Source organism: Crassostrea angulata, chromosome 7 (assembly GCF_025612915.1).
Source record: "Crassostrea angulata isolate pt1a10 chromosome 7, ASM2561291v2, whole genome shotgun sequence".
Lineage (NCBI taxonomy): Eukaryota > Metazoa > Mollusca > Bivalvia > Ostreida > Ostreidae > Magallana > Magallana angulata.
The window spans coordinates 21,942,470-22,058,842 of record NC_069117.1 but is presented as its reverse complement, the minus strand read 5'-3'; the positions used below and the strand labels follow the sequence as shown (position 1 = coordinate 22,058,842).

The window sequence follows — 116,373 nt, the reverse complement described above, 5'->3', positions numbered from 1 at the left end:
TTATCAAAATTATTCAAATGGTTTCTACTGATATTGTGTTTGACTCATTTTCAGATATCGCTTTTGTGGAATCTTTATTTAAAACTGAAAATACAAAAATGTTTTCATTGAACTTGAAAACAGATAATTACTGCATTGAATCGAATTTCTGATCACTTATATTTATCATTCTTAACAAACCAAACCCACAAAGACAAGCTTTTCCAGTTTATGAGTGAGTAATTTACGTTCTGAAGAACTAAACGGGCTCGAACATCAGGGAGAGAGACTTACTATAAATTGTTGTCTTAGTTTGAAGACTTTTATGATAATTTTTTTTTAAATGTGATGTTAGAAGAACATTCTATACATTGAAATGCCTCTACAAGATTTTTTTTTAATTCAGTCTGACCGTAGTGTATATATATATATATATATATATATATATATATATATATATATATATATATATATATATATATATATATATATATATATATATATATATATACCTTTTGTTTTATAGACATGAGATGTTCAAAAATTAAGATAAATTTTAGGGGAACATTCTCGATATAGATATTAGAAAATAAAAAAGAAATGTGTTTTAAAGAATAAGAAAATCCCAAAGTCACCGGGGAGTGATAGCGTCACCGCTATTTTTAGAGTGATCTTTTTACGTACATGACACATTAATAAAATATGTATACATGGATTGTTTGGTAGTGTTTTGAAGTCTAGGAACTTTGTTACTGTTTTATATTTATATTTTACAACAGTATAATTCATTGAATAAAAGTGTGAATTAGGTATACAGAATGGTTTCGGCAATTGAATCATGTCTTTTAATTTCTGTTTGAAAATATTACATACAAAGACAGGATATTAACGTCTGTTTAGAAAAAATGTCCCAATATGCTGATGATACTTTCCTCATTCTGTATACAAAAATATAAGAAGATATTCAACTTTTAAAGCTAAGATATTTTAACTTTTTCTGTTATAGATGACGGTTTATGCCTAGATATATCTTAAATTTAAGTTAGATCTCATAGATAATTTTCTGAGAATAAGACATCCTTAAATGATGATATTCGTTGAGAAATCTAAATGACGAATATTTCAACGTTTTAAATGAAGTGTATGCACTTTCAAAATGTTATTGTGTACAAATGTTTCTATAAGGTTTTGAATAAAAAAAATGAATTAAACAATATGTTTCGGAATGTGCATGACATTTGATGAGAGGTAAATGATAATCAGTTAAATAGATTTCAAAGATTGTTTGAATATATCCATTGGTTCCATTGACTGCATGCCTTGGATTTAGAGCAATTTTTTGTGCTGTTGCTCAGCTCTTTGACAGCAACCTAACAGTTTTCAGTAACGCACGATTAAAAGAAATAATTCCAACATACTTTTTGCACAGTTTCGATGTTTTTGCTAATCCCACAAGTTTCGTTTCTAGGCCCATTGGCAACCATTATTTAAGTATATGGTCACTTTAGGTTATGCTGATAATATGTCCTATCAACATATCACTTCTATAATTTGTCAATAAGAAAGGAATTAAAGGAAACCAAATTCGAAACTTGTAGGCGATTCCCTTAAAGTTTAGGCTAATGTTACAAACTAACTACAAATTGGTCTGTTGTATTTGTTTAAGAAATGGTTAGAGTGTTATCTTATGGATGTTTGGAAGTTGCTTTTATTTCAGCTAACTTTTCTATAAATCACACGCATCGGAAATGACGTGCGGATGACAAAATATCACCCGCAGCAAATTGTCGCAAATTCCTCGGTTTTCGTGTTTTATTAATCTTATTTTTTCTTAGGCAATAGACTAAAATATCGGAAAATATCATTAGACTTTACCAGAGGCTTCCTCTTCAGATAAGTCGTAACAACATTCACCAAATCAGTAAAGTTCAGACATTGGTCAAACAATTATATATAATCTTACACAAAATCAACTCTCAGGCCTGGGTTTTACTTCAGAATTTTTTATTTAACGTCAATGTTGGGGTGCAAAATAAAAAACTTTTTGTAGGATGTTGAATTTAACGTTCATATTCTCAAATCTACGTGTACATGATATCTGTTTGAAAAAAAATGTTTGAAAAGTCAGATATGTTTTGGCTTTTTGTATTGAACTTATTTTGCAAACGGCGGTTAGGAAGTAGCTTTATGTTGGAAGAATTGTTTTCAAGTCTGTCAAACATATGATTATTATATTGTATAATTACGATGAACCACTTTATATGTAAATAAAAAGCTGCTATTGTCTTTTCTAAAATTTGAAACTGCTACATTCATGTAATCAGTGTGTAACAGTGTGTAACACCAGTGTCATCCAATTATTTCAAAGGGCTCCGACATTACTTGTTTTGAAACCGTTTATGTCATACATGTAACACCTAAGTAAATTTTAAAATCATATCGTAAAATGTAAAAACAAATTTAAAGAACATCCATAAATCATTATAGCTCAGTAGGTGTTAATTTGATGGCCTAACTTAATTGCAAAAAAATCCTCAAAACCTTTTGTGAAAGACTTTGAAAAGTCGAATGATTACCGTCAGGTCTAAACGTTACCAAGTACATGTTGTTGTTTTTTTTATCTGTCTGCAATCTGTACCCGCAGTTTCATTAGTTAACATTTCTTTGTTTTCTTTCTGTGTTCGAGATTAGCATTATAATCAAAACCATCTTCTCTCTTTGCAAACACACAAAGAAAAAATGCTTTAAGGTTAATCAATATGAATTTTCTTGTTCAAACTGCAATGCACAAATTAGTGTTTATTGTTGCCTGAAACTTACAATGGTTTTGATCGATTATTTGTTAAACTTGCGTCTGAGATATTATTGCACGAATTTTTTGAAAACATTTTCACTTTCAATAAAGAATGTATAATTGGGTGCCCGAGTCTTTCAGACTCACAGTACAGCAAGACATATTACTTGTATCATCAAAGCTATCATACACCATGTAAATGCTGAATACTAATGATGGTCACACAAGAAATTGACTTCCCCTAAAAAAGAATTTTGTTGACCACAGCGAAAAATCTTGTGAAAGTGGAACAAATATGATTACCATGATTTTTTTTTTGAAAGTTTTTTTATGAAGACAAAAACACAAGGTACGGAAACAGTAAAACTTTCAAACAATATTCTTATAGAAAGCATACGCATAAGGATCAATGTTACAATTATGTTTTGCATATGTATGTCTTAAACTTTATATATATATATATATATATATATATATATATATATATATATATATATATATATATATATATATATATATATATAACACAAGACCTTGGACTTTCTAACTATTAACGATTTCTTGTGGAAAAACAAGTTTAAAATGGCGCTTGTTTCAAGCGAAATACACACAAATTGCGCAGTTTTAGTTTTGTTGATTTCAAAGAACTATGTCTGGTTGCCAGAAATGAAATTGTCAGGTCTATGCCACATTGTGGTTTTGACACAACTGCCCAAAGTCCAAACTCATGTTAAAATGGTTCTATGCTTGTATTGTTGAAGCCTCTGTAACAAATGTGCCCTTCAACATTGAAACTTCCTAATTTGACAGGGAAAAGATATTAACGGTAATATTTACCGACTACGATGAGAAAATTACACCCTACTACAACATGAATTTGAGTTTTCATAAAGCATAATACAAGACTTCTTAGATTTATAAGACTTTTTTCATTTTGTTTACAATATACATTATCGGATACATACACCAGGTAAAGATTCAAACTGATAAAACTTTATTATCTGAATTTATCTCTTCGTAATAAACAGAGGAAATCTTTCTTGTAAAGAAGAATTATAAGTAAAGCCGTATCTTAAGTATATTTCTTGTACTAGAAATCATTAACTTCAGCTGAGCCCAATGTACGTTTGATATAAAAGAAAATGGCATAATTTGGAATATGTGCATTGATATTTTATGTTCAATTTTGAAAAGTTCAAACAAAAATCCTTACAATATATTTAATGGCACCGTGTTTAAAATAAATGCATGCTTTGTTGTTTTGGTGACATATTTGTTCTATAGCAGTATAGTAGACAATGGTAGCAACAGAAACCAAAATTGTATGCTTCTTCTATTTCTTGCCAGTGTTGTATACATATTTAAAACTAGAACTTGATCTCCATCGAAATTTGGGTCATTCCATCATACAAGTTTAATATTCCAAGCTTCCTCGTCGTGATATTGCCCTGGGTTTCGTTTTGGTTAAACGTAGACTCCACTCCAGCCCGAATTTCCCTCCGACTGTTGACAGTATTGACCATTACAACCCAGAGTCAGGGAGCCAAGGCATCGCTAACACGTGTCTCCTATGTTAAGGCCGTAGATATATGGATATCAACGTGTCTGTTCTTTGTGTTTCTGTGAATGTTTTAGCAAGGGTCGACTAACGAAAAGGTAATTCCTCTGCGACTTCAGAACTGAATGATGCAGACTGTGATGAGGTGGGTAAACAACCACACAGATATTTTGAAATTATTCCAGTCAATATGCCAACCAATCTTCATGTCAAATTATATTCATTACATATGTCAAAAACCAGACTTGAGACACTATTTTACACATTGAATTGCAATTAAAAATGTAATGTTTTCTCTTTCCATACAGGGCAAAAGGAAACGAAAAGGAAAGTTGGAGTGTTTCTCATAACTTGGGGGTAAAGAACGTGCACGTTTACTTGATAAAATGTCACGTGCAATCTTTCCCGCCTTTTCCCTAGTGTTTAATATGATTTATTGGCTTGTATATATGCTTATGGAACCATCGCCTGTAGTTTGAATAAAAACTATTTAACATACACAATAGTCAGTAAATGACGTCATCGTGAAACTCTATTGCAAATATCATTATGTTGATTTGTTCATACATTTGAGAAGGAAATATATTGACGGAACATATTCCTGAATATAAATTAATTTTTCAATAAATTTGATGAACCAATCTTCGGTGACATGCAAAAGTATATTTTGCGGAATCGGCTTCTCAAAATTTAATGGTTATGTATTGTTTTTGAAATTGTTTAACTTCCACTAAAATGATTTTCAAGTGTCTCTTTTTGTCCTGTGGAAATGATGATGTATCACTTTTAATTGGACAACTCATGAATCGAGTTTACAGAAAACAAGCTTTTCTGGATAGATTATGCTCAATACTATGGATCGACTCGGTAAAAGAGGTCCAGCTGAAAATTGATGTCTCGAAATTCAAGGGATCTTAATAAAAGTTTGAGATATCCAGAGTTCGAAAGATATATACATGTATACGGTAATTTATTATTAGGTCATGATATAAAGTATAGTAATTTAAAAGTTATATTCATAGCATGGAAGTAAATTGACAAACTGAAACCCTACATCATTTTGCACCAAATTAACTTCAATTCAACGACACATTTTCAATTCAATTCATGTTTTCCCATTATTCTATCGGATGCAATCATACACAATAATAAATGTTATATGTTTTTTACAATAAAGTATGCTTTTAAGTTATCTTTAGGATATATTGGATTAAAAGATTTTTTACTTCAAAGTACATGTAAGTAATGCAGCAGATAAAATTAAACGATTAAAAGTTACCCAGAAAAGGCAAATCATGAAATATAGGGTAGTTTCATTAAACCCGTGGGCAGTTTCAAGAATATGTTAATCCACAGCCTATAAATATAAAAAAAAAAACCAAAAATGTTCATAGATAGTGCACTTCACCAAAACTGATATCGTGGATCAGCTGGACAACGAAATCCACAACTTTTTCTTCAACCGATTTTGATAAAACCGCATTATGAGATTAAATTCGTCAAAGCAACACCCTGTTTCACTTCTTCCTGCTTGGAGTAAGTCTCATTTATTGGGTGAGTTGATACCAGGATAAATATCTAGACCAACCTTACGTCATTGACAAACCAAAGGTTGTAGAGAAACATGACGTCATTGACAAACGGAAACAATTTTATCAATATGCACGTACATGTACATCAGCAAAATTGTTGAATAACAGTAATGTTGACTATTAAACTTGGTTGTTGATATTTCCTTTCACCAGCAGGACTCGAAAGTATGCAATTTATGGCAGATATTTTTTCTTCCTTGGTCATAATTTTCATTACTCAAGTAAGGTTCAATTTGGATTAAATAACAGATAAAGGCCATCAAAAATGTTGATTTAAAGTATAAGTTAGGTAGTGAGATAACACACAATTATAATTTTCCTATTATAATTTCATAGTATTTCTACAAAGTAAATATATAACGCTTAACATCGAAGAATTATTTCATTATTCATAAATAGTTCAAAAATTCAATTTTGTTCAATTCAACATTTTTTCATTTAAAAGTTCGATTTAAAAAGTTGAGTTCAAAAATTCAATTTTGTTCATTTCAAACTTTTTTTTTATTTAAAAGTTCGATTTAAAAAGTTGACTAGAAAATGAGACAGTGAGAATCTTTCTCATTGATTCAACATGAGACAACATATACATGTATGTGTTGAGTATTAGTTGCATGAGGAGTAGTTACATGGAATCCGCATGGCAGATCACAGCGCACCTGCTATTGTTTTTCATGTACTAACGCAAGGACGTGCAAGTACGTCGGAAATACGTATGGTTAGAAGGATATCTTCTGTAACTTAATTACAGAAAGACTCAAGTGTAAGTACATAACAATAGGATATATCAAAGATTTAGTAACCCACACCTGAATAACGATAAAGGTGTATGCGTACTAATCGCTGATTACTGTTACAGTACTTTTAAAGGTCTCGTGGTGCATCGAGTGCTTTAATTTAGAATTACCCTTCAATGTTTATATTTGTTTAAATTGGTGTGCCTGTTTCTAACGCCAATAATTGCAGATTTAAATAGTTTTAAACAATTCAATTGATAACGTAAGCTTATTGCATAAATACGATTGGATAAATCTCTTTGGGCACAAACAAATTGGAAATGTCTCAGAAAATAATAAAGTATATTAAATGATAATAAATATGTATGCTTCTTGGTCCTGGGTCTAGGCTCATGTGAGCTAAAGATGGTGCCTATTTCCACATTTTTTCCTTTAAACTCTCAAAGAACGATGCCAATAGCACTGTTCCTTTTAAAACTGTGTTAAGACCATATAAAGTTTTAAGATTGATGTATGTCAGTTGATTTATAGTAGATATGCAAAAGATTACGGGATGAATTGTGTCAAAAACCACAAATTTCATCGTGATATGCAGTATAACAATCGACCTTTCTAGGAGAAAACCGATGGTATTTGCAAACTGCTCTCAATGCAGATGTACCTTGCCGTGTATTGTCCTTTATAATGCCCCGCTTGAAGGCCATTCCCCCACCGCGTTTTATGCATGTTCACCTTAGTCAGTTTAAAGGTGAGAGGGACAGTTCATGCTAACGTGTATGAACTGTTTATAAGATAATGCCCGGACAAACATGAATAACATCGGCGCCTCCCAGTAAATTGAATGTTACCTTGCCTTGTTCAAAAGTAATAGAAAAATTTTCCTTGGACAGTTAGACTATGACATTTTTCTTTAAAAACTATGATAGATAAATTAACGGTTCGAGGTTATAAGCAATTTTGACCCACATATGATTTGTGTGCACTTTAAAGTACCCGATCTTTGCCACAGTACTAACCTAGAAATTCAAATGAAATATCTGTCGGACATTGACCTAAATTCAGTCCCCTTTTAAACTTGGCACACGAGAAAACAAGTCCTCTCAGTAAATCCGGGTGGAAGGAGTGCCTGTTCATGCACATTGTAACTAAAAACAAAGGTTGCATTTAATTTGGTATTTTGTCCAAACAAAACCTGTTTGTTTTGCATCAAATACTGCAGGTTAACATGCCCCACAAAGCATGCACCTTGCCAAACTTGCGTGCACGTTACAGGTAAGTCACGTGGCTTCGTGCATTCCAATAGATACCCTGTATACAAAAATTTATTAATTGCACAATGAGATAAGCACCGCAATTATACCTGGATTCGCAATACGAATACAGGTATAATTCCGGTGCATATCTCATTGTGCAATAATTTGCAGGTAATCGTGCACACAGTCTGGTACTGATACGCTTATCGACTACATCTGTATGGTCGGGTCAACTTCCTATTGTTCGCCAATAGTTCAAGGCTCACTGACGCCCACAGGTAAAAATAGCAATAGTAACCTCAATATCATAACAGAGACAAGAAAAGCCACCAAAAATCATTTATAGCCATTCAAATCTTACACTATACATTACACAGCCATCAATGAATACAACATTGTGTTGTCATTTACATTCAGAAGAATTTACCAAACTTGACAAGTCTAGAAAGCGTGAAATATAGAGAAGAAAACGAAAAGTGTTAAAGAGAGGAAAACATTCTGTCATTGACAATCAAGTTTGGTAACTTCATATATAACAACAATGAAATGAATTTTGAATTTTTCAATGTGACACCCTTTTCTCAATTCACACCGACTCTCTCAATAAATGTGGATTTCTGACTTTCTCTTTCTTACTTTATGTAAAAACAATCTTAAACAGATCTTGTTGGAATGGAAGTTGTACAGTTTAAAATCTAACGCAATGTTTGATGTTTGTTTTTTCTTTCACAAGTAAGATCAATTCCTCCCAGTATAATATCAATCTCCCTCCTCCTTTGATTCTAACATACATTGGCAAGTACAAATCACAATCGTCTCATAATATACAAGAGTATTCTATATTCTTATAACTTTACAGTATAAAACATCATTTACAATGCTGACCTGCACATTTTGCAAATGTTTGTTCTTTTGTATAACAGCTGGTATACATGGCCATTATAATATAAAAATTGGAGAAAAAAATTCTTGCTCTTTAAAATAAATATATAACAAGTTATAACTAAACGATTTTTCAACAAAACAAAATAACAAATAATTGGATCGTTCACACTTATTTTCTGACTAACATTGCGATTTTCATACATGGTCCAGTTATCATCTCTACATACAATCGCTTCAATGTCATTGGAATTATGCTGCCTGAGACTTTTCCCTTCCCTTGCTTGGGTGGAAATTCTTGAAATACCATTATCATACTCATTACAAAATCAAATATAAACAAGATCTCTTTGTACATTCAAATAAAAGGACAAAAAAATTATGTACAATCTAAGTTATAATGTTTGTTTATGAGAGTAACTGAAGAGATTTTTTTCATAAGTTTTTTTTATAACATTTTTTTGGTTCTTGTTAATCTTAAACAAGAATTTTGATAAATAAAACAAACTAAGTATGGCGGTTGGTGGCATTATTTATAATTTTTTGAAATTTTTCAGCCTCTCTCTTTTTCATCTCAAGCCTGTATGGATAGTACCTGCTTTTTTATTAAAAGACAGTTATCTTTACATAGTAAAGCATGATAACACGGTACAAAAGGCCACCTTACTTCATGAAAATATTTCTCACCGGAATCTCAATAATAGCACCTGAGTTTTTGCTTTCACATATTATTATTTTAAATAATTCATTTTTACAATTTTCTTATCATGTATATTCTGGAGATCTATTCTTTATCAAATCATACACCAAGGGAGAGAATCAAGCAATGTAAATAAAGTGGCCCTTGTACTCCTTGTAATGCAATAAATATAAATAAAAATCTACAGAAAATAAAACATAACAAACTATAACAACTCAAGAAGACTGTTAACACAATTTCCATACAGGCTTGAGAGAAAACTGTTTCAGCACTGAAAAGCCTGATATCAAAACAACTTTGTGTTGTTTGTAGAATTTGTCCAGCAACTGATTTTAACAAAGCCTACCTTTTAATCTTCTTTACCCTATTATTGCTCTTAAGCTTCAAAATATCAATTCCCACAATTGAAAGTTTTCAATTCATGTATTGTTATTTAATATATCGTTCTGCAAAATTAAAAAATCTGATCATTACTTACATAGGTTTCAGAGTCGTTGCAATTGACAAAAGATTATTTTTGATTGTCAAGTGTAATTTGCAATTATGAACAATTTTTTACCTCTTAAAATCATTACACTTTATTTAAAATAGGGACTATTATTATATATGTTAGCCTGAATCTAGTTTAAATTAGTAAACTTGAAAAGAGATAGCTTTGTCAGTCATATAGAACACAGGTTGTGTTCTACATGGCGCTGACAGCTGGAATTAGGAAACTACTTCTGTCATCAGTGTCTTGGTGCTGAACAAACTCTGAGCTACATGACTTCCTCACAGCCGATGTCTCCATGCTGTCTTCGCTGTACAGGCGTTTGATGCCATCATACAGGTCTTCCTCTTCATCATCCACCGCCTTCCTTTTGATGGATTTGGAGCGCTTGACCACACGAAACTGATATCCAGAGGGCAGAAAACCATGCTTTGTCAGGTGCTGACCAATCATTTCTCTGCATTGAATGAAGGTCTGGTTGTTGATCTGAAAGCACAATGCATTTGTTCCCAAAAGGTGTCTTCAAAAGGCATTTTTTTTTTAAAGAGACTTTTTTCCTTCAATTCTTAGAATAATTTTTCAAAATTTTTCAAAATTTTTTCACTTTAACCAAATTAAAAGGACGAATTGAGAAATCTGATTTCTTACATCTGCCACTTGCTGGACCATGCTAATGATGGAGAACCAGTTAGGGGTGATCTGTTCCAGTTCCAGGCTGACTATGGATAGCACAAGATTGATGGGGCTGAAGACCGCCAGCTGGTGGTTTCCCAAACAATGGAAGATCTTCCGCATCATCATACTCAGGTGCTGGGAAGGAGTCAGGTGGCTCAGTCCATCGAGCAGTTTGGGGTAACAACTCATAAGCAAACCATGGATCTGCAATCAAGCCAGACAAATTCAATCTTTAGTTCAATACTGACACTCAATATATACAAAAAAAAATTCTACTTCATAATTTAAATACACAGAATTTGAAATCCTTTTTCATTATTTTACATAAGTGTGCATAAAGCTCCAACTTACAATGTGAAGAAGATCAACTGCTGTGGCTTGTTTAACGTTCCAGGACAGTTTGTTGAGAATAATGGCCTCCATCCTCAGAACTTCTGCCACGGAGCAGGCACAATTGATCGTCTTCACAAGATCCTTGGTACTTGGTATTACCTAGGAATATAGCAATAATAATTTTAACTAAATTAAACACATAAGATGCATTACCAACTTCTCTTTATAACAAGGTGCAATATGTGTTGTTTGTTATGTAGCAATCAACACATGTAAATCATGTCATCTAAAAATATTGTTCATACCTCATCCTCTTCCAGGGTTTTAGCTGCTATGTACAAGCAGCAGATGGCTACACAGGGAAGATACTTGGGGCGGACCTAGAAAATCAAATAATTTTTATTCAATCAAAGACACAGCATAAGAATGTAAACAGGTAAAATAATCAAAACACATCCACTGAAGCGAAACATTTCTACTAAGTTCCGCTGTAAATTCTTCACATTTCAAAATGACTTTGAAGTTCATGAATATTCATAAAAATTCTGCTGTTTAACATTCTTTCATTGTAATTTTGCAAAGTTATGCACTTGCCTTATAATTGAACATGCACGAATGATCAGTGAAGGGGTAAACAATCAAGGTGTTTACCTTTACAAGATTCAGAAAGCGGTCAATGAGAGAAATGGCCAGTCCCAGAGTTTCCGGGGAAAATCTGAACTCTGTGTTCAATGACAAAACCCAGCCAACAATTCTGTCTCTTTGGAAACCAAGGACCTCCTATAAAAAAAAGAATTTTTACATTAGAAAATGTGCTTGATAAAGAAAATAAAAGAAATCTACTATAACATGAATATACCATATCATAACTCGATCGGAAGCTTAAAAAAACAGTACCGGTACATACATGTCATTGATATTTTTTTGCCAGCCAGTTGTGTCACTTAATCTTTATTAAATTATTCACTTAGTTATATCACTTTAATTATGAAGTTTGGAGTATTAAATTTATTTTTTTTGCAAAAATTAAGAATTGCTAAATTGAAAAGAAAAATAGAACACACTGTTCAAATATTTTGAACAAATAAAGAAGGATAAGAGAGAGACCATTGTCATTTTATGTGTTTATAAGTTTAAAGTTGAAAGCTATACATTTAGAATAGAATGAGTGAAATAACTCTAACATGACTTCATAATTGAAATAAATGCTTGCATGAATAGCTCCAATAAAACATTAGTTCCCAAAATAAATAACTGATTGAGTCAGTGACAAGACAAAAGACATAGAAATGACAATAAATTAAATAACCAACGGTTGTTAGAACAACAATAATGTTAAACACGAGCACCTGCCAACAATCACTGTTCACTGTTTACTGGTCTCATGATCAATGACCTTGAAAAGCTGGGGTTTAAATGGAGTTATAAATAACTCCTGTCATACAGATAGAAATTAGGTCAAAACAACGAAACCTGTATTATAAATTCATATTAATTCAAATAAATGCAAATTATTCCATTGTGTTGTCATACATGTAACAAAGGAATGATGCAAAAATTCATCTTGCTTTGTTTTCAATGTTATCTTTTTTTTTTTTTAAAGATATAAATAGGTACACCTTATTGTAAATCTATTTTCACTTTGGATTTTCAGTCTCAAGCCAAAACTACTGTAAATTGAGAATTTTTTAAATTGTTCAATAAACATCAAGGAATAAATGGGGTATTGAGTTTAGAGGAAAGGTTTGGTTTACAGGAAAACACTTAAAGGGATACTGGTCATGGAGGACAGTTTGTAGTACATGTAACAACTAAAGAATGCATCATCTTACTCAACATCCTACACATTTGTCGTCAATGGAATGTTTACAACAATAATCTACACATACTTCCTTATTCTGATAGAAATCATTGATATTGTATGAAATACGTCATCCAATATTTAAGTAGTGTATGCAATTTTTAGTATAAAACATTAAGACCAGTCAAATCACTCTAAATGAGAAAACTTTTGATGGGGGAAAAAAAATCAAAGTCTCAAGACTATAGTCAACTTCAATTCAAGGAGTCATAGTAAAAATTTAAGGATTTGACAGTTTTATAAAAGCCTATATCTACACAGTGCTTCTTTTAAACGAAATAAACTGTTTAATGAGATCATAAAACAGATCCTGTAAGTAGTCTTACATCAGGGGATCCTGTAGATTTGTACAAGAAGGGTGACCACTGACTGCTCTTTGCAAGGTGCTCCCCAAGCATCTTCATCAGATGCTTAGCATCGAATCTCTTGTGCGACTCCATCCTTTAAACCCCAAACTGCTGCACCAAAACACTGAAAAAAAAGAGTCCATTCTTAGTAGATACTTACAACAATTCGATTAAAACACAGAATATTCATTCTGGAATGTTCAATGACAACAATCAGATAATCATATAATACTAGAATGTTATAAAACAGCTGATATAGTAACCAGTGGTTTCAGGTAAATTAATAATATCAAGTATTAAAACTATTCAATTCAATGTTTCTTTCAACTTTGGTCCCTTATACCAATATTTTCTCTCGAAATTATTTATTATATTCATCTTTTACCAATGTCAAAATGGCTTCCATGATTCAGCTGATGCAAACTCAACATCGAATGTGAAACATACGAATATTCACTCACCTGATAAGAAAAATGGAACGAGAGTTGAACTAGGATGTTCCCCTGTTCCATTAACACTATCCTGCTTACATTGATGTTTTTAAACCTCCATCTTCTGTCGAATAAACGAAAACTAAAAGAGCTGTGTATAATAGTTGCGTTCCAAGGAAATTCCTTGTTGGTAAGGGTCAAAATTAGTTCCCAGTGTCTATATCAGTATTCATCCGCAGAGTAAAAACTTAAAATAATTGTAAAAAATTTTGTATGATTTTTGTTTGCATAGACTAAACACAAAATACGACAAATTTTCAGTTTGCATCAAATAAATAAACTAATATTTAACCCACCTTTTTTAAAGAATTAACGGAGTAGCTAACGCGGAGGGAGAACTACGCCCTTAGCTGCGAACAAGTGTTGTTTTCATCATTTTGGGTCAGAGCTGTCAAACAAGGAAACTATGAGGTAAAGGGACATTTCACAGACAAGCTTATGTACAATATATTTATTTAATAGTTAAAAAGTATATTCTAGTTGCAGGTGGAAAGCTAGTGTCTAGTTTCTGTTTTTTATTCATCACAATTTTTATGCTGATGTTTACAAAACAAACTATTTTTAGTCCACATTTGAATAGACAAATACGACCAATCAAAATAGAGGTTACAAATCTTAGATGTACGGAGAAAGGGTTTTACAAAAGCGGTTTTGAATATGCGCCAAATTTTAAAAATTTTGTGTTGACAGCTGCCGTCTGCAAGTAGCGTAATGACAAGCGGAGAAGATCAGACGCAAATTGCTGCGAGGATTTAATTGAAGGACTTTACACAGTCTCAGCAGCAAAAATGGTCCAAGGAACGATTGACTGCAGTGAACAAGTGATTAAAAAGCTCTTCGACAACATTATGGATCAAAATCAGCTGAGCGTGTTGAACCAAATCACTTCCAGGGAATCCTCAGAAAAAGTACTTTTTCTTATAGGCCTACAATACATGTATAAAAATTTAAATATGAGGCCTGGAGCTTGATTTGATAAACTTGTAAAATTATCAATTGCATTATAAAACATTGAATAATTGCTTATTGAAATATATGATATAAATTTAATCTAAAAAAAAATTTTTTGGCAGTTTGCAGACTTAATAACTAGTCTAGAAGAAAAATTGAAAAGATGTGGACACCTAAAAAAGGTATAAAAATCATAGATGATTTAACAACAGATTAAGATGATTAATGTATTAATTACTTGCATGTACTTGTGAGAGAAAATTTTTTTTTATATATATATAATAGACACGATAACACAAGTTTTCAATTATTGTAAATATATGAAACACTTTAAGATGTAATTTAAGAATACACTGTTATTCTAATTTATTTTATATACTGAATAACTGATATCATAAAGTTAAAACTTCAGTGATAGTGCTATATTTGTAAACTTATCTATATTTATAACAGGGTAACATTATATGTGCTCAAAGAGACAGAGCTGTTTCAACAATCCGGTGTTTGACACACTTCTACACTTGTACTTCTGTTACTTTCGCCACTGCAGTTAGCTCTCTGGATCGATTTCTATCCAAAGTCAAGGTATTTCATATATCCAAGAAAATTTGAATGTCTTTTTAAAATATTCACTCAAATCTTTTAATAATCAAAAGCTAGGGTGGGGAAATCTAAATTGTAAAACTTTGACATTTTAAATTGCAGGTACAACCAAAGTATTATTCCTGTGTGGCAACAGCTTGTTTTTATCTATCCATTAAATTTCTAGACGAGGACGAGGTAAATTTGATTTAAAATTCCTTCTCTTCATACATGAAATTTTACATTTCCTTTTTATATCATTAGGATCATTTTAAGATAAACATGTTCAAATAAACCTTTCACCAGAATGCACCATCAGCAACGCAGTTGTCTAACTTGATGCAGCATGCATGGAAATCCTCAGATTTAAAACGAATGGAAATGGTCATCCTCCAAAAATTGGATTGGAATCTCTGGGTTGAAACCTGTCCGTCTCTACTTAAAACTTTATGTGATATCATTCAAAATTTTACCACATCTCCAATGCTGGACCAACTTATACAAAAGTTTGAGACCTGCATCAACTACAGCTCATGTGCAATCTATTCTGTAAGTTAAAATGTAATAATTCAAAATTGTAATACATTTTAATTGTATATTTTCTCAAAGCCAGCATATTCCAAAAGATTAATTGTCAGCATGCTATACAAATTTTGAGTATCATACTTTTTTACTCCATTTAACCACTGTGTCTCTTTTCTTGATAGACTGCTACCTTGGCTCTTGCCCTGATTCATCACAGTCTCAAAGAGAGCAATTTGATGAACGATGCTGTAAGACAGTGTGTTTTAGATCTTCACAACATCTGCCAGGTAACATTTATAGTTTAAATTCAAATGTTGGGATTATAAACATACGGTACAAGCTGTGAATTATAATTGTATTCATTTCAAATTTCACTCAGTGACACTTGTAGTACAGAAAAGAAGCAGATATTCAAAACGATTTAATCAATCTAAAAGTATGTGTATTTTTATTATGAATTAAATAAATTTATATCATTCCAGGTGTCAGATGCTGAGTTTTATGAATGTCAAGCAGCAGTAGGTCAGGTGCTTGATAACTACAAGAACAGTCCAAAAACCCATCCTCGCTGTCTTCCAACACCCAAACCTTTCCTCCGGCCAAACCTGGTATCACGTCCCAGTCTGTATGGAGATTCAGAGTTACCTGCCATTGAAGAAAATCCTTCGTTGGAAGTGGTAGTCAGTGAATCAGAGAGGTGAGAAAATCTTCCTTGTTGAAAGGTTTATTTTTCTTTTCAGTCATCCCATTTCTTATGATATTAGAACTGTGTTAATTTTTTCTATGATTCCTCTTTTTTGGGTTAATTGTGGAAAGTGTAATAATTTCTCAATTTTTATTTTCTTCTAGTGATATATTTATAAAGTATGTGGACCAAAAGTATGTGTATGGAGGTCAAAGTTGGAGCCGGTGTATTCTACCTCAGAAAAGTGCCACATGTAGTTTGGAGTAATCTTTGAAGTGCAATATTACAAACATTAGCTTTAGAATGCCAAGTTTAAGCATATCCTGTTATAAATCAAAATTATTTATTTTTACAGTTTTACATTGAATATTGTTTTATTAATAGTAAGCAAATTACTTACAGAAAGTTAAATGTAAAGCTGTTTTAATTGACATTTTATGTTTTAATGATGTGTTATTTTAATACTCCCTTATTTATTTAAATCTTAATGACATTGTACAGTGAGAGACAAAGAAAAGTCTTAAATGCTGGGTCATAGACATCTTATTTTGTTTATTTACACAAAATGTCTCTAGCATAACACAGGAAATGAGTATTCTGTAACATATATAGAAAAGTTTATCTAGAATAAAAAAAAATTCCAGTTGGAAAAAATTATTCAGAAATCCATTGTTGTATAGGTAGCTATAATTATTATTATTTTGTATTCAGTGTTTTAAATGTTGTGTGTGTGCGTGGAGTAAATCTGTATTGTGTGTGAACTCTATGAAAGGTTTTGTGTATGGATAGAAGTTACTTATTTAGAGACTGTATTAAAATTGGTGCAAATAAAATATTTTTTATACAAATCAAAAATTGTTTTACCTATAACCAAAATGCAAAATTAGCTATCTTTTTTACAATGAATATTGAACTTCGTTGTACTTTATCATACAATAATCACACTGTTGGCTGGCCTTTGTCTTGTATTTTTGGGTTGTAAATATTAACAGTGAAATGGTTTACCTTATTAATAGTGATTAACCAACCTCAAGACCCCTTTTTAATTTGGTAATAAATCAAGGTTCATTGACCTACTACTTGCGTATGTAAAAGCTGGGTTAATGGTCTATTAGGTTATTACACGGACTGAATCTCTCACTTTTAAACAAGTAATCATCGAAGCATTTTAATACACAAATAACGCACTCCATACTTCAAAATACAAGTGTTGACATCAAAATTAATGTCGCCAAATGCATCGCACGTCTCAAAAGCGCAGTATTATTGAAAATGAAGTTTCAAAATTTGGATTATCACTTGCATTGCTTGTTTATATATATCTCAACAATTTTGTATTTCTACGGTTCTACGGGCAGTTTTTAATGTGAATACTATCATCCGTTGTGTTCTAGAGGTCTTTCAAATTCACTTCTCCCTATTTTACCACATACCATGCGATGACTTATCAAAATTTAGATAAAAAAGTCAATTATGATAAATAAAGATATATACTAGTATATATATACAATGTGCATTTCTCAGTTTTCGAATGTTACGTGTACATCAAACGTGTAACTTTCACGTACATGTGCAGGTACCCGTTAGTTGCTTTTAAAACCTCTTAATTTTTTTCAGAATTCTCAGATTGTAATAAATGTTATTGTTAAAACATGTGTATGTCCATTTACCGATACAAGGTTAAATGTAACCTATTAATTTAAAGCAATATATTTACATCTACCAAGCATAATTTCCTCTATTTTTTACGGAAACTTATAGTTAATTCATAGCTCTATAGAAACAGCCAGGATGAAATCTACACGCCGTATTTATCGATTGGTCGAAATCTACAGCGACTGAAAGTGACAGGACTGAAATTGACACGCCCTGTTTATCGATTGGTCTGAACCTACAGCGACCTTAGTAAAATCCCGGACTGCACGAAATAATCATGACGATGCCAGACTGTTTCTTTAAGCTAACGTACTTTTGTACATCAACAGTAATTTAGTGAATTTTACTAACTTTTCATAATCAGTTTATTAATTAGTTAAAGAAAGATGTTAATATAAACAATAAACTGCTTTCTTTGATGATTCATGCGGGTTATGAAGGTAGCAATCATTGCAGGAAAAATTTACATAACCCGGTAACGCGGATTATGTATTTTTGTCTGCAATGTCGCTACTTTTATATCCCGAATGAATCGCCAAAGAAAGCATTTTATTGTTTAAATGAGCTGTATTGTTTGGACTATTATTTTGCTGCAAAATCGTGCTAGTGTGTCGATTGCCACGTTTTATGAACCTTTTGAATCTTTTCCCATACTTTACGGCTTTAATGAAATTATGTAGAAAATGATCGAATTAGTTTCTTGATATTCTATATTAAAACACGGGAAAAGTTATCCCGATACATATGTTCAATTTGACATTATTTCAAAGGGGAGTCAAGAACTTGTTTGATACCGTTTTTGGAAAGACTGTAGGCATTCTAGATATTTTTCATTAAGCAAAAATGGACAAAACTCTGAGATTTGTTACTTAATTCCTTCATATATTACATATATAAATGTCAGTTTAAACAATGAATTTTCATTGTGTTCACCAAAAAATGGAGACCCGGCACACCTTTTCAAACAACACTATTGTTATGAAGCATCGTTGAAAGATTTCAATAAACTTGTAGGCACCTTTCATTTACAAGATCTTGACCTTTAAGTTTACATGATTGTACACATTTAATGAGTATAAAGACTTTGGCGCAAACTCCGCACACAATTACTTTGATACTTAGGCACCGTCATTGCACAAGGCGTCAGAGCTAAAAGTATATTTCTTTAGCTTGTAAATAAATGATTTTGCTTATGTCTCGAAACGCAAAAAAGAAACTAAATTAAACCATTTCTGATCAAAAGTCCAATTTTTTTTAAAAATAGGTATGTCTTAATCAAATATGATGCGATTTCACAAAGAAACTCTTCAATCATTTTATCTGATTTTTCGCTTCAATAACGGCTTATTACCCTGTAATACTTTTAGAATCCTCAATTATGCTTTCTCGTTACTCCTAAAATATTTAAACTATGAACTATGGTTATTTCTTTAAAAAAATAAAAATAAAAAGCGTATACATGTGTATGTATATATACATAATGATTGGACTATGGATTGGATCGTTAAGTTCTAGAACTTTGTTTTTATATTCATTCCATGATGTTTTATTAGATAGTCCGCCGTTCTGTACGTATTCTTTGTGTCATCTGATTGACTCGGATGTGAAACACGTACTTTTATTTCCCAATGATATATCTAAAATGATATTTATACTTCCAACGATAAGTTAAAGGTTATAGTACTAAATATTGCATACAATTGATAATAGATAAAAAGACCAAAAGACGATATTTTTGTTTCAACATCTCCATTTCTTTTTCTGGTTTTCCATCTTTCCTCAAGCTTGGGGTACAAATTGTTATGCCATAGTTTTGCTAACAATTTCGTCACAGACGCGATATTTGTTAAAGTGAACTCACGGTTGCCAATCTAATTAGATAGGTAATGTTGAATGCAGTTACCCATCTTAAATTTGCGATTTACCAACTGCTTTCGGTGGCTCATTATCGCGACCAAACCTTTGATCAGTTTTCAGTTTTACCTATGCTCACAATACTTGAATAAATACACTTACGCCAGTGGCGCACTTCGAGAATTCAGTGTTATAGTGCAGATTGGGTTAGTTCTCTCTACAAATCTTTTCACACGACCATTAAACCAATTATTTCTAGAATTATAGTCATTTATAGTCATTTAACATTCAATGCCATTGTTATATTGTTTATTTGTACAAAAACAGAACTATGCAAAAGGTTAATTCCTAATAACTCCACTTTGTGTCGCTTTGTACCGATTTACTTGTCAACAAAGTAATCTCTGCTCCCAAAATCTAAACAATTTGATTATAATATATATCACACTTGCAAGCAAAATTCTGAATTATCAGTGTGTTTCAATTGTACTATATTAGTTTACAAGAGTAAAATTGACATATACAAACAGTTGGAATCACTTTTTTTCAATGTGCAAATTGAACAATATGTTGAAAACAAAATTCAGACTGAACAACAAATAAGATTTTATCATAATCTCAACGTCTGTTCTGCCATGATACTTTGATCATTTATTTACATTCTTATCATGAATGAGCCTAGAAGTGCAAATCATGCATCAACTTCTACACCCGCCCTGCATTTCTCAACAGTCGTCTTCTCTCAAGCGCTTGTCGTCTGCGCCTTAGCTGGGGCAGACGTGGGAAACTGAACTGAAGCATGCACTGACAACGCCCGTTGATGGTCGAAATTTTAGGGGTGGTTCCCGCTGGACACGGCACCAATGGTCGACAGGGGGCGTTAGGGAAATTCAGGACCAGCGGCGGTAGAGTCGGGGCGGCAGTGGTAGGGGCCGGGGTGGTCACCTGTGCGGCCAGCTCTAGGAGGTTCCTGATTTCCTCGTCAGTCATTCCAGAAACGCCTTGTCGCAGCTCACATCTAGAAAGACAGAGCATATTTTGATAATTCTTCATGTGAGAAATACATTGTATGAAAAACTATTCTAACAATATCCTTGCAGAAACGATTCCTAAAGTACATGAAGGTTCCTATTGACGTTTTATTTTATCCTTATTCACACCCACACTCACAATCTTTAATTAGAAGAATGGTGCTCATCTATTTGAATAAATTAAACGATATTACACACATTTATTTCAAAAAAATTCAAACCACATTACAAACAAATATTTTGTGTCAAACTGGTTTAGTTCACAGGCACGTAGCATCGGTTTATAAAAAGGGGGGGGGGGGCAAACTCATCCAAAAAAAAATTGGACCAAAAAAAAAAAGGAATTCTCAAAATCATGATGAAAAACCTAGCCCGTGTGGGAGGAACTCATTCAAAAAATCTATACAAGCAGACGAGCTTGTTCCCTCCAAACATAATAGTGTACAACGATAAACGTAAGACGCAAGTACGGTCTCTATAGGCATATCACGTTGCTAGTGGCAACTCGTCTACGAACAAAATTGTACCTACATGTACGACTGGCACGTCAAACGTCCGTCTGTCTGACGTTGCACTTTCAATACAACTTCAACACGATTTTTAAACGTTAACGCCACAACAATCCATGGGAGCCACGACTGGCAAAACCCGTAGCACACGCACGATCACCAAATACGTACGGCCAGTTGTGACTGAGGCAAACTGTATATAACTACAATTTTTAGGTATCCTAAAATGTCTGCAATAAGTTTGGGATGTATTTGTTTACTGTTGACTTCCTTTAAAACAAAATGTTATTCAGGACGTCCGGAAACAAGTTTCTGATTTGATATTATTCTGGCGATATTCAAATATACGAGCAATCTATTCATGGGAATCTGTATCCAATTATCTTTTGAATATTCGAAGCAGTGATAACATCCGTAATCTTATAGGTTACAAATGACGTCAGACATTTATGTTTACAAATGCAAAGAAGAATTACGGCGTAAAGATAAGCATAGCTTTTTAACAAATATATAAACTGAATATGTAAACAATTTTCAATTTAAATAACAATCTTCAAAGACTATATTATGGTGTTTACTATTCAAAGATCAACAGTAAACTAAGATCGTTCTTCTCTTGCTATTATATCTACGCAACTCGGAAATGTTTTGCAAGGGTCTTATTACTCTCGTTTACCAACAATGATACTAATTTTGCCACGTATTTATAAACGGTTGGCACTATGTAATACTGTTCACATCAGCATCTTTTTTATTTCATACAAAAAGCTTGAAGAATAGGCGCAGTTCTCCTATAGGACGACAGAGGTATTAATATTCAGAGGAGCTTTCATTGTAATCTATGGCGGTCATATATAATACAAGAAATCTCTCTTGCCCAAAACAAAGTTCATTGACTCATAATAGCCGGGTGAGCACCATTATTCTATGGTAATTCCTGAAAGAACGTGATGAAATATGTACATGTATATCAATAGTGACCATTAGATGAACCCTCCCAAACATTCATGGACATTGATTCAAAGAATTCAAAGCTTTCGCCGATATGGTACTTTTTGAATACTAAAGGGATATTTTGAGAGACAATACAATCTAGGTGTTCCAATTCAATTATATAAATGGCGGTCTTTAGAGTTATGCCCGTCTAATGGAATACATCATTGGTATGTATGAATAACCCGCCGGACACTAATTGCATTAATGCACGAAAACTGAAGTGCTTCCTTTTAGACAGAGCTACGCTTTTACGCACCATGTTTTTTACTTTCATACCATAAGTAACATATCGGCGAGCGCAGCCCCGAATTTATGGTTGATACTTTGGATAGTGAGGGAAGTGGAATTTGCTTACAATGGTTTACGCAGTTATACGAAATTTAAGTAGCTCAATCTTGCAAATTCAATCTTGATGATAGGAAGAACAATATGAGGGGGGGGGGATAAACCAAAATAAATACTTTTTTCTAGTATTTGTTAGAAAAAATGGCTACTAGTATTAGACTAGTATGTAAAGATGTAGAAAATTTTCCAAAGAGTAGAGATTTTGTGGTTATCTTTCAAGATTGTAGGCAAATTGAACATCAGTTTATCAAATGTTTCATGTTTTTGTTACAAAAATCTTTTAACGTTTTTTTTTACAAATACCATGTAATATCTTTTGGTTTCACAGACTAGTTAGTAAAATCAAGTATTATCAAACATAGTAAGACAAGCTTTTACATCCACTTAGTAAGATTCTCACTATTTTTTTTATGGAATTTGATTGTAATTCATAACTCTGTAGAATCTGACGGGACTGAAATCTAGATGCTCCTTATACCTTTAGCAAACCAATTGCAAGAAAAAGCACGGACTGAAAAAATAATCATGATGATGCCAGACTCAATTCCCATAGGAGACGATTTCAATTTCAATTCTTTATTTCTTTAAGCTTTACAGCTTATCAGTATAACTTATGTATAACATGAGGTGGTAGCTAGTGTATTTACAGGAGAACTTGTGCACGTACAGATAATAACATTTACTGTTACATATACAGGTTGAGAAAACAAAAGACTACAATTATGTAATACAGTTGTCCCTTAATAACATACTTTTTGAGATGAATTTGCCAAGATTACAGAGATCTTTAACATTGTCAGTATTAAAAAGTTGAATTAATTTAAACATACAAGGTTTTTTATAATAATATTCTTTCATGTATAATCTGCGCAATGTTCTGTATAGAGGACAAACAAATAAAAAATGGAATTCATCTTCAACACTAGATTTGCAATGTGGACAAAATCTATTTTCTCTATTTGTGTTATTATATCTACCAGTCTGCCAGGCGATGTGACGATAGTCGTAATTTAGTTATACATTTCTGTAATTTAATGGGAATAGATTTTCTTAAATAGTATTGAAATATTTAAATAGCTGTTTCATTTATCTGACGTACATATATACATTTACAATAAAAAAAAATTATATGTCTGACTTTTTCTTACCAATCGAATAGTTTGTTAATAGAAAGATGTAAATATACATGTATAAACAACAATATGGTTTATTTTATGATTCATGTGGGTAATGAAGGTAGCGATCATTGCAGAAAAAATACATATTTTTTTCTGTAATGTCGCCACCTTGATATCTCGCATGAATCATCAAAGAAAGCATTTTATGGTTCAAATTAACACAGTTTACAAGAATACCTCAAGGACCTGAGAACAATATGAAAGTAAACTTTCTCTTTCACATGGGATGCATATCGCAGTCACTCAGAAAAAATATTGAATATACCATGTGATCTCTTCCAAGCTTAAGTCTATTCACGTGGGTGTTTGAAAAGTACATGTAGAGGTAAGGGTTTTCATTGGCTGTAACGAAAAGGTCATGATCGCAGCTCTGTAAATAGGGAGGAGCTGTTTTCGCAAGTCTGACTTATAAGGCACACATATGTACAAACGTCATGACTAAAATTTATGCAAAACTTTTGTTCTCTCTCCAATACTTTCTGTCTTAAATATTAAAAATTGCAATATGACTACTTTGTATAAGCAAGCCTTTAGTTACCGCCTTGCCGTGTTTATCCATTCTTCCTCTTACCAGAAATACTCACCCACAGGTACTGTCACTGAAGCGTGAAAACCCCGGGCAGTTATCAATCGTCTGAGCGCATTTACAACTGCATGTGTCTTCGTCCCAAACTTGGTTTGGTGCACACCGTACGCTTCCTCTATTGGTACACATGCACCGGCATTCACGCGCTATAAAGGACTGAAGGGGATTACAGTGATATGGCTTTACAGTGCATGTTGGTTCACAAGAATCATGCTGGGTGATGTTTACTAGTTGTAAGCCCTCATAGTCAGTGCTGGGGGACCCTGGGTATGGAATTGTTGACTTAAAGACCTAAAAAAAAAAAGATCACATAATAACTGTGCGTTTGCAACGCAAAATTCCCGAACACTTCCTATTTTGGGTTATGTATTGAAACCTGAACCGGTAAAGGGGGCGTTCAAAACAGAAAATCTGGACCTTTTTCCTTTAAGTGGATGAACGTAGTGTGGGTACAAAGGTACTGTAAATTCCTAATTAAATGTGAGGAATTAATATCCGCGTAAAATCACGAGAAGCCCGTCTCGCGAATTTTAAAATCTCGCTTTTAAGTTTCGGATATATGTAAATTACATGAAACTATGATAAAATTTCGGCAATCGCGATTTTATGTTCTCGCGGTTTGTTGGAAAACCGTTCAATCGCGGAATTAAGAACTCGCGTAAAATAAGGAAACTACAGTATTCATGATTATCAATTCAAATATTGAGAAAACATGGGAGGAAGCAGAAACTTGGGACAGTAATTTCTAGCAAAATTTTAGTTTTAGAGATTGCATTTTATAAATTATTGTTTTATCTTACCACAACGTGCTTTACGCTGGTTTGTTTGGGCGCACAGGTAAGGACCTCAGATGGAGCACACCCTCCACAGCGTAACACCCGAGTACACGGTGGGTAGTAAATAACGTTGGGGTCGGTATATCGTGGTATGACTACACATTGGTATCTAGGAGAGCAGTAATCGTACTGGGCTAAATCAGACATGCTCAACTCTCCTGAAATATCAAAAAAGGGCATTTTTTGAAATGAGTCCTAAGTCTTCTATACATATCTTTTTTCTGCGTATATACAAAAACGAAGGGGAAATTAAGATCATATTTTTACATGTAAATGAAGTGTAATTGTACGCATTTTACCGAAATATTTACATTTATTTCAATGTCTTTTTTGTCTGTTATATTACTACGAATCGATTTTGTTCTGTCCAGTAAATTAAAATGTTCCATACAACCTTAAATGTCAATACTCTAATATTGCTCAGAATTATTTAAAAATAAGCAAACAGGAATCATTTTTGGAATATTATTAGGTGATAATTTCGGTCGGGGAGGGATCAAATGTATCATAAAGCCCTTCGGCTTTATGGAATTTCATAATACTCAGAGAATGAGTTCTTATTGAATTCCTTAAATAAATTTTAAAATAACAAGCAAAAAAAGTATAACGCAAGCTTACCACCAACATGTTCCCTAGCTTCATCAGAATTGATGATTTCTAAAATAAGAAAATGTATTTGTTTATATTTTACGCAACGATAACTAGTAATGTTATATGGTACATGTACATTGGTAAGTTCACAATTCTAATACCCACCTGATAAGGTTACTGGTCGGCCATTTTTCCTCATGAGTTGAAGGAAGTCCTCCGTTCTAGTCATATTCTTTAAAAGTTCCAAATCTGGCTGCATAGCAATCATCAAAATAATAGGTCACCATAGTTTGAGATACAGAATCACAATACACATCACAACAGCTCAAAAGAAATAGCCGAAAAAATTATCTCGTTATTACGAGAAAATTAAAGATCTTTCCTACACGACATAAATATTTCGATATATGTATTCTTTCTCGTAATAACAAGATAATTTTCTCGTTTTTCTGAAAGAAAAAAATATTCTGCAATTATGAGATCGATATTTCGCTTTCGTTATTGTCAAAACACGATGCAATTACGAGAACGATATATCAAAGATATATCGCCATTACGAGATCAAACATAAAATATTATTTAAAAGACAAATCGATGATCACTTTATCTAGGGATATAAATTTATTTCATAAATTCTTTTCTTAAAGTTATCATTATTAATATAATGCTTAATTTTTTTCCAAATGCGTTATACGTGTTGGGTTCTGAAAAGTGTATAACTTCTTTAATTTGAACAATTAATAACAAGCGTCACAAACGATACCAAGTCATACCAAGAGAATTTTTGAAGTCTTAATAAAAGTTGAGAGAATGCATGAATGATTTTTCCCCCTCAAATTGATCATTATAGGTTCTATGACCCGTTATTACAGTATTTCCCTGGTGAATCAAAAGATCAATCTGGCTGGGTTTCAATTATCTTATTCCTTATTTATACTTCTCCCAAAATCTTTCGTGTTTATAGTACATGTATTTGCATTTGTAGTCTATTGTTCATGCATTTTGTTGCAAAGAATCTAACCAGAATTTCCTGGGTTCAATAAAAAAAAATCGAATGTGTTAAATTTTATCAAGACTCCGGAATAAGTTATCTAAACGTAGGTGTTCTGAATCCAAATCCTGCGTATTTAAAAAGTTTAGCTGTGCGTTTTACATGCGCATCTTCGCATTGCTAGATATACAGTATTTACAATAAGTCAATCTTTAAGAGAGGGATACTATACAAAATGTTTCGTCGTTTAATCTAAACTCATGTCGGTACAATTCATCATTCTTTTAATTTTCTCTTGTCATTTGGAAACGTTGATAACGGACTAAATCACTCTTAAATTCAAGTAAATGTATGTCCTGTTTGTTATTATGTTGTCGTAACCATACATTTTGAATATCCTTAAGCTTTTTCTCACAATTCAACTTACAAACAGGTCATTTGTGAGTATGGTGTATATAATCTATCGTGTGTACCTTTTACATGAAATTTTGTTTAACATCACACGTACGCCATTTCTAGAAATTTTGCGGAACCTGCACCTATTAATGTCCGTATATTTTTTGTTGGCAATTTCTCTTTTCTTTGACGCCCTTTAGATAAAAAGACATTGGGAAACAACCGACGCTTGTATGCTAAAGTTATGGACTTATATCACTATACATGGTTTGAATGTGTATCAAGTTATGGTGCAGACTTAGCTGATAAAACGTTTCTCGGGTTACAAAAGTTTGACGATAATATTCGAACCTATTATCAGTTTGATAGCGGTGATGCAACACGTTTTTTAACAGACTTATTCAGGTCAACAAATCGTGTTCGATATCAATCTACGTGCTGTGAGGGAACGTAAATATGTCAATAAACTTAATAAAACCGACGCGATTAACTACGTGTTTTAAGTATTTTTTTTCGGTGCGTGTGGTTTTTTGTTTAAAATTTATAACCATCACACAAGTACACCGTGATTTGGTTAGAGTTCGCAGCCGCGTGAATGCTGCGACCTTGAGATACCACCGCCGTAGAAACTAAACTGATCAACATAAATGTTAATATTGATAAGGAATATCAATTTGAAATTTAAAAAAAAATATCAATTTTATTTACCCACTGTTAAAACAACAATGTAAAAACTGAAAGTTTCAAATTAAAGAACAGCAAAACTCTTTATTGATATCAAAACACTTAAATGTCTTATCGGTGTAATTCACGTGTGTAAAAGAGGCTAATACATAAATGACGTCATCTTGAAGTGCGTTAAAAAAATGTTTGCAAATTTTTGTAAAATGAAGTTTCCTTGAAAGTTTGTTGTTATAGACATCTTATTCACCCCCCCCCCCCCCTTTTTTACAAACTCAGACACCACACTCAAACTCAGACACCACACTCAAAAGCTAGAAATTTTTCATTATCACGTTATATTGAATCCAATAATTCTTCTATTCGAGGGCATTAAATACACTTAATAGAATAAAATCGGTACACGACATCTTCTATTCTAATTACAAACAAATGGACGGTCTATTAGGAATCTTCTCGCCCCATTATTGTGAGATAATGGTGAACACGGAGGCCATTGATTTCAGTCTTCCGTCCTGGACATCACATATACATCAGTGTCCGGCAGATTATGGACCGGGGATTGAATCGCGTAGTTAATTAAAGCTTGTCAACCACCCCTCCCCCCCCCCCCCCTTCTGGCTTAAACAAAAGATCATTTATTCAATGCAAAAAAAAAAAAATTCTGAATTATCAACAACCTATATGTACCATCCAAATCCACCATTTGTTATTTTTGAATATGCTTTTGTAGCCACAGTCTATGTATTTCAATTAAACAAAACAGTGACTGATCATTATGTTAATCTAAACTAAAAACCCGAATTTGAACATTCATAAGTTAATTTTTAAACGGGATTTTTAACTGTGTGGAACTGGCCTTTTTTAAAATAGTAGTAGATCATGATTGCGTTCGGGTTTTTGGGTTTTTTTTTCTGGGGGGGGGGGTATGTAAAATTTTATTTAGTGAGCATGGTGCACGCATCACGTTTACTGGCTTTCTATGTGGTCGACATCAGAAACAATAGCTGGCAATATTTGATGCTAGTGGGCCGTCAATTAATATTATAAATGAGTCACTGTAAAGCGATTTCCATTTTCAAAAAACGTTTTATTCTTTAAACTGTGTGATAAGCAGCTAATTTTTATAAATTTTTAATTTGTTAGCATTTCCAAGTTTGTTAAAGACTATCAATCCGCGCCGATGGAATGTGAAAACAATTAGAGGTGTCTATCACCCCCCCCCCCCCCCCGGCCCCTCCGGAAAGCATAATTTAATTACATCTTGTTTTCAGTTATATACTAAATGATATCAAAACGGTTTTCTTTTTTTGTATAATACAATATAAAATTAGAGAAAAAAGAACATTAATATAGAACAACAATAACAATTTATGTACAATTAAGGCATGAAAGGTTGCCACAAAAAGAGAGAATAATATTTTAATAATATAAATAAATAACATTTCTAAATTTTGATTAAAAAAATCGCGATCATTTTTCTATCACAAATATCAGAGAGAGAGAGAGAGAGAGACATACGTACCTGTGCCAAACTGCAGAGCACAAGTGATAAAAAGAAGCAAGCTCGCATTAGTATGTCCATGGCTACAAGTTTTCTGATAGTAAGTGAGACTGCAAGTCAATTTATAGAGATTCAACAAACTCCATCTAGCGGTGATGAGAGCAATGTCGATAATACGTATATCAGTCAAGAATCGACCTGCTTGCGTTGACTGGGAGCATGACGAATATATACTGTTTATTATCAAGAATGTTTACTGCTTTGAATAAAAAAAACTCATTGCGTTATCAGCTTTCTTTGTAAACCGGGTCTTTATGCATGTGCTTGTAATTCCTGCCCCTTAAAGTTTGTCCCACTCCGTTTCCTTTGGTATGTAAATTGATGTCACTGAAGTGCATGTGAGTACTTAAGTATTTCAATAAAATGTAGAAAATTCCTACAGTAATTGTAAAGAAATCACTACGGGGTTACGTTTAGACGAACTATACCAATACTTAACACCAGGCGTCTTTAATCCGTCGTATATTTAATATCTTGTACATGTACTTGACCAACTTTCCTATTCTAACTTGTCCATTCATTGGCGGATCTAGAAATACTAGTGGGCCACCTTCCGGTGGTTGTAAACATACCCCTTTTTCCTGGGGCATTTTCTTCTCGAAAACTATAGTGAAAGATCATTTTGTAACATGAAAATACACGTATCATTTATAACCGGCATATCCATAGATCGATTATACACTAAAAGATATACTTGAATAATTATTCAGTTTTACGTTGAATGAACATATGTACACATGTCGTTAAAAAATATAGTTTTTGCAGGAAGATAACATTTATTAGAATAAAGGAAATGAGAATTATCTTATCGTATGAAGAAATGTCTTTATTTAACATCAGGTGCCTGTGGTTGAATTTCATATTTCTTCTTAGAGAGTTTTGGAATTATATTATAATTCCAAACTTTATAAGCAAAAAACAAAAACAAAAAAAAGCTATGGACGACATTATGTTTAGGATTATATATGCAAAATGTTTATAAGAAGTGGACAAGGATAGCTTATTGTACATGGATAGGGGCTTTGTTCAAACACTAGCACTACGAGATAAATTGTTGTGTTTTGTACGTAAATATAAAAAAATTAAATAGGAGGAAAAACTAGCTGAACATTGTGTGCTGCTATATAAAATATATTATATATATTGTATATATATTACATGTATATACATATACATGATATATAATAATACTCCAAATGAATATATAGAAAAATAGAAAATGTATAATGATATTTTGCCTGTAAAGTTAAGGAAAGTCTTAAAAGTATTTTAAAGAATAAAAACTCCGTAAATCAATGCAGATACAGGCTCATTGGTAACTAAGATGATGTTGATTATAAAATATAATTGCGATTTATTCTGATTGTAAATGTTTACTCTTTGATCTGGGAAATTCACCCGATATTTATTTAATGTGTAAACGTACGTTAATCTACGAATACAAAGGCCTTTGAGCTCATTTTCGTAGGTAAAAAAAATATTTTTTCGCGAATAATCGCCTAACTTTCGCGAATAATCGCCTAACTTTCGCGAATAATCGCATAGCTTTCGCAAGAAACGCTTTTTTGAAAATAAACGCTAAAATTTCGCGAATTAGACGTTAGTTTCGCGAATAAACGCGTCACTTTCGGAAATAAATGCAGAACAGTCGCGAATAAAGGCAAAACTTTCGCGATTAAACGCGAAACTTCAATATAAATAGTGTCAGTTCATACAAGAACTCTTGGGAAGAATAATAACTGAAAACAAAATAAATTTTATAAATAATACTTATTTTTCAGTATTATTATATCATCCGTTTTAGTTGATTTATGAAAACAAAATTATTTATTTTTATATATATACATATGTAGATATAACTAAATCTGATAGATGTTAGATGTTCCAAGTAGATATGGAGGAATCATTTTTCATTTGTTCGCCGACCCTGTATTCGAACAGCATTGAATTATATAATTATCTTTTTTATGTAAAATTAATATAAATTCAAACGTGGAAAATCTTGAAAATCTGGACCCCCCCCCCCCTGTGAAATTCAAATTTCTTTAAATTACATTATAAAAATTACCAAAAATATGCCTCAGACATCCCCTGGCTAACTCAAATAACCGTCGGATCCCGCCTCCCCCCCCCCCCCCCCCCGGGAAAATTATAAAAGATTTTGTTTCATCAAAAACTAAAATGTGTTTGCTTTTAGTCATTGTTCTTCATAAAGGTTATTGTATAAAATGTCAATATTTATATTAAAGTTTTGATTTTATTCGCTAAAGTTTCGCGTTTATGCGCGAATGTTCCGCGTTTTATAACGAAAGTAACGCGTTTTATTTGCAATAAAGATAGTTTTTTTTACCTACGAAAATGAGCTCAATGGGCTTTCGTATTAATCTGTAAATTTTTATTTGTAAAAAAAAAAAATGAAAAAAAATGACTGACCAAGATTTTTTAAAAAGTTTTTACCAATAACTAATGGCAAAGTGTAGGGGAATTCGATGTATAATTTCTAAAATACAGAAAATATAATAATTATTATGATAATTTATTATATCACCATGGGCTTGAATGTCACTCAATGATACCAAGAGGATGCTATTGCTTTCTTTTGTTTATCAAATTAATAATTTCCTATTTATTTTTGTGTTTATTTGCAAGCCTTATCTCAAGACTGCCTTGTTGTAAAATCCAGTAACATTTGATCGAATAATTTACAGTATAGCTTCTCTTCATCTAAGTGTCGTTAAAACGTTTGATGGCATATCGCGCTGGAGTAAAACTTTAAGATCCATTTTGACTACGAGGTACCGTATATTTTTAATTTTCAACATTGGTGATTTGGTCTGATCTACCTGACAGCTAAATGGAGGTAGTGTACACCTGCAATGAGGACTCTTCAAGTGATGCTAAAGACTGGATATCCGAGGAGAAAAGTTGCAGCTCGCTATCGAGTCAAAACGTTTTAGCAATCAGTCGACAGAAAACTGGTTCACATAAAAGAAAGAGGTTGGTGTGATGATTTAAAAAAATATATATATATATGTATACGGTGTGACCGTTGGGCCAAGCGCGGATTTTTATTTAAACAGACACAGTATAAATTTTATTGATTTTGTGTTAAAGAGAGGAATAAATTTCATTTGAAACGCACACAGTCTGACCACAGGCAAATTGTGTATTTATATATAGTAGGGGTATAATTTTTCGATATAAGACTTATTAAGCGACTGACTGATAAAAATTCAGGTGCCTGTGGTCTGACAGTATAGCATGGTATATAAGGATCCGCCTGCCTACTCAAATCATAAGCCAAAGATAACTAATTAACTATAGCACAGTAGTCATCAATTTTATCAAATTTGTAATAAATAAATGAAAAACAGGTAAAATCCTACCAGTGAGATTCGCGAGCGTAGTGTCACTTCGATTGTGAAACTCACTGGTAGGATTTTACCGGTTTCTCATTAATTTACAACACAGATCCAGTACAATCTCTTGATTTAGCTATATAGCTTGAATAAGCTATATGGCTTTATATAGCTATTCATATTAGCTAGATTTAGCTATTTTGTCATACATTTTTCTTAAATTCGTAATTTTTTCAGCGTGTATAAATAATCACACTCTAGTGCAGTGATGGTTTTCAACTCTGAACTGTTCTGTAAACAATGCATGTAAAGATTACTCATCAAATTCTGTCTCCTAAAGTTCTAAAAGTTTTGGGGCAGTTGGTTCATGACCACACAGTTACAGTTCTTCTTGAATGAAATAAAACGGAGGCAAGTAATGGTAAACAAGATAATTGATTGGTAATAAATCAGCACAATGAGAAGAAATCATTCTTATCCACGCTTCAATGCACACAAAGTGGTAGACAGTTACCAAAACAATGGAAATATACGCGGGTATGATAAGGCAACTCTCAGGGGTCGATTGAGTAAAAATTCCTCTGATCGATATGACGTCACAGTAAGCAGCATGATGTCATATTTTACCCAAAAACATGTCAATTTTAACCTTATCTCTGGTTTAAATTATAAAAACTACAGGCGTCTAATATCACTAGAAACTCTTCTAACTGAATATAGCTTTGATTTCTTTGTATTACGTATAATTATCATTGATGACATCACAAGCATGTTTAATTATAGAAAAGATCAATGTCGGGAGACAAATCATTGGAATGCAGTGTAAACAATGCCGAAATAAGACTTATTAAATACAGATACCCAAGATTAAGATGAGTGTCAGTTAGGATGTAATCAGGATAATACATGCATGGATATTTTTTTTATCAGTGTGTTATAAGGTAAGCAGATAGACATTTATATGGCTTGACCGGCGTTTTCTCTGTCAGTGTGTACAAAAAAGGCAAAAGTGTAACACTACCCAGAATATTATTAAAGATGAGTTTGGTAAATATCAAAAGTATATGACCTAAAATACTTGAAAAGTGCTGCTAGAATCCTGTGCTTCGTTGTTGTAAATGAAATATATGTAGTATTTTCAATGAAATTAAAGAAGTTGAGGGGGTTTCCGATAAATAATGATAATATTTATTCTATGCAATTAACAATAGGATTCTAGCAGTAATACTGATAAACATGAACTAATTCCTGATCAAATTATTGTATCATACTTTCAAATGAGCTTCGGGGTAGTGTTACACTTTTTGATTTTTTTTGTTAAGGTAAAAAAGTGATCTATTTTTAACTGTCACGTGATACCATGGCATAGCAGCTTCAAAGATCGAGTTGATTCCGAAATAGAAAAATGATATTTCGGTAAACACATTCACATGGTATTAATATTCAGTACTGTTTTCATAAAAATAAACAGGTTTAAAATTTATCATAATGTTGACTGATATTAAACCCGGAGTTGCCTTAACCTACCCACGTATTTTTTGCTTAATAGTGTTTAAAAGCTGCAATGTTAAAACTATCTTTAACTAGGGTTGCTTTTTTAATAGTCAGTGGTACAAATATGAGTAGATAGTTAATTGCTATTTTTTGTCTATTTTTTATAATAAACATTTTAGTGAAAAACTGCATATAAATAGCTTTATCAAGCTATTCTAAATAGCTTTATAAAGCTTATTCAAGCTATATAGCTAAATAAAGAGATTTTTATTGGACCTGCAACAAACTGATAAAATTGCTGACTCCTGTGACTATTAGTAAACTAGTCTGTACCAAGATATTTATGCAGCACGTTTTGGCGATTTTTAATAAAAAATACACATAACTGTGAAAGAAGTGTAAATGAAACAGATGAAAGGGAAAATATCCAAGATAACTTCATTCACACATTAATATTACAGTGTATCATTTTTTCACTCAGAAGAATTTCATAGGAACGAATACAAATTTCTTATGGATATTTATACATGTATTAGGAAGTTCTTTCATCTTTCTTCAATTTGGAAGTTACTTGGAATACCTCATACAATTTTATCATGTTATCATCTGGGTCTGTTGCAATAGAAATGTTGGCTATGGTATTCTCTTTTGCAGAGGAAATGAGACAAGTATGAGTTGTGAGGTTGGGGTGTTTGACCTGGATAAGCCCTGGGAATGGTTCACAGTAACAACCCGTCAAGCCATTGTCACCAATCTACAATGGAACAAAACTGGAACCAGATTACTGATAACTGATTCTACTGGGCTATGTCAAGTCTGGCAAATGCAGGTAAGAAAAACTGCTAGCTATCTTAAAAAAAAATAGCTCACCCAACTCCCTCTATAGTTATTCCTTAAGAAGTATTTTAAAGCTTGTTTTCATTTATGAAAAAAAATATATCAAGTTTAAAAAGAATGTCAGCATAATATAATTATTTCATTTTAAGTGATCATGCAATCATCACAGTTTGTCTTTGTCTATTTCGTGTAGTAATGTAGCATTGGACAAAAAATTCTTTTGATGAAATATATGATTTAGTAAATGAAATGCCTTGAAGATACAGATGTTTTTGATGAATACTGAAAAATCTCTGGCAATCTTAAAATTATATGAATAAGAGAAATCTTTTGATATGATGAAAGTCATAATTTCTATTGAAATGATTTTTTCTGTTTTTCTTGTTTTGCCTCTCTCTCTTTACAATTGTACACATGGACAATGCTAATAGAATAAGGTAGATCTCTATATATGTACCTTAAAAAGGTTTCTCAAATCAGCAAAAAGTTATACGTATGATTGGATAAAAATTTTATTGTTCACAAAATTAATTCAGATAATGTAACATTATTTTTCATTCTAAATTATGTTAAGGAAAACCTGGTCAACAAATGGGAGTGTGTGGGATCCTCTTCCCTCCCTGGAGAGGATATACTGGCAGTTGCGTGGTTCCACACAGGGGTTCAGGTTTGTTTCATGTACACTTTTTACTATACTCTGTCCCGAGTTTTTGCTTCCACCACTTTTTGCTTGATATTTCAATAATAGTATATACCTTTGTGCTCAAACTATGTTCATCCACTAATATGAAAAATGTCCAGATTATCTGTTTTGAAACGCCCCCTCTACCGCTTCAGGTTTCAATACACATCCAAAGATTGAAAGTCTACGGAGATTTTGCATTGCATCAGCCATTAATAAGCCCTGATGATAATGTTAAAAAATTGCGCGATGTATTCCGAGTGTATCCTGAATGGAGAAAAGATGTAAACATTTCCCATTACCAATTTCCGTAAGAAAATTGTTTTCGTTCCTGTGAAATTTTATGAGTGAAAAGGGATAATCGTTCAATGAAGATATCTTGGATATATTCCCTTTCATCGATTTCAGTTGTATTTCTTTCACAGGTACGTGTATTTTTATTAAAAATCATCAAAAATTGATGGAAGCAATAACTTGGGACAGAGTATAGGTCACCATTAACAGTATTGATTGAAATGAAACTTTGGCTTATTAAAATGTGAATATAAAGCCAAAACAAGGTAATGACAAGTTTCTTAGTGCTGAAAAGGGAAGTCACTCTTCTTAATAAAATAAAAAAAATAAATGTGGTACCTTCTTGCTGCATTGTAAATTTGTTTTGCTGTTAAAAAATTATAGCCTCAGATGATCAGTTATTAGATCAAGTGTTAATTGTCCAATTAATATCTTAGGAACCTTTTGCTGGACAGAAATGAAACAAGATGAATACTTGCCAAGGAACAAGATCATTAGTGACAAATTGCATGGCATAACAGTAATTGAATATATCAGAAATATTAATTGTAAATTTTATAGATTTTGTTCAGTCCGGAGAAGAAAGATGCCATCACATATGAGGATAAATTTCTGAGGGAGCGATATCAACCTTCAGTGACCCAGTTTGGGGGTAAACCAGTGGACGGCTGGATAGCAGTGACTGCAAGTGGACTTGTAAGTGAAAGACCTGTGTATAGCCCTATGACTGTGACACTACAGAAGATGTGTATTAAATGTCAGCTTTTATTATTATTACATGAATATATTGAGCAAGACAGTTTTGATTTAGAACTTAGAAATGGCCAGAACAGTTATGATGAGACAAGGTTCAAATTTAAGGATTATAAGTAACTACATAAATGTTAAATGATAATTCTCTTTTGAAATTTAGGTTGAGTGCTGTGTTATCAACAGACAGGAGCCTTATATAACCTCATCCCACAAATCTCTGTCTCTCACCCCCCAGAGACTCAGTCTGGCGGCTGTGGCCTATTCCAACATGGGCGGATTTGTGATTGCTACCAGTGATGGTCAGTTATCCTCTCTAGTCCAGTGCTTCCATGTTACAGCACAGCTTACAACTGAAGGAGTCCAAGTCACCAGCAAACCAACGTCTAGTCTCCATATGAAGAGTCGCATGGAGTATTCCACCAATGAAAGCCAGCAGATGACTGTGACAAATCTGACCTTTATGAACCCAGAGTCATGTGACACTCTTATCGTTAGCTGTGGGTGCAATGGCTACAGTTCTATGGAAATCTGGCAGCTTGTCGAGCAGCATACAAATCTTCACCAGCTTTGCCAGTCAAGTCAAGGAGTCGATAATGGCTTTAAGATTCATAAATGGATGCATCACTCTACTATTCAGCATACTTCATATCTCTCTTGCATTGCAACATCAAAACTTCCTGTCAAACATGTAATGGAGACTGGGTTTTCACCGTACATTGCTGCAGCTTACAAGGACGGGTCCATCAAACTCATTCATCGACATAATCACCAAGTTCTGCACACATCGGCTGATGCATTACGAATGCATGCAGTCAACAGCTCACCTGCGAAAAAGTCTAAAAAATCTGTCAACATCACTAACCTTATACAGACCTTCTGTGGGTGTGGTCTGATTGCAGTTCATGATGGAAAGATCTCTGTGCTCAAGGTTTACAGTGTAAAGGATGGTGCTATATCTATGTCTGCCCTGCTTGTGTGTCTGCTGTTTGAGTATGCTCTGGTCACTGGCAATGATTGGTGGGGGATCCTACTGGCAGTTAAACCTGGTGAGTACAGCAGCAAGGGCATTCTCAATGTCTCATAGATTTGCAAGAAATGTTACCTAAGTAAACATACCATTGTTATGACTTTAAAAATAACACCAATTATGTATGTTAAACACATTTATTTTATTTTTCTCTTATCTTAACAGGAAAATATTTTCATAGATATTCTTAGTTTTATAGGGTATCTAATTATTGCTTGATGTTAAAAGAGTTGAGATTTCTTTCGTTTGAGGGACGAATTAGACAGAAATCAGTTTCTACTTGGTGTAATGATGAATTGATTGTATGGAAATGTAAGGTTTTCATTTGAAAAACTGGTTTTTTAGCTATATAAAGAATTGCTTAGGTGATAAATACCAGTTTAGGACAACACATACAGCGGAAAGTTTAAATTTTAAGAAATGTTTTATTAAAGTAAATAAATCATGTAATCCAACTTTATGTCCAACTTTATGTCATAATTATATATTTCTCAAATATTAAATAGCTGCAGCGTGTCATTGCTAATTCCACACAGTGTGTTGTTATTTACTAGTATTCTAGTATTCAGCTTTCATTTGGAAAGTAATGAATGGACTTAAAGGAGAAGATACATTTGTGTATTTTTTTCTCTTCAACACTTACACAATATTATTTTCTAAAAGTTTTATATAATGTAATGTTACATTTGTGTATGTGTTTCTTCTTTTCATCCCTCACACAGTTTTATTTTAGTTTTACATAATGTTACATTTTTTCTGTATTTCTTGTTTAAACACTCATACCATGCTGTTTTACATCCAGGTAACATAGAAGCAATCTGCCAGAAGTTGATTGACAATTTCTTCAAGCAGTCGCCCGCCATGCAGGAGTCAGTAGCCATGAGACTGCAGGCCCTAAAGGTGGCCCTGTACAGCACCAACTTCTCCAGCCGGGAGAAGGCCTCCGACTGTCACACTCGACTGGTTCTCCAGGCCATCAATGCCTTGTTCAGATGTCTGTTGAGACCCAAGAACATCACGTCACAGGATAAGGTAGGTCAGGCACAACAATCAAAATATGATAGAAATAGTGCAGTTTGATTTTAATCAGACTAAAGGTAGGTACAAGTTAATAAATTTGTTATAAATATGAAATATACAATGTATATTGAGAAGGTTTGATTATGATATTTGAATAATTCATTTTAGCACATGAATTTCCCTAAATGGGTGATTAACAAAGGACTTAATATTAATTTGAGTTGCTACGTTTCAATTTGCTTATGAAATGTTGGAGTTGCTTCTGCAAAAAAAAACTGTACATGTGTATTTATTTAATAGAATTCATTGAAATATGGGTTAAGACGTGTGAAATTTGTTAGTCAATTGTTAGTATAAGCTCAATGCTTCCTACCTTATATGTCATTTAATGATGTAAGAATATTCAATTTAGTGTAATGAATATTCAGATATACCAACATGTATTGATGTATATCCTTTATTTCAGAGTCCTGGAGAGAAGCTTAGTGCAGTTTGTGTCAAGTCTACGGATGGTGATCTGGACAAAGTCTTGTTTAACCTTGACAAAGAAGAATACCAGGTGGATACAAAGCGAAGAGACAAGGCAGGGGATGGTAAGATTGATACAGTCATCTATCAATACTGCTTATTCATGTCACTCAATAAACATTTACCCCTGTATTGCTCATCAACCCTTCCTTTACCCACTCTGCATATATATTTCATGTATTTGAAATAATTTGAATGCTGATAATGTAAAGCTGAAGTAAAAAAAAAATCTTTGAAATTTGAAATTCTAAATCAAGAGAACATATTGGATCATTTAATGTATTGAATGATGATAAATTACAGATGTAAAACAAACACATGAGAATGTTTTTCCTTCATTGATATTTTGTTTTGTTGTTCAGGGATGATGCAGTCCTTGAAGCCCCTGATTCAGTGGATTGCAGACTTCTGCCTACATTTGCTGGCATCCATCCCCCTGTATCAGTCATACCCCAGCTTCCCTGGCTCCTCTCTCCTGAGTGACAGCTCTTTGCTGAGAACCCTGAGAGAACTACTGGTCATCATTCGAATCTGGAGCACATCTTCTCCTTCTGTGGCACCCATATTCACCACCACATCAAATGTAGACTGTTTAGCTCACCTGTATAAAGTTCTTACCAAAGCCTGGTTGTGCTGCAAAGATGGATCAAAGCTCGAATACGACGAGACATTGCTGGATGAGTGCTGTGTTCTTCCCAGCAAGCTCCTGGTGCCGGCCATGAACCAGAGCTTTCGACTCTATAGCTCCGGGTACACTGTGTTTGGACAGTCTTTTCCTGTGAACTTTGTGTGGGGGGAATACCCTGAGTACCTGTACAGCCAGAAAAAGTCCAAACTGATGTACGTCTCAGATGTTCTGACAGAGAACCAGCAGCATCATGACATAATTAGGCAGATTCATCTGGGGGTCCATTTGTCTGAGAATGTTCGCCAGTGCTGTCGATGTGGGGGATTTTCGCTATTAACCAGTGTTACAAAGTCATCCATCATGAAGGCTTGGGAACAAAGATGGCAGAGGCATTGTCTCTGTGCAGCGCACTGGAAGCTTTACACAGAGAATGAATGATTTTCTTTATATAAAATTTGCATTGTTATTCATTGTGTCATATACATTAGATAAAACTTTCATTAAAAATGTAGAATATCATAGTGTTTAATGTTATTTTTAAAATTTACATGTTGGCGAATCGAAGTTGTAATTTATAAGATGTACAGTGTCATTTGATTTCATTGAACTCATACGGATATGGTCGCTTCAGTATGATTAATTTGACAATTTGTAATCATATCTAGCGTGTTTACATATACATGTAGTTACTCCATCAGAAAGATTTGATTGGTCTTAGCAGATTGCCTTCTTCAAACTTTCCGTCATTGAAATTGTATTTTTTGCCAGAATCTACATGTAATATGCATGCTATTTAAAATAGTGTAATTGCATCATTTCAAATAATCTTTTACGCACATACATATTGGAATATTACACATTGTTTGAGAAAAACATTCTGAATGGTTGCTTCGTCAGATTTTTGGTAAATTTCAATTTCTCATTATGCAGACCACTCCGTGAATTGCACAATTGCAATAGTTTATTAATGAGTAATAGGAGAAATATCTGGTAAACACCTTCCACTGGTTATGGAAACTATATTTCTACATTATGTGTTTCACTTTTTGATTTCTGTGGCAAGGTAAACATTTGTTTTCGGTGGTTCATGTTAGATATGGATGTTCCAATTGTATAACCATATCTGTGCACGTGGCATTAGAAAACGAATTAAGAATTAATTTTTTAATTGATAATATATACGACCGCTTTGATCCATTTACATCATGAATAGAAAGTCTGAACTAAGACCTAGAAACTTATGAACTACTTGGATAATAGCGAGCGCAGGCGAACCTTATATTATACGTCACCGGTGCTCGAAGCGAGCTCTAAAAACCAGTGTGCACGGGAAAAAGAACGAGCTAAACCTAGTATATAGATTCATCAAATAGGTGCGTTCAGAGTTCACCAGATCGTTACCAACGGCAAGTTCGGTTCCAAATTTCTACATATGGTTCCCAAAGGTAGCAACTGGTTACCAATAAACTGACCATTGGTGTACTTTCAATTTCAAATGAGGTCACCAAATCTACATGTACTAGATGCAGTAAAAAATCATGCAAAATGGCATTTTCCCAGAGTTTTTTTTTAAAGAAAATGTGTCCGCAGTCGTCGCCCATAACGAAACTTTTTGATGTTTTATATATAACAAAGTTAAAATGTAAATTTCATAAAGGCTTCAACTATGCTTTCTGTTAAAAAGACTATTGTAAAATTGAGTCTACTGCTAAGTTGATATTCTCTTTTGAGAAGTGGACAGGCATATTTAAGCCAATTTTGCATATATGTTCAGTAAATATAAGAAGGGAAGATAAAAAAAAGGTCATTTCGAGCTAAATAAAAAATATATAACAAAGAGAAAAACTAAACAGTTGAACCATTAAATTGGAAAATGGGATAATACACACCTACAAACAGGGACCGGGGTCACGGATACACCGTTTATGTAATTAGAATCAAAAAAAAAAATTATGAACCAGGAAGAAAAAAATAACATTCAGGTAACAACAAGGTACCCAAAAAAAAAATTAATACCGAGCGCAGCGAGCTCTATAAACAACGTGTACGAACGGAGGAAATTCGGGTTGAAATCTGCACATTGTTCAAAGAAATTTTTATGAGGCCACGTGAAAAAGTTCTATATATCCCAACAATCCTTTGCGGTGCACAGCAACTGTTAAAATATCTACATGTATTTGTTATAGTTGCATATGTGGTCAAACCTTTAAATATTGGATATCGCACTATTAAAAAGGGGGTGGGCACATGTCTACAACGCATATATATATAGCATAAAAAAATTAAAACAAAATTGGTTACAGAGGAAAATAGTTTAAACACAGATAACAACATGGAACAAAATGAAAAATAACACAGACACGCAATTTATAGTTTACTGATTTTAATGATCATTATTAAAAAGTAAAGGAATGATAAAACATGATTGTACTGTCATAAAAAATTCAAACAATTTTGTATTTTAAAAAGATATTTAAATAATTCTGTTTAACATTCAATTAATGCTCAGAGGTAGTTAAAGTGTGTAGCCAAGGATGGGACAAGTGGAATATATACATGTATTTGAGAACAGCGGGTTCCTTGCGGAGGTAAAAGTTTTCGAGACAAAGCCAGTTTTTAGGTTGGGGCAAGTCCACAGGTTGCATTTAACAATGATGAGAGATGTGTAGTTCCTTCTGCCCTCGCCCCAAAGGTCACACCATAAAACATATTATTAAGCTAAACATCTTCTGTAAAGAGATGCTATCGATTTGATAAAAAAAAAAACCAAGCAAACAATATATCTTGTTGCTGTGATTTTATTTCTATTTAACAGTACATGTTAGATTGTTAAGACATTGTACATATACATGAAACCTTCTAGAACATCGTCACCAAAATTTTCATTGAAAATGCTGAAAGTAAAGTCAAGCTTAAAGCTTAACCCAGCTTCTACAATAGCCAACGTATCAACAGTACAAGTTCTGTACTTGGTGTTGTCAGCTTGTGACGCCATTTCCTCCGTTTGGGAAAAGTACGTAGATAGTTCCCGGAATAAAAGTTTATCATTTTCATTCTTCAGCTGTGCGTAGAAATAAGGAATGCTGTCGCAATTTCCCAGAATTATTTTAAAGTGCGTTTTCCCATCCACGCTCCGTTTTTTCTCAACTCCGAACTGGCATGAGTTTCCTTTGAATTGCGTCTGTGTCTCCTGGGTTGACACTTCGTTCATTTGGAAAGAAAATTCATCAGTTCCAGACGAGAGCCAGATTTTCGGGATACTGTAGGATTTTGTTGCTTTGATGAAAGTGTTATTTAGATTTGCTTGGAAGAAGGACACGGCACTATTTACATTGGACACTGCAGGAATAACAAGAAACAATTATTGGTGTCAATGTCATAGTAATTTTTTTTTTAATTATGACCACCCGGTGGTGTGCAAAAAACCTTTCATAAGATTTGAAATGTAAATGTATTCAGTCCTAATTGATTTCTTGTTGCTGAAAAAACGACATGACAGACAAATACCATCTCTCTCTCTTTCTTTCTCTCTCTCTCTCTCTCTAACACCCACCTCTCATCCAGGTCAATCTAGGATCACTTGGCCGAGGTTCGGCGTTATTTGGTGCCTGCATTATTATCGTAAACCACGCTTTCCTGTCACCCCCTGGTGACGTCTCCACATATCGACTGATCGATTCGAACTTGTAACCGATGTCTTGTAGTGGCCGCTCTGTAATCCATTGACTCTATAGTAAACATTGAATATACGCATTACAGATTACAGAACTTAAAATATTTGGTTGGACATGGTACATATGGTTTTTCTTTTCTAATTGAACCTAATGCTTTACATTCTAACAGATAATAAAATTCGTCCTTAATTTGGTTATTATTACACAGATTTGTTATCACTTCCATGTATCAAAACGATATTATTCTTGTAAAAATACTCATTATTTGAGTATAATGAAATAATATCACTTGAAATGCATATAAAGCCATTTGGGCTTTATTGGATTTGACCATGCCCAACCAAAATTATCACCTCACAACATCAAAAGAATTATTCCTTATTACTTATATCTATACAGTGTATAAATACCAGCAATTTTACGGTTAAATATTAGAATATTTACATATTAATATTCATTTTATTAATTATGCAGACCATGTTTGGGCCAAAACAATTTACGTCATATGAATTTATTGAGCTGGACAGCATAAAATCGATTCGTTGTGTTATCCAAGACAAAGGCACTGAAAAGTATAAATATATAAAGACCTACTATTGATAACCTACTTGATGGTCAATCCAAATCATCTCCAACTAAATCACCACGAATATAAATGCGGTTTTCAAATCCAAGTCAACGGACTCTATATTTTTAACATTAACATACCTTTGTCGGCAGACCACTGTTGAAAATAATCAAGAGAACCAATTCAATTTTACCAACAATTTCCATGATGCTCTCGTTCTTTGGAAAATATTTGGAGAAATGCACCGACAATCGGAGTTTCAAGCTTATATTTATGTAGCAATTACACAATGAGCTTTAATATTCCTGTAATTGCCTACTCTGGTCCATACCAATTACTTAGATAACCATACCAATTACTGTGGCATTTTCCGTTCACGTCTGCAAAATTAAAGTTAACATTCATGAATTTGAACATGTAATATGCACATAACTCAATTTGTTACATAGATGGCAATTTCAGAATGATTAATCGTGATTATACTTTCGAAAGGCTTTAACCTTTGAAATTTTTTTACCTAAATTACGTAATTACTTTGCATTTTATGCTGAATTTCATCAGAATTAAGAATACTCCACAAAAATTAGAATATCCACTGCGACACGGAAAAAAATTGAGGAAAAATGTATCTAGAATAAAGCGATTCACCTGTCCCCGACTCCTTCACTGACCTATTCAAAATGACAACGTCATATACATGTAGGTAAGCGCAAGGTATACTGGTAATAGTATAGTATACCCAAGTCCATGATAACAACTTTGAGCGTACGCATACGATGAGAAAAAAATGTTTTAAAAATGCGTGATACGGTGTTCCGTACAGTGCAAATCCAGTAAATATAGTCGGTAGTTTGTACTGTCTTCGAGGAACACAGGAATGTTTGAAACACCGAAGATACTAAAGCAGTTCGTATTATAATGATATTATTTTTGTTTTGTGTATCATGAGGAGGAAATAGCTTTACTATCAATATGGCTTACAAAGTTTTATAAGTTTTATCTTGAGCAATTCAAACATTTCAAAACCGAAAGTAACCAACCTTTGTTTCTACGTAGAATTGTAACTGCATGTTTTTATACGTCATAAAGAACAAGGAAGGTGATCGAAAATTCTCTCTCTCTCTCTCTCTCTCTCTCTCTCTCTCTCTCTCTAACATCATTGTTCATTGTTAATTACGGGCCCTAGTTACGCGAGCTATATTTTATTTATTCGGATCATAGTTCCATGTACAATGTATTCCGTATGTGCAAAATTAAATAAGTGATAACATATAGGCTTACACATATTTTTGTACTTATATATGTTCATCTGACTATTTAAAAAATGGCGTTAATACATTATCATCAGGTTTTTAATTTAACCTTATTTTGCTTAACCTATTTTGGTATGGCACGCCAAATTCACAAAAATAAGCTCGACATATGTAAACCATAGTTAATGCAATAATCTAAGTAACTAGATCCTTTTGAAGGATACACTATAATGAATAATGAAAACATTCATTTGCGATTGCACAATAGTTCATCTGTTCAATATAGTTTCACGATTTGTGAGCCTGCGATTAATTACTAGTAACAGCTCTTAAGTATAGTTTACAGTCGATAAACATTGTTTATCAAAAGTGAAATAATGTTTAGCTCATTTTTGTGAATTTGGCTTGTTATAATTTGGACCAGTTACTCCAAATATGGATAGCAAAGAGGTACAAAATTTCATTGTAAAAACAGTTAATTAACACTGACAATTTATCGCAAAATAGAACCCACCATCAACATCAGTGCTGATTCAGCTCAGGTATGGCGAGTGGACTGGAAGAGATAGAGCCAGAAAGTGGACTGGGAAAAAGAACGTCCTCATTGTCCATCCATGGTAACAGAGAAGATGGCGAGAAAAACGCGAGAGAAAGCAAGATAGTCATTGCAGCTATAGACTTTGGAACAACGTACTCAGGTTATGCTTATATCTTTAGAGACGAACTAGACAAAGCCAAAGACTCCAGCGAAAAACGCAATGTCATATACAAACATTGGCAAAGCGGAAGTGATGCAGGAATTTGCTCCCGCAAAACCCCCACATGCCTCCTTTTGAATCCGAAGGGAGAATTTGACTCGTTTGGATATCCAGCGGAGGGAAAGTACTACAATCTTATGAACGACGATGCCCACCATGGATGGAGATTTTTCAAACGATTCAAGATGATTCTTCTAAACGAAAAGGTAAATGTGATTTGTTAATAACCTCTGAATATGCTCTTCATTTTAAATATTGTATAGCGCGTTACCTAATCAAGCACTGTATGGAGGGAAATATTCACCCCCGTTTTATTTATAATTTCGCCCTTTCGCCTTCGTTGTCAGTGGGCAAATTTAAGACTAAGCTAATTCGAATGTCTCAAATAATATATTTTTCTAACACAACTGCATTTTGCCGAATTCAAGACGGAACGAAGCCGTTTGCAAGTGTAGAAGGCCGAAAATAACTAGGGCGAGGATAACTCCTTTGTGCAGAATATGCTGCTGCGACGCAATTTTTAATATATGCAAATTTGTTGTTATGAAGTTCATAACATCGATTGTATGAGATATGTTGTGATGCATTTAAATCATGCATAAAAGTATAACACCCATTTAAATCTTTTTAAGGATCATAAGTCCAATATTATACTTGGTGTATCTTAAAAAAATGTATATATTATTTTTCAGAACCTGTCAAAAGAAACTATGATTCCGGACGATCAAAACAATACGTTTAAGGCCATTGACGTGTTTGCCCTTAGCCTGAAATTCATTAAAGATGATCTGGATACAGAATTGAAAAAGACAGGATACGACATAGAGAAGGAGGAAATTCAATGGGTTATTACTATACCGGCCATATGGAACCCTCGGTCTAAAGAGTTTATGAGGATGGCTGCGAAGAAGGTACTAGTACTCTAGTGTAATAGTTGTAAAATGAGTGTAAAATGTTCCATCTGATGGCGATTATATTTAAACAATGAAATACTTTCTTTGGTGATTCATGAGAGTTATGAAGGTAGCGATCATTGCAGAAAAAGTCTGCAATATCGCCACCTTCATATTTTACTTGTATATTTATTTTATTGTTTATATTTACATCTTTCTTTTAACATATAAATAAATTGATTGTAAAAAGTAAGTAAAATTAACTTAATTACTGTAAATGTATACTAAAAGAAAATCAGTAAAAGGATAACTGTTCATCTTGGACTGTGCGGTGCGGAATTTAGAGCGTTTTTAAACCAGGGGCCCGTTTCTCAAAAAGGCGTAAATCTGGGCCTAAGTTAGTCCGACTAACAAAGTTACGCCAATATTTAGTCGGGTCTAAGTTGCGTTTCTGAAAGAGGCGTAAGTTAGGGTTTAAATGTCGAAAAACTTAGACATCTCCGCTGAGTACTAAGCATGCCCATATCGTATTTTGTTTTGCTTTGAAGCTATGATTATATGTGGTGGATCAATTTTCCAATTCATAGTACATGTAGTACCAATCGCAACTTCTCGGGCCTTTCCGGCAGGCTCGGAAAAACACCTCGAATGTATTAACATCACCGGATGTAAGAATTTTATACAAAATGGAGTCGCTTCCCATTAAATTAAGTATATGCTAGACAGCCTTGTATGTCGCTTCTGTGTTATATTTTAGTGTATATCGTTTACTTTAATGAAGTATAGCTTACATCTCAACAGATCGTAAAATGTGTTGAATATATATCAAGTTTTATAAAAAGGGGGGTTGTCATGGACGCCTAGGTAATACATTCGAGGTGTTTTTCCGAGCCTGCCGGAAAGGCCCGAGAAGTTGCGATTGCATGTAGTACCCGAAACTTTACCACTGAATGTGCATAGTTCAAGCTGTTCATGACATTTTATAACAACTGCCTATACACTTCTTAACATAATGAAATTTTAGAGAAAAACAGTTGATATGAAAGCGGTATATATAAGAGGTTTCAGAAACCAAATATTTGACAATTAAATGCATTGTAGATGATATTGAGGCACAATCTTACATATTAATTGAACGAAACAATACATAGAAATTAACTTCAATGTTCGTGTAAACTTCAAATATTTATAGAATACAGGGACAAGGTACAGTGGATATGTCCCAATACGTCTGCAGAATGAGAAGTATGCTTCATAGACACTGTAGATTTTAGACATTTTCAGACGCTGGGATAAGGCTTGATTCTTTTTTATTAATTCACTATATTATTTATAGAAAATAATATGACCATGAGTATAACGGCAACCAACTGAAATCGAAAATATCTACTGTATAAATAATACTATACATGAACCTTGTCCATCCTCTGTTCCAATATTGAAAGAATGTAGACAATGACATGGAAACGATTCTTGATTTTCTGCGATTCAAATGATAATAGTTTTGAAAGATATTAATAGTCAACAATTAACAAGACAGGAATTATCAACATTTGAGGCCGGGCTCTGCCCAACTCCCTTTCGTGTTTTTGGTTTAATCGATCGATTTTTTCGGGGGGGGGGGGGGTTGAAAGTAATATACACCATAAACAGGGAATAATTCGCCCTGTTTAATTTTCAATCATTTCACCCTCGTTGTCAGCGGGCGAATTTATGTTGATTTTCAATATCTCAATATCTAATATTAAGTAACTGAAGTATCAGCCGTGACTGGGCGAAGTCACGACAGAGTGAAACTGTTTGAAAGTGTAGAAGGACGGAAATTACACGGGACCAAAATATCCCAGTATACAGTATCTTGATTAAAATAAAGATATTAAAGCAGTTATCTAGGAACACCGTTCCTATTTAAAGAAAGTTTTATAAATAAAAGGTTTTTACAAGTTTAATGGAAAAGGCATCTAAAAAAAATCCCCTATCCCCTTCCGGATAAGACATTTTGCATCTTTGCAGTTTTAACAAGTGCATGTGAGTTTTACTTTTTTCCCTGCATTGGGTTATTGGGGTGGGGGTGTATACAATTGTTTATATAATAAGTATGACAAATGCAAGCTAGTTAAATTTGTAAATAATGCACACTGTTGTAAAACTGCTAAAACAACGCTTTTGTATTGCAAGTCGACAACTTCGAAATAAAAAAAAAAAACCGTGATTTACGTACATCTTAAATATGATGAAACAAAACTATCATGAATTCAAGTAATTAAAGATCAATTCAATTTTAAAATGAGTACAAATAAACAGCACATATGCATATGCACGAAGATCATTGATAGTACATGTGCCCCAAACCTATTTTAAAAGAATTATGATCGATGTTAAACGCAATCTATCACTCCATCCTAGAATTAATAGGATTAATGAATTTGATTTCCAAAAACTCAAGGTGTGCATGTGAAATTTTATAACATTCGATAACCTTGACAAACGCTTGTCAACAGATCTAAAATTGATGCACACTCTGCACGCTTCTAAAACATATTTTTAAGTAATATTTTAACAAACAAAAATTGATTGTAACTAAATGAGATTTCATAAACATTCCAAAATACATGTAGCTTTCATACGGTTTTGTAAAGATACTAGTAGTAAAACAATGACAATGAGAATGCATACGTGTTGTTAAGTTTTCAGTAATACATGTATAGGTAAAGAACAAACAACCACACACAGGGACAAATTACAAATGTAAACGTTTTGAGTTGCTCCTATTCATAATTTTGAAATCAGTTTCGTTTCACAGGTTCAAATTTGATTAGAAACATTAAATTCTAGTTCATGCTTACTGAGTATTGAATTAAAAAAAATCAATAATCTATTCGTACTTATATACATCTATCTTGTTGGGGAATACATGACTGTTTAATTTAGAAATAAAGCATCTTTTTAATTATTGTGTTTGTATCATTTATCGGGGTATACGCATTCTTCACACTTTAGGTAAATTTCATTACGAGTAGTAATGTATATTACATACGTTTAATAAGGTGAGCCCATTATTTATCAAATTGATTTAATCTTAATTTATTTAGAAATAGAAACAGTTATCGAACAATAGGTATTTTTTAAAGTTATACGTACATGTACATGTACAAATATTAAAATAAATGTGATTGTTTTCTTTAATAACACATAAAACAAACCAAAAAATAAAATTCTCTGTATATTTTGCCGTAGAAACAAAACACTCGCCATTTTTGTGCACAGACTAAGGACTTACGCCTGCCCATTAGCAGGCGTAGATTTAAACCCAAATTTAGTCCCGACTAAGGGCGAATTTATTGATCACAAACTAGTTCGAGTTTAGGTTTATGGTTTGATAATAGTTTCATATCTGTTTGAAACCAGTTGGGTGGTGTGACGGTTTAGCACTAAATGGAAAGTTAGTTTAGAAAAATGGCTATCATTGCACTCGCATACCTACTGGATTTGTTCTTGAAATTTAAAGAAGATAATTTTTGAACTCATCTGCATGAAAGTCTTTATTAAACAGTGCAGACAATTTTTTTCCTGGCAATGCCCACATATTAGGTTATTCTGCAAACCCATTGCAAAATTGGCTTTTAACACCATATTAATATTTTGGAAAAGTGAATGCTGCTATGAAAAACTATATTAATATTCATTTTTCTACACGTGTATCAATAGAGATCATTTGCTACACTCAAGGCGTTTGAAACAAGTTTAAATGCCACGGTTTCAAGTGAAATATCACTAATTACGTGGTCTTAGCTCAAAAGCCAGACAAATCTTGTTGATTTCAAAGAGCCGTAGTTGAATGGCCAGCAATGGAGTAGACAGGTGAACTTATTACATGCATTACAATGAGTACTAAAAAAATGTTATGAGCAGATCTTTCAATGAGTTCTTTTTTTTCATCAACCACTTTGAAAGGTTTTCGTTTGCCTGTTGTAAATCGCAAAGGGTAATTCTCAGTGTTTGTATCAATAGAATCGCTAACTTCCACATTATTATTTTGGTCAGTACTATATGTACTATGATAGATCATTTGAGACACATATGTTTAACGTTAGAACGATACCCATATGCTTCGCTGAGTTCATTCTTTGACACATATGTGCCACACTTGAGTATCAACAACTCTCTTTCGGACACCTCTCCGCCATCTTGAAAGGATTTAAAACCCCCGAAACCGCACTCGAAGGTGGTTTTAGGTTTCCTGGAAACTTGTTTCAGTTTAAAGCCAATAAATACAAAAACTAGTTTTAGTTTAAAACTAGTTCAAAACCAGTTTTGCAAATAAATGAAAAGTTTGCAAAACCGAATTAAAACCTAAACTAGTTTTTGATCAATAAATTCGCCCTAAGTTTCCGCCTTTTTGTGAAAAGCAACTTAGTCTGGTTTTGAGGTTTAGTCCCTGATTTAGTCCGGACTAAGCTTACACCTGGACGTAGGCCTTTTTGAGAAACGGGCTCCAGTTGTCGAAATAGGAAAAAGTTTTCGTAGCTGTTAACGCAAAGTTCGAAAAAGTAAATTTACACAATGATTGAAAATAGTCCGAATGATTAAATTTCACACCGTGACACTAGTCTGAAAATTACATTTTCAATTTTATGCATCACGCATTTCTATTTTCAACTTGATACTGTTCAATGTGGTCTGTAGTTCTGTTGAATATAACAGTTACATTTATTGTTCTAGTTAATTTTTGTGCATCAATCGCTTTATTTTTCAACTAAGAATTAGAATTGTAAAACAGCAAAAGCAATCATGGCCATGAAAAGATACATGTAGATGTATATTGATATCCAATTTTTGTTATTGTTTGCCACTAGGCAGGTATTAAAAGTGATCAGCTGGAATTTGCGCTAGAACCTGAGGCAGCTGCGGTTTATGTCAAGGAAACCAAGGTGGCGAAACAAAGGGTGTCTGACGACGAACATGAGCTTGTTCCTTTTCCAGCTGGAACACGGTTTATGGTTCTCGATCTTGGAGGTTAGTTGATGAATTTTTGAATGCAGAAGATTTTGTTGTAGCCCCATATACTTAACAGTAATGTGTTTTTGAGTGGGTTTTTATTCATATTAGGTCACCTTAGTTACTCAGGTAACCTAATGCAATTGGTTTTCATCCTTCTTCGCCCTTTTAAAAAACTACATAACCAATTCTTTTCAAATATATTGTGATGTATCTTTAGGCTAAAGGAACATAAATTGTAAGTTTCCAAACTCTTTCACCACAGAGGCCTTAGGGGCATGACCAAAATTATTGCCAAACTTTAGCCATTTTTCAGATATCTTCTTCTCTACTTCAGCACATCTTAAAGGAAGACTAAATTCTTAAATACCCGGTATGTTGACAAAAGCCCTCTTCCATTATTGTAATTGAGGTATGATTCTAGAGTGGGGTCAAGTGGTTATATAATGTTTATGTATTGTTTTAAGATTTTCTTCTTTACTTCTTCTGAAACTGACTTTCAACTGACTGCATATTGAGAAACATTATAAAGCTCTCTACCACAATTGTGAATTTCGTTTCCCCGGAGGTAGTGATTGGTGCTCTAGGATGGGTTAAAATAGTCATTACGACATAGTTTTAATGCTTTCGATATTTAATAGAAATCTACTTAGACTTAATATAAACCGACTGCAGAGTTAGAAGACCATAAAACCCTCTACGAAAACTGTATTCAATTCTTTTTAAAGTCTTTTCATACATTGTACATGTGTTCTGTATTTGACATCATAAAGCCGCTTTAGATAGAGTTAGATCCATCATTGCTCAAGTGATTGTTGTGGTCCCTGGGCCTCATGTGGAATATTTTTTTTTTTTTCATTGATTTTTTTCATTGCACTAGAATAACCTTACCGAATGTGTAAATTTTTTAAAATGATTTTTTTTCCAATAATTTTTATTTGAAATAGGTGGAACAATTGACATTAGTGTGAAAGAAGTGCTTTCCGACAGAACATTGAAAGAACTGCATAGAGCGTCTGGAAACGGACTTGGAGGGGACTCGATCAACATACGATTTTTTCAGTACTTCGAAAAGGTCTTTAGGAAAAGAGCTATGTCAAGTTTTAAAAATGAAAACAAGCACAAAGCGACACTGTATGATTTAGAAACAGAGATTGAATTAAAGAAAAGAAACCTTGACTTTGATCTACACGGCAATCTAAAATTAGTCTTGCCATCCTGTTTGATTGATATCTTTGAAGAGAATGAAAAAATAGATTTTGAAGAACATTTAGAATCTTTTCAGGGTTTAAGTTATAAGAGAGGCAAGTTGCTTGTTAATCAGGAGATAATCACAGAGATTTTCAAACCTTCAGTTACAAGCCTCGTACAGCTTATGCAAAAAATCATTGCACAGGAAAATGTAACAAGAATAAGCGATATTATAATGGTTGGCGGATTTTCTCAGAGTCCTATCGTCTCCAAAACTGTCAAAGATTTATTTAAACACGAAAACATAAACGTTATTATTCCCAATGACCCTGACTTGGCAGTGTTGCAAGGTGCTGTTTTGTATCGCTATTGGCCAGAAGTAGTGCGCACGCGCAGATCCCCTTACACTTACGGAACCCGTCTTCTAAGACTTTGGCTCGAGGGTGACGATGAAAGTAAAAAGATCAGAAGAGGTAAATCTAAGGAGATTTTTTGCGGAGACCATTTTGAAAAATTTGTCTCTTTAAATGAAGAGTTCGAAACTGGACAAACGGCAACGCTTGAGGTGTATCCAGTAGAGGCCGACACGACAGAGATGGCTATTGATGTTTATACCTCAAATAAGTCTGATCCAAGGTACACAACAGACAACGGTTGTGATAAACTGGGGCGTCTAGTCGTCCATATGCCGGATACAACCAAAGGTCTTGATCGACAAGCAGATGTAACTATGACCATGGGAAGCACCGAAATAGTAGTACAGGGCAAAATGATGCCAGACGGAACCCCAACTAAAGTTGTGTTTGACATGCTCAGTGCAAAGTAGATGTACTCGTGCCCGACAGCAATCCGTTATATACATGTATTCCTTCCCCAATAACTTCATCTTTATAGAACTGTAATCACTGCACTGAAAATATATAACAATCATTTATTTGGATAATTGCATAATCGTTTATATAGATAGATATTTGTAGATAATGAAGATATTGCACTAGTACAGTGCAGTGTTCCATGGTTTATTCGTCATAATACTTCGGGCTTCACAGGATTTAATTACGTGACCAACCAAGTTCATGTACTGATGAACGTTTTTACTTGCTGTTTATTTCTTTGATAAAAAGATTATTATGTTTTTATAATTGATGAAATGAAATATTTTACAGATTTTTAAAAATAATATGCTTTTATAGTGACATTGATTCAGGTGAGGTTGGTTGATCGGTGTTTGATATACATTTAATACATGCAGTACCTAGTTTAATAAAAAAAAACACGAATAAAAACATGTTAATTTTTAAGTTATTAACTGTAATTTATGCTCTAGAGAAAAAGTAGAATTTTATTCTCTCCTCACCAAATGTTATTTTTATCATTCATTGAACAAATTTAGGCACTTTAAAAAATCTCAAAATGTACCTTTTTGAAAAATGAATGTTGGAGCAATATTCTTATATGTACTAGTATTTGATAACAGACAAATATTGATAATGGTTGAATCCGTATGATTCTTGTCAGAAAAGTAATTCATTAAATAACATTAAATTATATTCTTAAATTTTCAATTACAATTATTTAGATGTTGACTACATGTAAATGATTAGAAGGAAACATTTTTATAAATGCCGAGTATGGGTCAGTGATAATAAGTATCTTTTTAATGGCTCGTCACTATTTTTTAACCCAAAACTTAGTTGTTCAATTACGTAACGAGTCAGAAGTGTTCCTGATTGACAATGGTTTTTTTTGTAGATATTATTCATTTTTTATGGATTGTTATATATTTTCCCCTTTACTTGATGATGTCTTTCAAACATTTTTAGGGGTATTATAATGTTGTAATTTGTTATACTACAAATTGTTTGTACTGGCAATGCCTTGAAATTGACAAATGACGACAATTATTCACTACCTCATTGCTGTTCAAATGATTTCAACATGTATACTACATGCATACATTTTTTTATCTTTTCCATGCATGTTAACCATTGCAAACAAATAAATAAAGCTTTTCATTATTATCGTTGCATCATATTAATAAGCGTTTGTCCCCTATCTTCCTAGTGGTGTCTCCTGTGTTATCACCAAGAGCAAGGTTTTCGAAATTCGGTATGCTATTGTTGCACTGGGTAAATTGTGGTTAATCTATGCTTTGAAAAAAACCGAAAGCAATGCATGGTAACGAGAAAAATGAAAGAAGATTTTTTTTCAAAGACATGAATTTCCTATAATGTATAAAACTTTTGAAGTTAGGTTTCAGAAAAGTGATATTTTTTTCCTGAACATATTTTTGACAATGAAAATAATGTGAAGGTACAATGTAACATTTGTCAACTAGAATTATGTCTTGACCTTGCGCTAGTGTAATTTTGCAAGGTCACTAACTGAAAATAATAGTATATTACTCATATGTCCATGCCATATTTTTGATAACTAAAAGCTTAATATGCTTAGCACAAAAAATTGCATTATATTTGAAACCATGCCATGACCCTGACCCAAGTCATAAGGGCAAGTTCATAACTAGTACGTTTTTGAATTAACAATGACTAAAGCAGATGTATTTTTATCATTGCTTTCTCCCTCTTGTATATTTTGCAAATATTGATTTCAAAAGAAAATGGGTGGATAAGGCGTGTAAAATGCCCATACGCAGTCGGACAGGCTACTGAAAAATTAAAGTATTAATAAATCTGATAAGTTTTTCTTAAATCATTGAAAACAATATATATTTAACGAATCATTGATTTTTAACCTATAGGTATGTTCAATACTTGGAATATGTTGACTCAAACAGGCGTGTACGTATCAAACCCTGCAAATGCTGTCATTTTTTAGAAATTCAGGGCATTTTCTTTTATAGAGTGGGTCTGTGCTCCATATTTTTCTCATAGTCTAATTAAGGTCTATTGGAAAACAAATTGATTTCAATCAATAAAAACGTGGAGAGATGACCCACTATACCTTAAAAATATCATTTTGTATCCCAACAATTGAACGTTTTAAAAAAATAATACAAGTCCGGTAGTTCGTGGCCTTAGTCACACATAATATTTAAAAAGCACAATTTGCTGTGTCTGAAATGGCTCAGTGGTTAGAGCACCTGGCATAAGCTAACCTTATATATCTAGGGTTTTTATGTTACGGGTTCGTTAACACAATATTTTTTTTTCTTATTTTTTGTTAAATAGATTAAAAACTGACTATAGTTAGAAATTTTGCTTTTGCAAGGTTTTATTATAATATATTTGAATAGATTTAATTGATGGGGAAAAAAATTCAAAATTGTATTTCACTACTAAACCGAATGGGCATTTGCGCCATCTTATTCCTCCATCTTCAAAAATCGCTGTTTTTTAATGACAACCATGCTTAGCACTGACTGTTATAAATGTGTTAACTTTCATTTTATATAAATTTGCAACAAATAAATAAATCGTACGCTCAAGCATGACCGCTGCAAGTAGTTCTATGTGTGTGTATAGTTGCATTTTGGATATCAATAATTAAAATCCGTCTGCGTAAGGGTGATGTAATGACCTGATATCCTAATTGATCTGATTAGATAAGTTTTAATATTATTCACAAAACAAAAGATTTATAACACATGAAATTAAAACTTCAGACACTAGATAAAGCGCATTCTATTTTAAGGTATTTTTCAAAAAAAAAAATCTTGGTTTTAGTGTTTGTGGCACCGTTGCGTGTCTATCAAAATAAATCTACTTCACGATGATGAAGATACTTTCAATCATTTGAAGACAACTTTTCATCGTTAATAATATTATATCTTTTGTAGGTTTGAAATCATTTTCAATAAAATATTGATTACATTTCAAAATTTTTGTTTTTAAACACCCAAAATAAAGGAAAAATATAGGAATATATAAGGATTGTTATATTTATGCACTTCGAAGCAGATAAAAAACACTTTGATAGCAATTTTCCTCAAATTATGATATGTGATTTGTAATATCATTGTCTACCTTATGTATAAAAACATACTTAAGAGTAAAAATCAGCAAGCATCGAGCATTTTGTGAAAAATATGGAAAGTGACATAAAAACAATAATGATAAAAACACATATAAAGATAATCAGAATGAAGATTGTATGAAAAATATTTGGGTAATTTTTTTTTATTCGTGCTGTTACTATGGAAACCACGTGCTTTTAGACTGACTGATTTGTACTTCATTTTAACATGAAAATTTTTGTATATACAAATACAATATTATGTTAAATCATCTTAAAACTCTATCAATAATTTTTTATACTACAAAACACTTTGCTGTAATTTAAACATCATTAAGAATTTACATTTACTTCATCCTTTGATATTTATACCCGTTTTATCTTGTTAATTTTGCATGCAAACACCAGTCAATTCAGTGCACTTTTATAAAATTCTACAACCATGTCAAGGTTAACTAACACTACATATTTATATTATGACATTTGTTCTAGAAGAATCAATTAAAAAATCTTTAGGCAAGTCACCCGTTTATAAATAAATACTGATTTTATACACCTGGAAACGTGCAAGTTTTACTCTAATTACCTCCCTTTGATATGACTCTCTTACGAAAGGAGGTAAAAACGGTATTTTGTTTACATTGTTTACATCCAATATTTCTACGGAGCTGAAGTGAGACGACTATGGATTTTAGTTTCTGGATTATAGAAGTGTTTATTTAGTTCATTATCATGGTAAGTGACAACTTTTACTAGTTTCTTATTTTCTACTGGCAAACATTTCTTTAACGGGAGAAATAGTGGATGCTGTAGATCTTCGTGAAAATTCGGATTAACATGTCAATGCACACAACATTATAAATAAAAGTTTAAACATGACAAAGAAAATGTATACGTGATTGCTAATTGTACATAGTGTTTGTGCATCAAGGACAATAAACTTTTAATGAAAAATGTATTAACATACATATATAGACTATATGGTAGCTACATGTATACAAATCCATGTTTAAATGTATCTTGTGTGAATAATTGATCAGTCTTCTTATTATTCTATATGTTGGTAATTAATGTTGTATTCACATAAAATCAACTATTTGTACCATATTGCTAGAAAAAGTCAAGATTTTACACATATATTAAATGACTTATAACAGTAAAATATTTTACTGTATGAGTTTTCAAGACAGTTTAATTAATAAATAGGGGATGGAAAGGTGTATGAGTTATAACAGGTTCTTTGTTTTATTACAGATAACTTAGTGAGTTGTAAACAGAAAATGTTTCACATGCAAGCCAAATGAATCAACTTAAATGAGGATGGACACTAAAATCTACCATGTCTACACAAAAATTAAAATATTCATACCAGACAGATGACAGAGACAATGCTTGAAATATTTAAATTTCGCAAAAGAAGAGGGTGAAAGTGCAATTGAAAAAAAACCCAGACCAACAAATACTAAAGTTGACAAGGGATGATTTTCTTTAGCAGAATTTCTTTCATCCTTGAAGATAAACAGCTATGTTAACCACTTTGTTCCACAGAAAAGAAGAGCTGGCTTTCAACTAAAACTGAAAATCTTATCAAATAGAATTCAAAATTATATATAATTATATATAGGGATATTTGGGTTAAATACAATGGTACAAACAAGTATTTTCTGAACTATTTCAAAGTAAATGTGTGCCTGACTTATACTCTGTCTATTTTTGAAAATAAGATGTGTTCATATGTCAATGCTGATGCATAATGATTTATTACCACTTGATCATTTGAGTTGTTGAATTATTTTCAGTGAAAATTATTACAATTAATGATGGTAAAAATTAAAGTTGATATTCATAAGATTGTTTTATTTGTGTTTACTTTACACTGTTAAATAAAGAATAAAATCCATGTTAGATAGAGCATTCAGCAAGTTCTGCAGTAAAAGCAGTAATACAGGTTTATGTCAAGCTATTTGAACTGACCTGATGACATTGACAAAACCAAGACTAAATAGGAAATAAATTCATGCATAAGAATATAAACCAACAATTCACATATTGATATTAAGGCTACTGTACTATCTATATCAGCTGACTGTCAAAATATTTCTCTGAATTTTTGCAGACCAATTCAATTTTATGTAAAATAATTGATTATTAGATTTTGAAGAAAAAATATTTCCCCATCTTAATGACAAAAATTTTAATTACTGATCGAGTAGGGAGATGGACAGAACACTTTTTAAAAGTGGCTTAGTAGATCAATTCTCAAAGTAAGCATATACATATATTGTTGAGACAATTTTTCTTATGTGAAATTCCTGCATGCATGGGTGCTGGGAGGGGGCGGATATGACCAATTTAACTGAAATAATTATTGTCATTTATTTGTTATAGTTACATCCAAATATGATTCGGGCTGATATCAGTGAAAGAAAGAAACTATTGGTGACTGTGTTCAACTATAAAATAATATGATAATCAGATGAACATCTAAATTGGATATTTCGCCTTCTGAGGAATAAGTTACCTCCTTGATTTCTTTTTCTGACCTTCACTTTTTAAATAACATCTCTGCACATACTTTTTCATGCAGCAATGTTTTTTCTTAAATATGCGTATTGAAAAATGAATTATGATGGACTTCCACCCCCCCCCCCCCCCCCCCCAATAATCTTATTGGTGTTTGATTTTATCAGAACAACTTGAAATCTCTTAGACATGTTAGAGTAGACTGGAGATTCAGTATTACATAATATAATATTATGATATATAGAGAGAGATGAAGAGCATATCTTTCTTCTAAGCTGAGGTCATTTTAAATAATTACGCGCCCTTCAGAGAGCTTTATAGGTGATAGACTTTTAGTGTAAACTGTTTCAAATAAAAAGAAAAAACCTCGAATATTTTTGCAAGAATTTTACATTTAAAGCCCTCTTTCTAAACATTTATATATGATATCTTATTTATGAAGTGGAAAACAAAAATATCCAGAAAACTGCATTGAAATCATAAGAAATCTAAACATTAAGAAAGCTTTTATTTCAAATCACACTTATTATTAAAAGTTGGCTAATATAAAGTACAAAAAGGTCAGGAAAGATGCAACTTAAACAAAATATATATTATATATATATTTATTTTATATATTCATTCTCACCATCATTATAGTACTTATATAATGAAAAACAATATTGGTATATGATGTTATTGTTCACATTTTTTGTCAAGAATATCTAAGTCATTTTTCATTATGTTGAGAATTGCACTTTAAGTACAAAAAGGTCAAATCAAATGAACTCGGAGGGTAAAACCTGACCTCCTTCCCTTGTTTTTCTTGGTACATAATATTTTAAATGATTGTTTTGTATGCAGATTTTCACTAAATTTATGATTCAACCACATTGAAGAGTAAAATACCTCATTTATAAATGAAATAAGTATTTTACCTTATATTTGCCCTTACGTCCGTGTGTCCAGGTTTTCTAATTTTTGATGAAAATGATTGATCTTTAAAATGTCATTTTAAAAAAAAACTTTATAAAATAGAAAATTTGACTTATTGTGCATCTTGAACCAGGGAATATTTTAAAAATAAGGTACAATATGATCTATTCAATTTAATAATACTTGGTTTTTATGTTACCTTTACCCCTTTGTAAAAGCTTAAAATGCAAATTTGATATACTTTTAAACCTTGTACAACTTTCCCCCCTCTAAGTTGCCTATGGATTTTATTTTGCATATTTATAGTACAGATGATCACTAACAGAAATACATAATTCATTTTTCCAGCAGTGGTTGTAGATTTTGCATATAAAGTGATAAAGATGTGCAATTTTTGAAAATTGATAAGCGTCTAAATGCATGTTCTCCTCCTGTTGTCATGGCAACAATTTCAATGAAATATTTTAAAATTTTATTTTTTCCTAAAAATGGGAAAACTCAATCTTATAATAAATACAAAAAGCAAAATACTATATAATATCATGTAAAGGAATAATTTACATAGATGTTTAGCTAAAATCATTGTTTTATTTTCAAAGATTTGTGCACCGTAACTAAGGAAATAAATTTCCTTGGATACCAGTCCCATAGTATGACAAAAATCATTGTTTATCTGGGATTTTGTGTGAAGTAGATTAAATTCAATAATATACAAGCAGCTTTTCAAAAAATAATTTTTCCACTTTCCATGGAATGCTTGATGCTTGTTGATTTTTACTCTTAATTTTACCGTCTGGTTTCTATTGGGGATCATCTCAAAATATCAAAATGCACTAAATTACGTTATCAATAATATATATTTGGAGTATCACAAATGCAGAATTGTACAATGGATTCATTCAAAAATTAAGAAAAATAACCCTGATGATGGCATTATTTTATAAATAAAATTTCAAAGGCGTACACATCTACTTTTTTATGTTATTTCTTAAAACGTACTCCTATAACGCTTCCTTTTATGATAACGTCATAAAAGGACAATGGCAACTCTCAAATACCGAACGACGGAAAAATCGTTTAAACAATATATTGTCTTTAAAAAATCTAAATTCTTTCATCTGTATTTTGTTTATTGTGTTCAATTTAATACTGGTAAATGGTATCGAGACAATTTCAAAAATATATAAATACACTGTATTTCACTAGAATACACAAAACCACGCGCAATGAAAACTAAAGTTAGCCTCCTTAAATCAAGATGTCACCTTATGAATTATAATAATATGTTTGTTAATAACATAACCTTTACAAACCACACATTTGGTTGACAACTGATTTGGTCCTTGCATTGATATAATACGTAAGGTGACCTCTAGACCCCTTGTTGATATGAACTATAAAGTGATCTCTCGTTTTTCTTCCTTTTTTATATGACAAGTACAAGTAATTGTTCTCTGGCCACCGTAATGATATGATACACAAGATAAATTCTGGGTTTTTATAGTGGTATTATACATCCAGTTTTTATCAAAACCAAAAGCGACGATATCGGTAGCAAAATTGACTGAATAATTTTACGACATTGCGTATTTCCACAACATAATATCAAGAAATAAGCTTAATCATGCAATTCAAAAGCTAGCGCAGTTTTTTGTGCTCCGTAAATTACAAGCTATTTGTATGGAATAAACTAGCTATACCGCAAGTCAACCCGAATTTTCTAGTATAGAGCTACAAAGCTGCAGATAACATCTGTATAGAAAAGAATTATAACAGCACGACACCTTCCAACCACCATTGCACAAAATATTACAATTATACGAGTTCACTCACTAACAAATGAGGTATGATGATGATGAGAAAAAGCGTTTCTACAACGAAATACATTAGGTATTGCACAGTTTAATGAGCACTGCATCATTAAAAGTGGTTGAAACTATAGTGAAGAAGTCATGGGAAGCTTAGAATATTAAGAATAAATGCAACAGGGAACAAATGTGCAACATCTTAAGTTTTACTGTAAAAGGAAATACGGTGAAGTAATTTTTTATCTTAACTGTACATTCTTCTTAATTTTTTCCTAGGCACATTATGATCTGGAATGCTTTTAAACAATTTGCTGACAAAGGGTTGTTGTTTTGACGATTATGTCCATTTGTTTGTGGTATTACTTGTTCATGACATTCATATTCAGGACTAGGTATAACGTTTCTGCCAAATGCTTGACAAATATGTGCATCATATACGTTTGTGTGACTTTTTAGCTCACCGAGACGAAGTCAGGGGGAGCTTATGCTATACCCTCGGCGTCGGTGTCGGCGTCGGCGTCCGGACCTGGTTAAAGTTTTTGTTGCAGGTCCTGTATCTAAGCTATTACTTGTCCTATCTTCACCATACTTGCATGGATGATGCATCTGGACCTACTTATGGACTTGAAAGACTTGGATGCTGAATCTGAGTTCTAAATTTCAGATGCTGGAGGAGGTTAAGGTTGTTGGACCAGGTTAAAGATTTTGTTGCAGGTGCCCTTTGATAGCAATATCTAAGTTACTGCTGGTCCGTACTTCACCAAACTTGCATGGATGATGTGTCTTATGATACTGATGCACCAGACAGGCTTGAGTGCTGAATCTGAGCTATAGGTTTCGGATGCTGGAGGAGGTTAAGGTTTTTGGAGCAGGTTAAAGTTTTTGTTGCAGGTGCCCTTTGATAGCAATATCTAAGTTACTGCTGGTCCGTACTTCACCAAACTTGCATTGATGGTGTGTCTTATGATACTGATGCACCAGGCAGGCTTGGATGCTGAATCTGAGCTATAGGTTACAGATGCTGACGGAGGTTAAGGTTTTTAGAGCTGGTTAAAGTTTTTGTTGCAGGTGCCCTCTGATGATTATATCTTAGTTACTACTTGTCCTACCTTCACCAGACTTCCATGGATGGTGCGTTTAATGATACTGATGCACCAGACAGGCTTGAATGCTGAATCTGAGACATAGGTTTCGGATGCTGGAGGAGGTTAAGGTTTTCAGAGCTGGTTTAAGTGTTTGAAACAGGTGCCCTCTGATGATTATATCTTATTTATTACTTGTCCTAACTACACCAGACTTCCATGGATGGTGCGTCTTATGATACTGATGCACCTGACGGGCTTGAATGCTGAGTCTGAGCCATAGGTTTCAGTTGCTGGATATGGTTAAGTTTTTTGGAACAGGTCACATGTTTAATAGATAATAGTACTATTTCAAACTTGCATAGTTGATTAAACTGTAATATGAATGAATCACAGAGGAAGCTTCAGATGCAGAGCTTGATCTCCATTATCAAGGATGCTAAAAAATATAGCTTAGTTATTACAGGTCCTAACTTCACCAAACTTGAATGGATGGTGTGTCTTATGATACAGATGCACCTGACAGGCATGGATGTTGAATCTGAGCCATAGGTTGCGAATGCTGGAGCAGGTTAAGGTTTTAATTGCTAGTGCCCTCTGATGATGATATCTTAGTTATTACTGGTCTGAACTTCACCAAACTTGCATGGAGATGCGTCTTATGTATACTGATGCACCTGACAGGCTTGAATGCTGAATCTGAGCCATAGGTTTCGGATGCTGGATGAGGTTTAGTTTTTTTGGAACAGGTCACATGTTTTATAGATGATAGCTTGCATAGTTGTTTTAACTATATTATAAATGAAACGCAGGGGTTGCTTCAGATGCAGAGCCTGATCTCCATTATCAAGGATGTTAAGGAAATCTCCTACCTCATTCAAACCTGCTCGATAGATAGATGTGTTTGTTGATAAATGATATAACATGATTCCTATGATATAGTATTGTATGGTATGAAACAATATTGTTTAATATGATACAATATAATATCATATGTAATATTATAAAAAGTTATATGATACGATATGATATTGTATCAATTTTTTTGATATTTTATGTTATGATATTGTAACATGATATCATTATGTATAGTATAATTGTATATTATAATACAATATTGTATAATATTATATTGTATTATTAATTTATTATTTTATCACATGATACTATTACATAAGATATTGCAAAATATAATATTGTATCCTATGATACAATATTGTATATTCTATAATATTGTATCATACGATATTGTATAATATGATATAAGTTTCTGAAATATAGAATTATATTACATGAAATTGTATAATATGATACTGTAATATTATATAATATCGTATCATACGATATTTTATAATATGATATTGGTTTATAATATGATATATTATCACATCACATGAAATTATATTGTATGATATTGTAAAATATATTATTGTATCATATGATACAATATGTATAATATAATGTTGTATTATATATTTTACTTTATCACATAATATTGTATCACTTGATATGATACAATGTTGTATCAAATTATATTGTATCATATGATACAATATCATATTATGTTTCAAAAATGATACAGTATCAAACATACCATACTATATAATACAATATAATATCATTTGTTTCAATGTTATGATGTAATATGTAGTATGATATTGTAATATAATGCTATATTGTTTTATATATTATGCTATTGTATTATGTGATCAAATACAATAACGTATAAAACAATACAATGTCATATCATACGTTACAATATCATACCTCATCATTGGTTATTATGGTATTTTATTGTATTATATGATATATGTTGTAAATATGATAGGATGCAATTTTAATTTTATATTATTGTATTGATTAACATATGAACATATGATTATCATACAATTTTTTAACAGATGATATATGATATTGTGTCAAAACAGAAACCATGAATATCCAAGATCATAAAGTATAATTTTCATTTAATATGATAAAGGTGGTATCATAAAGGTGAAGTCTCATAAGGGTGATGTCTCGTCTCGGTGAGATTTGTAATCTGTGATTACCTATGTTTATTTATACACAATACGGTGTTCCATAATACATGAACTGGAATATGGGGTGTTTTAATCGAAAAGATATTAAATAATGATCTATAGTGATTTAATGTATTACGTTGTTTAAATCTAGTAGATGGGTTTGCATAAAATCAAACGAATTATTATTATACATGGAATTATCTCGAGCAATGCAACTATTGCAAAAACGAAAGTTAAAAAACATTTGACCTAGCCACTCCTTAGAAATACAAAGTGACAGAAAGGAGGAAGGCAAGAAGACACAAACAAATTCTCTCTTCTGTCTGTCTGTCTGTCTGCCTGTCTGCTATGATTTATCTATCTGGGATTTATTGTTTATGTGGTTCGTTATTTATTTTTTATGCATTTTGTGTATGTTATTTTGTTAAAAAGGTACCATAAATATTCACATGACATGTAGGTAGATATTAGGTTAATCTGAGGTACATATACATAGAGGACTTTAATTGTTAATAAGACACGGCTAGATAAGATATTAATTGTGCTTCATGTAATCATGAAATGTGTGCAAAGCATGCTTAAATAATAGCATACGCCATCATTCGATTTTTTATCTCATCTGAGACGAAGGCTCAAGTGGTTGTGGTAAACTTTTCACATTTTCATCTTCTTCTCCAAAACAACTGAACCAACTTCAACCAAACTTGGCACTAAGCATTATAGAGTGAAGAGAATTTAAGTTTATTCAAATGAAAAGCCACGCTCTCCTTAAAGGGAGGATAATTTAGAACTATTGAAAATTTGTTGGTATTTGCAAAATCTTCTTTTAAAAAGCCTTTTGACCACAAAACTCGTGTAGAAGCATTCTCAGGTACTGTAGATTCAAGCTTATTCATATCATGATCTCCTGGGGTAGGGTGGGGCTGCAATGAGGGATCAATTTTTTTTTTAAATAGGAATAAATAGAAAACTTGCTTGGAAACATTCTCCAGAATTGGAGAGTCAAGTTTGTTCACATCACAAGCCCCAGCGATTGGGTAGAGTTACTCTGGTGGAATCAATTTTTTTCATATAGGAATAAATGTAGAAAATCTTTAAAATCTTCTTAAAACCAACCGGCTAAATAAAACTTAAACTTGTGTGGAAGCATTCTCAGGTACTGTAGATTTAATTTTGCTCATATTATCTCAGGGGGAAGTGTTGGGCCGCAAAAGGGGTCAAATTTTAACATAGGAATACATAGAAAAAATCTTTTAAAATCACCTTAAAACCCAATTGGACAGAAAAACTAAAACTAATGTAGAAGCATCCTCGAGAAGCGTAGATTCAATTTTTGTTTCAAGTATGATCCGACAGGGTAGGATGGGGCTACAATTTTTATATTGTGGAGAAATATTTGGAAATCTTTATAAACAAGATAGAGAATACTTTATAAATTGTCGAGATACTTATGTTTGATACTCTAAAGACTGTCCAAAGCGTTTTTGATTAGTTTTGGCTATTGTTGCTCAGGTGAGCAATGTGGCCACTGGGCTCTTGTTTAAAAAATTACATTCTAGGGCTGACATCAAGTTTTTATCAGGTACTAGTTAGCAGTTCATTCTATCTCAAGACAGCTCCGAGTTCTTTGTTCAGATAATCCAGAAATCTTTTTAAATCTGTTTTTTTTTTGGGGTTAGTTTGGAGAAAAAGTCCAAAAGATACACTAGTCTGGAAAAAATCAAATACAAGATATGGATAATGAATTAAAAGAAATGATGATTGCAAGTGGAGTGGAAGAAAAATCTTCTACACCGTTCATTCACAGAAAATGTAAAAAAGACAAAAACGACAACCGGCGAGAAGGAATGATAGTCATTGCAGCGGTTAATTTAGGAACAAGGTATTCGAGTTTTGCTTATACATTCAGAGACGAACTCGATAAAGTAAGAGAGCCAAGCGTACCTTGCAATGTCATTTATAAACAGTGGACAAGCGGAAGTGATGCCGGATTTTTCTCCCACAAAACCCCCACTTGCCTCCTTTTGAATCCAGCAGGAAATTTTGATTCGTTTGGATATCCAGCAGAAGAAAAGTACTGTGCATTGATGAACGACAATGTTCATAATGGATGGAAATTTTTCAAACACTTCAAGACGATTCTTCTAAACGAAAAGGTAGACAGGATTACACTCATATAATATCATAAATGACATCGTATAAATTTATTTCAATAAGTATAGTAAAATAAGAGTAGGATAGAAACAATGGAACACATTTAATAGTCAATCATCATCTTAAACTTTATCAGCTAAAAACTTTTATAATTTTAAGAAACATTCCATACATATATAGAGAAAAAATCATACCATTTACAGAACCTTTCAAAGGACATGATGATACCGGACGACCAGAACACTATGTTTAAGGCCATTGACGTGTTTGCTTTTAGCCTAAAATTTATTAAAGATGAGCTGAGAAAAGATTTACAGAAGACTGGCTACGACATAAAGGAAAGTGAAATTCAATGGGTCATAACTATACCAGCCATATTAAACCATAGGTCAAGGCAGTTCATAAGGGTGGCGGCGGAGCAGGTACTTCACTATTGCATTTGTTAATTTTATGGGTACTAGTAATTAAATCATGTTCTCAGTCTGACCTCTATTTATGTTTAGTGTACATTTTTCAATTAAATGTATCATTGCTTTCTGATTTTGCAGAAAATGATAATTGATATCATAAATATGCAATGTTACAATTTTCCAAATTATTGAAGTTAATTAACAATGTCTGTGTGCAACGCGCAAAAGAATGCAAAACATTGTTTGTAGACCATTTTTGTTTAGTCGGGGCCCTTGCTCTTCATTCTTTTTTAAACTTTAATCACGCTTTGTCTTTTTCAAAGTCTTCTAAATTCAATGTAAGACCTAATTATTTTTGTTCCGTATCTTTTCTCTATTTAACATTTTAATTACAACAATTTTATGCATTCGATTTCTATTAAACGTCTCGATCAAGATAATGTTTATATATGATGAAATAGAAAATCATCCTCTCAGAAATACAATATAAATGTTTTGACGACGTCGTTTCCGGTCACAAGATATCGTAGACTTTCTTTGTTAAAAAAGGTGTTTGTATTTTGTCGGTATTACTTCTCCTATTTATAAATATAATTAAAGTTCAAGTTATTAGAGAAAAGAATAATTCAAGTTGTGCATGGTTGTTCCAAACAATAAAGCCTTATAAATATAAAGAAACCGACCCATGAAATGAAGTATTATTTATTGTCGAATAATTCAGACAACATTCTCATTCGTCTAAAGACTGACGGAAGACTTTTTTGTTCCATGCAACGGGAGAGTATCATGATGGTCATTACTCCAAATCGTATTAGATTTAATTATTTCTTAATTAATGATAACTATAAAAAATGCATTTTGATCAGACATATTTTTATAGATTTCCACTTGTCATAACTATTGAAAGGATATTAATACCACTGGCTAGAGAATGGTATAAAGTGATTTCTGAATGAAAAGTTTTGTTATTAGGCAGGTATGACTAGGAATCAGTTAGAATTTGCGCTAGAATCAGAAGCAGCTGCAGTGTATGTCAAGGAGTTCATGGCGGCTAAACAGAAGGTAAAGGCAGATGAGCAGGTGCTTGTACCTTTCCCAGCTGGAACACAATTCATGGTTCTGGATCTTGGAGGTAAGTTTGTGAATCTTAAAGTTTAAATGATTAGATCGCTATATATATAGCTATATATGAAGCGATATATATATATATATATATATATATATATATATATATATATATATATATATATATATATATATATATATATATATATATAGCTTCATATGCTTACAATATAATATGTGGCCAATACTATCTACGTTTATATTATATTCGATTGAATTGGTAGAATTTTTATCAAGATTTAACCTATACACAGGTTTGACAACTGACGTAAGTGTGAAAGAAGTGCTCACTGACAGAACTTTAAAAGAATTGCATAGGGCGTCTGAGAATGGACTGGGAGGGGACTCAATCAACGTACGATTTTTTCAATATTTGGAGAAGGTCTTTGGAAGCAAAGTAATAACAAGATTTAAGAATGAAACAAAAAACAAAGTTTCCCTGTATGATTTAGAAACAGACATTGAAATTAAGAAAAGGAACCTTGACTTTGATTGCAACGGCTATATGAGGATCGATGTACCGCCTAGGTTGGTTGATATTTATGAAGAGATTGAAATGAAAGATTTTGAAGAACACATAAACAAATGTCAGATGTTAAGTTACAAGAGAGGTAAGCTCTTTGTACATCAGTCAAAAGTCACTGACATTTTCAAACCTTCTGTCTCAAGCCTTGTAGAGCTCATACAAAGAACAATAGCACAAGAACGTGTTACAAATATAAGCAATATTATAATGGTTGGTGGATTTTCTCAGTGTCGTATCGTCCACAAAACTATTAAGGATTTATTTCAACACGAAAACATTAATGTTATTGTTCCTAACAACCCGGAATTTGCAATTTTGCAAGGTGCCATTATGTATCGCTATTGGCCAGAAATAGTGCGCACGCGCATATCCCCTTACACGTACGGAACTCGCCTTTTAAGACTTTGGCTCGATGGTGATGATGAGAGTAAAAAGGTCAGGAGAGGTAAATCTAAGGAGATATTTTGTAGAGATCATTTTGAAAAGTTTGCCTCTCTAAATGACGAGTTCGAAACTGGACAAACAGCAAAGCTTGAGGTGTATCCAATAGAGGCCGACACGACAGAGATGGCTATTGATGTTTATACATCCGATAAGTCTGATCCAAGATACACAACAGACAACGGTTGTGAAAGACTTGGACGTCTAGTCGTCCATATGCCGGATACAACAAATGGTCTTGATCGACGAGCAGATGTAAGTATGACAATGGGAAGCACCGAAATAGTGGTACAGGGCAAAATGATGCCAGACGGAACCCCAACTAAAGTTGTGTTTGACATGCTCAGTGCAAAATAGATGTACGCGTGCCCTGTCGCATGCGTTTGGCAATCAGTTATATAATACCTCTCCAATAAATTCATCTATAGAACTGTAACACTGCATTGAAAACATATAACAATCATTTATTTGGATAATTGCATAATAATGTAACTAAATATTTTGTAGATGACAAAGATATTGCACTAGTACAGTGCAGTGTTTCATGAAAGCATCTTTCAAAGATTTTTCTTCCGACTTCAAATTTCAATATTCGTCATAATACTTTGGACTTCACGGGATTTGATCACGAAAAATGAAAATCAAAAATTTTACATTTTTTGAAAATAAATAAAATGTTTTAGTGACATTGATGTGATCGATGTTTATATATATATATATATATATATATATATATATATATATATATATGTATGTATGTATGTGTGTGTGTGTGTGTGTGTGTGTGTGTGTGTGTGTGCCTGTAGTAATTTAAGAAAGAAAAAAAAACATGTAAAGATTTAAGTAATAAACTGTAATTTATTCTCGAAAGAAAAACTAGACAGTATGCCGCAAATTCTAAAAAATGTGTCCTTCATTTTATTATTCGGTATATACTCTCCTCACCAATTCTTATTTTTATCATTCATTGAAAATAAAGACACTTTTAAACCCCCCAACGTGATAACGAATTTTAAAAAGAGTAATTTTGCTATTATGTATTTGATAACAGCCAAAAATTGATTGTGCTTTAATTTGTGATGACTTGATGAGATTCTTGTCAGAAAAATATTTCATTCAATAACATTTACTTACATTCTGAAATTTTCAATTACATTAGATGTTGACTACATGTAAATGATTAAAAGGAAAACAATTACTTAATATGTTAAAAATGCCAGTATGGGTCAGTTATAATAGGGGTTTTATTTACTGGCTCGTCGTCTTAGTGTCACTCTGTTTTTTTACCCAAACTTAGTTGTTCAATAACGTATCGAGCAACAATTGTTCTACATTGACAAAGTTTTTGTAAATATAATACATTTTTGTGGATTGTTTTATATATATGTTTCATTTTTCACTTTACATTATGCGGTCTTTCATACATTTTTAGGCATATTAGTATTATATCAACTTGTTATAACACAGATTGTTTGTACTGGCAATGTCTTGAAATTGAAATTGAAAATGACAACGAATATATACTACCTCATTGCTGTTCCAATGATTTCTATTCGATATGAATATATTGTGATCTTTCCATCCATGTTAACCCTGTGAAAGTAAATAAAACAAATAAAAAGCTTTTCGTCATTAACATTGTAACAAATTATCTAATGTTTCTCCCTGATCGTTTAGTCCTTCTCAGGTTTTAACAGATTCTCTCTGATTGTGACATCATTTTCTTTTAAAATGGTAGTTCCTACAGCCATACCTTATCAGTTTTCTAAAATGTATGTATGAATAAAGAATGCAGTTGCAATTACTAAATATTTTTCTGGCTCTGTGTTATGCGAAAATCTTCCTTTTATAACTGACATGAATTTTCTTAAATTGTATTGGTGTATCTTGTATTGACTTTGTTGTAATCGAAAGCCAGGTTTTCGAAATTTGGTATGATATTGTTGCCCAGGTAATTTGTGGATAAGGTATGCTTTGAAATCGGACAAAGAAAACACCTCGTAAGAGAAAAATAAGAGATGAAAAGCTGGGTTTTCCCCCAAAAAATGTGTCGGACTTTTGAGGTGTACTAACTAAGATGTACAAACTATGACAATGGAAAGCACCGAGATAGTGGTACAGTGTAAAATGATGTCAGACGCATTCAAATTAAATTGTAAAATTAACAGAAGGTTTAAAATGCACAGAGTTTACCACAAATACAGTTTGATGGGAAAAATACCCACTTGAACTTCTTTACTTAAGAGCATTAATATGGCCAAGCTCTTTAACCACCTTCAAATCAAATTCAACAAGATTCTTATTTTAAAGAGCATTATATTTTAAATACCTAAAGTTGTAATGCGAATTCTTAAAAATAATAAATTAATTTTCTGAAAACTAAAACAATATAGAGTATTCTGATCTAAATTTGACCAAAAAAATCAAAGGTTTTTTTCTTTTAAGTCGAAGGAGGTTTCTGATGGTTTTTAAGGTATTGTCTAGAATCGAAAGTGGGACACATATGGTGTTAATTTATGACCTCAACTTTAGATCCTCTTGCATAATTAATCATAAAGAAACGTGATTTCATATTTAATTTAAGAAAAAAATCAAAGTAAAGATATGTGCCATCTGAAAATTACAATGCAACAACCGAGGCTTCGAACAATGCACAGACGATCAACCATTTAAACTTCCGAGGGACACGGATCGCTGGGTCAAATTGCTGTACTAAATGATCGTTATGAAACGAAAGTAAAACGCTAAGGTATGTAATATTTGTGAATTATGTATTCCCATGTGTACTTTTTTTTTACTTATAACTATGAAAACATAAAATATAGTACAACTAGATACATCTTTCTAATGCATCATAAGGTCTCTACAATTTAAGTGACTGGTATTGAACTGATATTTATCCAGAAGGGCGTTTTGTCGAATGTATTTTGTATTATAAAATTGACTGAGGAAGGTCATTAAACAAGAAAAAGAGTTTAAACAGAAATCATTCGTTTATTAGTTATTGAAAAATTGTTCTTAAAAAGAGACACTTTAATTATTTTACATGTAAATTCCTTATGTTCGTGACTTGTTGGTTTCGCTTTCATATCAAATGAATGTTTAACTATTTGCTTCCTGTTTGTATTCACTTGATAAAATATCTGAATATGAACATTTGAATAGCATTGTTATGATTTTAACTTTTGATCTTAGATTCATGGTATTTTTTTCACAAAACCTATTGTTTTGATCACAGATAATGTTTAAGATTTTGAATTGCATATCGCTAAAACAAAACAACAAATGCTAAAGATGATAGCTTTGTCTAAATATGTACACTTTTACAGTTTGGGACTCCACATTTTTTTTAATTTTCTTATGTTTCAGTGAACTGAGATGTAAGTGTGTTGCAACGTTTGTATCACCTGTTTAGAAGAATGGCTAGAAGTTTATCTAACACAGGCCGTTCAGACAGACTTGTAATAGCTGCCATAGATTTAGGAACAACATACTCAGGATATGCCTATACATTCAAACATGAACTTGAGAGGGAGCGCTCAGCAAAAGATATGTGTAAAGTCCTTTCGAATAACTGGCAGTCAGGCAGTTCGGCCGGACTGATCTCACACAAAACTCCTACTAGTTTGCTCCTTACCAAAGATGGCGAGTTCGACTCGTTTGGATATAAAGCAGAGAAGAATTATATGGATCTCGTGAACGGAAACAAACATATTGGCTGGCGTTTCTATCGAAAATTCAAGATGTTACTGCACAAAAATGACGTGAGTACTATTTGAGATTAAAACTTGAAGCAGAATAGTTTTTTTGGAATTTAGCTACGATGAATATGTCTCTTTTGTATGAATTTGCAACGTACATGATAAACTTGAAAACCTTCTCGTACTTGAATAATTTTAAAAAAGGATGTCTTTACATTGAGGAAGGAATCTTCTCGTTATCAAACATATTCATGAAATTTTGACACAGTCAAACGGATCATATCATTTCGCATAAAGGTCAGGTCAAGGTCACTACATTTTTCCTCAACGTAAAGGATGATAAAAATAAATGTAGTTCTTTGCAGTTACGTAGACATCTGTTTAAGTCTATTCTTCACTGAAATGATAGATATCAGAATGTCTATCAGCTTATACTACTAAATTGGAATAGATATTGAACCTAAAATTGATATTGTTTAGCCCGCGTTTCCTCTAATTTTCTTAAATTTTGACGATATTTTGATTTTTTTTATGCTTCCAATATTAAAATATTTCTGATTTTAAAGTACTACGAAGACTTTATATATAGATATAAATTGACAGAAAAGCTGTTATATTGACCATTTAATAGGAAAGAAAAACTGATATGAGTAATTTTTTTTACACAAATCAATGTATAGAATGGGCGCTTTAAAAAGCTTTTAAAAATGCAATTTGACAGGCAAATCATATTTTAAAAACATATTCTGAAACCCAAGTATCATATTATTTCACATTAGTTAAAAAATCCAACATTAATGTTTTTGTTTTAAAAATGCTAAAACAGACTCATTAATCAATTCTGAATTGCGAAACATGTGATATTTTCTTACGCCAACATTCCGCCAAAAATATAGTCCTTGTTAGATTATAAAAATGATTACTACATGTATTTCTATGCCAAGTTGTATGATAGTAAAAAAGAAAGAAAAATGTACTATCTTAATTTCCTTTCATCTTGATTTGATTAACATGAATCAATCAAATTTAAGTTTGACAAGTCGAAAACCATAAAAGACTCCTTACTTAAGATGTTATTAAAATATCTCTATAGTTGGTCTTTGGATTTTTTTATGTTGTATCATACAAGAGTGGAATGTTTCCTTCGAAATACATGAACTAGCATATCAATGTTGTTTTAAATTCAATCTTTTGTACATATGTAGGTTTTAAACAAAAACACAACAATTAAAGACGACCAAGGAAATTCATATCTAGCTTTGGAAATTTTTGCGCACAGTATACGTTTTCTTAAAACTGAACTGATTCAAGCACTTCACCGAGAAAACGTTCAACCGATTTTTGTTGAAACAGATATACAGTGGGTCATTACCATACCTGCAATCTGGGATCCGAAGTCCAAAGACTTCATGAGGGTCGCTGCAGAGGAGGTTTGTGGATATTGCTGTATAATAAAAATAACCATTGCTCATAAATTGAAATATTTATTTATTTTTTCAATGGATAAACAATATTCGATATTCTTTTCTGCCATGACGTACTTCATGTAGGTCACCCATTTGTAACAAATCCCAAGTTCTTATTCATAATGTAAAGAGGGAAAAGCAAATTCAATACCTGGATAAACTGCAATTTCAACCGCTCATTATTGCTATCATAAAAAGGCATAGTCGCTATTTTAATTTTTATTTCTTGAGATTTATTTTTTGTGTGAGATAGTTTATAAATTATAAAAAAACAAATTTAGATGTGATTGTCTTCGATGATCAATCGATAATTCGAGGTGTGCAGGACCATTGACTACAATAATACATACAAATGCATCGTATGAACCAGTTAGATAAAAATTTCAATATAAATTTCATTTTTTTAAAGATACACATGTATAATAATATAAATGTCTTGCTTTATTTATTGCTATGTGATGACCGTAATGTCTTGTTAAAATTTAGGGGGGGGGGGGGAGTATTAAGACAATGTCAGTAGTCATCCACAGACTGTAAACAGTTATTTATTGATATATAGCGCAATAATTGAATTATGTATAATACTTCAATATTTAGTTTTATTCCAAATATGACATTTTCTTAGAAAGAAAGTTATCTTTCAATCAACAAAATACCGTACAGGAATATTTATTGATAAGATCTTTTAAACTTCATAAGTACAATTTTTAGTTTAATTATGTAGGCGGGTATAGAAAGAGACCGACTGGAGTTTGCATTAGAACCAGAGGCAGCCTCCGTCTATGTTAAAGAGATGCTTGTCACCAGAACCACGACTGATAACGAAGCAGAAATAGTACCATTTGAGGCTGGAACTCAATACATGGTATTAGACCTCGGAGGTAAGTTTTCATATAATTTTAGTGCATGTTAATTTTTTTTTTTCATCAGCTAAAAATACGTTCAAGTGATCATGAAACTCCTTGCAATCACTACATCATGTTGCCACGAAATACATGTAATTTATCACGTTCGCAAGAAAATCTCAAAAGCTTAAAGAAAAGATGCACTTCGGTATATGTTACAATAACGAAGCCTTCAAACTTTATGGAGATGCGACTCAAGCTCAGTAACCACGAAGTCCAGTACTTTTTCACCAATCTATACTTAGTCTACTATATTAAAATAATAGACTCGATTTTTTTTAGCTTAAATACCGAGAAATCGGATGAATACTGTCTTTTGTTTTATATATTTTAAACATCGTTGGTACTTGAAGATTACCAATTTGTTTTTATTTTTTCCTCAATTAAGCTTTGCCAATTAGTAATCAAAGAAAATTCCTTTCAAAAATCCGGAAATCATCTGAATTTTTTGGATTTTACAATCTTGCGCATGCGCATTAGATTTACGCTAAATCACGGGAGGCTCTTTAGTTTATGTTTCCAAAATATGACATTTGTACGGATAAACTCAGAAACGATATTACAAATACGTGTTAGTGTAAATTTTCATTGAAAATTTGTCATATATTCATCAAAGGAAATACGGGAGATAACTCTAACTCAGTGCATTTAATATGAAAAATCCCGAGAGTTCCGAATGTCAACATGGTGTGTAAATTCAAAGTGAGGAAAAAAGTTGGTGAAAAGTGTTGAATTCTTCATTAGTATGAATTTAATTTTTAGATGAAAGATATTTACAGCCTCAAAATTGTTTTTTTGTGAATAATTTGACTGTTATTTACAATGCAGCTTCATTAATTTTCTCCAAAATCGTTCCGGAGCGATTCTGCAACTTTTTGCTACATTAATACGGGTGTACATATTGGAGGCGTTTTAACTGTGGTGAAGGCCCGTCCGAAGATTTTCTAACTAAGCAGAGTGTAGTGAAATTAATAGCATTAGTGGAGGCTTAAAGCTTGGTTATGAAAGTATGTCAACAATACGGAGTGTTGATGTATCTATTTCGTAAATGTCCGATATAAAGTTATATGCCAACCCGTGCACGTACGGGTCAAAGTCTAGTAGTTTATCAATAAGCGTGATCGTACAGTTAAAATTACATCAACTAAAATCAGCCCAAATCAAAGAATCTGCTAAACATCATCTTACATGGGTATATAAAACGTGTTTACTTATGATGGACAGTCCTGACTAGTTCGGCCCATCAACGATGATCATGAGTGAACATTTAGTGTTCAAATTTCAGAGTTATATTTTATTTCTAAATAAAGTAACAAAATTGTCAGAACTGTCAGAAATAATATTGTGATGCAGGTTTTCAGTCTCCGACTCCGAGTCTCTGAGTCCCCCACCTGGGTATGATGCATCGCTTACGCAAAATACATTCATTCATACATGGCTCAAATGTTACAAAGGTTAAATAGCATTACAGGACCAACTTGCAATATCAGGGCCTTTATTGCGGACACAGGATGCCAAATATGACAATTTGTTGATAACTTGTTTATACGAGGGTCAATCAAAAAATACGAAGACAATGTTGCTTTGTATCATATATTTTTCATGAAAGTCATACTTAACAGATTAATCTGTGCACCAACACTTATGTTATTGATATGCGAAGTTTTAGTCCATTTGATGAATTGGTATTTTTGTTGCCCCTTCTTTAAAACAACATGTTTTGTCACCACGGCGCACGGTAACGTTCAAAACATGACGTCAAGATTAAACACGCACAGTTTATAGATATACCTCATCTTTATATCACGCTTAGTCTCTTGTACCTTTCTCCTTACAATTTAAAATGGCACTGAACCACTTAACATCTTATTTGCACACATTTGTTCGAAAATCGTAATTTAGTTCTTCAAAGTTTTCATTTTCTAACCGTGTATTTTTTAGTTTACAGTATGGATAACCCTGAACGTCGGTTGACGTTACTTATTTGTAGACCAACTATTTACAGATATTTTATTCTCTTTCAGACTGTTTTATATTCAAAATACAATTACCACCACCCCCACAAAATCTATTACAGTTAAACACAAACTTGCAAATAAATGTTGACTTGTTTTTTGCACCATTGAGCATTTTCACAGCATGTATCGGCTTTTTCCTGAGTTAAATTCATTTTTTTTGTACTTCTCGTTGCGCCGTGACGTCCGGCGACGTCGATGTTTTTAGTCAATTCTAAAGAGGACTATCTGTCTTTAGTTACTAATATCTGTTCGACAAAACGGTATATCCTGTCATTATTTGGAACATAGAATACCATGACTATACTTAATTTGAGGTTTCAATATTATTTGGTTTTAAGCCCAATTTATAGAGATATTAATTTAAACATTATATGGTTTATTGATGACATTACACAAATTTTGACCGTGCGCCGTGACCTCATTTTTGCAGGATTAGATTCTAAATAATTCTTAGAAATAAAGTAATTTATTAACTTTTTTTCTTGTAAATTGTTTAAAACTATTGCTAAATTATGTCTACCAAATTAAGTAATGATATGACGTTAAGTAACATAGCTATGACAAAAGTCTTCGTATTTTTTGATTGACCCTCGTATATTTTCAGTTTGGATTTTACTGTGCCCGAATTATTAACCTCATTTAGGACTTAGAGTATTTGGATGCAGGCTTTGAGTGTCCCGCCATATTATGACGCATCGCTTGCGTGCAATATTGAAATATCATACATAAAAGTATACATGAACAGAATGAACTCTGTGACTCTTGTAGCGCTGCGTAGTATTCCTAAATGATGCTATGAAACCACGGGCATAATAATATACAAATTGAGAGTTTATAAATAAGTGTCATATTTGGCGATTCTGTGTCTGCATCGATAGCTTCTGGTAATCTATATTGAGTCATATATTGCATGTTCTATATAACCTTAGTAACCTTTCAAACCATTAACCCATTACCACAATTCATTGCGCAGTACGTAGTTATACATAAGTATCATAGTGACCAATATGTAATACTAGCAATTCAAGGTCATAGCATGGTTATCTGTTTACAATAATATTTTTTTTTATAGGTGGAACGATAGATGTTGTCGTTAAAGAAGTTCGAGAAGACCGAACGCTTCGTGAACTTCATCATGCTTTTGGAAATGGTTTAGGTGGCGAGTCTGTAAATAAACGATTTATTGAATATTTTGAAAATGCATTTGGTATTAAACTAATGACGGAATTCAGGACAAACAATGCCTACAGGGGACTTTGGCTTGACTTTGAAACCGAAATTGAAAAACAAAAAAGAAACTTTGCTTCTGTCGGTATAGAGCAGTTGAAATTAAATATCTCATCCAAATTTCTTGAATTGTTTGAAAATTCTTGTGGCAAAAGTCTTTCGGATCATTGCACCTCTATTGAACATCTATCCAGCAGGAGGGATAAGCTAAACATGCACAAGGATTTGATCGTTAAACTGTTTCAGCCATCTATTGATAGCATCATACAGTTCATGAGGGATGTTTTCGACAAAAAGCACTTGGTTGGTGTTTCGGACATCATAATGGTTGGTGGATTCTCGCAATGCAAACTGATTACCGATAAAGTCAAAGAAACGTTCAGGGGTTTAAATATTGTTATTCCTCACGATGCTGACCTTGCGGTGTTGAAGGGCGCGGTCATTTATAGGCACTGGCCAGAGGTGATTTACTCTCGTCGTGCGCCTTTCTCTCTCGGAGCAAGGTTCAACCGAATTTGGCTCGACGGAGATGATATCAGTAAACAGTTTAGGAATACTGACGGCGAGAAGATGTGTATGGATTACTTTAGTAAGTTCGTAACAAAAGACGAGGAATTTGCATCCAAAGACAAGGCGACTCTTGAGGTATATCCAATTTGTGCAGATACGACTGTTATGCCTGTGGAAATATTCAAATCAGATGAAGAGAACCCTAGATACACAACAGATCCGTCCTGTAAGAGTATGGGGAACCCATTTAACGTTGACATGTCGGACTTAAGAGGCGGCATGGAACGGAAGGTACACGTGACTCTGACCATGGGAAGTACAGAAATAAGGGTGGAAGGACAACAGATTCCGAATGGTGAGGTCAAGAAAATCCAGCTAAATCTGCTAAAGGACTGAAAAATCCGGCCACAATCTTCACATAGGCAACTTCAAATTGTTAATTCCTTATGTCTACCCCGTACTGTATATGTTTTAAATACATGTACTAGATGTTATGCACTACACATGTATATCATAATCGATTTCAATCATATTATATATATGATTATACATATTAATATTATGATTAACACGTATTCTCATTTTATTACATATACTAACTAATACACTGTATGTAAGTTTTAATTGACAACTAAGTTTTCGCTAATCTGAATTTATTGTTTATTTTTTTCTTTTAAAATTTTGTTTACTAATATCTTATTATACGATGGCTTAAAATGACACCTTACAAAAGCTAAAACTACAAAATACCACTCATATTGTCACCCCATACCCTTGCAGTTGAGACTGATTATTTTAATTGAATCACCAGGAATCAGAGGATTTTTTCTTAATTGTAAGATGAATTTCAATTTATCTTGATGCTTCCGTTGTGTGATTTTTTTTCGCCAAAAAAATCTTATTTGAGAAATAAAAGGTATAGTGTTCAAACCTCTGCATCTTTTCAGTTCAGAAAATTGACGAGTGTTGGACGGAAATTATTGAGACATTTACTCTTACTCCCTTGTGAAAAAAGATAAATCAATGAAATTTCACCAGAACATAAACCAGGATGTCTTTTATTGATGTGAAAATTTTGAAGTTAATGACATCATTTGTTCTTTCCTGGTAAACTAACAAACATGCCTACATCCAATGACCCGACACAATCACAAACTCATCGCGACGTCATTTTAACGTTTTTCCTTCGTTCTATGTTATAAACACCTTACAAACGAACGGAAAACGTAAACTATTCTTCATTTTACATCTTTTCTTTTTATTCTAAAATGGCAACAGTTACTAATATTTTCCATTCATGATTTTTGTAAAAAAAAAAAAATCGAGTTATTTCTTCCAAAAAGTTACTAGTAACTTACTGTGAAACTTCTCTTACAATTTCTTAGAACTGTTAAAATCATGATCAGTTTGTGTGAAAAAAGTACTTGAAATTTTGTCCATTTTTTTTCATTCTAGTTAAACAATCAGTTAAAGAAACCCGATTATCTGAAGTTTTTGACCTTTTTCCATCGTATAATTTATATATTTAAGCAATTTCTTGGCCAAAAAAGGTCTTCTTTCGAGGTTCACACCAATTTTATGTATATTCGCTGCGCCGCCTTGACGTCAAAATTCAATATACCGTCTCAGTCAGATTTCAATTGCTTTGTTAATATTTAAGTATATATACTCTCTTCGTATTTCAACTCGAACACTATAGTAAAACTTAAAGTTAGTCACAATAAATAGCAAAATGAACATAAATAATTTGATTCCTTTTATCAAGAATTGAAATTAACTGGAAAGTATGAATATCATTGTTTACAATTAAGAATTGGTAGTTTAACGTACATACGAGGGTCAATCAAAAAATACGAAGACTTTTGTCATAGCTATGTTACTTAACGTCATATCATTACTTAATTTGGTAGACATAATTTAGCAATAGTTTTAAACAATTTACAAGAAAAAAAGTTAATAAATTACTTTATTTCTAAGAATTATTTAGAATCTAATCCTGCAAAAATGAGGTCACGGCGCACGGTCAAAATTTGTGTAATGTCATCAATAAACCATATAATGTTTAAATTAATATCTCTATAAATTGGGCTTAAAACCAAATAATATTGAAACCTCAAATTAAGTATAGTCATGGTATTCTATGTTCCAAATAATGACAGGATATACCGTTTTGTCGAACAGATATTAGTAACTAAAGACAGATAGTCCTCTTTAGAATTGACTAAAAACATCGACGTCGCCGGACGTCACGGCGCAACGAGAAGTACAAAAAAAATGAATTTAACTCAGGAAAAAGCCGATACATGCTGTGAAAATGCTCAATGGTGCAAAAAACAAGTCAACATTTATTTGCAAGTTTGTGTTTAACTGTAATAGATTTTGTGGGGGTGGTGGTAATTGTATTTTGAATATAAAACAGTCTGAAAGAGAATAAAATATCTGTAAATAGTTGGTCTACAAATAAGTAACGTCAACCGACGTTCAGGGTTATCCATACTGTAAACTAAAAAATACACGGTTAGAAAATGAAAACTTTGAAGAACTAAATTACGATTTTCGAACAAATGTGTGCAAATAAGATGTTAAGTGGTTCAGTGCCATTTTAAATTGTAAGGAGAAAGGTACAAGAGACTAAGCGTGATATAAAGATGAGGTATATCTATAAACTGTGCGTGTTTAATCTTGACGTCATGTTTTGAACGTTACCGTGCGCCGTGGTGACAAAACATGTTGTTTTAAAGAAGGGGCAACAAAAATACCAATTCATCAAATGGACTAAAACTTCGCATATCAATAACATAAGTGTTGGTGCACAGATTAATCTGTTAAGTATGACTTTCATGAAAAATATATGATACAAAGCAACATTGTCTTCGTATTTTTTGATTGACCCTCGTATGTTGTCCACCCTCCCGTTCCATGTGTGTCTGTGTTTGAAATCTATTATGAGTTGTTTCAAATGAATAAGAAATGACTGAATTTTAATATCCTTTGAGAACAATTCTGGGCTGCATTTTACAAAAGAACTTAAGACAAAGTCGAAAATATTTACAGTCTAATAAAATGATCTTTAAAAAACATAATTGACATAAAACTATTTGTTTACAAATATTTCATTTCCCATAATTTCATTTTCCAGCCATAAGAATAAATCATTGATTAGTCTGTTATTAATAAGCATTCATTATTTTGGTCGTAAGTCTTAAGTTCTTTTGTAAAACGCAGCCCTGTTCTGCATTTGAACTCTTTTATACAACACTGAATTTAAATTCTGCCCGCTGAGGCGCTGATTAGACTTAAAATCGGAAAATTTAACCAAAGAGTAAATATCAGAAGGTCGGAAATTAAAACTATGCTCATTTTTTACGACACAATTTCAAGTGATAAAGATCAGGAGTTTGAAGAAAGAGAATGAAGCCTTTATGCCAATGCCTATAAAATGATTCGGCAATGACGGCCTAGATTACATTACAGATGGGGCATTGACCAGGATACTGTACAACCTGGATGTTGGTAAGGTAACTGTACAGCACACGTGTTGATCGGGTAACTGAATAGTCTGGGTGTTGATCGGGTTACTGTATATCACATGTGTTGATCGGGTAACTGTACTTTGTACAACCTTAGTGTTGATTGGGTAACTGAACAGCCTTAGTGTTGTTCGGGTTTTTAACCAGACTGGGTAACTCTAAACTACATATGTCAGCTTAAGTGTAAACAACACATGCTAGGTAACTTTACAACCTAAGTGTTGATCGGGTTACTGTAAACCATTGTCCTTGATCGGGTTACTGTACACTACAAGTGTTCATCGGGTAACTGTACACCACATGTGTTGACCGGGTAACTGTACACAACATCACGTGCACATGTGTTGATTGGGTACGTAACCTCAGAACTGAACAACGTCCGGGATATACATAGGGTTTAAAAATGTGAACAACCAGTATTAATATATCCATGTACATCAAACATTTTTTTAAAATAATATATGTGCATTCCATATGAAAGATAATGATAATCTCTACATCTACATGTACTCACATATTCCTTTTAGGGAACTCTTACAGAAAACGCGTTTTCACCTGCCTACCTCTACCTAGTCCGAAATATCTGACGTTTTTCTGGCTTTTTTAACGATTTTGATATTTACTTGCGGGAAGTAAATATCAAAATCGTTAAAAAAGCCAGAAAAACGTCAGATATTTCGGACTAACCTTTACCTAAAGACACTCTGTAGTCTGTTAATTTTAACTGACTGTTCTTTTTTTTAATCTTATCATTCAACATGGTGACCATAGCTCTCAGTGTTGTGTATGGCACGCCAAACTCACAAAAATGAGCTAAACATAGTTTCACAGTTGATAAACTAGGTTTAAACTTACTACTAAGGTTTATATTAAAATGCGATTTTTTTAACGTCAGTTTTCGGATAAGTCTGTCTCCACGTTTAAAAACGATGCTACGTGCCTGCGTTTACTATGTTTACAGACGTGGAATATACATTAATTATACTATTAGATTTTGTTTTCGTAGATAAATGAGTTGGGTAATCATATTTCATCGGGTTCGTTATTTTGTATATTTCGCTCTATTTTCGTTTTTACTTTTTCCAATGTTATGTTTTGCGTTGTTATCGTTTTTACCTGTGTACGGTTTGTAACAAACAAGATATTGTATGAGGAGCTGTGAGTATGGTAAGCAAACTTGACTTAGAAAGCATAACTAATGTTGTTTTATAACTTGATTTCGATGAAATTGAAATACATTGTCACACCCCTTCATTGAACAACTGTAGGACCTAATTTAATCCGTAAATATCTCAATATGCACGCGAGTCATTTTCTGATATCTTCAACGTGATTCAGATACGTGCCAATGTATTCTTCAGTACCATACAGTCATCCTGAGTATATATCTATATTCATATAAATGTAAGGTGGAAAATTATGTGAAGTAGTATATTGATATATCATTCTGATTTCTCTAGACTTAGTTTTATCGAATATTCATGACTGTAAATCCTAATGGAGAAGATTCCAATCACATCGCAGCCAGGAAGCGAAGCACTTCCATCAGGATTAAAAGACCTAGAATCACTTGAGGAAATCACCGTCCATCAACACTTGGAGGCTGGGGACAGTATGTAATGGATCTTTCAAAAAATTGAAACTCAGTGCTATCTTAACTGTCACCAAGTAAAGTGAATTCAGCATCCAAAACAGAGAGTAACATGCAGTAGAAAAGTAAAAACATATAGTGAAAATAAGTACCGGTAGATTTATTTGATGAAAATCCAAACTTTTTGTAGTGTGTTTCCAAAGACCAAGTCGATACAGTGTGTATGGGAAAGAAGATGATTCTATTCTATATGCCCAAGAAGGTAAATGAAACAAAAAAAAAACAAAAGATAGATTACTATTGATTTTGGATTAGTCCTCATTGTTTTGTACTTTATTAAGTAAAATATTGCTTCCCGATTTCAAACATTTGGAAATAATTTGATTTTTTTCAGATTCATTTATTTCAATCTCAAAACCACTTTACAATGGTATAAAGAGACTATAAAATATATAAACATTTAAGATTTTCTAATTAAATAATACGGCATACGTGAAGATACAAGTATAAAGAAAGGTAGCCTCATTTTTTTTAAAATGTGAAGTACAGAAACTACTGAAGATCAAATATTTTTATATGATACATTGCAATTGTTACAGTAACAATACTTTAACAATTATGAAATTTCATTTAGTTTCAGAATGTTATGCACGGCAGTGTTTAGGAGCAATGAGAGCCTTTGTTCTGAAGTTCAGCAATCAGGAGGGTCAGGACCTTATTCGGCTGCGGCGTCCCCTGCGATGTCCTTGCGGTGTTTGCTGGTGGTGGTGCTGCTGTGTGCAGGAACTCAGTATAGAGAGTCCGCCCGGGCAGGAGATCGGGGTCATCATGGAGGAGTGAGTGGCATCATGCCTTGGGGCCATAAAAATTATCCCAGGGCCATAAAACTTTAATGTTACATGTATCACTTTTATAATCTCAGTCTCCTTTATTAACAGGAATATATATGCATGTAGCTAAAAGTTAGTACCAATAAAACTAGTGTACACTGTACATTATAATAGACATGCGTAGTTTTGATAAGTCTCACTTCTGCAAAAGGAATGATCTTGAAAAGTGAGATTGAGATCAAAAGAAGTGAGGTATCTTAAAAATGAAGTTAGAATAACAAAAAATATCTACAAATTATACCTGTATTTTGAAATTTCATTTAAACTTGTTTGAAATCATGGTCTATAAAGTAAGGTTTAACTCAAATTAAAAATCATACTAAGTTTTTGTATCTTTAAAGTTTCTTTATAGCACTATCTCTTTTTCAGACGTTGCTGTTGCCCTGTGTACAAAATCATAGATGAAAACGAATCTGTGGTCTTCAAAATTGGGTTCTCCTGCTGTTTGTGCAAGCTTTGCTCGGATGTTGTCATTCCTGTATGTTTATTCTGCCTGCATTTTAACTACAATGAATGAATTAGAAATAACTGTGAAATGATATCCTCACATCATGTGTATTGTTTTTTTACTTGTAGATCTATGATGGGAGAGGGGAACAACTGCTGGCAGAAATCAAGAAATCCTCAGCCGGTGACTGGGGTGATTACTGTGGATCTCGCAATGATTTTATCATATCATGTGAGTTTCATTGAATTTTAGAACTGATTTTTTATAGAGTGAATGGACACAAGTTACTTTATGGGAAAGTGAGGGTTTTATATGAATTTCACTTTGAAATACCTTTCCCTTTTTTTCAAGAAACCTTATTTGCAGGAAAAATTGGGGGTAAAAACAGACATTTAAATCATCAGTGTTAAACTTGTATACATGAGCTATTCTGAATCAAAATGCATTCCACTTTTTACCTATATGAAGTATTATGAACACTGATTGTTGTTGTGTTTCAATTATAACAAGTAGAACTTGGCTGACTTTTAGCATTTATAAGCATCTTATTGCAAATAAAGAGAGATAACTCCTAACAAATTGAGAGGCAAGTTTTATTCATAAATCTGTTTCATAATTTTCTTTCAGATCTTCAGCCGCTGAGGGTACAAGACAAAATTCTTCTCCTGGGTGCCTCGTTTTTAATCGACTTCAACTTCTTTGAAAAACAGCAGCGTTCTTGCTGCTAGCTCTACTTGGCATTTTGTGTCTGTATTTCATGTTATTAAGCTCTAAGGTAATCTTTTATTTCAAAAAGAGAAGGTCCTCTTGTTTTAATTAAAATACAATTAATTTTCAGTTTAGTTTTATCGGACAAGATCAAGGTCCTAGTCTTGTTATTATATATGGTTTTTTTCACATATGATTAAAAAAGAAGTCATCATATTATATATTTATATATTTTGTTTATAAATTTTCTATATATTGATTTTATACTGATTTGATATTCACATGTATTTTTCTGTTACTTATTATTATACACCTTCTATGTTTTCAATATAGTTGATTAATTTTACTTTTATTAAAGAAATATTCGGATACTTTGTGAATTATTCTAAATATATCTCTAGAAATCTCAATGATGGTGCAAAGTCAAGCTTAATTGCACTACCCCGTCCTCTCAAGAGGTCCTTGGCTTTAGACTGTCCATGTTGTGCGCAATCTATATTAAGGACAACAAAACAATGATTTCATGTGCAAAAACACAGGTGCCATGTTATAGGAATGCACAATAAGAGGCCCATGGGCCACGTTACTCACCTGAGCAACAAGAGCCATGATAAAAAATCTGCTTTATGGAGTCATACAAAATATCTGAACGATGTAGTGAAACAGATCATGTATAAAAAAAAAAAATTCCAAATTTTCATAGTCATTTTGGCTAAACATTGAGCCTCTTTTGTAACTGAGTTATTTCATAGTCAATAAAAAATTGAGCATTGAAGTTCTCAAGAAGATCCAGAGGATCAACTACTCATATTAATTGATAAAACTTACATCAAACTTTGAACCTCTTGTGCTGCCCCTGAATTGTCCAGTGTAACAATTCAGAATCAGCAAATCTCAGGATGCTTGCATATTATTTATACCATATATTATAACATTGAGTTTTTGAGAATGATCAAATTTATTTCCTATGAAAAATTTCACATTGCCCCACTGTGGCCTCATTCAACCCCCGGAGTTCATGATTTTTAACAAACTTGAATCTTTGCTACACTACCTTAGAATGCATATGCATCTACAGAAGTCACATCTTTTCTAGCCAATTGTTTTTTTAAAAAAGGGTTTTTTTTGTAGATTGTTCTCTATTATGACAAAATTAGACCCTCCCCCATTGTTGCTCAACCCTACCCACGAGAATCATAATTTGTACAAACTTGAATCTACACTACCTGAGGGTGCTTAAACACGAGTTAAAGCTTTTCTGAATTGGACCAGTGGTTCTGGAAGAGAAGATGGAAATGGGAAAAGTTACGACAACGACGCCCACGTCGACGACGACATACAACGGACAAATTTTGACCAGAAAAGCTCACTTGGGCCTTCGGCTCAGGTTAGCTAAAAAAAGTGAAATATTTCTACCAAATCAAGACAAACGAAATTAAATAAATAAAATTTATTAATTAATAAAGATAAACTGCTTGGAATTCTAATTCGGGATTTATCGAGAGTTTTATCTCTGAATGCCATTTGAAAAGCTTTGAAATACTTAGTCTAGTGCATATTTGTGATTTCCTCTCAGTTTTTTATATGTGGTTAATTCTTTAAGACTCGAATGATATGCGTGTGAATTTGCAATGTTGCAACTCATCGTGCATATTCATTTGGAATTAGTTCAAAACGATCCTACTTGTCTGCTTATGAAATGGTGAATCGTAAATTGTGAATCCGTGATAAATCATCATACATGCAAAACTTTCACATGAAAACAGAGGGGTATTGTGGCCAATGCTCTCGTCGTGTTGGATATTGAAAATACACCGTCGTGACGGCATGAATTAGTAATACATCAGCAGACAGCATTCCGTTGTTATCCGGTAGATGCACCTTTCTGTTGGTGAGAACAATTATGAAAATACCTGCGATCAACGCCATGTATAAGAGAACAAACACATGGAAGTTTTCTGGGGTTCTGGTAGTATATTATGTCAATCAAAGTTATGAAAATCGACGGCTCGATTTTTTGTAATTGTTAGAATTTCCAGAATCCATAGACATCAATATTGAATGCTTCTCTGTATAAAGCTTTCAGTTATGTGTTTTTGTATGTGAGGTCATATATAGACATATATATATTCTACATGTTGATGTACATTGTAGTGCACATTCACGCACACGCGCCCGCAAACACATACACTCACAAAAAAATTAAGTTAATAAAAGAAAAATACACGTACACATCCTCACTTTTCTTTGATCAGGTAAGTCATTGATTCTTAAATTGTTTGTTTTCTTTAATTATGTAACACATAATCGTTTGGATGCACACCATTTCACCCACTTTTCAAGAATCATTTAATGCTATTTACATGTATTTGCTGTTTGTGTATCAGCTTCGTTCACGTTGAGAAATTAATAACAAAACACATATCCCTTTGACCAGAAGCGTGGAGATTGATTCCGTCTACCCTGACTTCCTCGGGAGTGGGTCGTTTGTCGTCTCTCCCGTGTGAACCCGACAGAGAACTCCAGTAACTACAACCATATTTATCATCAACGGAATCAGTCTGTGCATACTTAGTGTAAAAGTAATTCTGATAACGGGTCTAACAAGTGGAAATGGGCGGTAATTAAACACAAACACGCCACTAATTTTACCTTCTGAAGCACCAAAAGACTATTATCGGATTTTAAACTGAGACCCGGGCGTCGAGGGCCCGATTTCTCCTCAGAAGGCGCTGGGAAGAGGGTCGGTTTCACACGATTTCATCTGGAAGTCGGGCAGAGGAAATCGGCTGGAAATTGGAAACACAATCGGCTTTTATTTCTTGTTTTTTGTCTTGAATGATGGTAACACCATCCTAACAGGTAGACAACGTTGTTTGCTAAATCAATACGTGATTGGGGATGTTGGTGTTTAACGACAAGAAGAATTGTTCAAAGTGATATTTATACCTCGTCAGATAGTGTTTATGTTAATCATTGCTAGGCCTGTCACATTGTGTCATGTTATAATCGGATGCCAGTGTTTATCCTCGCAGTATTTTGTCATTATCGGCATCGGAACTGGACAGCAAATCTCTGCCCTAGAACCAATTGTTATTGAAAGACTGAATAGAGAATGATGAAGGACCGCATTTATGTAAAACGACAGGGATTCTTCCGATTCTGAAAGATATTCATGGTGGGGAAAAATAAAAAGCTTTTTTCTGGCGAGGGGTGAGTACCATTCATTGTAAAAAAAAAGACCATCTCAATTTTTTTTTTAATTTTTAGTTTGATGTTTAATCAAGATATGTTGCTCATTTCTGTAAATACATTTGTGTGTACATTTCTTCCCCGGTCTATCAAGAAATGAATAAAGGGCGGAACGCAACAATATTTGTTTTTCAAACCTGTAATTTCCGATTTCGATTTTATTAAAATTTTAAATCTAAACATCTATGGGAGTTCAAGGTGTACAACAATTGCAATCATATTGGCCTCGTTTACCTTGAAAATGAGAAAGTTAATTTGTTCTGAAAATAATCTGGTGTCATTATATCAGACAGTTTAATTCGGTGTTTACCTGTGGTCGAAACCGGCCCATTTACAACACAACATCGTGCTGCATATATTCGATAGGTGTAGGGCTCCATGCATTAAGGTACTCGACTGTACAGGGGTCTTGATTATACTGATTTTGTGTACAGGAGACATGATTTACGATGCTATCGTATGTTATTCATAATATATAATCCTGTGCAGTTTATATTGAGTCGGCACTTCAAAAGGACGTTTCATTCTTTGTGTACCTTGTTCATCACTGCTAGTGTTTTGGGGAGATTAGTCAATCTTATCCCGTTCCAAAACCGGACTAGAAGTGTGTGCTCAGATGGGGAAAACCTTGGTCAAAGTTGCCTATTTGAGGGATGCCAGGGTTTAAATCGCCTCCCGCTATCAAGTGAGAACGGAATTTCTATTGTCCGCTTTTGATCTCCAAATGGAGAAAAGAAAAGATTGATACATGGAGATAGTTTATTGAATTTCTGAATTAAGGTAATTTTTAAAATAACAAATACCACTCTTTATAAAGTGTTTGCATGTCGTGTTCCGAGAGCTTTCAAAAGTATGTAATCCGTCAATTTTGAAAGATTTAATTCAAGAACAAACAGCGTAGATTTTTATGGGCAGTTTAATGTTTACTTATATCTGATGGCTAGGGTTTGTGGAAAGAAGAGAAAGGACCCTGTTGTCATAAAGGTTGACAAAAATTCAAGCAGGTGCTCGAGGAAATACACATTTTATATACATAATAAGTCGATAAAATGACCGACAAGGAGAAGGCTTAAAACATTTACAAAACGATAGAAATCTCTCTTGGAGACCCATCACCAGGCAGTAATTGGGAAACATATATAAAGTTGGATGTTTTGATTTATAATGATGAATCCATTGTACGGGGGATGCACTCGCTCGAAATGACTCTCATTCTAAAAAGGGTAAAGTACATTTGTAGCTATAGTCATAGGTAAGATTTTTATTTGCCTGTTACGTGAACAGTTCATAACTATATAATGATACTTTAAGCCAAATCGATATTAGATTTTACATCGAGAATCGTATAAAATAAAACAATCTGCTTTTGGCTTTACAACTAGGCGACGAAGTCAGGTTTTTACAACCCTATCAGCATCTGAAAAAATATATGAATTCACATTTGAGACCCGTTTAAAGTCTCAATATTTTGCAACTTTCCAAACGTTGAAATATTTTTCAGAACAATCCTTTTTTATATATTAAGGTGATGAATAAATTTTAGCTGAATAGTCTCCTAAAAATTTATTACCAACGACAGAAGAAGATTTACCACATTACATGAAATTACAATAATGTTAACACACATATAAGGTAATATAGAATAATAAACTTAGCTACAGTTCGTGTTAATTTAATTCTCTGCAAAAAGGCCTAAACTATTATAAATGTGTATTTTTTTTCAAAATGGAAGATTAAGTTGCTCAACCTAACACCAAACTAAATGTTCAGCTTAAGAAAATAGGGGTGGCTTTTCAGAAAAAAAACCCCTGCGATTTCTTTAAAACTTAATCATGCTCGTTGGATGGCATAAAACAGAAAATTTACTTTGGACAGCCTAAAATGAATTATTGAAATATGACTCTGTAAAGTAGGAGACCTTATTAAATATAGATTGATCAAACGGAAATACGGGGTCCATTGATATTGAAACCTAGCATCAATGATCGTGTCCACAGAATAAATAAAAAGTTCCACACGTTGAAGAATTTTTAAATGAACCGAAGAAAATAAGTGTATTAAATCTGAAATACACACTTTCCAAGGGGCAATCTTTACAATGGAATATTTGCCCTAGAAATAAAAATTGCAATTAAGATACGAACATGTATCAATTGTTAAATAGGTTAGGGAAAATAGTGTTCTCTTTTTAAAGCGACACACTTGTGTTCACAGAGTTTGTCAATGTTCTGTTAATGTTAGTTCAATAAATATTTATAGATCACGTTTTAATTTTCTAGCAATCCAACGAAATCTGAACTTTAAAAAAGCACATATATTTACTCAAATAATTTACATTAATTATTTACAAATGTTGAAACAAAAAAAATGTATAAGCAAATCTATAGATGAGATATGCATGTACTTATAGAGATATACATGTATTTTGTCTTTCATTACAGGTAAATTCAAGCATAATATTCGGAAATTCGTATATCGTTGACAGTTACAAAGCCAAGATGCTTGCCAACCAAGGCCCACGTGAAAAGACAGAAATTATTGCCATGGATTTCCTTAAACAGAGACCAAAATCAGCGACCATGAGACTCCGAAACATCGACAGTTCCCTGAGTGATCACAGACTGCGGCTCCCGTCTGTCCAATCAGCGGTCAGCCAATTCGTACAGCTCAGCAAAGGTAACCGTAGCGCTGGGTCAAGGACGCTCGCTGTCACCCTCCCTGACCCAGAGTCTCAATGTGAGCAGATTGTAGGGGAGGACGGGGCGGCGCGGATGCGTTATACACACGGCACCCCGTGTGACGCCGACTTGATGAGCAAAGAACGCTTCAAGACGATGACGTTGTTGTACCACGAGCTAGCAATGGATTCGGTCGACGTCGTGTTCGATGCAAACAACCCGGAATCTCGTCGAAGCTGCTCACCGAGAAAGATGATTGCTGGAAGTCCGACATTGCAAGGTATGCAGGCTCAGATCGAGTCACTGGCAGAGAGCTTCGCGAGCCGCTGCAATATTCCAAAGAGCAGATCGTTACCAGAAGCTTCCTTTTTTCACAGTCTTCAGTCGATGACGTCATCTGAGGACCGAAAGGCGTCACATGTACAAAACAAACCAAATGATAACCATGATAAAAGAGAAGATGATACAATTGTTTATGAAAAGCTACCTCCAGTTGTGACACCGTCTATAGACGGAAATGAAACTCCTGTATTCAAAGATATTGACGCAACCGACTTTAAAGAGACCGGAAGTGAACGACGCCACACATGTCGAAAGAAATCAGTAAAAATCAAACATGGAAAGAAAAGCAAGAAAAAAGAAGCCGATGATCACCATGACTTTGTCGTCACTGATGGCGTCATCAATCCGGATATACACAGAGACGCTTACATCCGGGCTTTGCAAGACGCCAGATCAAAATATTTCCGAAAAGCGCAACCAAATTCCTTTGTCACCGAACCGTACAAATTTTCTTATTTTGATGTTACCAACAAAAATGAAAAGGGTAAGCTTCCGAAAGAGAGAGATTTTCGAAACTATGTTGGAATGCGAAGAATTTTTGGTGATATTCGATTGGATGATTATTATTCTCTCAGATATACGGGAAAATATATTTCCAAAAAACCGGAAGTGAGGACTTTACTAAAAGACAATGTATAATACTACTTATTTAATTTTCATTTCTTGGTGCTAATTTTATTGATTTTTATATAGAAATAAGCCCATGTCTTGTCTGTTACTACAAATAGTAATTTTATTGAAGAAAATTTTTAGCAAAAATTGAGACAATTAAGGCTTTAAAACTATTTAAGTATTTAAAGCTTTTGAATCTTACATATTTCATGTTTTGAACACAATTTTCAGCGCTCACTATGTACTTAATTGACTTTATACCCGTTGTTTCTAAATGACTTTACATTTACACATTGTTAATTGCCAAGCAAAACGCACAATTCATTTTATGAGAATTTCATGGACTGAGCACCTTTGTTGATCAAAACAGATCCAAGTAAATAAATTTGTGTTTACCCGAATTACGAAGTGTTGCGTGCATGATTGCGAACGATACAGGTACACAGCATAGATAATTAATGGTACAGAAAAGTCAATGTTTTACGGGCCGGGATATTCTCAGTATTATTTCTGAGCGCCATGATTTCTCCTTCCAATTCCACATGAATTAATAATAAGACAGCCCCACTTTCATACAGTTCAATGGGTATAAATCAAGGTAAAGTGCGCTCCGTCGGATTGATTGATCCCGGTTTTCTGGGTACGGGAACACGAGAGATAAATCAGTCATGTACGTAAAGTTCATCAACGTCATGACCCCCCCCCCCCCCCCGTTCTCGCTTAAATCGAAGCTAACTCGCAGTTGATGCCTGATGCTAATTTTTAACTTTAAAGGGGGATGGAAAAAGGTACACTAAACAAATACGTTCACATTTCTTTCCTTATTAGTTTCCTACTGCCTCTCTTTGTTTTTGTTTGGTTTTTTTTGTTGGGGGGGGGGTGGATAATTTACAACTTTCAATAAGGCAAATTTTAAATATTTCGACGATGCTCATCGTCGCAGTGAAAATAAATATCTTTGCAGGGGATCAACATTTAGAGTATATTGGAGAACTCGAGATGACTCCGCCGACAGAGATCGTGTACAGTAGATCAAAGCCTACTTAATGGATTGTTTTGTTCTCTGCTAAATAGGGTATATATCATTTATCATCATCTTTTCAGTGATGGGATACTTCAATCATTTTTTTCTATTGTAAGGCCCTCCCAACGATACTTCAAATCTGATAAAACCTGCCATTGAGCCATTTTATCTAAAGTATAACCATGATGTATTAGTACCGTATTTCAAAACAAAGCCCTTGAGAGAGAATGACAGCAAGTGAAAGCAGGAAACAGGAAAATTGATACCAAACAATTTACTTAATAAATTGGCAACACTCTTCATCGAAAACATTCACCTTTTTCTAAATCGCATAATAGCAAAACCTTGGATTGTGTATGTGTGTGTGTGTGGGGGGGGGGGGGGGGGGGGGGGTGAACTTTTGTCCCTTATCCCCACCCACGGCAATACATTGTAACACATATGCAAACATCAAGATACTAGTACATATGGGACTGCAAAATGAGGGTTCAGTAACATCCATCTAGCAACCATTGTTACAAATTAAAATCAATAGATCGAATCATTCAATTAATGTTAAAAGGGGAAGGTACTGCTTGTTTACTAAAATATTTCAAATGAGTAAGTAATTCCATCAAAATCATAGTATTCAACATTTTTATTCTGTAAATGTCAAGAAAATAACAGCTTGAAGCTAGACACGATTGGCAATAATGACAATGATGACCAATATGACATGTAAACCATCGGTGACCAAACAATAACAGGTGCATTTACAATGTATGTATGTATCATGTATGTTTCCCAAACATATAGCGACACAGCTATACCCCCTTTATAAAAAGTACATAGTTTAATCAAATGTAAAACAGAAAACAGCTAAGTATCACATAAAAAAAACTATTTTATGTAAAGTAAATATTTTAGATGAATACCTGTAGGGGTTTCAAACAATGAAAGGAACGTTAAGACTTTTGCATTTTCGGAGTTAAGATTTCAACCATTTCAACAACAATTCACCATCACAATTTGACAAACATCTTATTTGCATAAAATAATATGGAAGACTTTTTGCACACAAAATGAAATCTAGCATTTGGACACATACAGTAAAATATGCCTAGCTAAATAAACATTTTATACACGTTTAAATGATAAATATTGGTGCTGTGCTTTGCACACAAACTCTGAAAATAACAAATCTGACTACACACATGAAGAAGTATATATATTCTCTGTATAAACTAATATAATATAGAGCAATAGTATAAAACTAGAAGATCAAAGTTATACTTTGTACCATAGATGCATTCTGCTTGATCAGTTTATGTCAATTTACACTGTACATGTATATTGTAAAGCATAAAATAAATTACACATACATGCATCATCATGTGACAAAATGTAATATTCATCAAAAATGACAGTCTGCAATCCTAATTATCACAGAGTTGTTATCAAAAAAATGATATGTAAGCATTTGGAAAAGAGATAAAAAATATAACTTTTAAATCATCCATACACACTATCCAAAATTTTTACATCAACTATGCATTTTTTATTTCTATATACCGGTAGTCTTTGCCTACATTTACATTGATATTATTGAGAGAATGGAATTTCAACATCTCTACATTATCATTACTAATGAAATTCACCATTATGCTAATAGTATTATTGAAGCAGTGCAGGTTGAATTGTACATAGGCATTGGAATGATGGATACTTCCCTCGACAGCTCAGCTGCTCTAGTAAGGTGTGGGGGAATTATAGAACACAACCTCCTTCCCTGCTTTCTTCTGTTCAAAGATTCTAATCTATAGGAACAAATAAATGAATTTCTCTTACTTCAAACACTTCACAAATTAAAACACATTCCATTGTTACATAATGTATCAATCCGACTGGGTCTTGAAATTGGACTCTTTGATCAGCTCACCAAAATAACTCTATTGTAGCTAACTGGGAGAGTAGATTTGAGGATCTTATTATGGATTAGGTCATCAGATTCAATAATACATGATCATTGGGATCATTTCACTAAAACATTGTTGATGATAAGTGTGATTAAATATTATCATCCCTTTGCTTTTCTGACTCAGGAAAGATGAAAAATAGAATTGTCACATTTAAAACCCTCAATTATGACTTACCTGGAACCAACTGGTAAAAAAATTCAAAGCCTTTCAGCTTTCAAGATTAAATTACATATTTTATTTTAACAGTTCAAAACATTTGAATCTGCAACCCAAACTATCAAATACTAATTGTAAAAAGCTGTCAGTTTAAGAACATTTTCCTTACTGTGTTGGCTTTCTTATTTTGTAGGATACTCCCAGGCACATACAGCCTCTGTTGTGGTCCATGTTTCCAATAGCGACCCAAATTAAAACTATTGATGAACACAATGCCTTTGGTCCAGCCCTGTTATAACATACATGTATGAAATGAAATAATAACAGAAAGTTATCATTATTCTCATCAATAGCTCTAATGCAATTAAAAAATATCCTGCTGTAGTACAAACAAAAATTTGCTCACTGCTGCTGAGGAAACAAAAGCAACATTTTTTGAGAGTTCACTTTTACTGTATATGGAATCGGATAGAGACTAATATTTTCATAATCCAAACCTAATTCTCACTGTTATGCTCATGTTATTATTAAGACTGTGTAAAAGGATATGCATACAAGTTTTACAGTTTATTTTTAAAGGCACTGCAGTACACTCAGTAATTTTGTTTTGATTTAGCAAGAGTTATTTCCCTTTTGTTACAATGCTGATGATCAATATGCTTCGGTTCCTTCATTAACCATTTTAAAAAATGATGAATATACACTTGAATGTGTTTTTGCTTTGTTTCATAAAATTTGTGACAGTGTGTATAATAGGTGTATAATAGGTTCATTACTGCCAAGCTCCTACTAGCACTAGCTAGTGGGTTAAGCCTTCAGCTCAGTGGGTAGAGCGGTGGTTTTTAAACTGAAGGGTCCTGGTTTTGAACCTACTTGTGATCGCTCCCCTTATTCTCATACACATTGTAATTTATATTTCTGCTCAACTTCAAACAGAAAACTTTATCAGTCTGACCTTCAATCTAGAGTGCAAGGGGAAAATATGTCATATTGAAACAACTATCAATTGCAGTACAGTACAATATATAGTTTTTAATAAAATGTTGTTATTTAGACAAATTTAACACAAGTATTGTTCAAAGGCTCAAGCTATTCTTCCAGTGACGTCCACTATTTTCTTTAACTTACATTTTTGTAATATTAAAAAGTCTAATATATATAAGCCAATAATGAATCTATAGAATAACAGCTCTCAGCAATTGTTTCATATCCTACATCTATAATGTTTGTTTGCTTAATGGATTGCATATATTCAGATAAATTTATCCTGGAACAAAAAACAAATCAGTTTGCAATGTCGCTCCCGATTTTTATTTTATTGCTTGCTATAGTCTTGTGCATAGTACACACATTTTGGGAAATTTTTTTATCAAAAGTGTGTGTGTGTGTTGGGTGGAGGGGGGGGGGGAGGGGGGGGGGGAGGAGGAGGGTAGGGTTTGCGTGTTATACATGGGAACGAAACATTTTTTCAGAACTTGTTTCTGGTAACCATGGGAGTATGACTGCCGATATCGCGCATCATGGGAGATGTATGGGTATACACCAAATTTGTTTTGTTAAAAATGCCCCATTCTAAATTTATTTTCTATGTATTAGAATATAGTACCGGTAATCCTGTCTTTCCAAATCAAAATTGACAACTCATCTTCTGACAGAAGTAACATTCTCAATAGTGAACCCGATAAAAATTGCAAGAGTAACAAAAAGGACAAATGAACAAATTTTGAGGTGGGTAACCAGGCAATGGATTCATTTCCAGATAAATCTTAAAGACTACCCTCAGCTTCATAAGAGGTGATGATAGGCCTTACCTCCATAGACAGGTAGGTATCTTTTGGAGTACCTTCGATATCAAACTCTGCAGAATATAGTGCAGGAGATGGGTCAAAGTTCGGAAGCTGTTTGTAATGAGAGTGGATCCACACACTACAATGCAAAAGTTAAAGACTCTTTGTAACCATTCATTGTAACCATTCATATCTGACATTTTACTGATTTTAGGTCACATTTTTATCATGAAATATAATAAGTGCTGTCAAATGATATTACAAATAAAACTGTGCAAAAGTGTCGACTGTTATACATGTATGTGTTCTAGGTTTTCAAAAGCAGATTTACATGTACAACATTAAAGAGGACAGTGTCTGCATGGAGATGAAGATGTATTATCTATAGACTCAATTGTTCAAGTTTTCCTATAGTTAAAGCTGTAACTTATCAGGTTTAAAATACAATATATATGAGTATATCCTTGCTAACAAACTGACTAGGCCCCTAATGTAAACAGAAGGTACATGTATATACCTGTAAGCCACACTAGTAGCTAAATTATCTTTAGCCATCACACACAAACACCAACCAATGCAACTCAATACATGTACTTACCTGTTCAGAAACTGTGATCTGAAATCCAAGGGATATATTACCCAATCTTTAAGCTCTTCCTTTGAGCCATCTGTAAAAACTTCTCCCATAATTCCTAGAATGAAGAATATTTTTAACAATTAAATCACTAGCAAATTAGGGAACAGGTTTTAATCCATATCAAGTTGATAACACAAACGGTGTGTTTATTACATACTAAAAGCCTGATCATATCACATGTATTGAGTATGCTTAAACTGGATAGCCTAAAAACCTTGTTCTTATAATATCTGTCTATGCATCTAGATAATCAAGACCAATTTCTGTACCTGAAGCTACCTCAATCATGCACTATTAATTATTATTATTATTAATATGAACATGTGACCTGTTCCAAAAATTATAACCTCCTCCAGCATCCAAAAACTATGGCTCAGATATAGCATCCAGGCCTGTGGAGTGCACCAGTATCACAAGATCCAACTTCTATCCGACTTTGGAGAAAATTGAACTGATAATGACTTAGAGCTGTCTATCATAGGGCACCTGCTCCAAAGATATTAACCAGCTCCATAAACCTTAACCTCATTCATCTTCTGAAACTTTTGCATTTAAGCCTGTCAAGTGCTAAGTATCATAAGACGCAGCATTCATGCAAGTTTAGTGAAGATAGGATCATTGGTAATTAAGATAAAGTCATCGAAAAACTTTAACCAGCTCTAAAAATCTAAACTCATTCAGCATCTGAAATCTATGGGTCAGTTTCATCATTGAAGCCTGTCTAGTGCATCAGTATCATAAGACACAACACCCATGCAAGTTTGGTGAAGTTAGGACCAGTAGTAACTAAGATATTGTCACCCAAGGGCACCCTCCTCCAAAAACTTTAGCCTGCTCCAAAAATCTTAAACTCCTCCTGCATCTGATGTTCATGACCCAGATTAAGCATCCCAATCTTTAAGTCCATAAGCTGGTTCAGATGCACAATCAATGCATGTTTGGTGGAGATAGGACATGTAATAACTAAGATACAGGACCTGCAACAAAAACTTTAACCAGGTTCTTTCACCAACACTGGAGTATAGCATAAGCTCCCTCCAACTTTGTCTCAGTGAGCTTAAAGTAAATTACCTTTAAATTGTTCATTCAAAGGTCTCACATTAACCCTTCCAAGGTTTTCAACCAATAAATCAAGCTTATTCTCTTTCTGAAATGAAAAATGAAATAGTTTACTTGATTAAGTGAATACTTTAAATTAAAAATTACAAATCATAATAAGCTCTACAGAAAAGTACCAGGAAAGAGTATATATAACAGAAGACAATTATAAATGAATATTCATAAATTTACAATGTTTACCAAAACACTGTACCTCGTCTATATTGATATCAGTCATAAGATCCAAGTGTATTTGATACAAATTCTCTGTCCAGTCAAAAGCTGCAATTTCCTTCCCATTCCAAAATACCTGAAAGTGAAATTGACTAAAACATAATTACATGTAACATATTACGGTAATCAACATGGTTAATAATGATCAATAATCAACTTTTTGTTATTGTTTCTTCGTATCAAAAAAATCTTCTCCCTGCTTAACGTTTCTTTTTTACAGAAGCTTCTAAATTAAGCCAAACAATGTCACAATTATCATTTTTCAAAACATACTTAATATTACAAAAACCAATTTACTTTTTAAAATATTGCCGTAAATTCATTCAATGATTCTCAAACTGTTGACAATTTACAAGTACATGTAACTGACCTGCATGCGATCTTGCATTATGCCCTTAATGTTGATGGTTTTAGTTTTAGGCAGAATTTTCCTGTATAAGATGTATCCATAGTTTTGACCACTACCATGGTAAAGTGTTAAATGTTCCATAGTTAATATCATCTTAGATTCTATTTTTTCCTGCAAATTGCAAAATGAAACAATAAATACCGGGTACTGTATAAAACTTAACAAACCCATTATTAAAACTATATCTAGCTGTCCCATGTTTTTATTTACATCACTTCTTGCTTTATGTTAATTCTATATTCATTAATACCTTTGTAACCATTGTCCTCAGACCTATCTGTAAGTTTTGTCATAGTTATGCCTTTTGGTGAAATGGGCTCTTGCTTTGAATGTACTTACGCTTTCACTCAGCAAATCTTCAAATGACAAATATGTATTGATAGGAAAAGTTCCATAAGCTGCCTTTTCTTTATTCTCTGGAATTTCTTTCAGAGTTGCCCCATGAAAGTGCCGAACATTCTCTTGGTACTTCATCAATAGTTCCCGAATGACTTGGTACTTCTCAGTTGTGTCCCCTGCCTCTGATAGTGGAGCCATGTAATCTGTAATATGAAACATGGTTTTGATGGATAGAAAGAAAAACAGGCAAACACAGTTAATCCAGCAATAATTCGGTATATTTTCAATAAATATTAAATTAACATTTTTGTTTTTATGATCAATGACATGCATCAGGTGTATAAATATATCAGCCAATAAATTGAAAGTTACTCAGTGTTTTTTTACCACCAATCAGATTATACCTACCATAGCTGGTAACCACTGGTTTATAGCCATGTTTGTGGTAGATTTTTGCTCCATTCATAAAACCAAAGTTTGTGCCCCCTCGGAACATGTAGAAGTTAATGGAAGCTCCAGAATCTAGTAACTTTGTCAGTATTTCCTTTAGTTCTGACCATAAATAGTGAACAATTTTAGCATTTAATACAAAAATCAGGTGATGTGATAATGCAATACATGTATATTTGAATGAGGCCCTTCCCTTCGTAATGTGTTAAGTTTGTTTAAAATTAGCTCAGTGGTTATGGTGGAGAGGTCAAAAATGTTTTAAAAAAATAAAAACATAATACAAAACATTTTAATTTAAATTAAAAACATCAAAACAAATAGAAAGACAGACAATGGATGACAGGTGTTCAGAAATGTTCACTTGCATAAACCTTCAGTTCTGGTGATCATGCTATAGAACACAGTATAACAGAGAAGTGTACATACTTGGTGTCTCCATGTCAGAGCTGTGTTCCCCGCCCCACTCATCGAACCAGCCTGTCCAGTACTCCATCACAAACAGCGGGAACTCACCCAGGCCCTCAATAAAGTCCACTAACTCCTGCCCTCCCTCATCCAGGTGCTTGAAGTTCACTGTGGGTAAAGCCTCTACAAAGTACAAATTATCTTGTCTGTACAACACCATTGTCAGCTATGGTACAAATTTTAAATGAACATAGTATTTGGTTTATTTGGATCAATTTAGGCATTTACTTTTTGAGTTATTTTTAATAACATATACTTTAAAACTTTATCTTTCAATACATCTATATTTTTCCATGATAAGAATGTATATGATGTAATTTTAAACAAAATTAGGTCGCAATTAAGACATAAATTACAACTTGGAAATTAAGTTCTTGCTCTCTGAATCAGATGATACAGATACCGATATAACAAGAAGCATTTTAAAAATACAGAGAACAGAGAGGCTACCATAAGCTATAGGGTATAGACCATTCTTCCAACTTTTTATCTGCGGGTCAGAAGTAAAAAACATCTCAACCACTCCATGCTTCTTCATCATCTGCAAATACATTCACATTACAAATGATCTCCTTTTCATGTGATACATAGCTACAAGTACACTCTACTTACATTTATCTGAATAAAAATCAATACTTAGACCACATCAATATAATTTCTTGTTTGTTGGACATTCAGTGAAAAAAGGTATGAGTGTGCAAGCGATTAAATTTAAATAAACGGTTATATTTCTTCTAGTTGTTTCTGATTTATAAACTAAAACTATTTAAAAAGTTTTTATGACTTTTTATGACATTTTTACTAATTAAAATGCATCAATGAGGACTATATTCATCTAAACTGTTAATTCACTTGATATCAAGAGTACACACCTTCTTTAACTTTCTCAAATGTTCCACATCTACAGTGTATGAACCAAATTCATTCTCAATTTGGAATGCTATAATTGGACCTCCTTTGGCATACTACAAAAGGAAACAAGAGATGTTTGTGAAACACTTATGCCCCCTCATTTGGAAACATCAATGTAGAAAATGAAGAGAAACTGCAAATAAAATTTTTTCTAAGTCAATGGAGCATAACTCTGTCAAAAATTGCTTGATCGTTCATAAAATCGAACTTGACCTAGATGTTATTATTTAAAGAAGAGGGATATTACATTTTTTCCTTATTGACCTTTGGGTTGACAATAAAAGGAACATAATTCGATTCATTTTTTTGCAAATTGTGACTGCATTGGTTTAATTATTCTTACATTCAAAGAGGTTTACCTGTAAGTGTTGGATGTGTGGTATTAGATGAGCAAAGTAGGTATCCACAGCACTGAGGTAGCCTTCATAATTTGACCTCACCTTCATTTCTGTGTCTCGTAGCAACCAACTGATTAATTAAAAGTTGAAAATTGAATTTGAATCAAATACCATACATGGTTTATGGATAATTAATAGCATATTCAGGTGCATCAATGTACTGTTTACAGTTATCAATGTTTTAATAGAAACATTCAATTTTAATCTGAGAATTTTTTTTTACCTGGGAAGTCCACCAAATTCCCATTCTGCACAAATATATGGACCAGGACGTACTATCACAAATAAGCCATGAGATTTGGCTGTCTCAATGAATTCCCTGAAAATAGATTTATCACAATTCTTTTTCATTAAACTGAAATTTTAAAGAGATACAATTTTCATACTTAAAAAATGCGCTACTGTTCTACATTAAATTATTCTGAAATTTTGATGTTTTGAATGATAACAACTTCTGAAAACATTTGCTGAGTTTATATCAGATGAAAATGCTGTGTATGCCTGTCAAACAATAATTTGTAACATTTATTACTATTATCAAATCAAAGATGTTGTAGATGAAAATGAAGTATCTAGCTCTGCTTGGTACAAAACAAGCTCAATTTTCACTTTTAATACAAAGAAATCGGTATAATTTTTTTTTACATTTGTTTTACATGTAGTACCCAAAAGCCAAAACGATTTTAAATCAAAATACATGTTGTACTGCACTAGCCTCTTCTAGAGCAATGCCATTTATTGTACCATATATAATCTCATGACATGCAATCTTTTCAGTGACTGATATTTCCTGCAAGTACCTCACCTCACATTGAGAAGTCCTTTATTTCCAACAAAGTTAAAACTGCCTTTAATTTCTTCATGAAAGTTCCAGGCAACATACCTAAACATAGAGGTTTTGATTTACAAAATAGCAAACTAATTTGTAGTCAATTTCAAGGGATCATAAAAAAAAAATTTGTTATAACCATAATTTGTTATAGGTATTTTGTAATAAATCTTTTAGCAAATTCATTATAAAATAATCACATGACAGTACATGTACTTCAAACTATAGAAGGTTATGAAATCAATAGCACCACCATTTCCAAAAAATGTCATTATAACCTTTCACTTCATTTTTTTTTTTGGTATAATAATTGAATATGAGTGTTTTATATACACATCTTAAAATTTTGTATATCTTTACTAAAATTTGTAATGGAAAATATTCATTATATGAATGACGGAATACGATATAATTTTGCCACTGGGGATGACCCCCGGTCCTAAAATTACTTCATAAATATGATATAAATTTGTTATAGCCATGTTCGTTACATACAACAATTTCTATAGGTTTTTATCAGAATTTTGACGCGACATGATCAAATATTTGTTATAGTCATAGATTTGCTATATCCGTGTTATATTGAAGTTTGCTTTACATGAATACATAAACCTTTTAAATATCATAAAAGTTTGAATTAAAAACTCATTATTTTGGTGATCAACAAGAAATTAATCAATAAATTGTTTATGACAGTTAAAAATAAACTGTATTTCCCTTGAATTGAATTTCCCTTACGTTTCGACAGTATTTAAGCCAGAAGCCTTCATTTTCAAAAATGTCTCATTCCAGTACTGGGGCAGAACTCTGAAGTAATGGAATGCACCACTGAAGATTCGAAATGGTTTCCCATCTAGATAAAACTGTCTGTTCTTAAACCTAAGACTTCCCTCACTCTGATAAAGCTTTCCATTTCCATCCTTTATTTTCTTGTATATTTTTTCTACAAACAAATCACAAATATGGCAAAATTATACATAGATGAAATCTTAAAATTCCAATAGTTCACTCATAAAATATTATTTGAAATAAAAAAGTTAATTGTTCACATCTTACGTATTTCATTTTGGGGCATTGGAACAAATTTTTGATGACGAAATGATGGAACTCCTGCAAACCAGATGATGACGGCAATGAATAAAATTATGACTAGTCGCACAATATGTTTCACTTTTATCTGAATCGGCTTCATTTCTTCATAAAGGGTTCTTTTATTTCTGCTTTAATCCTGTCTACAATGAGAAGAAAACTCATATTTTACTCTTAAGTTTTAGACACCAAGGAATTCAAGGAACAAAACTAAATAACATATTCTTTTTATGTAGAAACCATACATCAAACATGTCAAAGGTTTATTAACTTAAAAAGACATAGAAGTCTAAGCATTTGTAAAGTTGAAATGACCAAGCTTTTACGGTTCAACTAAGAGCTCTAAACACACGGATGTATCCCGAGGCCAAGGGGATTTCTATCTTATATTCACTCATCCATCAACGTTCTATTCAATTTCAAAATAATTGAAGATTTCCAGATCCAAAAGGCAAATCTATTGCAGAAAAGGTTGCCTACCTTGTAAAGTATTCTATGCACTGATGCACTAATATTGCAATTAATTTTAAAAAAGCACGCCCGTTACTTAAAGGCTGCTTTTTCTGATTTACCGTCTTACACTTCACGCATCATTGTGACGGGAAAATAAATACACACGCTAAATACTAAAAACCCAAGAAAGGATAATCATATCCGAAATACTTTTAGATTTAAAAATCAGAAAAAATCTGCATCCGCTTTGTTAAACTTATTGAATTCTATAAACTGGATATACCCCTATCACCTTTCTCTCTGTATTTATTTTTCATTTAGTTTTTTTTTAATGCATGTATTTCATTTGTATTTTAGGCATACAGTAGGGGCGTGATACATTTTTATATGCCCAGGCACGTAGCATCGTTTTTTAAAGTGCATGGGGGGGCCAGACTCATCCAAAAAATCTTGACAAGCCAAAAAGAAAAAAAAAAAAAAAAAAAAAAAGGGAAATGTTCTGTTTCCCAAAATCTTCAAAATCCTGATCCGTGGGGGGGGGGGGGGGGGGGGGGGGGGGGGGGGGGGGGGCTTACTATATCACTTCAATTTCACTACTCATTTCCTTATTTTCATATCAATTTTTTACATGCTCCCAAAAAAGTGGGGGGGGGGGAGGCAACTCAATGATAATTCCATTTTTTATATGTAAATTTTAAAAAATTTGTTGCTGCGAGAAAAAGTGGGGAGGGGGGGGGGGGGGGCAGGCCCCCCCTGCCCCCCCCCCCCCCCCCCCCCCCGATGCTATGTGCCTGATGCCTACATGAATCATGTAACACGTTCTATGTAGAAATAAAACTGAAATCGTATATTTTCAACGGTGCTGCGATGTATGGAAAGATCAAACGATGAAACATATTCTATTGCAGTACCTCAACATTCAAGTTTAATGAAAAACAAATGTAGACATTATTCAATTAAAACGTTCACGTGTTTGATAAATCTTGAACCATGTGTTTTACAAAGCCTATACTACGGTCAGCTTCTCATATAAACAAAAATCCTGTTTTTTATAAAACGTCTGAGATACTCCAATCATGAGATGCACTTCGTTCGTAGAAACTCTTTTCTTCACTCTCACAGTGCATTGGACAAATCCAGCGTAAGTACTCTCTCTCTCTCTCTCTCTCTCTCTCTCTCTCTCTCTCTCTCTCTCTCTCAAAATTGTTTTAATCTATCTTAAATTCTTACGTGTAGATCATTAGGTGCCAGTGGGGCGTCCAACTTTTGTCCTGACAACGTCGGATGTCAACATGGCTGTTTTTTTATAGACAACAGACCCCAGTGTATTTGCTATCGGGGTTACAGCTTACAGACAGACGGACAATCGTGTAAACCAACTATGGCAACCAGAAATGGTAAATGTCGTTCTTGTGTTGTGTTGTATCTATAATTTAAATCTTTTCTGTTCCGCCGAAAAAAAATTATCTTCATATGGAAACGTTTTATTTTTAATAGTTTTTTTTTGTTAATTCAGTATCAACATCGACAACGGAAATTATTAAAAGTTAAGTTAATTTTATCATAAAAAAATAAATTTAATAAAAAAATGTCCTTTGGTAAACATTTTTTTTATAACGAAATAACACTTTCTTATTTTTTCGAATTCATTTATAGATGGTCGCCGACGATCTACTTCGATTACCAATCAAATTGATACAAGATCCCCGCATGTCCAAGCCTTTCGGGTAAGCCAAGGGTGCCGCGAAAATATGTGTACAATTCATTCAGATAAAAGAGAGCCATCGAATTCCGAAAAGTCATGTCCCCCAAACTTTAAAATAGTTGAAAACAATGGATTAAGGACATGTGTTTGGCAGGGAAATCGTAGCGTTTATCAGATATTAACAAAAAATAATCCATCTACAAGGACAATTGAAAAATTAGCTAATAAAGACATGGGAAAACACACTGAAAACATTAGAGTTGGGCGTTCAAAACTAACTGATCGAGATAACAAGATTAAAAGGGTTCAGCATTTGGCAATTCTTCAAAAGTACAACGAAGATAGGCGAAAACATTGGTGTCAAGAAGATGAAGTCTTGGTTTTAACAATAGAGGGCGCAATTTGCAGGAAAGAATGCAAAAATGGCCAAATAGTCAGTGAGAGTGGCAAACAGTGTTTGAACCCTCCATCAAAGGTCACAGGCAAAGCGTGTCCTGTAGGTCATAAACCAACGCAGACGACAATTGGCATTGTGTGCGAAAAAATTCCAGAGAGCAGCAGACTTGCAAGCTCATCAAGATGCACCGCCAATGAACGACTTATTCACTTGCAAACTGGTTCCATATGCGTTCGAGGTAAATCGAGAAGACCAATTTGTAAAGATGGAGAGGACCTTATTCAACAAGGTAAAGAATTCTATTGTGTTTTGTCAAGGTCTAAAGGGAACTCAAAGTGTTCATCTCAAGAGGAGAAGATACAGACGGACCGGGGGTCAGAGTGTCGACCAATAGCGTGTCCAGAGGGGTTGGCTCCGTTCAGAACACCAGCAGGAATAGTTTGTCGCTTCGTTACACACAACATAAAAGCTCCTCGGTTGAACACAGAGAAGACAACGTGTTCACAGGGTCAAATCCTAGTCCAAACAGAGAAAGGAGAAGAATGCTGGTTTTCTTCAGATTCATCGACACTTGAAACCAAATGTCCTGCTGGTCAAGTACTTGTTGGAGGAACAACATGTAAAGATCCTAGGTTATTATCTCCCGATGAAACACCGTGTCCTATTGGTCAAGAGCTAGTGATGACGTCAGATGGCGTCCAATGCCAGTACCGACGCCCACGACATGGGGATCTATTTGTCCAAAGGACCAGATGCCCAAAGGAAAAAGTTTTGGCAGTGGAATTAAACAGATTTGTCTGCCAGACAGTAAACCGCGACATTTCTGGAATTATATGTGATTCAGATGAAGTGGTGGTACAAGGACCAACAGATATCATAGAATGTGTTTCGGAGGATCAAACCAATCTGGTCTGTGAGCATGGAAAGCTGCTCACTCGTACATCGCTAGGTTACACATGTGACCAGGGTACCACAGAGTTTACCACTAACCCACGAATTGAATGTGACCAAGGGCAGGTGTTTATCGTGGACGAAGATGGAGCTAGGTGCGTGACAGTCGAGGAGGAATCCCATCTCTGTGGACCAGGCCACCAGGCAATCCAAACTACGGCGGGGGAGGTTGTATGTAGAAAACTGTCCACTCTACCGGCAGGTTTGGATTTCTCTCTCTCTCTCTCTCTCTCTCTCTCTCTCTCTCACACACACACACACACACACACACACACACACACACAAATTCATTCTCTCTTTCTCCCCTCATTTAGCAAATTCATTATCAGAAAGTAAAATATAAATATATGCACGTTAAAAGTAGGATAATGTATAACAGTACCTTCATTATGACTTTTCTACATTGTATTTCAGAACCCAGCAGTATTAAGTCCTCGTGTAACGGTGAGAGTCTAACTTATTATCGGTGACTAGCAAAAACAGTTGGGTTCAACCTTCACTGAATATTTGACTGGAAAGCGCCGGTTATTGTAATAAAACTTGATTATGCAATATTTCATCACATTCCAAATATGACAGATTATTGTGCCTAATTCATCTTCGCTCCTCATTTATGGGGAGCAGAGTGGACCGAAAACCCTTGGCTAGCGAAGTTGTGCCTAGGTGTTTAAATTATGCCTTAATTCATATACCGGTAATATTTATGCACATTGTTGCATTGTAATTAAAAGGCATGGTCACGATTATGGGCAAAATGTACTTTTCCGTTTTAAATGTTTATTTTCTGAAATATATGAGGTTTTCCTGGCTTTTAACACGATTTTGATATTTTACTTGCCAAGAAAAGTTAATTATCAAAATCGTTAAAAGAGAAAGGAAAACCGTCAGATATTTCGGATTTATGTTTTAAATTGCAATGTTTTAGTAAGGCATTTCAAACGGTCAACAAAAAATTTTGTGTCAGTTATTGTCTAACTTATTGAGTTATAAGCGAGATACAGAGCTCACAATTTTTTGTTATATATGTAAACAAAGCTCATGCATGTCATGCTTTTGTTTACATTTTGAAGGTGATTGAAAACTTAAGTTTATACATAAATTGTAATTTGACAAACGCTAGAAACTTTATATATGTTCAAAAAAGGAATTTACAGAAAGAAAAATCCGCTTAAAAAGAACTTTTAACGGTATATCTAACCAATGTTAACATGTCACTAGCCTTGTTTATATTAAAAAGAATTGTGAGCTCTGTATCTGATGTAACTCTACGACTGTCTCTTAATTTATGGTTGATCATTAGAAATGTATTACCAAAGCATTGTGAACAATAAAAACAGAAAAATAAAATTTGACCAAAATCGTGACCATGCCCATTGAACATAAGTATTTTCTTTTTCAGAGGATTGCTTTGAATCTAACTGTGACAAGAACCCAATCCCTGGGCAAGGAAAGGGGTGTGCAGATATAGAGAGTCTCAGGCACGTAGAATGCCTCCCTGAATGCGCCAATGGCGGCTCCTGTGAGAACGGTCGGTGTGTCTGTCCGTCTGGACTATCCGGTCCAGCGTGCCATGACGGTCTGTACAAAGCAAATAAGACGAGGGAGGAAGACAAGTCTGATTATACAATGCTTTTAGAGTGGTTTCAATACATACACCTGTTTTGTAGATGTGGATGAGTGTGCTCTGTTACCGACAAACCACTGCCAGTTTAGCTGTCGGAACACCTTTGGCAGTTACCATTGTGTCTGTTTGGAGGGTTTCACACTGGGTCCCGATAAAAGAACCTGCATCGGTTAGTGTACTGTTTTTCCACAAATTTATTTAAAAATTAAATTTACTGTCTTTCCACACATTTATTTAAAAATTAAATTTGTAGTCATAACAACAAATTTAATTTTTAAATAAATGTGTGGAAAGACAGTATTAAAATCTTACTCCGTGGTTTAGTTTTATATTAAATGTATAAAAATCAAAGTGTATTTATTTATTTATTTTTTACAGAAGAGCATGCGCACTGTTTCCCTGGGTGTATGAATGGAGGGATGTGCAGGAGAGGTAAATGTCGATGTCCGCATGGATTTTCTGGAGGTCTTTGTCAAGAAGGTATGCATATCTATATATATATATATATATCATTCTTCTTCGTCTTCATTTGTTCTAGAGCTGATAAGAAATTATTGATACATTTACCCTTATAGATAAACGGCCCATGACCATTCACCTGAAAGTGAACCTATCATAGTATCAGCAAATGCATATTTAAAATTGGAATTACCTAGATATGCAACAGTTTCAGCTTCGTATTTTAGGCCAGTTATACAGTTATATTAATTTATAGATCCAGACTTTAAATACTAGTATAAAAGTACATTTATAAATGTACAAAATCGTTCATACCGGTATTTGGCAACTGGTCTTGTAATGTTTGAAGAAATAATCGAAAAAAATATTTGAATTAATTTTAATGAAAAGTTGATGTACGACTGAGTAATAGTGCTTAAAAATAAAAAGAACCCATGAACATTTGATGATGTACATTTCCAAGGGTGTATTTTTTTATAGTGTACTTCATCGTAGCTACAGTATGTCCAAGGCATTTATCTTTTTTAACGTTCACAAATTTGTGTTTTAGATGTTAATGAATGTTTAAAGTACACGAGGCTCTGTGAAATACCTACGGCTCCTACCTCTGTACCTGTCCCCCGGGAAGTCGCCTGAGGGAGGATAAAAGAACCTGTCACAGTAAAGAGTTTAGATTGATTTAAACGTAAAAGAAAAAAAAATCATGATAAGTGATAAGACAGTTTAACAGTATACACGCTTATTTTTTTCTTTTTAATAGGTTCCACGTGCAAACCTAATTGCATCAATGGGGGTGTTTGCTACAAGAACAGATGCAGGTGCCCGCCTGGATACTACGGGATAATTTGCCAGCTTGGTACAGAACTATAAAATCTCTTGTGTTTCATTAGAGAAATTTGATGTTCTTGTGCTTTAAATCATAATCACTTTTAACAAAAATTTTTACCGTCAAATGATCTATAAAAACCATACCGAAAATAGACTATTATTTTGATAGTCTATTCTTGGATTAACTCCCGTTTCTTACATATTTTCATCGATACAACAACTCTGTATTTACGTATGTCATAAATGTTTATAAATTTTATTGCTAAAATTGCAATATTAGTCTAAATGTCATGTGCAATTGTTATATACTATATAGTGGTACAAGTATTTAATCACAGAATCATTTTTCGTCTTTTCCTGCTCACTTATTCGCATCCAATTAGACGATTTTACATGTACGTATATATGTAATGAATGATTGACCAAACCCCAGTACGTGTATTACTATACAATTATTTAATGCTTGAGCAGTCAATAGACCAGAATATTTTTCCCGAGGTGCAGGGAACAGCTCAGTATGATCTATTGCCCGAGGCCAACGGCCGAGGGCAATAGATCATACTGAGCTGTTCCCTGCACCAAGGGAAAAAATTATGGTGTATTGACTGTTCAAGCATTAAATAATTGTTTTATTACCTAATTCCTTTTTTAGTTTTCGGGGTTTACCATTTGCATATTGCAGATGGTTTTCGTGACATAATGCAATATACTCAGATTTTTTTTTCATCTTTTACAATCACAAAACCTGTTGCATGCATTACAATATCTCAATTTAATATTAGTTTACACAAAGAATTGGGAGTCTTCAACCCATTAGATTTTAGATAGTCTTTTACCTTATATAAAGCTTTAAAACTGTTGATTATTTGATACTCCATTTTGATAACATTGAATTTGGCTTCACCAAGTACTAAAAACAGCGTTTATGTAAAGGAACATTCCCCGAGAACTATCGAAAGGATGTAACATTAACATACCCGCGTTCTGAAATACGTTGCCGGTCCAATAGATCGCAGTCTATTGACCGGCGGTCCAACAGATCGCAGTCTATTGACCGGCGGTCCAATAGATCGTAGTCTATTGACCGGTGATCTAATAGATTGCAGTCTATTGACCGGCAGTTCAAAATAGACGCAAATATTTAATTTGTAATAAAACAACAAAATCCCTTTGATTAGGTAATAAATTGTTTTATTACAGACTTAGACGAATGTTATTCCAACCCTTGTCGGAACAAGTGTGTGAACACTATAGGCAGTTACTACTGTACAGGATGAAGTGTTGATCAAAGATGATACCGGTATTCCATCGCTTCATAACTGTTTACGACTACATCTTGTCGGATTGTACATAGATTTAATATTCTCTTGAGTAGTAATAAGTAATATTAATGTATAAAAAGATGAATGAACTTAATGGCACAAAATTTTACAATATTTTTTAACTTTTATCATGTTTATATATAATCCACTTCGATAAAAACATTAAAAATCTGAAAAATTTGTTATTCACAAGTTTTAGTCTATTCGTGATTGTTTTGTATGAAAACATGGTTTAATATGAATCATAACTATTTTCAACAAAAATGAAATAACGATGATATAACAATCGTGAACTACACGTAATACCAAAGGCACCTACACATCACTAACTGAGATCACTAAAATCAAGCTTATCCTCCTTCTCTTGTTGTCGTATAGTTCTCCTCTTGTCCAGGAAAAACCGAGAATAACGATAGTCAAAAATTCCAAACTCGTTTTGGAACGCCTCCTTGTCCGAGACGCATCCTAAAGGAATCATGCTTGTTGACGCTCGCATGGCGCATGCGCCGATAAATCCTATGACATGGGACGTCCATAAATATACTTTGTAATACTCCGGGGGCACAAAGCTTAAATGAATCAGGTATACTGCACGCCAAAACAGCATGGGAAGCATACCCAGTATGGCGATGAAGACTTCTTCTATCGTGGCCACAAGATACGGGTGTTTGTGCTCCACTTTTTTGTTCAGTTTCTTTAACTCATACTGGCCTATGATAGGAATGGATACCAGGCCGTAGAATATCAATAACGAGACCAGTCCTTTGTCCATCAGATCTATAGGGTCGCTCTCGTCCACCGGCATACCTAGCTCCAGAAGTATCCAATATCCTTTGAGGGCGAATCCGGCAAAAGTGGTGACCACGAAGACTGTGAATAGGGTGTCTAGCAGGAACTTCCAGCTAAGTCCAGGCTGAAAGCAAAATCACAGGACAACTGTTCTACATGTTTTATTTACCAAAAATGCATGTGCGGATCCGTTAAAATTTTGCAGATGGGGGGGGGGGGGGGGAGACCGAGGGATCTTTTTGTCTGCCCGGGGGGAGGCCTTTTTTGGTATTTAAAATTTTTCAATACAGATTTCATAAGTGGGGGGGGGGGGGGGGTTGTTTCGGAATCCCTACCCGCTCTTGATCCGCGCATACAATGGTTAACACTCAACCAGTAAAGGGCGAGAGCAAAGTTCAATGTCCGACAAAAAACTCTCTTGAGGAACCCTTCCATTCCCCCTAAAAACTTTGACTCTTTGTTTTATTATCGGTGTCATATGAAATAAACGAGTACAATTTTGCACATGCATATACATCTTTGGTCGTAATTGAAAATCATTGGTTTTTTTAATATAAAAAACCTTTAAACAAGCTTATCAATTACAATAGCATGATTCAATTCCAAATTTAAATACATGTACCTCACAGGAGAATTTGGTCGGAATCGTGAAGGAATCCACCACGTCCGGATCTAGTGCCATTGTGAGAGGAGGGGTCAGGATACCGATGTGGTTCCTAAGCAGTGCAAGGAGAATGGTGGCGCCTATCAATCCCACCACCGCGCTGGTCAGCGTCATCCCTGTGTACAACACGGCCACATAAGCTAATCCGCGCCACTGCATGACGCCGATTAACGCCATTACGTACTTGTAAACATGCAAGGCTATCAGAAACCCCCATGTCCTCTTGCCATCTTTCGGAATGAACCATGACCGCAAAATGTGCTGGCTGAGGATGCAGATAAGAACACAAACGTTACCAACGGCATAGCATATCCAGGCGGACAGACGGATGTCATCAGGGTAGAGGTAGAAGTCGTAGATCAGCCATGTGCCCATCCAGTAACTCGCCACAAAATTCGGCAAAATGACCACCCCGATCAAGGTGTCTCCCACGGCAAGGAATGGCCAAAGGCGCCACCACTGGCGCTCGCTGATTTCTTTCCACATTCCCCAGATCAGTTCAAACCATGGCGGTCAGTTCTCCAATAGACCATTTCGCACTCTCTTTGTTATGGTTTGGTCAGCTCTAAGAAGTAGGTCAAGTCAACACGTTATGTCACTGTAATCTGTAAAGCGAGTGTTTATTCGACCGATAGCACTGGGTCACTTTTTGTGAATGGACAACAGATAAGATAATTAAAACATTAATTTTGCATGTACATTTTCAAAAACTGATAATTCGTGGATTTAGCAGTTCTGTAAAGTTGTCGTAAATGTTTTAAAGTACGCAAATGTATATTATAGCCAGGTACAATGTAAGAGTTTGACCCATTTAACACTGTAGACTTCGTATGTACAGTGAATCAGTCATCAAGGCAGTACGTGTGCAGTGTGACTGTACCAGTACATTTATTGCTTGCCGGGCATCATGTCCGTAATCTACTTCTCACATG

General features: G+C 33.4%; 11 protein-coding genes, 1 long non-coding RNA gene and 1 pseudogene across 20 annotated transcripts; 8 read left to right on the top strand and 5 right to left on the bottom strand.

Annotated features, from left to right (window-relative positions):
* Positions 1–8,235: 8,235 nt before the first annotated feature.
* LOC128192165 (cyclin-I-like) lies at positions 8,236–13,836 on the bottom strand. The gene is made up of 7 exons (XM_052864651.1): positions 13,660–13,836; positions 13,178–13,322; positions 11,642–11,770; positions 11,296–11,370; positions 11,009–11,149; positions 10,631–10,861; positions 8,236–10,468 (listed from the first exon to the last, which is right to left on the bottom strand). The coding sequence occupies exons 2-7, from the start codon at positions 13,289–13,291 to the stop codon at positions 10,178–10,180; spliced, it is 981 nt and encodes a 326-aa protein (XP_052720611.1). The 5' UTR covers positions 13,292–13,322; positions 13,660–13,836; the 3' UTR covers positions 8,236–10,177.
* Positions 13,837–13,999: 163 nt separating this feature from the next.
* On the top strand, positions 14,000–17,297 carry LOC128192164 (cyclin-G1-like). The gene is made up of 9 exons (XM_052864650.1): positions 14,000–14,100; positions 14,380–14,597; positions 14,763–14,822; positions 15,094–15,225; positions 15,346–15,420; positions 15,529–15,771; positions 15,930–16,034; positions 16,230–16,444; positions 16,597–17,297. The coding sequence occupies exons 2-9, from the start codon at positions 14,478–14,480 to the stop codon at positions 16,697–16,699; spliced, it is 1,053 nt and encodes a 350-aa protein (XP_052720610.1). The 5' UTR covers positions 14,000–14,100; positions 14,380–14,477; the 3' UTR covers positions 16,700–17,297.
* A 2,937-nt stretch (positions 17,298–20,234) lies between these two features.
* LOC128156665 (vascular endothelial growth factor A-like) lies at positions 20,235–29,806 on the bottom strand. Its single transcript, XM_052818892.1, has 6 exons — positions 29,608–29,806; positions 26,180–26,267; positions 26,042–26,080; positions 25,388–25,581; positions 24,586–24,878; positions 20,235–20,960 (listed from the first exon to the last, which is right to left on the bottom strand). The coding sequence occupies exons 1-6, from the start codon at positions 29,665–29,667 to the stop codon at positions 20,648–20,650; spliced, it is 987 nt and encodes a 328-aa protein (XP_052674852.1). The 5' UTR covers positions 29,668–29,806; the 3' UTR covers positions 20,235–20,647.
* Positions 29,807–32,413: 2,607 nt separating this feature from the next.
* Positions 32,414–40,784, top strand: LOC128156895 (mediator of RNA polymerase II transcription subunit 16-like). The gene is made up of 8 exons (XM_052819223.1): positions 32,414–32,643; positions 35,154–35,328; positions 35,911–36,003; positions 36,874–37,008; positions 37,226–38,111; positions 38,895–39,124; positions 39,579–39,705; positions 40,003–40,784. The coding sequence occupies exons 1-8, from the start codon at positions 32,501–32,503 to the stop codon at positions 40,704–40,706; spliced, it is 2,493 nt and encodes an 830-aa protein (XP_052675183.1). The 5' UTR covers positions 32,414–32,500; the 3' UTR covers positions 40,707–40,784.
* Positions 40,785–43,048: 2,264 nt separating this feature from the next.
* On the bottom strand, positions 43,049–44,805 carry LOC128155702 (uncharacterized). Its single transcript, XM_052817543.1, has 3 exons — positions 44,651–44,805; positions 43,822–43,996; positions 43,049–43,607 (listed from the first exon to the last, which is right to left on the bottom strand). The coding sequence occupies exons 1-3, from the start codon at positions 44,714–44,716 to the stop codon at positions 43,090–43,092; spliced, it is 759 nt and encodes a 252-aa protein (XP_052673503.1). The 5' UTR covers positions 44,717–44,805; the 3' UTR covers positions 43,049–43,089.
* Positions 44,806–45,303: 498 nt separating this feature from the next.
* On the top strand, positions 45,304–55,624 carry LOC128156610 (heat shock 70 kDa protein 12B-like). The gene is made up of 5 exons (XM_052818803.1): positions 45,304–45,416; positions 46,271–46,727; positions 47,214–47,432; positions 52,271–52,430; positions 53,360–55,624. The coding sequence occupies exons 2-5, from the start codon at positions 46,308–46,310 to the stop codon at positions 54,427–54,429; spliced, it is 1,869 nt and encodes a 622-aa protein (XP_052674763.1). The 5' UTR covers positions 45,304–45,416; positions 46,271–46,307; the 3' UTR covers positions 54,430–55,624.
* A 1,990-nt stretch (positions 55,625–57,614) lies between these two features.
* LOC128155465 (uncharacterized) lies at positions 57,615–59,427 on the top strand. Its single transcript, XR_008239606.1, has 2 exons — positions 57,615–58,313; positions 58,833–59,427. It is a non-coding gene; the product is annotated as an uncharacterized LOC128155465 (long non-coding RNA).
* A 6,789-nt stretch (positions 59,428–66,216) lies between these two features.
* LOC128192925 (heat shock 70 kDa protein 12A-like) lies at positions 66,217–81,343 on the top strand. The gene is made up of 8 exons (XM_052866007.1): positions 66,217–66,312; positions 67,610–68,086; positions 68,288–68,506; positions 69,467–69,626; positions 74,031–74,350; positions 75,493–75,717; positions 76,478–76,634; positions 79,749–81,343. Exons 2-8 carry the CDS (start codon positions 67,664–67,666, stop codon positions 80,807–80,809), a joined length of 2,565 nt encoding a protein of 854 aa, XP_052721967.1. The 5' UTR covers positions 66,217–66,312; positions 67,610–67,663; the 3' UTR covers positions 80,810–81,343.
* Positions 81,344–84,972: 3,629 nt separating this feature from the next.
* On the top strand, positions 84,973–87,952 carry LOC128192924 (phospholipid scramblase 1-like). The gene is made up of 7 exons (XM_052866006.1): positions 84,973–85,110; positions 85,404–85,555; positions 85,725–85,796; positions 86,169–86,370; positions 86,794–86,902; positions 87,001–87,103; positions 87,500–87,952. Exons 2-7 carry the CDS (start codon positions 85,441–85,443, stop codon positions 87,598–87,600), a joined length of 702 nt encoding a protein of 233 aa, XP_052721966.1. The 5' UTR covers positions 84,973–85,110; positions 85,404–85,440; the 3' UTR covers positions 87,601–87,952.
* Positions 87,953–90,557: 2,605 nt separating this feature from the next.
* Positions 90,558–95,016, top strand: LOC128192923 (uncharacterized). 7 transcript variants are annotated; one of them, XM_052866000.1, is made up of 2 exons: positions 90,558–90,793; positions 93,274–95,012. In XM_052866000.1, the coding sequence occupies exon 2, from the start codon at positions 93,331–93,333 to the stop codon at positions 94,489–94,491; it is 1,161 nt and encodes a 386-aa protein (XP_052721960.1). In that variant the 5' UTR covers positions 90,558–90,793; positions 93,274–93,330; the 3' UTR covers positions 94,492–95,012. The 7 variants fall into 7 exon arrangements, with proteins under 7 accessions (XP_052721960.1, XP_052721964.1, XP_052721963.1 ...); XM_052866004.1 differs by lacking the exon at positions 90,558–90,793 and adding an exon at positions 91,011–91,612 and having other exon boundaries at positions 93,318–95,014; XM_052866003.1 differs by lacking the exon at positions 90,558–90,793 and adding an exon at positions 91,012–91,517 and having other exon boundaries at positions 93,274–95,013.
* Positions 95,017–96,087: 1,071 nt separating this feature from the next.
* On the bottom strand, positions 96,088–110,160 carry LOC128192522 (beta-galactosidase-1-like protein 2). 3 transcript variants are annotated; one of them, XM_052865264.1, is made up of 18 exons: positions 110,138–110,160; positions 106,217–106,392; positions 105,899–106,103; positions 105,137–105,214; positions 104,555–104,650; positions 104,293–104,401; positions 103,894–103,986; positions 103,472–103,562; positions 102,983–103,144; positions 102,515–102,658; positions 102,107–102,309; positions 101,729–101,878; positions 101,339–101,434; positions 101,098–101,173; positions 99,988–100,081; positions 99,414–99,528; positions 97,772–97,891; positions 96,088–97,284 (listed from the first exon to the last, which is right to left on the bottom strand). In XM_052865264.1, the coding sequence occupies exons 2-18, from the start codon at positions 106,350–106,352 to the stop codon at positions 97,216–97,218; spliced, it is 2,037 nt and encodes a 678-aa protein (XP_052721224.1). In that variant the 5' UTR covers positions 106,353–106,392; positions 110,138–110,160; the 3' UTR covers positions 96,088–97,215. The 3 variants fall into 3 exon arrangements, with proteins under 3 accessions (XP_052721224.1, XP_052721225.1, XP_052721226.1); XM_052865265.1 differs by lacking the exon at positions 110,138–110,160 and adding an exon at positions 106,730–106,860; XM_052865266.1 differs by lacking the exon at positions 110,138–110,160 and adding an exon at positions 106,822–106,852.
* Positions 107,714–114,180, top strand: LOC128192521 (neurogenic locus notch homolog protein 1-like; annotated as a pseudogene).
* On the bottom strand, positions 113,851–116,121 carry LOC128192523 (uncharacterized). The gene is made up of 2 exons (XM_052865267.1): positions 115,400–116,121; positions 113,851–114,901 (listed from the first exon to the last, which is right to left on the bottom strand). Exons 1-2 carry the CDS (start codon positions 115,925–115,927, stop codon positions 114,314–114,316), a joined length of 1,116 nt encoding a protein of 371 aa, XP_052721227.1. The 5' UTR covers positions 115,928–116,121; the 3' UTR covers positions 113,851–114,313.
* Positions 116,122–116,373: the final 252 nt, after the last annotated feature.

What these genes read in the sequence shown, in the direction of transcription:
- LOC128192165 (XM_052864651.1), bottom strand. Translation starts at nt 13,291, where the DNA reads ATGGAGTCGCACAAGAGATTCGATGCTAAGCATCTGATGAAGATGCTT. An exon ending in AAACCCTGGAAGAGGATGAG is followed by an intron (nt 11,150 to 11,295) that starts GTATGAACAATA and finishes CTATATTCCTAG; the next exon opens with GTAATACCAAGTACCAAGGA. An exon ending in CAGTTGATCTTCTTCACATT is followed by an intron (nt 10,862 to 11,008) that starts GTAAGTTGGAGC and finishes GCTTGATTGCAG; the next exon opens with ATCCATGGTTTGCTTATGAG.
- LOC128192164 (XM_052864650.1), top strand. Translation starts at nt 14,478, where the DNA reads ATGGTCCAAGGAACGATTGACTGCAGTGAACAAGTGATTAAAAAGCTC. An exon ending in GCTCATGTGCAATCTATTCT is followed by an intron (nt 15,772 to 15,929) that starts GTAAGTTAAAAT and finishes TTTTCTTGATAG; the next exon opens with ACTGCTACCTTGGCTCTTGC. An exon ending in ATCTTCACAACATCTGCCAG is followed by an intron (nt 16,035 to 16,229) that starts GTAACATTTATA and finishes ATATCATTCCAG; the next exon opens with GTGTCAGATGCTGAGTTTTA.
- LOC128156665 (XM_052818892.1), bottom strand. Translation starts at nt 29,667, where the DNA reads ATGGACATACTAATGCGAGCTTGCTTCTTTTTATCACTTGTGCTCTGC. An exon ending in AGCTAGGGAACATGTTGGTG is followed by an intron (nt 25,582 to 26,041) that starts GTAAGCTTGCGT and finishes TTGATATTTCAG; the next exon opens with GAGAGTTGAGCATGTCTGAT. An exon ending in TTCAGTGACAGTACCTGTGG is followed by an intron (nt 20,961 to 24,585) that starts GTGAGTATTTCT and finishes CTGTCTTTCTAG; the next exon opens with ATGTGAGCTGCGACAAGGCG.
- LOC128156895 (XM_052819223.1), top strand. Translation starts at nt 32,501, where the DNA reads ATGGAGGTAGTGTACACCTGCAATGAGGACTCTTCAAGTGATGCTAAA. An exon ending in GGTTCCACACAGGGGTTCAG is followed by an intron (nt 36,004 to 36,873) that starts GTTTGTTTCATG and finishes TAAATTTTATAG; the next exon opens with ATTTTGTTCAGTCCGGAGAA. An exon ending in ACATCACGTCACAGGATAAG is followed by an intron (nt 39,125 to 39,578) that starts GTAGGTCAGGCA and finishes CCTTTATTTCAG; the next exon opens with AGTCCTGGAGAGAAGCTTAG.
- LOC128155702 (XM_052817543.1), bottom strand. Translation starts at nt 44,716, where the DNA reads ATGGAAATTGTTGGTAAAATTGAATTGGTTCTCTTGATTATTTTCAAC. An exon ending in ACAGTGGTCTGCCGACAAAG is followed by an intron (nt 43,997 to 44,650) that starts GTATGTTAATGT and finishes TGTTTACTATAG; the next exon opens with AGTCAATGGATTACAGAGCG. An exon ending in TAGATTGACCTGGATGAGAG is followed by an intron (nt 43,608 to 43,821) that starts GTGGGTGTTAGA and finishes TTATTCCTGCAG; the next exon opens with TGTCCAATGTAAATAGTGCC.
- LOC128156610 (XM_052818803.1), top strand. Translation starts at nt 46,308, where the DNA reads ATGGCGAGTGGACTGGAAGAGATAGAGCCAGAAAGTGGACTGGGAAAA. An exon ending in TGAGGATGGCTGCGAAGAAG is followed by an intron (nt 47,433 to 52,270) that starts GTACTAGTACTC and finishes GTTTGCCACTAG; the next exon opens with GCAGGTATTAAAAGTGATCA. An exon ending in TATGGTTCTCGATCTTGGAG is followed by an intron (nt 52,431 to 53,359) that starts GTTAGTTGATGA and finishes TATTTGAAATAG; the next exon opens with GTGGAACAATTGACATTAGT.
- LOC128192925 (XM_052866007.1), top strand. Translation starts at nt 67,664, where the DNA reads ATGGATAATGAATTAAAAGAAATGATGATTGCAAGTGGAGTGGAAGAA. An exon ending in CGATTCTTCTAAACGAAAAG is followed by an intron (nt 68,087 to 68,287) that starts GTAGACAGGATT and finishes TACCATTTACAG; the next exon opens with AACCTTTCAAAGGACATGAT. An exon ending in TGAGGGTCGCTGCAGAGGAG is followed by an intron (nt 75,718 to 76,477) that starts GTTTGTGGATAT and finishes TTAATTATGTAG; the next exon opens with GCGGGTATAGAAAGAGACCG.
- LOC128192924 (XM_052866006.1), top strand. Translation starts at nt 85,441, where the DNA reads ATGGAGAAGATTCCAATCACATCGCAGCCAGGAAGCGAAGCACTTCCA. An exon ending in ATCGGGGTCATCATGGAGGA is followed by an intron (nt 86,371 to 86,793) that starts GTGAGTGGCATC and finishes TCTCTTTTTCAG; the next exon opens with ACGTTGCTGTTGCCCTGTGT. An exon ending in CAATGATTTTATCATATCAT is followed by an intron (nt 87,104 to 87,499) that starts GTGAGTTTCATT and finishes ATTTTCTTTCAG; the next exon opens with ATCTTCAGCCGCTGAGGGTA.
- LOC128192923 (XM_052865998.1), top strand. Translation starts at nt 92,020, where the DNA reads ATGCACTCGCTCGAAATGACTCTCATTCTAAAAAGG. An exon ending in TGACTCTCATTCTAAAAAGG is followed by an intron (nt 92,056 to 93,273) that starts GTAAAGTACATT and finishes CTTTCATTACAG; the next exon opens with GTAAATTCAAGCATAATATT.
- LOC128192522 (XM_052865264.1), bottom strand. Translation starts at nt 106,352, where the DNA reads ATGAAGCCGATTCAGATAAAAGTGAAACATATTGTGCGACTAGTCATA. An exon ending in CACACATCCAACACTTACAG is followed by an intron (nt 103,987 to 104,292) that starts GTAAACCTCTTT and finishes TTCCTTTTGTAG; the next exon opens with TATGCCAAAGGAGGTCCAAT. An exon ending in TTTGAATGAACAATTTAAAG is followed by an intron (nt 100,082 to 101,097) that starts GTAATTTACTTT and finishes TCTTCATTCTAG; the next exon opens with GAATTATGGGAGAAGTTTTT.
- LOC128192523 (XM_052865267.1), bottom strand. Translation starts at nt 115,927, where the DNA reads ATGTGGAAAGAAATCAGCGAGCGCCAGTGGTGGCGCCTTTGGCCATTC. An exon ending in CGACCAAATTCTCCTGTGAG is followed by an intron (nt 114,902 to 115,399) that starts GTACATGTATTT and finishes TTTTGCTTTCAG; the next exon opens with CCTGGACTTAGCTGGAAGTT.